The sequence below is a fragment of the Callorhinchus milii genome, unplaced genomic scaffold (genome assembly GCF_018977255.1).
Source record: "Callorhinchus milii isolate IMCB2004 unplaced genomic scaffold, IMCB_Cmil_1.0 Scaffold13, whole genome shotgun sequence".
NCBI lineage: Eukaryota > Metazoa > Chordata > Chondrichthyes > Chimaeriformes > Callorhinchidae > Callorhinchus > Callorhinchus milii.
In genome coordinates, this window is record NW_024704754.1 from 13986710 (window position 1) to 14093453 (window position 106744).

General features: G+C 43.0%; 5 protein-coding genes and 1 non-coding gene across 6 annotated transcripts in view; 3 read left to right on the plus strand and 3 right to left on the minus strand.

The window, feature by feature from the left end:
• Positions 1 to 4988, plus strand: part of LOC103177309 (myelin-associated glycoprotein-like) — a 24580-nt gene extending 19592 nt beyond the window's left edge. The window contains exons 6-9 of the mRNA XM_007891423.2: positions 1 to 191; positions 2367 to 2477; positions 3105 to 3166; positions 4038 to 4988. The exon at positions 1 to 191 is cut by the window's left edge and continues 64 nt beyond it. Of these exons, the coding sequence (XP_007889614.1) occupies positions 1 to 191; positions 2367 to 2477; positions 3105 to 3166; positions 4038 to 4175 (502 nt within the window). The 3' untranslated portion in view covers positions 4176 to 4988. The remainder of the gene's footprint in view (positions 192 to 2366; positions 2478 to 3104; positions 3167 to 4037) is intronic.
• Positions 4989 to 24715: 19727 nt separating this feature from the next.
• Positions 24716 to 47977, plus strand: LOC103177311 (hemicentin-1-like). The gene is made up of 16 exons (XM_042340075.1): positions 24716 to 24726; positions 25412 to 25524; positions 27582 to 27929; positions 28061 to 28363; positions 31068 to 31343; positions 32419 to 32694; positions 33771 to 34046; positions 35125 to 35400; positions 36457 to 36732; positions 37814 to 38089; positions 38621 to 38869; positions 40033 to 40140; positions 40831 to 40892; positions 43172 to 43363; positions 45299 to 45478; positions 47034 to 47977. Exons 1-16 carry the CDS (start codon positions 24716 to 24718, stop codon positions 47232 to 47234), a joined length of 3423 nt encoding a protein of 1140 aa, XP_042196009.1. The 3' UTR covers positions 47235 to 47977.
• A 2336-nt stretch (positions 47978 to 50313) lies between these two features.
• On the minus strand, positions 50314 to 50385 carry trnav-cac. The gene has a single exon. It is a non-coding gene; the product is annotated as a tRNA-Val (tRNA).
• A 654-nt stretch (positions 50386 to 51039) lies between these two features.
• On the plus strand, positions 51040 to 61619 carry LOC103177389 (ADP-ribosylation factor-like protein 3). Its single transcript, XM_042340081.1, has 7 exons — positions 51040 to 51057; positions 51677 to 51685; positions 54675 to 54818; positions 57270 to 57386; positions 58552 to 58602; positions 59621 to 59806; positions 61572 to 61619. Exons 1-7 carry the CDS (start codon positions 51040 to 51042, stop codon positions 61617 to 61619), a joined length of 573 nt encoding a protein of 190 aa, XP_042196015.1.
• Positions 61620 to 74671: 13052 nt separating this feature from the next.
• Positions 74672 to 80412, minus strand: LOC121850053 (myelin-associated glycoprotein-like). Its single transcript, XM_042340082.1, has 5 exons — positions 80396 to 80412; positions 78452 to 78799; positions 78018 to 78320; positions 75367 to 75615; positions 74672 to 74829 (listed from the first exon to the last, which is right to left on the minus strand). Exons 2-5 carry the CDS (start codon positions 78501 to 78503, stop codon positions 74672 to 74674), a joined length of 762 nt encoding a protein of 253 aa, XP_042196016.1. The 5' UTR covers positions 78504 to 78799; positions 80396 to 80412.
• Positions 80413 to 87826: 7414 nt separating this feature from the next.
• On the minus strand, positions 87827 to 106457 carry LOC103177310 (programmed cell death protein 4). Its single transcript, XM_042340142.1, has 11 exons — positions 106211 to 106457; positions 98359 to 98607; positions 96534 to 96631; positions 95228 to 95341; positions 94250 to 94471; positions 93705 to 93802; positions 92742 to 92853; positions 92032 to 92139; positions 91607 to 91717; positions 88769 to 88908; positions 87827 to 88490 (listed from the first exon to the last, which is right to left on the minus strand). The coding sequence occupies exons 1-11, from the start codon at positions 106257 to 106259 to the stop codon at positions 88430 to 88432; spliced, it is 1362 nt and encodes a 453-aa protein (XP_042196076.1). The 5' UTR covers positions 106260 to 106457; the 3' UTR covers positions 87827 to 88429.
• Positions 106458 to 106744: the final 287 nt, after the last annotated feature.

A 106744-nucleotide genomic window follows, 5' to 3' on the forward strand; every position in this document is an offset into this window, starting at 1 on the left:
TCCTGCGAAGATCACATGGAAGATCAGTGACCCCAGTATAAATCTCACTAATCCTGCGGTCAGTATAATGCAGGACGTCAATGGCACTCATTCAAGTAGCACACTCAATCTGGATACAACGGCCAACTTTTGTGTATCCTGCCTTGCTCAGAACAAACATGGGGTCACAGTCTCAGAGAAATGTCCACCAGGTAAGTGTAAATGATATTCTTCCAGTTACTAAAGAGTTACCTACAGCTAGAATTATTTTTTTCAATTGATGATTGTCACCAGGTTCAGGGAATTTCTGTTTCCAGGTTTTTATACAGTTTTTATAAACAAACCCAAGTTTTAGCTATGCAACAAACATTAATATTATATTAATAAAGCTGCTTAGATACCCAAGGACCCAAATTTTACCTAATCTAAGCCTTCGGACAATTTTTTCTTATTGAAAATTTGAGTTTGTGCAGAGATCTGAACGTATTTTAAAATTCAGCAACAACAACAACAAATTGCATTTGTGCAGTGCCTTCCACATCAGGAGGATATTCTGAGGCGCTGGACAGTCAGGGATCTGAATTCAGTCTTAATTCGGAATTTGGTTCTTTTTAAGGACCGTGGAAAACCGACTTTCAAATTAATACTGAATTTACGAATGTTCCACAATTTTCCACTGTCTTAAAATTTAAGTCAAATGATCTACAGGCTAAAACTAGGTAGAATTTCATGTCTCTGCGTCTCAAATTCCTCAATAAGGCCTTAGCCTTGAAAGACTATTGTCTTAAGATTTAAGATAATTTAGAACTTTGTTAAATTTAGTGTGAATTTTGAAGCCAGTTTTCTAAATTCTGCTAAATTAAGACTGAATTGAAAAATTTTACAACAATCTTAAATTTAAATCATTGACCTTAAGCATAAGACCAGGAGAAATTTCAAGTGTCTGGAGTAGTTTTGTTATTGCAATATTAACAAAATATAACGGACATTTAAACAATTTTAAGTAGAATTTGGGTGGTTTAAATAATCTACTTCTATTTAATTCCGTATTTCCTCTCTTTGTAGAGTTATTTTGATTTAAATTGTTCTTTCTAACACAAGTTCTTTCTAACTGATAATCCCTATTCTAATGTTCTATAACTTTCTAGTTATAACTATAAAGTTTATAACTTTATAGCACTGATGAGAATGGGGGACTAGGAATTTCATGTAGAAAGTTTCTCCCACCGCTGGATATCCCACTTCAGTCTGTTGCTCAACTTCCCTAGCTCTAGGGAGCAATTAATGCTGCTGGACCTCTTGCAAACCACTTTCCTCATGGTGAGACCTGGGTTCGATTCCTGGCAGGGCGAAACCTTGGGCAAGTTTCCTTACTCCACACACCTAATAATAATCCCTCAAAAAAAAAAATAATAAATTGGTCACTTCAATCCACGACTGTTTGTGGGACACTGCTGTGCACAATTGGCTGCTGCGTTTCGCCCACATAATATGCAGTCAATTCACTTTACAGTATATTCAGTGAAGTGCTTTGAGACGTCCAGAAAACGATAAGGTCACCACTGATATCACTTCCTGCGTGCGGCACATGAGCAGAAAGTGTTGCTGATGTCACTTTGGGATGGAATAGAGCACATCCACATTACCCAGGAAGTGACATTATTGTCACCCCCACAGATGGTTGTCAACTCTGGTTGGACATACTGAGTTACCCTGAAACAAATTAACTGTGGAGCGACGCTAAAATTATCCATTTTGAGAAAAGGGTTCTGTTCCTTTGAAAGTGCAAAAGGCATGTGAGCCCGGGTTATGTTTGGTCGCCATCATAAAGTGAAACAGCAATGACTTGACGGTAGTTAGATAACATAAGTCGCAGCACCAGTGGACCAATAAGATGGTTGAGAGAGGGCAAGAGTGCATTGGCTTGACATTTCAGATGGATTGTAGAGTCTCCAGGTGGGGATGAAACAAATGAGAAGTTGATAACACGATAAATCTGATTCACCAAATGCCAATAAATATTACATTTTGAGAATTCCCTATGACGGATCTCATGGATTAGTTGCAATATTGTCCGGGCGATTAATATTTAATACCTGGAGATGCCCGGACAATCCTGGAGTCTAAGCAACCCCAACCCTACTGCACTGTCCAGTAAATGCATGTGTGCCAAGTGCATTTACACTGTAGAGAGATGAAGCTTCTTCACTCCCACCAACATGGAATCCTCCTCCCCACGCTATCTGGCTGCGAAAAAATTATCTCCTGCACCTTATCAGAACTCACCACGTGAAGAAATTATTCTGATCTCATTAATTTCCAAGCTGTAACCTGCTGTATTGATGCTTGCGATAGCTCTGGCCATAATGGCACCATGTTGTCACCAGGCTCCTATACCAGGATGCTGCTGCTGATTGTGGGCCTCATTGCTGGGACTACCGTAGCCATCATAATCTTTGTTATCGTGTCATGGAAACGGAAGAAGCAAGTCATCGAAGGTGAGTGCTCAGCTTTCTATCAGTTATTTCTTTTTTTAAAAAACTCTAATTCCCTTACAATTTCTCTACCTGTTTCATAGGTGGACATTAAAAATCACACAACACTATTGGAAAAGAAAAGGGAGTTTCTCCCGGCCAACATTAACCCAGATAAACTGGTCTATTCACCTTATGGCTGTTTGTGGGACTTTGCTGTGTGCAAAATATAATATAATTTTGCAAGTAATTACTTGCAAAACACTGAGCTGTTTCGATGCAATTACGTTTTTCACTTTTCACTCATTTCCAGTCTCTGGTCTTATTTTCCTGGTTTAGTTTGAACGTGATCAGAAAGTGTTGGAAGGTGAAATGGTATCAATCATCTTTGAGAAGATAAACTCTTAATTCTAACCATTTTGCAGCAGATGCATTGCTGGAGCAAACAAATGAGTCACAAGAATCAATGACAATGCTTGACAGTAATTACTATCTGATATTTTGACCCAATAAAGTGCTATGAAAATAGATGTTCTTTCTTTCTTTACAGGAAAGATCATTGTGAATCTCTTATCCATCAGTGGATTTTGAAGTGATAAAAGAAATATTTTGAATTCAAATGATTAATTGGTTCCTTTTGTGTTGTCTCAGGAAGAGAATTGGAAAATGAGGCACAGCCAGTGATGTACACTGAAGTGCAAACAGCAAAAAAGGTTAGTAAAGGTCCTCCTAAGAATAAAGTTTTTCCTTCTGAATCCAGGGATCTTCAACAGGGAGGAGGGGGCAGGAGGTGATGGTGGGAAGTTTCTAGATAATAATATTCCTTGCCTTTGATACAGCACCTTATCACATCTTCAAGACGTCTTAAAGCACTTCACGGAATATATTGTAAAGGGAATTGACTGTATATTTTGAGGGCGTAACGCAGCAGTCAATTGTGCACAGCAGTGTCCCTTAAACAGTCATGGATTGAGGAATCAAACTATTATTTTTTTAAGGAATTATTACTCCCGGTAAAGCGATCCACCAATTGACTAACAACCAGGTTCCTACTTACTGTGAGGTAAACAGAGACGTGTGGAGTAAGGAAACTTGCCCAACATTTCACCCTGCCCGGGAATCAAACCCAGGTCTCTCGCTTGCGAGGCGAGTGCTCTAACCACTGAGCTCCAGGCCTCCACAAAGATGACAATGATGAGGTCGGCCTGTAATTTATGTAGCGCTCCTCACGCAGGGTATCGCCCCAGAGCTCAGAGCACGAGGCCGAGCCGGGGGGGTGACATTAGGCACGGTCGAAGTGGAAGGTCTAGAACCGCCACCTGAAGATGGTGAGGAAAGGCGCAAGACGGAGGGATAGAGGAAAAGTGCTCCAGAGTTTCGGGGCGCAGTGACTGAAAGCCCATCAATTTTCAATCAGTCTGTTGCATTTTCACATGCTTTTCAGTTCACCACAGAAACTTACCGACAGAACTATTCCTGGTGTTTTTACCACATCTGCTTGCAGTGGGTTCACATTAAATGAGAAGTGGCATTTCATATTGTACTGTTGTTTCTCAATGTTTCTAACCAGTGCGCTCCTAACAGGGTGCCCAGGGAGCTCCAGCCGAGGCCCATGGCAGGCGGGATAAGGAATTTGCCTACGCCAACTTGCAGCATGAGCCAAACGGCAAGCAGCAGGTGAAAGGGCAGAGCGAGCTAGTGGAGTTTGTGGGCACAGTGTGAGGATCTGCTGGGAGACTGCAGTGCACGCCTCCCTCCACTCTGTCAAACTATACTTGAGAAGATTGAAAACGGATTAAAATGTAAACAAAGTGTATGCGGCTATCTCGGGGCAAACCCATTTGGGAACAAAACTTGGACTTTGTGCGGGAGAGGGAGGGAGGGAGGTAATCTGTATTTTATTTGCTTTCTATTCCATTGGAAAAATTATAAAATGTTTCTAAATCACAGTTTAGAATCTCCAAAATCTCATACGTGTATGTATCAAACATCTCACGGAGAAGTACATTTAGTCTTTGTAAGTGATCCTTCCAGAGAGTAACGTTTTGAAGAACAAAGTGTTAAAGCAGAGAATCATTGAAAGCTGTAAAACTAAGATAACATTGAATGAAATGGAAAACATGTGCCCTTTTTTGTCCTGTTTCTCATGCTGTTATATTGAAGGTGACACCAAGACTGCAATCTAACCAATCGAGTTTGTGCATTATCTAGGATTGAGTTTGTTTTGGGGCAGAAAGGCCTATTTATGTGCTGTAATATTTCTATGATTCCATAATTGGCACATACAAAAATTTGTCAAATTCCTCCCCTTTGATACCAAATCTGTTTTACTATTTAAAAAAAAACTCGGTGTTTCATGCTGAAATCAGCTACAGCCATTGATGGTTGGGCATCTATTGCCAATGTTATACAGACCTGAAACCTGTACAGTATGGGACCGGGGGGTGGGGGGGAATGATTCTCTTTAATACCCGCAGACATGTGGGAGATTTGTGAGCTATCTGTGCAGAGCCTAATACAAGCATGTAAACATCCTGAGTTATACTCAATGTTTTATTCTCATTGGGTTTAGTAGTACAGCAATATCACAATGACCACATGAACATACTTATCTGTCACTGTATGTATCTCATCTAAACTCACATTACCATCAGTGAGTACTATTTGCTCCTTTGTTGATCTATTTATCCCTCCTGACTTCCCTCGCTTTGAACTGTTGTACTGTGTTTCTACAAACTTCACCCATTTCCTGGAATATTTTTTCTATCTCTCCCTCTTATTCTGTTTCTCTCTCTCTCTCTCTCTCTATCTCTCTGTCTTTCTCCCTGCTTATCTATTTCTCTCTCTCTCTGAGTCTTTCCATCTACCTGTGTGTCTCTCACTGTTTCTCTCTTTCCCTGTCTGACTCTCGTTGTCTGTGTCTCTCTCTAATTTCATCTCCTTTCTTTCATTTATAAGAGAGTATTATAACATCCCACACTTACATTGCTAAGCACTAAAGTATTACATCCATTTAGAAAATTTTAATTTAAAAAAAGCCGAGCTGACACAAAAATCGGGCTGAACGCATCAGATCCGGAATTTAAACACACTAATTCCAAAGTAAATTTCCATTTTCTTTTTAGAAATAATGACGAGGAATAACTTTCCAATAACGATTTTTCACCAAATTAATAGAAATAATCTTAAATTATTTTAATTTTGTTTATTATATGGAAATATTCAGAGTTCTAGACACTGCTCCTCAGGAATGAAACATACACAGTGCTGGGAATTCATTCTCCAGCCTTTGTCAGGCACTTTCCCAGTGTTCAGAAATCACAATTGGCTGTTTTGAATAATATTAGATGACTTTCAATATTTGCAAGCGGGAGAGTATTTATCACTGCCCATCCACTTTGCAAATATTGCAAGTTAGACCTGAATATTGTTATAATTCACAGCACATTTACAATTGAAAAGAATTGTCCTGTTAGTGCATAAGAGTTCGACAATTGAGAGTTCAATAAAAATATCCACAGCGGAGCATTTGTGGGCTCGAAAATGTTCAATTAAAATGTCATGAGCTTAATCACACATAATCTACCATTGTCTTCAACGAGTTTATATAGAGTAGGAAACTCGGGATCTGTGGTACCTTGATATAGGATAAGACTTGTGCAACACATAATGTTTACCAGGATAATTTTCCAATGAATACATTATGCAGTGTCACAAATTTGACCCCAGTGTCTTTTCATCTATATATATTTAGTAATCTCTTTCTGACTGTACATCTGTGTTTATGAATTTTGCCTTGTTTATTGATTGTGTAAATGCAGTAATCATACATTAACTGCTAACCAGAAAAATAAACACGATCGGATTCTTAATCATCGCATGCATCTGGACTATCTGTGAGTTGTGATCAGTTCACGATCGCAAGTTATGACTTGCTGTGAATGGTATAATGTTAATTATAATATGAGTCAAACAACATTCAACCCTGAATGCCCTTTCTTTCCATGGATTAACTGATGTTGTGCACAGCCCTGCTCTCTAAGACTTTGAGTGCCCAATCTCTAAGGCAGTGCAGAGGAGATCATAGAGGCTGATAATAACAACTAACAATATGATAATATTGTTGCTAACGTAGCTCCTTTCATGTAAAATGAAGGTCTTGAAGCACTTTACAAAATGTTATTGATTAGAAATAACACCGACTGTTATACACGCAAATATTAGGCCAATTTTCACCATCGGATAAACAGCAATGAGATGAGCAATTCATTTCAATTTGATGTAAATTTTCACAAGGAGAGGAATATAAACGAGGATAACAAAAAGAAAAACTCCATTTTTCTTTTTGAAATAGCAAATTACAAGGCGGGCGAACTGAAATCCATTAAAAAATGTGATGGTGATCTTAAAATAAATAATTAATAATGATCACCAGTGTTACAAGGATGAGCTCTGAGTAATGTTTAGATAAGATAGGGCTTCTGTTTAATGTGGACACTCCTAGCTCCTGGAACCTTTCTCTCAAATATTTTTGCGTATAATCCTTACATTTAGTAAAATGCCTTATCGAGTCAGAAGAACATCTCAAAGGAATTGCTGTGAAAAGAAGTGACTGCATATTGGTAGGTAAATGCAATTGCTCACAGTAATGTCCCACAAACAGCCATGAAACAAATGACCAATTTTTATTTGTGGAATTGGCCAGGATACCTAGAAAAACTCCCTTAGTGCTATGACATCTTTAACGTCCATCTGAACAGGCAGAAGGGACTTTCCATTTAATGTCTCACTCAAAGGATGGATGAATAGAGTTGCCCTTAAATTAATTTCCATTATTTTCCTGCACATTCGTCTGTTCCTAAATCTGTAAACATTTGAAAAATTGTTCCTTTTATCCTGAGTTTTTCATACCTGGTAAAAAGTGGAATTTGCCAGCAAGCCTGTCAGCTACACCTTACCTTCTCACCCTCGACCCAGAGGAAACAAACAAAAAGTTTTTTTATAGCACCTCATCACATTAAAATATATCAAAGTGCTTCACAGTAATAATTGTCAAATCTGGTGACCATATGTGTCGACCAAAATAGCAGCAGCAAAGTCCTACAAACAACCACGAGATGAATAGTCTAATGATAATAATAAAAATAGTACTTATATTAATTATTAATATTAATATCGTAGTCCCTCCGCCTTACCCTCTCCCTGGCCTCCTTCAAGAACCATCTAAAGACACTCCTCTTCAAGCGTGCTTTCGATCACCCTTCTTCCCCCCCTGTTCTCCGCCCTTCCTGATCCCGACCCCCAGCTCGGGTCCGAAACTCTGTCTGTCTAGCGCCTTTGGACGTCCTCCCGACACGACTATAAAAATTTAATTTTGTTGTTGTTGTTGTTGTTGCTGCTGTTATATTTGATTATAGGCCATTCACGTGGAGAAGATGCCGCAAAAGATTTACAGGATTTACTGTAAATTGGAGTGACTACTTTTGCTGGTAAATTCAGCAGTTAACTTGAACACAACAATATCCCACAAACAGTGATGAAATAAATGACCAATTTTATCTGCCGTTTCCCCTGCCCCGGCATTGAGAATGATTCCGTGGAGGAAGGTGGGGAGGCAAGGTTTGTCTTTGCACATCTGGGCAATGTTTAAATGATAAGTTATCAATTCAAACCACATCAAAGGACTCCTCTCTGTATTAAATGCTCTAAAATGTTCACCTGATGAGAGAGAGAATCTCCTGAACTCTTGATCAAATTATAAGAATAACAATCTTTGCATTTGATACAGCATCCTATCACATCAAAGTGCCACAGAATATATCGTAAATTGAATTGACTGTATATTTTGTGGGCAAAATGAGGCAGTCAATTGCATACAGCAGTGTCCCACACTCTTGGATTGAGTGACCAATTTTTTTTTAAGGAATTGGTACCCTCAAAAAGCGATCTGCCTATCGACTAACAACTGGGTTCCTACTTGCTGCTAGGCAAACAGAAAGCCGAGCAGCGTGAGGAAGAAACTGAGTGAGGTGGAACAGAATGAGAATTCTGTTAAGGAATTTGGTGAGAATGGGAATTCTTCAGAAGAGAGATACCAAAGAGCAAGAGAGAATTCTTTCATTCAACAGAAGAGTAGGAAATCTTTCTTAAGGTGGAGGCAACCTTATATGTAAGCAGGCAAACAAGTCAATTAGCAGTTGATCATAGGCCAGGTGTTGGGATTAATAAATTTGCTGATAAATTGAAACTGGGTACTTTTGTTTGAGTCCTATATAAAGGAGAAGTATTGTGAGAGCTCAGCAGCGTGAGGTGGAATGGAATGAGAATTCTGTTAAGGAAGTTGCATGGAGTGGACAAATAAGATTGGGGAGCTGCAGGCTCAAGTTGCCACATGGAGTTATGATGTAGTAGCAATAATGGAGACCTGGCTCAAACAAGGGCAGGAATGGGAGCTGAATATTCCTGGCTACAATGTATTCAGGACCAATGTCAGTTCCAAAACACAATCAATCAATCAATCAATCAATCAACCAATCAATAAATCAATAAATAATGTATGATAAATGTCAGGTCCAAAATACAGAAGATAATCCAATAGAATATAGAAAGTACAGAGGAGAACTGAAAAGGGAAATAAGAGGGGCGAACATATTTTAAGAGAAAAGATTAGCGGGTAACATGAAAGAGAATCCTAAGATATGTTATAAGCATATAAAGAATAAAAGGTTAGTCAAAGATAGGGTGGGTCCAATTAGGAACCAAAGAGGAAATCTTCTCGTGGAGGCAGAGGGCATGGCTGACATTCTGAATGAGTACTTTGCATCTGTCTTCACAAAAGAAGAGGATACAACCAATGCCACACTATCGGAGGAGGGGGTAGAGAAATTGGATAAGATAAGAATAAACTGAGAGGAGGTACTAAAAAGGTTGACAGTGCTCAAGGGAGGTAAGTCACCCAGTACGAATGGGATACATCCTAGGTTACTGAGGGAAGTAAGAGTGGAAATAACAGAGGCTCTGGCCACAATCTTTCAATCCTCCTTGGACACCGGAGTGGTGCCAGAGGACTGGAGAGTTGCCAATGTTAGACCACTGTACAAAAAGGGACAAAGGATAAACCCGGGAACTACAGGCCAGTCAGCCTAATGTCAGTAGTGGAGGAAACTTCTAGAGATTATAATCCGGGACAAAATAAATTTTCACTTAGAAAAATATTGATTAATAAAGTACAGCCAAAACGGATTTGTTAAAGCAAATCGTGCCTAAGAAACCTGAAAGAGTTTTTGATGAATTAACGGAGAGGGTGGATGAAGGCAGTTGATGTAGTTTATATGGATTTTCAAAAGGCGTTTGATAAAGTGCCACATAAGAGACTTGTAAGCAAAATAGAAGCCCACAGTATTAAAGGGACAGTGATAGATTGGGTACAGAACTGGGAGACAGAAAGCAGAGAATGGTGGTGAATGGTTGCTTTTCTGCCTGGGGGAAATGTGCAATGGCATCCCCCAGGGATCGATATTGAGACCACTGCTGTTTTTGATCTACATAATTGACCTGGACTTGAGTATTGGGAGTACAATTTCCAAGTTTGCAGATGATACTAAAGTAGGAAACAGTGAGGAGGATAGTAGCAGACTGTAAGTGGATATGAACAGAATGGTAAAATGGGCAGACACATGGCAGGTGAAGTTTAATGTGGAGAAACGTGAAGTGATGCATTTTGAGAGGAAGAATGAGGAGAGGCAATATAAGCTGATGGTACAATCTTAAAGGGGGTGAAGGATAGGAAGGATATGGGGGTTCATATAAGTAAATGTTGGGGTAGCTGGACTGGTAAATAGAGCTGTTAAAAAATGAATACAGGATACTAGCCTTTATAAATTGGGGCAAAGAATACAAAAGTCAGGAAGTTATGATGAATCTTTATAAAACACTAGTTAGGCCTCAGTTAGAAACTGTGTTCAGTTCTGGGCTCCACATTTTGGAAAGGATATCAAGGCATTGGAGAGGGTGCAAAGGAAATTTACCAGGATGGTAACAGGAATGAGGGACTTCAATTATCAGGAGAGGCTAGAGAAGCTAGGGTTATTCTCCTCTCCTTAAAAGGAGATTTAATAGAAGTTTTCCAAATTATGAGGAGCTCGATAGGGTGAACAAGAAGAAATAATTTCCACTGGCGTGTGGATCAGTAACCCGAAGACACCAATTTAAATTGTTGTTAAAAGAAACAGAGGGAAGGGGAGGAGAATGTTTTTCACACAGTGAGTTGTTCAGATCTGGATGCATTGCCTGAAATGGTGGTGGAAGCCGATTCGATAACAACTTTTAAGAGAGAAGTAGATAATTATTTGAGGAGGACAAGTTTGCAGGGCTATGGGGAGAGAGCGGGGAAGTGAGATTGATTTAGATAGCTCTTTTCAAGGAGCCAGCACAGACACAATGGGTCGAATGCCTTCCTCCTGTGCTGTATAAATCTATGATTCTACTAGAGGTGTGTGGAGTAAAGAAACTTGCCCAATGTTTCGTCCTGCCTGGAAACAAACCCAGGTCTCTCACTTGGAGGCGAATAGTCTAACCACTGAGCTACAGGACTCCATTATAGCCTTTTGATCATCAATTACATTCCACCAGAAACTTGTTGTAGGATATCCCTTTAATAAGTAAAAAGCAATTAAGAAACAGACCAAAGAGTGTACAATATGTGAAATAAAAGATCTCATAATCTTGTGTGACAGAAATTGTTGCTTAGTTTCAACAGGAAATAATTGTCTCCTCTGTCACTATTGTTTCTTAATGCTTTTACTCAATACATTTCTCATCCGTTACACAATTCTGCAAACACTGCAACCAGAAAGTGAACCCAGGAGATTTGGTTCCATCGAGATTAGTGCAATGTGTGAATCTGTTTTTAGACTGAAAACAAACAATTGCTTAAATACAGTTCCTTATAAATACAGCTGCCTTGCTCTGCTTCTGAAAAAATTGGAAAAAATAAGTAGCTGAGTCAGGGAAAAGGAAGATGGTATAAGTATCTGTATCAGGGAAAGGGAAGATGGAGTGAATGATTGAGAGAATGAGTGAGAGAGGCAGGAAGGAGAATACAGAGAGGGGGCGATCATTAAGAGAGAGCGAGAGAGAGAGAGAGGGTGGGGTGGGGGTTACAGAGAGAGAAGAGAGTTACTGGCAGAGACACAAATAGACGGAAAGAGAAAGAGTTACTAAGTGTGAGAGCAGAAATGCTGAGGGTCAGAATGCTGTACTTGCAGTTAATGTTTTAGAAACAGGAGTAGGCCATTCAGCCCATCGAGCCTGTTCCGCCATTCTATAAGATCATGGCTGATCTATACCTCAAGTCCAATTTCCTGAAGTGCAGTGCCAAAAACTGAACACAGCAATCCTGATGGGGTCCGACCAAGCAAGGCTCCATACGGTTGAAGTATCATTTCCTCTCCTTTATATTCCAGTCCCCTTGAGATAATGGCCGACATCCCATTAGCCTTTTTCATAACTTTTTATATCTGTGAACTAGTTTTTAGTGAATTGTGTAAGTGGACACAAAAATCCTCCACAGTTCTGAGTTTCTCACCATTTAAAAAATGTTCTGTTTTGAATTATTGGATTTGTATTATTGGATTCACAGTGGATGATCTCACGCTTACCCACATTGAATTCCATCTGACACAGTTTTGCCCACTCACGTAATCTCCTTGGGACATCCTCCCGACTTGAAAGGCACTATACACATGTAATTTTGTTTCTTTTGTTGTGTATGTCCCTTTATAACTTCCTGCTCCCATCTACACAATTTACTGTGTCCCCAACTTTGTGCCATTTGCAAATTTTTACATAAAACTCTCTATTCCCTCATCCAGGTCATTGATGTAAATATGTGGTGAAAAGCTAAGGCCCCAGTGCAGACCCCTAAGTAAAAACACTTATTACATCCCGCCAATCAGAGAATGTTCCCCCTATCCCTACTCGGCTTACTGCCTTTCAACCAATTACCAAGCCATGTTGCAAGTTTACTTCCAATTCCTTGCTATTTCATTTTTTCTGATAACCTTTTGTACGGAACCTTAGCAAATGCCTTCTGAAAGTCCATGAAAACAACATCTATAGACACTCTCTTATCCACCATGTTAATGACCCCCTCAAAAAATTCAATTAGATTTGTCAGACGTGACCTACTCTTCTCAAATCCATGCTGACTCCCTTTGATTAGCTCGAAGTTGTCCGAATGCTCAGTTACCTTGTCAATGATGAGAGATTCAGTAACTTCCCTACAACGCAAGTTAAGATGACATGTCTGCAGTTACCTAGTTTCTCCCTCCTTCCCTTCTTAAATAATGGAGTGACATTTGCAATTTTCAAATCCAAGGGCAAAATTTTCGAATATAGAGATTCGAGGGTAATTCGTATTACCCTTTTTATTCATGTCAAATCCATTAATTACTTCTCTTTGACTTATTTTTAGGTTCCACTGTACCGCTGGTATTTTGTCCTCTTCCTCTACTGGCTAAACAGAAGCAAACTATTCATTCAATGTTTTGGATGACTCAGGATCCTTATTATGCAATGGTATCTACCTTGAGGAACAATACAAATTAAACCCCCAGTATCACAGTTGTTTAGGTTCCTTTGATCTTTGTGTTGAAATTTTACTGCCACCCATGGACTTGTACCTCAGCAAGGAACACTTCAACACAGAAGCTGAAGGTAAGAAGTAATCCTGGATTAAATATCATTGCAAATCATTGAAAAATCAGGCAGTGGAATTCTGACCCCAGTTCAACATCTTATCCAAAGGCAGAACTCCAGAACTTCAGTGCTCTCCCAGTTCTTCACTGAAAGATCAACTTGAACAACCTAATCCAAGCTCAAAGCCTCAAATAGGACTTGCCCCTCTTGGGCTCGGAGCTCAAACAATGGTATAATCTTAACTGCAAAATGAGTCAAACAACATTCAACTCTAAAAGCCCCTTCTTTCCATGGATTAACTGATGCTTTGCACAGCCCTCCTCTCCAAGACTTTGAGGTGCCATTCTCTAAGGCAGTATAGAGAAGATCACAGAAGCTGATAATAACAACTTACAATATTAATAATATAGGATAATAAAGTTGATAACATAGCTCCTTTCATGTAAAATGAAGGTCTTGAAGCACTTTACAAAATGTTACCAATTAGAAATAACACTGAATGTTATATAGGCAAATATGCAGCCAATTTTCACCATTGGATAAACAACAATGAGATGAGCAGTTCATTTCAATTTAATGTAAATTTTCACAAGATGGGGAATATAAACGAGAGTAACGAGAAGGAAAACTCCATATTTCTTTTTGAAATAGTATCCACCCAAATTACAAGGCGGGCGGAACTGAACTTCATCCAAAAATGTGATCTGGAAATAAATAATTAATAATGATCACCAGTGTTTGCAAGGATGAGCTCTGAGTAATGTTTAGATAAGACAGAGTTTCTGTTTAATGTGGACACTCCTAGCTCCTGGAACCTTCTCTCCCAAATATTCCTTGTGTATAATTCTTACATTTAGTCAAGTGCCTTATCACGTCAGACATCAGCTCAACAAAATTACTGTGAAATAGTGTAATTGTATATTTGTAGGTAAATGCAATTACGCACAGCAATATCCCACAAACTGCCATGAAACAAATGACCAGTTGTTATTTGTGGGATAATTGGCCAGGACACCTGGATAAAGTCCCTTCTCTTTTCGAAAAGTGCCATGGCATTTTTAAAGTCCACCTGAACAGTCAGACAGGACCTTTGGTTTAATGTCTCACTCAAAGAACGGATGAACAGAGTTGCCCTTAAATTAATTTCCATTATTTTCCTGCACATCCCTCTGTTCCTAAATTTATAAACATTTGAAAAATTCGTGGAGTCCTGTAGCTCAGTGGTTAGAGCACTCGCTTTGCAAGCGAGAGACCTGAGTTCAATTCCAGGCAGAGGGCGAAACCTCGGGCAAGTTTCCTTACTCCACACAGAGCCTAATAATAATCCCTCCAAAAAACTAAAAACAATAATAAATTGGTCATTTTCAATCTACGACTGTTTGTGGGACATTGCTGTGCGCAATTGGCTGCCGCGTTCGCCCACAAATATACAGTCAATTCACTTTACAGTATATTCTTTGAAGCGCTTTGGGACGTCCTCCCGACGTGAAAAGCGCTATATCAAATGCAAGGATTATTATTATTATTATTATTATAAACTGTTCCCTTTATCCTGAGTTTTTTGTGCCTGGTAAAAATTGGAATTTGCTAGTAGGCCTGTTAGCTACATCTCACCTTCTCACCATAGACCCAGAGGAAAGCAAGTTTTTTTTTATATAGCACCTCATTACATTTAAATTTCAATGTGCTTCACAGTAATAATTGTCAAATCTAGTTACCATCTGTATAGGCCAAAACAGCCGCTATTTGCAGCAGCAAAGTCCTATAAACAACCATGAGATGAATATTCTAATGATAATAATAAAAACTAATACTTATATTTGATTATAGGCCTTTCACGTTGGGAAGATGTCTCAAAATGCTTTGCGGAATTTACTGTAAATTTGAGTGACTATATTTTTGTGGGTGAATTTGGTAATTATTTTGTAACATTGCAATATCCCACTAACAGTGATGAAATAAATGATCAATTTTATCCACCAATTCCCCCGCCCCAGCATTGCGAATGGTTCTGTGGGGGAGGGTGTGGAGCCAGGGTTTGCACATCTGGGTAATGTTTAAATGATAAGTTATCAATTCAAACCACATCATAGGATTCCTCTCTGTATTAAATGCTCTAAAATGTTCACCTGATGAGAAAGAGGATCTCCTGAACTCTTGATATTATGATAATTATAATCCTTGCATTTGATATAGCGCCCTATCACATCTTCGATACATTTCAAAGCAACACAGAGTACACTATAAATTGAATTGACTGTCCATTTTGTGGGCGAAACACGGCCGCCAATTGCGCACAGCAGTGTCCCACAAACATTCATTGGTTGAGTGACCAATTTATCATTCTTTTTAAGGAATTATTACCCCTGAAAAGAGATCCACCAATCAATTAAGAACTGGGTTCCTACTTACTGGTAGGTAAACAGACGTGTGGAGTAAGGAAATGAGTGCTGAGCTTAAGCCTCTAATATACTACCCTGCGTGGAGGGCGCTATATAAGTGCAAGTTGTTGTTGTAGCTACTGGACTCCATTATAGTATTTTGATTATCAATTACATTCCACCAGAAACTTGTTGTAGGATATCCTTTTAATAAGTAAAAGGCAGTTAAGAAACAGACCAAAGAGTGTACAGTATGTGAAATAAAAGATTTCATAACCTTATGCAACAGAATTTGTTAATTAGTTTCAATAGGAAATAATTGTCTCCTCTGTCACTACTGTTTCTTAATGCTTTTACTCGATACATTTCTCATCCGTTACACAATTCTGCAAACGCTGCAACCAGAAAGTGAACCCAGGAGATTTGGTTCCATCGAGATTAGTGCACAGTTCCTTATAACTACAGCTGCCTTGCTCTGCTTCTGAAAAATTGGAAAAAATAAGTAGCTGAGTCAGGGAAAGAGAAGATGGAGTGAGTGAATCATTGGGAGAGGCAGGAAGGCTGATTACTCAGAGTGGGGTGTCACACAGAGAGAGATGGGGGAGATTACTGAGAGAGAGAGAGAGTGAGAGAAGGGGGGGGGGGGAGTCACTGAGAGAGAGAGGTGGGGGTTGCTGACAGAGAGAGAGAGGGTTACTGAGAAAAAAAAGAAAGAAAGAAAGAAAGAAAGAAAGAAAGAAAGAAAGAAAGAAAGAAAGAAAGAAAGAAAGAAAGAAAGAAAGAAAGAAAGAAAGAAAGAAAGAAAGAAAGAAAGAAAGAAAGAAAGAAAGAAAGAAAGAAAGAAAGAGAGAGAGAGAGATACAGGGGGGAATTACAGAGAGAGAGATAGAAAAATGGGAATTACTGAGCGAAAGAGAGTGGGTGGGTGGGGGCTGCAGGGTTACTGAGAGAGCACGGAGAGGGTTACTGACAGATACACAAATAGATAGATGGAGAAAGAGTTACGAAGGTGAGATTAGAAATGCTGAGGGTCAGAATGCTGTACTTGCAGTTCATGCTTTAGAAAGAGGAATAGGCCATTCAGCCCATCGAGCCTGTTCCGCCATTCTATAAGATCATGGCTGATGTGTACCTCAACTCCAATTACCCACTCTTGCCACATATTGATTGATATTCTTACCTAACAAATACATTTTGGGTGGAAAACTGCCTCCTGATTTCACTCCTAAATGTCCTCGCTCTAATTTCAAGATGATGCCCCCTTGTTCTGGATTCCCCCCCACCAGAGGAAATAGTTTCTCTGTAGCCACCCTATCGAATCCCCTTATTATTTTAAAATCCTCAATTAGATTACCCCTCAACCTTCTAAACTCAAGGGAATATAGATCAAGTTTCCTGTCTTTAACCCTTTATGACCTGGTGTCATTCTGACGAATCTGCACCCACTCCAGAACCAATATATCCTTCCTGAGGATATTCCAGTCCCCTTGAGATAAAGGCCAACATCCCATAAGCCATTTTCATAACGTTTTATATTTGTGAACCAGTTTTTAGTGATTTGTGTACGTAGACACAACAATCCTTTTGGCCCTCCACAGTTCTTAGTTCCTCATCATTTAGAAAATATTCTGTTTTGCTATTTTTGGATCCATAGAGGATGACCTCACACTTCCCCACATTGAATTCCATATATCACATTTTGCCCACTTACATATTCTGACTATGCCCATTTGTCACTTCCTGCTCCCATCTACACAATTTACTGAATCCCTAATTCTGTGCCATCTGCAAATTTTTACATAAAGCTCTCTATTCCTTCAGCCAAATCATTTATGTACGTGGTGAAAAGCTGAGGCCCCAGTACAGACCTTTAGGGAACACCACTTGTCATGTCCTGCCAATCAGAGAACGTTCCCCATGTCCCCACTCTCTGTTCCCTTCCTTCCAACTAATTACCAAGCCATGTTGCAAGGTTAATTCCGATTCCTTACATTACTCCTTCCTTATTTCATTTTGTCTGATAACTTCTTGTACGGAATTTTAGCAAATGCCTTCTGAAAGTCCAGTTAAGCAACTAAATTCATCAGACATTACCAACCCTTCCCAAATCCATGCTGACTCTCTTTGATTAGATCATACATGTATGAATGCTCAGTTACTCTGTCCTTGATGAGAGATTCCAGTAACTTACCCACAACTCAAGTTAAGATGTCATGTCTCTAGTTATCTGGTTTTCTCCTTCCCTCCCTTCTTAAATAATGGAGTGACATTTGCAATTTTCCAATCCAAGGGCACAATTCCCGAATATAGAGAGCTTTGAAAAATTATAACGCATCTCCAATTCCCACTCTACTTCTTTTAATATGCCAGGGTAGAATTCATCAGGTCCTGGAGATTTGTTTATCTTTAGTCCCATTATTTTCTCATTACCATTTTTATTCATATTAAATCCATTAATGACTTCGCTTTGGCTTATTTTTATGTTCCATTGTACCGCTGGTATTTTGTCCACTTTCTCAACTGGCAAGACAGAAGCAAAGTATTCATTTAATGTTTTAGATGACTCAGGTTCCTGATTAAGCAATGGTGCCAGCTTTAAGGAACACTGCAAATTAAGCCCCCAGTAACACAGCTGTTTAAGTTCCTTTGATCGTTTTGTTGAAATTTCACTGCCATCCATGGAATTGTACCTCAGCAAGGAACACTTCAACACAAGAGCAGAACGTAAGCAGTAACCTTGCACCAAATATCAATTCAAATCATTGAAAGAATCAGGGAGTGGAATTTTGACCCCAGTTCAACATCTTAACCAAAAGCAGAACTCCAGAAGTGCAGTGGTCTCCCAGTTCTTCACTGAATCGTCAACCTAAACAACCTAACCCAAGCTGAAAGTCTCAAGCAGGAGTTGCCCCTCTTTGGGCTACATAGCCAAAAAAAACTGACAATTGTTAGATATTGGGGCAGAGTCATTTAAATAAGAATCATTTCTAAGTATTCTATTTGTCTAACACATGTGGGTGACAGATTGCTATCATTTGGTGGTGCAAAAGCCTGCCAGATAGTGCTTGCAATGGCAAGCTGAGTAGTTTTAGCTGCTTAGACTGCAGCAGTAACCCCAACACACACTCTGTGGACCCAAAGCCTTCTTTCTTGCCTTGGTAACCTATGCCTGTTACTCTAGGAGGTGAGACAAGCAGGGTGCATCACTCCAGGGATTGTGTGAATTCCATTCCAGAAATAGGGAAATTTCTGTGTGTAAGTGGAATACATACGTGGAAATCTTATCATAGAATTATACAGCAGAGAAGGAGGCCATTCAGCCCATCGTGTCTGTGCCGGCTCTTTGAAAACAACTACCCAAATCAATCCCACTCCCCCGCTTTCTCCCCAGAGCCCTGCAAACTTGTCCTCCACAAATATTTATCTACTCTCTTAAAAGTTGTTATCGAATCGGGTTCCACCACCCTTTCAGGCAAATTATTATCTGGTAAGTGATGAGTTTCCACATGCAACAAGCACCCAGCTGACTAAAATCTAGCGTAGTGTACTTCCTTTTTCTTTTCAGGATGCTATGCTCATGCAAGGATTATTATTAGACACATATGTGTGTCTGTGAGGTTATATTTCCTTTTGTCTCTGCATGTTGCTTTGATTAATTCTCGTTCTGCTGGTGTTTCCAGTCTCCTGCACAAGTTTAATAGAGTGAAGATCTTACTGGACACAAGAAAGGTACAGAGCACTGAGCTGTTTGTTTTACAATGAAATGCGATGTTTAATAACCATAATCCTAGCATTTGATATAGTGCCTTATCAGATCGTTGAGATGTCTCAAAGTGCTTAACAGAATATACTGTAAAATGGATTGACTGCATATTTTATGGGTAAAATGTGGCAGCTCATTGCACACAGCAATGTCCCACAAACATTTGTGGATTTAGTAACAAAATTATTATTTTTATTTTATTTATTAATTTGAAGAAATTATTACCCACGGAAAGTGATCTGCCAATCGACCAACAACCGGATTGTTACTTACTGCTCGGTAAACAGAAGCGTGTGGAGTAAAGAAACTTGCTTAAGGTTTTGGCCCATCAGGGAATCGAGCCCGGGTCCTTTTGTAAACCAAATCTGTTGGGAAACTGGTTATTTTTGAGAATCGTTACTTTGATAACAAACCACTATACAGAGGTTGCAAAGATTGCAAAGTTCCTTTGTGTGAAACAAACTATATCTGAATACAAGCTGTTGATGTTCTCCTTGCTGTGTGACCAAATTCATCAAAACTTATCAATGGAATTCAGTGAAGTGAAAGCAGCACTGCCTACGTACAGACTCCTGTGAGTTTCTGTTTTACTCAGAGAGTGGTAAATATGTGGAATGTCTGAGTCAGGGAGGCAGATTGTACAAGCAATTTCAGGAGGGAATTGGATATCTATTTGGTGAAGCAATCGATTATGCAGTTTCAGAGATGAAGTGGTGTACAAATGATACCAATTTGCGTACAGCAATGACCTACAAATACCATGAAGGAATGACCAATTTTGTTTGGAGATTGTTGGCCAGGACACTGGGAGAAGTGCTATAGGATCTTTAACGTCTATCTGAATAGACAGATAGGACCGCGGTTTAACATCTTATCCAAAGGATTGCATTCCCTCAATGCAATGCTCCCTTAGCACAACATTGGAGTGTCCTCTTTGATGATAAAAGTTCCAAGTCCCAATGATGGGCTTGAACTCTCAACCTTAGAGGTGAGAGTGCTCCAAGCTAAGCCGGGATAACATGCATTTTTATATTCTTTAGTCTATACAAAGCTGGAAAGTAGAGCTTTCCGGGGCACAACAAACTCTGGACTCTAAAATGAGGATCGTCAGAAGATAGAAAAACAGGAACAGTGAACCCCTTGAGTTTGTTCAGCCAGTGTGGGGAAATGTTTTAATCCCAATGCCCATCTTTTCACAGTAACCCTTTTTATCTCCATTAGTTACTACTAACAATAATCCTTGAATCTGTTATAGTGGCAATAACATCTCGAAGAGCTTAATGATTTCTCTGAGAAGTGTAGTATTTGAGTTCTTCTAGATGAACTTGGCAACTAATTTGCAAACAGCAATGTCCCACCAACCTTGAAGTGGATGGTTACCAACTGAACCCGGCTGACATCTATTACCCACGTATCCATCCCGTTCTAAAATCCCTATTAATCGCTACAGCTTTCTGGGATCAAGCATTTCACCTCCTCGCAAATCTCTGTGTGAATAAATGCTTCTGACTGCAGTACTAACCCCATATAATGGAGTCCTGTAGCTCAGTGGTTAGAGCACTCGCTTTGCAAGTGAGAGACCTGAGTTCAATTCCAGGCAGGGCGAAACCTTGGGCAAGTTTCCTTACTCCACACGCCTAATAATAATCCCTCCAAAAAATAAAAACAATAATTAAATTGGTCATTTTCAATCTACGACTGTTTTGTGGGACATTGCTGTGCGCAATTGGCTGCCGCGTTCGCCCACAAATATACAGTCAATTCACTTTACAGTGTGTTCTGTGAAGCGCTTTGGGACGTCCTCCTGACGTGAAAAGCGCTATATCAAATGCAAGGATTATTATTATTATTATAATGATGCTTCTACCAGAAGGAAGAGTTCTCCACTATCTAACCTGTCAATTTGTTTCATTAATTTAAATACTTCAATCAAATCATCCATTAACCTCCCCTACTCTAAGGAACAGTCTTTCTCTTCTACCCAGCCTTTCATTATTACAAACCCAGTTAGCCCAGGTATTAATCGAGTGAACCATCACTGAATACCCTACAACGTTATTTTATAACCCACCCTATATCCTTTCTAAGAATTGGTGTCCAAAACCCAACACAAACTCCAAATGAGGTCTGACATCTGACCAATATTCTGTATAACTGGAGAAGAACTTTCTTACTTTTATACTACAGACCTCTATGCAACGCTCTGCTCACCAGACTACCCAACTCTTCACCTCATGAGCTATCACAGTCACAGACAATCCAGAACTCTGCAGCTTTTGTCCCCTCAAGCACCAAGCTGTGCGAGCCTATCACCCTCCTCATCGGCTCTATTACCTTTACATCCAGAGTGGATCAAGTTCAAGATCCTAATTCTCACCTTCAACTCACTCCACAGTATTGCCCCACCCCACCTCTGTGACCTTTTTCAACCCTACCGACCCTTTGCTCAACAGGCACGGGCTTGCTTTGTGTCCCTTACTCTATCTGCCCTATATTTGGCAGACTAGCTTTCAGATATTCTGCCCTTGCTGTCTGTAACTCCATCCCAGAGACCCTCTGACTCGATCCCTCTTTCACCTTGTTCAAGGTCCATCTGAAATCCTACCTCTTTGACCGCTCTTTCAGTCATCCCTCCACTGTTCAGCAAAATAAATTCCTTTCATTAGTGCCTTTCACGTCGGGAGAACGTCCAAAGATGCTGAATAGCCCCCTTAGTTCCCACCCCTAACTCACCTATTCAACCAGCAGTGTCACGCACTTTGCCCTCCCAATGTGAAAGGTGCTGTATAAATGTAAATTGCATTGTATATTGAATGATAAATTCCATCTTCCATAGTTTGTCCACTCTCTTAGTCTGTCTGTGTCTCTTTGCAATGTTTGCCTGTCTTGATGTAAGTTGATACTAGGATTTTCAGGGTAAATTGTTCTGCATTTTGTGCTGAATCCCCACCCTGTGCTGTGTTAGCTGATCTCAGGTGGGCAATAGCAGGAGCTCAACAACTGGCCTGATTGTTCCTGGTTTAGGGAAAATCAGCCAGGATCCCTGCTCCTGATGGCTGTGCAGCAATGCCAACTGGAGGTGTGGATGTTAGATAGCAGAGTCAGCCACGGTAGCATCCTACAGTAAAAATAATCTGCTCACGTTCAATGTCAGGCTTCACATCTCAGAATCATAGAATCTTACAACACAGAAGGTGGCCATTCGGCCAACTTTTGCCTGTGACGGCTCTTTCGAAGCGCTACCCAATCATTCCCATTCCCCCGATCATTCCCCATAACCCTACAAAATTTTTATTTTCAAGTACCTATCTAATTCCCTTTTGAAAGTTGTTATTGAATCTGTTTCCACCACCATTTAAGGCAGTGCATTCCACACCGTAACAACACTGTAAAAAAAATTCTCCTCATCTCCCCTCTGGTTCTTTTGCCAATTATTTTAAATCTATGTGTCCTGGTTACTGACCCACCAGCCAGTGGAAACAGTTTCTCCCTATCTATTCTATCAAAACCTCTATGAAAATACATATGAATCATGATCACTTGGTTATGAAGTCACAGGGAAATGGTATACAATGAGAAGGAAGAGAGGATGGTGCAAGGGGAGAAAATTAAAAATGTAATGTTTGATTCATAATGAAAAATATAATCTTTGTTAAAAACTATATAACATCTCTCATCCCCATTTTGCAAAACTGAAGTAGTAATTTCCCGATAGCAAAAGGCTGCTTTGCGGCTGGAACTTTAGGGTTCACCTCCCTTTAACAAGATTATGCACATTTCCCTTCACTTTAATAAGATTGCGCAGATTATTTGTTGTGGACACAACCCATAGTGTGAAATTCTGACGTGTTCCCAGAGTTTCAACATCAATTTCTCACTCACAAAGCACTGTGCGTTATGCAATGAATCAGTATTGAATGTCTCAAATTTTAACAGGGATGTTTTTGAGGCAATATAATAATAATCCTTGCATTTGATATAGCGCTTTTCTTGTCTTCTTGACGTCTCAAAGCGCTTCACACAATATATTGTAAAGTCAATTGACTGTATTTTTGTGGGCGAATAATAAGATACCTCTTGAATAGTTTTAATTTTGAAAACAATTTTATATTGGAAACAAGACAATACAGTTTACATTTACAAGTACCTTTCACGTCGAGATGGCTGGGCACCCGAGCTGGGGGTGGGAGCTGAAGAGGGTGGGAGGGGAAAGATGACTGAAAGCAGATGTCAACCTTGAAGCAGGTTTTGAATGTGGGCAGTTCAAGTATCTATACTAATTACCTGCTCACATTGGCCCATCATTTATCAACCCATCCTATCCTCTCTTTGTATTTTCTTCCTCTTTTCTTCTTTTTAACCAGTTTTAGTATTTTTTCCACCACTTTCTCGTTGTTTGTCATGTTAATGACCTTGAATACTTCTTTGTATTTTCCGTGATCAAGCTTTCACATCAGTTGGTAATCATCCTGGTTACCCCACTTGTTACTCGTAGCCCCAGTAAATAATAATAATCCTTGCATTTGATATAGCGCCTTATCACGTTGTTGAGGCTACAGTCCCGGACTTGAAGGCTGTTTCTCTCAGCGATCGCTCGTGCCCTGCTCCCGGTAGCTGGCGTGGCAGAGTGAGGGCTCGGCTCTGGGAAAGTTGGAAGAAATCCCGGGCGGGAGGTGAAAGGGAGAAATCAGAAAAAGCAACGGGGGCTGGTGGCAGGACCACCTATCTGTAGGATGATCCAGTTAGAGTGCGGGATGGGTTGTTGGACAGGTGGTTAGCTGAAAGGAAAAGCGTGGTTGCTGTGGCGAGTCCCTCACTGTGCTGAGTCCACAACCTGTGCTGATCTCTGCTGAGTGGTAGCAGGAGCTCTGCAACTGGCCTGAGTGTTCCTGATTTAGGGATGGGAAAATCAGCTGGGATCCACTAGGCTCCAGTTTGTGGTTGTTCCTCATGGAATTTCCCAATAAGGACTCATTTCGGTAACTTGAAGTATAACAATGTGATCCACAGGAAACAAACCCCAACCCAATTTACTTCTAAGGAAGCACTTGACAATTCTAATGGGATAATCATAATATTAATATTATATCCTTCAATTTGATATGGGGTCTAATCACGTCTTTGAGACGTCTCAAAGCGCTTCATACAATATATTGTAAACTAAATTGACTGTCGTGGATTGACTGACAAAATTATTATAATTTTTTTTTGAAGGGATTATTACCCACAGAAAAGTGATCCGCCAATCAACTAGCAACCGGGTTCCTACTTTCTGCAAGGTAAACAGAAGCTTGTAGAATAAGGAAACTTGCCCAACATTTTGCTCTGCTGGGAATTGAACCCACTTCTCTAACCACTGAACTACAAGACAACAGGCGTCTAATGCTTTAACTTAAACTTCCGGTGGTAACAAGACTAGAATGGTCAAAGGGTGAGATATCACCAGAGGGAAGCTAACTTTGAAATTAACAGTTTTTTTCATCGGTCGAGTATTTGACAAATGTAGAAACCCTTCACCATAGTTATTAAGAGTATTCAAACCAGACTGAGGGTTCCGTGCATGTTGTGTACAAATGGAAGTTCCCCTGTGAAATGACATATGCACTCATTCCCAAGAGCGACCTCCGTCCTTACCTAATTCTGGAGAGAGACAAGGCTTTGGGACTCTAGAGTGTATATAAGACTACTTCTGGAGTTTAACCAGCTGCAACTGTATTACCACCTAGCAAGAAAAAATGGGAAAAATAATTTCAATCACTCCCTCCACATACAATTTATTATAATCCTGAGCTGAGTTAATGTGCGAGAAGACAATGAATGGCCAGTGTCTCAGTCCACAGATGTAGGAGTTTACAGAGCAGTTCCTGCTGAACAAATGCAGCCCAGTTTCAATACTGTGTGTGTGTGTGTGTGTGTGTGCGGACAGTGGTTCGTTGTCGATGGCTCATTGTGCAGGTATCAATGTGTCTGATTGTTCTCTGCTCCTCTCTCCACGTTCTCTCCAGGCTGTGATCCACACAATGAGTGTCTCTCACTGCATGCTGGCACTGCTGCTCGCGTGTCTCATCCAGGGTAAGGCTGTTTCACCCTTTACCACCATTATCTCTCTGCTTTAGATCAGTGGTAATCACTAACCATGTGCAAGAGCTTTTCCCAGGAACCCTCTGTCACCATGAAGTGATGGGCTTTGAGGCAGATCCTGATTCCCATAGAGAGAGCTTCTGGGCAGGTGAGACATAGTAATAACAACAACAACCACAACAACTTGCATATATATAGTACCCCTCATGCCAGGTAGCGACCCAAAGCACTTGACAATGGTGAAGCACGATGCTGAGCCGGGGGGGTGGGGGAGGTGACCGTAGGCACGGTCAAAGAGAAGGTCTTCTGGTGCGATCTGAAGATGGGGAGGAAGGGGGTAAGGTGGAGGGATAGAGGAAGAGTGTTCCAGAGATTTTGGGCACAGTAGCTAAAAGAACGTCCACTGATGGTGGAACAGGAGCGACATGCAATTGGCCAGAGCCAGTCAAGTGGAGGCAGCGGGTAATGGGTTGAGGAGTAAGCAGGTCGGAGAAGTAGGGAAGTGGCAGAGTACGAGGAGATTTGAAAACAAGTGTAAGTATCTTGAAATCATTCAGCGTTAAGGAGCCAGTGGTGATTGGCTAGTAGTAATATGTGGTAAACACACAATATGGAACTCGTGCAACTATGAGGACCCAGGACATTAGCATTTTGGCTCATGGGATTGACAGCATGTCTATGGCAACATGTTTCAATGATGAGCCATGTAGACTATTTAACTTGGTTTCCTCAAGAGTTGTTTATCTTACCAGAATAAATTCTGCCCCAGGGGCCCCTCCATTCATCTCTCCTCTTCCGCACCTCTGGTTCTGAGGACTTCATTTTAAACATACAATACAATACAAAATCACATTTGTATAGCACCTTTCACATAAAATATTACTCAAGTTATAGATGAAAACTAAGTGAGTCACTATGATACAAACCAGATACTTCTCATCCCAAGTTAATTGATTGAACTACCTAAAACACTTTTTGGGGGGGTCAGCTGGATATCTGACACTTGCAGAAATCCAACACTGTGCTTAAGTGTATCTAAACCAAACTGAGATATCCATGCATCCCACTTACACATGGAAATACCAGAGATACATTGTGGAATGGACTGTATATTATTGCCCTGGAGGAACGCATCCTGCTTACCTAATTCCAGAAAGTTTTGGGAACACGTTGTCAAGAGCCAAGGCTTGGGGATGCCAGAGTGCGCATTGGGGTACATCTGCAGTCTAACTACATAGCTTGTCATTGATATCATTGTCTGGCTAGGGTCACACTACCGGTTAGGGCATTGGCTTGCAGTGTTAACAGGAGCTTAGTGGGATGATGCCCTGCCCCCAGTGACTGGTCTGCCCTTCCAAGTCCTGCAGATGAGCCAGACTGGCTGTGCTTCCATCAGCAGTGCCCTGGAATACGGAGGATTAACCTGACTCAGGAACCTGGCTTCTGAGACTGCCGCAGAGGATTGGCTCAATTCTAACATTTCATTACCAAACAGATCCTATTTTCCTTCCCTCCCAATAGAATAATCACTAGTTGGTCATTTGACATCCGCCAAGTGGGGGTTGGAGCCCTCACTAGGTGGATGGTAGCTACCAGGAACACCCTGTGAGCTTCCCTGTGGGCCACACATCTCAGCTGGATAATTATAGTGGACACTCGGACCTCAGGGAGGAAGCTGAGGAGGGAACCTGAGCTTTTTTAAAGAGGTGAGGAAGTCCCCCCCCATCCCTATGACTGGGGCTGGACTGACTCCATGGTTTGATGGTTAGAGCCGGTGGGGGAGGGGGGTATTATAAGAGGGGTGTCAGGTTCTGCCCATGTGCCCAAGTGTCTGCACCCCTCTGTGATTGTTGTGTTGCTGTTCCAGATTCTTCCTCCCCCACCACCCCCCCCAGATGTGTTATAGTGAGAATCTACATGAGCGGCTGTTTCTGCCTGACTGGGGGATGGTGGGGGGGAGGTTTGCACTACAATATTAAGTTGAGGGTCTCACAGGCTAAGATGGGGTGGAATGTCAGGCTTCTGACATCTTAAATACATTTAGTGTAAGTATACATATTACATGTGTTAGACGAGGACATTAATGTTTCCCAATCTTCCCAATGAAGGGGACGGGGCAGAGAGACCCCACTGACAGGTATTCCCCAGTCAACCAGTACCAGAGTCACACACAGTAAGTCAGTCAGTCTGTTTTCTCTCCCACAGGTTCCGCCCATCAATGGAGTGTTACGCTTCCCGAGTCCACTGCTGGGCTGGAGGGAGAGTCTGTAATTCTGGATTGTTCTTTCAGTTACCCTGACCCACCGAATAAACCATATACTATATGGGGCCAATGGTTCAAAGGTAATCCATGCAATGAAAGAGCAGAGAAGATATATGAAAGCAACGAAAGCAACAACAGAATAAAATTAACAGGAAACCTGACAAAGAAAAACTGCTCAATTGAGATAAGTGACCTCAGGAAAACTGATACTGGTCATTACTGCTTCAGGTTTGAAATACCGGGTTTCGATAAATGGACCGGAAAACTATCCATCAGTGTCGATGTGTACGGTAAATATTCCTTCTCACTTCTTGTTACCTGTTTGAAAAACCAGCAAACTGACAAGTTTGCAGTATTTACCGTTGTCGATTTGATGAGGTGACATTTCAGAACATTGTTTATTTCTCTTTCCTTTTGTCAGATCGTCCTGGCAACCCCACTGTTTTCCCAAGTGAAGTGGCTGAAGGGATCAGCACCACTTTAACGTGTACTTCGTCTAACGTTGTAACACAGGTCAAACCCAAGCTGACCTGGGAAGGAATCACTGAGCTGACAGATCAGAAGACCGTGAATAAGGAGAAACAGTCTTTATCTGACCGGAAAATCACCAGTTCATTCACTTTTGTTCCATCATACCAACATCATCTCAAGCTGATCAAATGTGTGGTCAGTTGTGCTAACTACCAATGCTCAAAACAAAGCAACATAACGCTTCAGGTCAAATGTAAGTTCCCCATACTGAAGCAATGACACAAAACTCGGAGGAAGTTTCAACACAGAGGTTGACATTAAAAAAATGCAGCAAGACATAGATAGGTTAGGTGATTGGGTAGGTAGGTGGCAGATGAAGTATAACGTAGGGAAGTGCGAAGTCATCCACCTAGGTAGCAAAAACAGTAGAGCGGGTTATTTTTTAGAAGGGGAGAGATTGGAATGCGTTAGCGTCCAGAGGGACTTGGGTGTCCTTGTACACCAATCACAGAAAGTTAGTCTGCAGGTGCAGCAGCAATTAGGAAGCCGAACGGTATGTTAGCATTCGTTATGAAAGGATTAGAGTATAAGAGTAGGGAAGTCTTGCTGCAACTGTATAGGGCCCTGGTGAGACCACAACTGGAATACTGTGTGCAGCTTTGGTCTCCTTATTTAAGGAAGGATGTACTTATCTTGGAGGGGGTGCAGCGTAGATTTACCAGGTTAGTACCAGGGATGAAGGGGATGAGTTGCGAGGATAGGCTGACCAATTTAGGCCTATATTCTCTAGAATATAGAAGAATTAGAGGGGATATTATAGAAACCTGTAAGATCATCAAAGGGCGTGATAGAGTAGATAGTGGGAGATTGTTTCCCCCGGTTGGAGAAACTAAAACAACCTTAAAATTAGAGGCAGCCCTTTCGCACTGAGTTGAGGAAGAACTTCTTCACTCAAAGGGTGGTGAATGTATGGAACTCACTACATGGGTGAAAAGCAATATGGGGATAAGGCAGGGTCAGGTTATTAACTGGAGTTAGATTAGAAGATCAGCCATGATTGAATGGCTGGGCAGGCTCAAAGGGCCGAATGGCCTACTCCTCCTAAATGTTATGTTATGTTAATCAACATTCAAATGATCCTAAACTGTACAGAAAGTTGTCAAGAGCTTTTGTACTGGTTCCATTCTACCACCCGACCTGTCTTTGCCCAATTACCTATATTGGCTCCACACCCTCAGGGATACAGGGCAGCAACATTTTGCTTCCAAGTCCCTTCTGATAACTCTAAAGCTGGAGGGACTGAACTTGCCCAGGGGGAAACTGAAAGTGATATAGGAGCGTTATTGACTCATTTCTCACTATGCCAAATCAGTGTAAGGCAGCAATAAACAAGGCCAACAGGATGTTGGGCTTCATTACTAAATCAGTTGAGATCCTCAGAAGTTTACTGAGGATCTCAACTGATTTAGTAATAGGCTCTGGTCAGGCCGCTCATTGAATACTGTATAGAGTTCTTGTCAACGCGACAGAAGGGGACTGTCCAGGCCTTAGAGACAGAGCAGAGGTGAGCAATGAGCTTGATCCCCAAGCGATAGAGGAATGAGCTATTAGACAAGCTGTGGTTCTTCAGTCTTGAGGGAAAGCAAATCAGAGACTACATATTTTTCAATGGGATTGAGAAAGTAAACCCAGATCAATATTTCAGAATATATCAAGACAATAAAACAAGAGGATATAAATTTAGAGTAATAAAGGGACATGACAGGAGAGATACCAGGAAGATTTTCTTCACCCAGAGAATAATCAATGACAGGAAAGGTGGTAGAGGCCAGGATACTGGACTCTTTTAAAAAGCTACTTGATGCAATGATGAGGAGAATGGTAGGGTGAGGGTTCTGGAAGAATCAGATCAGATGGGCCAAACAACCTGTATCGTCCACACCAATCATGTGAGATCAAATCATTTCTCTCTCTTGAAATAACTCTGGGCCTAAGCAAGCCCCTAATATAATGTCACCCCCAACAGTGTCTGTACCAAGACAGGTGTGTTAAAGGAATTTCTATCATGGAACAAAGTATTTGATTTGATGTTTGTCTTGCTAATGGGTAGGTTATATAGGTCATGGGGGGCCTCAAAATTAGGCTACCCAATACGTAAAATGTTCATTTTTAGCCTGGGAGAACACAGATATTGCCCTCCTTGTGTGTGTTTTTATAATAATAATAATCCTTGCATTTGATGTAGCACTTTTCACGTCTTCTAGACGTCTAAAAACACTTCACAGAACATACTGTAAGTGAATTGACTGTATATTTGTGGGAGAAAAAACAAAAAAACAAGCTAAGAACCAATTAAGGGACTGCAAAATATTAATGTGCTAATTTCCAAATGCAATCAAAGATGGTAATAAATTTGTATGAAAAAGGAGCCCATTTACTGGGAGGGATGTGCTGCCATCTGATGGTCATTTTCACTCAGGCAAGTCAGCAAAACCCAAACTTAAATAAAATCCTAAACTTTACCCTGAAGCCTCAAAAGTTCCAACAAGCAACAAATTAACTCAAAGAGAATGAACAGGTGATAAGAAACATATTAAATACTTACTTCCTGGAGGTACTTACTAGGGAGGACACTATACAATGCCCTACCAACATCCAGCAAACTTTGCTTGAACTCTGGGACTTGAATATAAGTGAGGCTGAGATTCTAGAGATGCTCAAGAGGCTCAAAACCAACAGATCCCCTGGGATGGATGGTACCTCTCCATACTTGCAGAGACAAGACAACACTGACAGATACTGTGAGAGAGTCAATCACTATGGGGGAGGTTCCAATGCACTGGAACAATGTAAACTGAACTCCCGATAATAAAACACTGTCTATTATCAACACATGGCTTAGATTACCAAGATGTCAATATCCCGGTTGCTTACCACACAATTCTCTCCCATTTCAGATGCCCCCCGAAATACAACAATTCAAATAAATGAACCTCTGGATATCATTGAGGGGAGTGAAAATGTGACGCTGACGTGCAGCACTGACAGCTACCCTCAAGCTACTCACACCTGGTACAAGACGAAAAGACACACAAACACAACACAAACTCTGAACAGTACAGGCAGCGTCTTGTTGTTCAAAACAATATCCAGAATGGATTTCGGAACCTTTACCTGTGTGGTAAATAATTCACAGGGAAATGACACCTCTGCAGCTGACATCAATGTCAAGTGTAAGTATTTGGCTTTAACGGATCCTGAGTGGATTATATCACGTTAGAGTGAGGGCTCTTCTCGCACTTGATGTTTACAGTGGGAGCCGTGTAAGCCAGACATCGGAGACGGCCGTATTGACCGGCATAAGGGTCTGAGGTTAACCGAAATGACTTCCAACCCCCAGCAGAAGAGCAGCGCTTTCTCACTCCCATTGACATTCCCATGACATTCGGATGGAAAAGGGATCAATTAGCGGCAGCGCTGAGGTGATTGACAGCCCATTCACAAGCGGCTGCCGGCTGACAATCGCAACTTCCCTCCCTTATTCTTCCCCATTCCTCCACCTCCTCACTGATCGACAGCCCAACTCAGCCGCTGCTGAATGGCTGGAGTTCACTGATAATCCCCAGTGTTAGAGGATTGAACTATGAGCAATGAATAGGTTAAGCTAAGGCTCTTCAGTCCTGAGAGAAAATACCTCATAGAGGACTTTAAACAGGTGTTGCAAATGTTAAGTCAGATTGAAAAAGTAAACCCAGAACAATACTTTAGGATTAACCAAATAATAGAATATAGTATAATAATAATCCATGCATTTGATATAGTGCCTCATCACGTTGTTGAGACGTCTCAAAGCGTTTCACAGAACATATATTGTAAAGTGGGTTGACTGTGTATTTTGTGGCCGAACGGCGGCAGCCAATTGCGCACAGCAGTGTCCCACAAACAGTCATGGATTGAGTGGCCAAATTATTATTATTTTCTAAAGGAATTATTACTCCTGGAAAGAACAATAGGATTGAGGTTTTGCATTATGAAGGGCAATTGCAACGTGATTGTCAGAATTTGTCTGGGAGTGTTCATAATCACTGCTCCCTTTACCTTATGCCTTCAGGAGATGAGCTCCTCCATGTGTCTCCGCATCTCTATCACAAGCCTACAAGCTCTGGGTTGTTACTGGAGCTGCGATATACTCGTGGAGGATTGAGGGAGAGAAGGGAGTGAGATTAGGATCGTGACCTTGACACAGTGACATTGACGAGCTCCTCCCTAGATTATATTGTACTGATCTACAATTCTCTCCCATTTCAGATGCCCCACGAAATACAACAATTCAAATAAATGAACCTCTGGATATCATTGAGGGGAGAGAAAATGTGACGCTGACGTGCAGCACTGACTGCTACCCTCAAGCTACTCACACCTGGTACAAGACAAAAAGACACACAAACACAACACAAACTCTGAACAGTACAGGCAGCGTCTTGTTGTTCAAAACAATATCCAGAATGGATTCCGGAACCTTTACCTGTGTGGTAAATAATTCACAGGGAAATGACACCTCTGCAGCTGACATCAATGTCAAGTGTGAGTATTTGGCTTTAACGGCACCTGAGTGGATTATCCGCCGTCAGAGTGAGAGCTCTTCTTGCTCTTGATCTGTGCGGTGCGAGCCGGTTAAACCAGACATATTGGGGATGACCCTATTGTCCGGCCTAAGAGGCGTCCGAGGTTAACCGACATAGCTTCCCACCCAGCAGAGGAACAGCTCTTCCTCTCTCCCATTGACGTTCCCATCGGACAGAAATGGGACCAATTAGGGGCAGCGCTAAGGTGATTAACAGCCCATTCACAAGCGGCTGCCGACTGTCAAACAATCGCAATTTACCTCCATTATCCTTCCCCATTCCTCCACCTCCTCACTGATCGACAGCCCAACTCCAGCCGCTGCTGAATGGCTGGAGTTCACTGATAATCCCCAGTGTTAGAGAATTGAACTATGAGCAATGAATAGGTTAAGTTAAGGCTCTTCAGTCCTGAGACAAAATACCTCATAGAGGACTTTAAACAGGTGTAGCAAATGTTAAATCAGATTGAAAAAGTAAACCCCGAACAATATTTTAGGATTAACCAAATAGTAGAATATAGTATAATAATAAGCCTTGCATTTGATATAGCGCCTCATCACATTGTTGAGACGTCTCCAAGAGCTTCACAAACCATATAATGTAAAGTGGGTTGACTGTGTATTTTGTGGGCGAATGGCAGCAGCCAACTGCGGACAATAGTGTCCCACATACAGTGATGCATTCAGTGGCCAAATTATTATTATTTTTTAAAGGACTTATTACTCCTGGAAAGAACAATAGGATTGAGGTTTTGCATTATGAAGGGCAATTACATCGTGATTGTCAGAATTTGTCTGGGCGTGTTCATAACAACTGTTTCCATTACCTATGCCTTCAGGAGATGCGCTCCTCCATGTGTCTCCGCATCTCTATCACAAGCCTGCAAGCTCTGGGTTGTTACTGGAGCTGCGATATACTCGTGGAGGATTGAGGGAGAGAAAGGAGTGAGATTGGGATTGTGACCTTGACACAGTGACGTTGACGAGCTCCTCCCGAGATTATACGGTTCTGATCTACAATTCTCTCCCATTTCAGATCCCCCCCGAAATACAACAATTCAAATAAATAAACCTCTGGATATCATTGAGGGGAGAGAAAATGTGACGCTGACGTGCAGCACTGACAGCTACCCTCAAGCTACTCACACCTGGTACAAGACAAAAAGACACACAAACACAACACAAACTCTGAACAGTACAGGCAGCGTCTTGTTGTTCAAAACAATATCCAGAATGGATTCCGGAACCTTTACCTGTGTGGTAAATAATTCACAGGGAAATGACACTTCTGCAGCTGACATCAATGTCAAGTGTAAGTATTTGGCTTTAACGGATCCTGAGTGGATTATATCACGTTAGAGTGAGGGCTCTTCTCGCACTTGATGTTTACAGTGGGAGCCGTGTAAGTCAGACATATCGCGGACGGCTGTTTTGTCCGGCCTAAGGGGCGTCCAAGGTTAACCGACATTGCTTCCCACCCAGCAGAGGAGCAGCGCTTCCTCCCTCCCATTGACATTCCCATCGGAAGAAAAAGGGACCAATTAGTGGCAGCGCTACGGTGATTAACAGCCCATTCACAAGCAGCTGCCGACTGTCAATCAATCGCAATTTCCCTCCCTTATTCTTCCCCATTCCTCCACCTCCTCACTGATCGACAGCCCAACTCCAGCCGCTGCTGAATGGCTGGAGTTCACTGATAATCCCCAGTGTTAGAGGATTGAACTATGAGCAATGAATAGGTTATGTTAAGGCTCTTCAGTCCTGAGACAAAATACCTCACAGAGGACTTTAAACAGGTGTAGCAAATGTTAAATCAGATTGAAAAAGTAAACGCAGAACAATACTTTAGGATTAACCAAACAGTCGAATATAGTATAATAATAATCCATGCATTTGATATAGTGCCTCATCACGTTGTTGAGACGTCCCAAAGCGTTTCACAGAACATATATTGTAAAGTGGGTTGACTGTGTATTTTGTGGGCGAATGGCAGCAGCCAACTGCGGACAATAGTGTCCCACAAACAGTGATGCCTTCAGTAGCCAAATTATTATTATTTTCTAAAGGAATTATTACTCCTGGAAAGAAGAATAGGATTTAGGTTTTAGATTATGAAGGGCAATTGCATCGTGATAGTCAGAATTTGTCTGGGAGTGTTCATAATCACTGCTCCCTTTACCTTATGCCTTCAGGAGATGAGCTCCTCCATGTGTCTCCGCATCTCTATCACAAGCCTGCAAGCTCTGGGTTGTTACTGGAGCTGCGATATACTCGTGGAGGATTGAGGCAGAGAAGGGAGTGAGATTGGGATTGTGACCTTGACACAGTGACATTGACGAGCTCCTCCCTAGATTATACAGTACTGATTTACAATTCTCTCCACATTTCAGATGCCCCCCGAAATACAACAATTCAAATAAATGAACCTCTGGATATCATTGAGGGGAGAGAAAATGTGACGCTGACGTGCAGCACTGACAGCTACCCTCAAGCTACTCACACCTGGTACAAGACGAAAAGAGACACAAACACAACACAAACTCTGAACAGTACAGGCAGCGTCTTGTTGTTCAAAACAATATCCAGAAGGGATTCCGGAACCTTTACCTGTGTGGTAAATAATTCACAGGGAAATGACACCGCTGCAGCTGACATCAATGTCAAGTGTGAGTATTTGGCTTTAACGGCTCCTGAGTGGATTATACCACGTTAGAGTGAGGGCTCTTCTCGCTCTTGATGTTTACAGTGGGAGCCGTGTAAACCAGACATCGGGGACGGCTGTATTGTCAGCCTAAGGGGCGACCGAGGTTAACCGACATAGCTTCCCACCCAGCAGAGGAGCAGCGCTTCCTCCCTCCCATTGACATTCACATCGGAAGGAAAAGGAACCAGTTAGCGGCAGCGCTAAGGTGATTGACAGCACATTCACTGCTGCCGACTATCAATCAATCGAAATTTCCCTCCCTTATTCTTCCCCATTCCTCCACCTCCTCACTGATCGACAGCCCAACTCCAGCCGCTGGTGAATGGCTGGAGTTCACTGATAATCCCCAGTGTTAGAGGATTGAACTATGAGCAATGAATAGGTTAAGTTAAGGCTCTTCAGTCCTGAGAGAAAATGCCTCATAGAGGACTTGCAAATGTTAAATCAGATTGAAAAAGTAAACCCCGAACAATATTTTAGGATTAACCAAATAGTAGAATATAGTATAATAATAATCCATGCATTTGATATAGCGCCTCACCACGTTGTTGAGACGTCTCCAAGCGCTTCACAAACCATATAATATAAAGTGGATTGACTTTGTATTTTGTGGGCGAATGGCAGCAGCCAACTGCGGACAATAGTGTCCCACAAACAGTGATGCCTTCAGTAGCCAAATTATTATTATTTTTTAAAGGAATTATTACTGCTGGAAAGAATAATAGGATTTTCGTTTTGAATTAAAAAAGGCGAATGCATCGTGATTGTCAGAATTTGTCTGGGAGTGTTCATAACTACTGTTTCCATTACCTATGCCTTCAGGAGATGAGCTCCTCCATGTGTCTCCGCATCTCTATCACAAGCCTGCAAGCTCTGGGTTGTTACTGGAGCTGCGATATACTCGTGGAGGATTGAGGAGAGAAGGGAGTGAGATTGGGATTGTGACCTTGACACAGTGTCATTGACGAGCTCCTCCCGAGATTATATTGTACTGATCTACAATTCTCTCCCATTTCAGATCCCCCCCGAAATACAACAATTCAAATAAATAAACCTCTGGATATCATTGAGGGGAGAGAAAATGTGACGCTGACGTGCAGCACTGTCAGCTACCCTCAAGCTACTCACACCTGGTACAAGACAAAAAGTCACACAAACACAACACAAACTCTGAACAGTACAGGCAGCGTCTTGTTGTTCAAAACAATATCCAGAATGGATTCCGGAACCTTTACCTGTGTGGTAAATAATTCACAGGGAAATGACACTTCTGCAGCTGACATCAATGTCAAGTGTGAGTATTTGGCTTTAACGGCTCCTGAGTGGATTATACCACATTGGAGTGAGGGCTCTTCTCGGTCTTGATGTTTACAGTGGAACCCGTGTGAGCCAAACATCAGGGACGACCATATTATCTGGCCTAAGGGACATCCGTGATTAACTGAAATAACTTCCAACGCCCAGCAGAGGAGCAGCGCTTCCTCCCTACTATTGACGTTCCCTAAGGACGATAAAAGGACCATTTAGTGGCAGCGCTGAGGTGATTGACAGCCAATTCACAAGCGGCTGCCGGCTGTCAATCAATCGCAATTTCCCTCCCTTATTCTTCCCCGTTCCTCCACCTCCTCACTGATCGACAGCCCAACTCCAGCCGCTGCTGAATGGCTGGAGTTCACTGATCATCCCCAGTGTTAGAGGATTGAACTATGAGCAATGAATAGGTTAAGTTAAGGCTCTTCAGTCCTGAGAGAAAATACCTCATAGAGGACTTTAAACAGGTGTATCAAATGTTAAATCAGATTGAAAAAGTAAACCCAGAACAATATTTTAGGATTAACCAAATAGTAGAATATAGTATAATAATAATCTTTGCATTTGATATAGTGCCTCATCACGTTGTTGAGACATCTCAAAGCGTTTCACAGAAGATATATTGTAAAGGGGGTTGACTGTGTATTTTGTGGCCGAATCGCAGCAGCCAATTGTGGACAGCAGTGTCCCACAAACAGTCGTGGATTGAGTGGCCAAATTATTATTATTTTTTAAAGGAATTATTTATTACTCCTGGAAAGAACAACAGGATTGAGGTTTTGCATTATGAAGGGCAATTGCAACGTGATTGTCAGAATTTGTCTGGGAGTGTTCATAATCACTGCTCCCTTTACCTTATGCCTTCAGGAGATGAGCTCCTCCATGTGTCTCCGCATCTCTATCACAAGCCTGGAAGCTCTGGGTTGTTACTGGAGCTGCGATATACTCGTGGAGGATTGAGGGAGAGAAGGGAGTGAGATTAGCATTGTGACTTTGACACAGTGTCATTGACGAGCTCCTCCCTAGATTATATTGTACTGATCTACAATTCTCTCCCATTTCAGATGCCCCACAAAATACAACAATTCAAATAAATAAACCTCTGGATATCATTGAGGGGAGAGAAAATGTGACGCTGACGTGCAGCACTGACAGCTATCCTCAAGCTACTCACACCTGGTACAAGACAAAAAGACACACAAACACAACACAAACTCTGAAAAGTACAGGCAGCGTCTTGTTGTTCAAAACAATATCCAGAAGGGATTTCGGAACCTTTACCTGTGTGGTAAATAATTCACAGGGAAATGACACCTCTGCAGCTGACATCAATGTCAAGTGTGAGTATTTGGCTTTAACGGCACCTGAGTGGATTATACCACGTTAGAGTGAGAGCTCTTCTCGCTCTTGATGTATACAGTGGGAGACGATTAAGTCAGACATATCGGGGATGGCCGTTTTGTCCGGCCTAAGAGGCGTCCGAGATTAACCGAAATACAATCTTAATTAACCAAACAGGACACCAATTATTTTAATCTGGGAGTTAGTGTTACAATCCTGGACTCTCACAGAATTCAGTGAAATATATTAACTTTGTTTGGCTGCAAATTACCTTCCTGCCCAGCAGAGGAGCAGCACTTCCTCCCTCCCATTGCCGTTCCCATTGGAAGGGAAGGCGATCAATTAACCGACATAGTTAATGCAGGTAAGTGTACAAATGAATCGGGGCCAAGATTTTTTTTCAATTTTCCCATTGTTTGGGGTTAACCGGCAGTTAAGCAGATTTCTGGTCTTAGGAGCCGAGGGAAAAGGCTGAAAATCAGCGGAGAGGAAAAAATGTGATTTGAATGTTTGTTAATTTCCACTTACAGATGGACCCAGTGAAATTAACATAAGTCAAAATGGGCTGAATTACAAGTGTGTCACAGACGCCAACCCTCCAGCAACCATCATTTGGAATCTAACTGAATCGATGACAAAGAAAACTTCCCAAATCCATGAAAATAAGTCTACGAACAGCCTGGAAGTGCAAGGATTAGAAAGCTTCTGTGTTTCATGTCGAGCTGAGAATGAATATGGTCGTGTGTATTCAAGGGAAAGTTGCTCAATGTCAAAACAGAGTAAGTAACTGAGTTATTTATTAAACAGTTTAATTGGAGGTCAGCAAAAATTGTGTAGGTCATTCAGTGGCATAGTTAAGGTAGGCTCACCTTGAGGATCTGAAAGAATTGTGGCAACATACCTCACTATATTTCAGTTTCACTCCTGTCTAATTTCTAATAGGATTCCATATTAAGAAATCCTGTTAGAATTCTCAAAGACCCAGTGAAAACCACTCTGGAATTGAATCCAGTTGGATTTCCCATGAGCTTGTGTGCCTTATTTCCAATTAATGAAAGGAGTCTTCACTTGCAAACCTCAGATTGCTTACTAAATAAATTTTGTTAAAAAATCTTCAACTTAGACCTATACATTTACTGTATTTATGGGCTATGTCAATAGATCACTGTCATTTGCTAAACTGCTGAAAATTAAGATTTGTCTACAGTTATCATCCCAGTGAATTCTTCAGTCTAATGTTTCTAAAATTCTCCCTTCCCCAACTCAGCAAGCATCCTTACTCTTTGTCCAGGTGTCATCTTGTAACAAGATTGTTAGCCATCTTGTCCCTGGATTCCATATTGTTATTCAAGTTCACATTTCTTGTCAAATCTAGTAATTGCTTTGATAGGCAAACGTAGTGGCCATTTTGTGCCTATCAAGTTCCCATCAAGTGCCCATGTGGTGAACAATCAATTTATCTGGAAGATTATTGGAGTGACACTTCCTTCTCCCTTCTAACGGTGCATATCCCATTCCAGATACCAGGAAATGTCCATGTGTAGGAGTCATACATATGTAGGTCTCTCATTTGAGTCAGATACTAAACATGGATATGGGTTTCCACGTATGTCAGACACCGGGACGATCAGAAATAATTCCTGTGTACTTTGTGCAACAAGTACCATTGATGACAGTTCCCAAAAGAAATGACATCAGTGGCGCTTCTTATGCCTCACATGGAAAGTGCATAATTAGTGACCTGATGACCTGGAAGTTGGCCATTTTATGCACTTTTGCTTATAATATCTTTGTCAAGATTATCAGACTCAGAGAATTGTGTTAGTACAGTGTTGTCTCATATTAATCTGTAAATATATAATAATAATCCTTAGAATCTTATTGCTAAACAGCTTTGATATAATTGCGTTGATCAGAACTATTTGAATCTTTATGTTGGCAGGTTGGTCAGCAATACGGCAATTAATATTTGTTGGAATCGGAGTTATTGTCGTCTTCATCCTTCTCTTGACTGTGGTGCTAGTGTACTGCATAAAACAACTAAACCAAAGTAAGTCCTCTTCTGTGCCAATGTTACAGATCCCAGTGCAATATCTGATGAAACCCATACATACCCAGACCGCACTTCAATTCTGCTCAACCAAAGTGGTAGCTTGGATTAGTTGTTTACGTTATAAAATTCTGGGTTCAACCCCACATTGAAAACACAGTAATAACTCCACTTATGATTATTATTGTTATTATTAATAATATTATTATTATTATCTGTTATAACATTATTATTATATTAATATTATTATTATTATCACAAACATGGTCTGTGCTGTGTATGGCCAAAATAATAATAATAATTTGTTCACTAAATCCACGATTGTTTGTGGGACACTGCTGTGAGCAATTGGCTGCCGCGATTCTCCCACAAAATATACAATCAATTCACTTTACAGTATATTCTGTGAGGTACTTTGAGACATCTCAGAAACATGATTAGCGCTATATCAAAAAATGCAAGAATTATTATTAATAATAATCCTTACATTTGGTATAGCTTTTCATGTCATTATAAAACAGCTACCGATAATCTGGGCACAGTTCCCAGTAACAATCATAAGGCAAAATGAAGTGCAGAACCATCCAAAATAACTACAATGGTGTTTTACTTTCCTGCACATTGCTTTGTTTCTAGTGCTTGATCAATCTTAAAATAAAGTACCAATCATTTCCTTTTGTATTCCATCAGGGAAACAGATGGAAAATGATTCCCAAGCCATGATGCTCCATGAATTTCCAAATTCCATTCAGGTTTGTGAAGATGTTACTAATTTTAATTGTTAAACAATTGAGATGGATTCTCTCTCTCAGTGGCTCAGAGCGAAATGCAATTTTGGTGTATCACCAAACCAGGTAACAGTCACCCTTTTCCTGTTTTTCTTTGGGGTCTGTGCTGAATTATCAGTGAGTGAAGCACTATGATTGGCCTTAGGACGAGCAAGATAATAAAATAAACTGAGAATGGCTGTACAAGACTGTGATAGGATATTGAAACATTATAGAAATTGTCAAACAACAATAATTTGTACCTTTCACATCGGGAAGATGTCTCAAAATCCTTCACACAATTGACGGAGTCAAAGCTTGGGGTGGGTGCTGATCAAATGCAAAGAAAGGTGACTGAAAACAAGATCAAAGAGACAGGACGTTAGGGGAATTTGAAGGCACAGAGGGAGGGGGAAAGGCAGGTGGACTCTGTAATAGAATTTCAGAGAGTAGGGCAGTCCTAAAGGCTCACCCACCAATAGTGGATAGGGAGCGGGCAGAAGACATGACACAGACTCAGTGGTTGAAGCAGTAGGATCACAGTTTGTCATGGAAGTAAACTGAAGGAAGGACGTGGAGGTATTTGAATGTGAGGATAAGATTCTTGATTCACGAGGAGATGTGAAGCCAGTGAACACCTGTGAGGCTGGGGGTGATGTATTCACAGTGTCTGGTGCAGGAGAGGACCTGCACTATATGTCTGATATCAGCAGCTTGAGTACAGAGGATCTGGGGTGTTCAGTGAATAAAGCATTGGAGTAGATGAAGGCATGAATGAGGGTCGAAGCAGCTTGGGGGGAGAAATAGTGGCAGTGGCGGGCAACATGAGCGCTCCAGCCATTTTATAAGTGGATTCAGCTGTCAATCAATTACAATTTGAATCCTCCCATTCCCTCACTTGTTTCTTCCCCATTCCTCCACCCCCTCACTGATTGATAGCCCAACTTCAGTCACTTGTGAATGGCTGGAGTCCGCTGTCAATCAGTTACAATTTGACTCCTCCCATCTGTATCCTGGAGCCTCTCGTGGCTGAACAAGCCGCTTGAGACACAGAAGGCGCGAGTGAGTATATTCAGCAGCGACAAGCACGGCATTTTGTCCGGATTAACTGGATTGTTGTACAAATTAAACAGCGTATTTAAATCGGATACAAATGATTCGCGGCCGGATGTTTTGTCCAATTTACCCGGCATCCGAGTTAACTGGCGTCTGGTTAAAATGGCTTCCACTGTATTACTAAAAGTGGGGTGGTAGGTTCAGAAAGCTATCAAGAAGTCAAATGGGATTCTGAGTAAAACAAAGTGGGTACGTTATGTTGTAACTGTATAGGATATTGGTTAGTTTGCAGTTGGTGTACAGTGTTCAATTTTGGACTTCCCATTATAGGATTCAGCTGGAGGATATCAGGTATGAAGCATTATACATATGAAGAGCAGCTGGGTAAACTGGGGGCTTTTTTCACCAGAACAAGAAGAAGAGTTTCAGAGATTCAGGGAGACGTTATAATGATATCTTCTATACAGTTTTTAAGCCATTACCAACTCTGGAAATCTCTGCCTGAATCTCTACATCTTTCCTCCTCCTTGTCCACGTTCAGATTACACCACAAGAACTTTATCTTCAACCAGTCACCTCCCTCTCTCCCTGGTTCGTCATCAAGCTCCACTAATGTTAAGCACTCAGAGACGCTACCGAGGATGAAGGGCATTATTTCAGTGCAGAGTGTTGTTGATAAAGTCTGGTATTCATTAACACAAGTGGCCCTTGAGGCTCAATTTGTAAACCAAGAACAACCACAACTTGCAATTATATACTGCCCTCAAAACGAGGGTTTTGGCTGCATTTGGGGCACAGTACAGTCGGACATGTATCAGAGATGGAAGAAAGTGGTCCTGGTCAGGGACTGGATGTGGGGGAGGAAGTACAGTTGGGGTTTGAATTGGATGCCTAGGATGCGCACAGGTTCAGTGAGTCTGAGGGAGAGCCCAAGGAGGTTGAGGAGTTTAGATCCACTGGATTGAAGAAGTTGATGATAGTCAAGGAGTATGGTTTCCGTCTTGTTCATATTTAGCTGTAGAATTGTTCAGAAGGGAAGTAGGTATGCACCTGAGCAATGAAATCATTAAGGGAGAAAGAGCTGGAAATTGAGAATAATTTTCAAAACGGGGCAAGTTAGAGAAAAAAGTAACAATGTGACAGAGACACAAAATGCCTATTTTGTATTTCCCTGTGAAGAAGGATTGTAATTATTATGCTGTTTGCAGGATCACCGGTTGATTGAGCAGGACAACAAGCACAAAGAAGATTGTGGGTATGAAAATTTCATAGATAGTTCGGAATCAGCTAACGAGAACCTTGGAGACAATTCGCTGCATGATTCCTGCATCCCCGACAAGCCAGAGCAATCCAAAGCAGCCAAACCAGATGAGGAAGAATGCATATATAGTAACATAAAGGTGAATCAACAACAACAACCAAAACAACTTTCTTTATATTGTGCCCTTCATGTGGGACAGTTTCTCGGGCGCTTAACAGTGGCGAAGCCTAACCCTGAGCCGGGGGAAGGAGGATGTGACCATCAGTACGGTCGAAGAGGAATGTCTTCTGTTGTGATCTAAAAGAGGGAAAGGAGAGGGCAAAGTGGAGGGAATGGGCAGAGAGTTCCAAAGCTTTGAGTGTAGTGACTGAAAGTGCATCCACCGATGGTGGAACAGAGGGGACGAGGGACAAGCAGGCGGCCAGAGCCAGCCAAGAGGAGGCAATGGGCAGTGGATTGGGGAGAAAGCGAGTTGGAAAGGTGGGGAGGTGCCGGTGGGTGAAGGANTTTTTAGATGAGTGAGAGGATCTCAAAAGCAATCCGTTCTATGACAATGAGCTCGTGGAGCCCGATGAGCACTGGTGAGATGAGTGTATGAGTTTAGTGTTCATGAGAATACAGTTCTGGTCCCCATTTTATAGAAAGGATATAGAGGCACTGGAGAAGGTGCAAAGGAGATTTACTAGGATGATACTGGAACTGAGAGGTCATATCAACAAGCTTGGACACATTTCTCTTGAAAGCAGAAGGGATAGGGGTGACCCAATAGAGGTCTTTAAAATGATGAAAGGTTTTGATAGGGTAGACACAGAGAAGATGTTTCCACTTGTGGGGGGATCAAAACCAGGGGCCATCAAAGTAAAATAGTCACCAATAAATTAAATAGTGAATTCAGAAGAAACTTCTTTACCCAGAGAGTGGTGGGAATGTGGAACTTCTAGGAGTAGTTGAGGCAAATGGCATTGATGCATTATTGCTGTTAATCAATTGCAATTTAATTACTCCCATTCCCTCCCTTGTTTCTTCCCCGTTCCTCCAACCCCTCAATGATTGACAGCTCAACTCCAGCCTCTTGTGAATGGCTGGAGTGCGCTGTCAATCAATCACAATTGGACTCCTCCCATCTGTATCCTGGAGCCTCTTGTGGCTGAATGAAGCCACTCGAGACACAGAAAGTTCGATTGAGTACATTCAGAAGCTACCAGCGTGGCATGTTGTCTGGATTAACCAGATTATTGTAAGAATTAAACCGGATACAAATGAATCTGGGCCGGGTGTTTTGTCCAATTTACCCGGCTTTCAGGTTAACCAGTGTCTGGTTAAAATAGCTTCCACTTTATTACTAAAAGTGGGGTGGCAGGTGCAGAAAGTTATCAAGATGCCAAATGGGATTCTGAGTAAAACAAAGTGGGTAAGTTATGTTGTAAATGTGTAGGACATTGGTTAGATTGCAGTTGGAGTATAGTGTTTAATTTTGGGCTTCCCATTATGGGATTCATTACGGGATGATACCAGGAATGAAACAATAGCAGGAGCAGGAGGCCAGTGCCGGTCGAGCAGAAGCGCTGAGTGGCGGATTGGGGACTGAGAAGGTCGGAGAGGTAGGTAGGTACCAGAGAGTGAATGGATTTGAACACAAGAGTGAGCATCTTGATGTCGATCTGTTCGGTGATGGGGAGCCACTGGAGCCTGGTCAGATGTGGGTACAGAGCTTGATCTGGGTCAGTATGTGGGCAGCAGAGTTTTGGATCAGCTGGATATTGTGAATGGTGGAGCTGGGGAGCCCAGCGAGAACCCAGGGAGGTTGAGGCGTTTAGATCCACAGGAGTGAAGACGTTGATGATAGCCAAAGAGTATGGCTTCCGTCTTGTCCATATTCAGCTGTAGAATTGTTCAGAAGGGAAGTAGATATGCACCTGAGCAATGAAAACATTGAGGGAGAAAGAGCTGAAAATTGAGAATAATTTTCAAAACGGGGCAAGTTAGAGAAAAAGGTAGCAGTGTGACAGAGACATAACATGTCTATTTTGTATTTCCCTGTGAAGAAGGATTGTAATTATTATGCTGTTCACAGGATGAGGAGGACAACAAGCACAAGGAAGATTGTGGGTATGAAAATTTCAAGGATGGATCGGAACCGGCTAAGGAGAAGCTTGGAGACAATTTGCTGCATGATTCCTGCATCCCCGACAAGCCAGAGCATTCCAAAGCAGCCAAACCAGATGAGGAAGAATGCATATATAGTAACATAGAGGTGAATCAACAACAACAACAACAACATCTTGCTTCATCTAGCGCCCTTCATGCGGGGCAGTGTCTCTGAGCGCTTAACAGTGGCGAACCCTAACGCTGAGCCAGGTGGAAGGAGGAGGTGACCATCAGTACAGTCAAAGAGGAATGTTTCCTGTTGTGATCTAAAAGAGGGAAAGGAGAGGGCAAAGTGGAGGGAATGGGCAGAGAGTTCCAAAGCTTTGGCTGTAGTGACTGAAAGTTAGGCCACCGATGATTTTGCAGAGGGGACGAGGGACAAGCAGGCGGCCAGAGCCAGCCAGGAGGAGTGAACGGGTAGTATATTGGGGAGAAAGCGGGTCGGAAAGATGGAGAGGTGCCAGCGGGTGAAGAGTTTTGCAGGTGGTGAGAGGATCTTGAACTGAATCCATTCTCTACAGTGAGCTAATGGAGCCTGACGAGCACTGGTGAGATGAGCGTATGAGTTTAGTGTGCATGAGAATAGAGTTCTGGTCCCAATTTTATAGAAAGGATATAGAGATTTTCAAGGATGATACTGGAACTGAGAGGTTATATCCATCAGAAAAGGTTGAACAAGCTTAGACACTTTTCTCTTGAAAAGAGAAGGGTGAGGTGTGACCTAATCCAGGTCTTTAAAATTATGAAAGGTTTTTATAGGGTAGAGAAGAGACATAGAGAAGATGTTTCCACTTGTGGGGGAGACTGAAACCAGGGGCCATGAATGTAAAATAGTCGCCAATAAATCAAATCGAGAAGTCAGAAAAAAACGCCTTTACCCAGAGAGTGGTGGGAATGTGGAACTTGCTTCCACAAGGAGTAGTTGAGGTGAATTGCACAGATGAATTTAAGGGGAAGCTAGATAAGTACATGAGGGAGAAAGGAATAGAAAGTTATGCTGATAGGCTTAGTTGAGGAATGGCAGGAGGAGGCTCATGTGGAACATAAAGACCGGCATAGACCAGTTGAGCCAAACGGCCTGTTTTTGTGCTGTATAATCTATGTAATATGGACAGCAGAGTTCTGAATCAATTGTGGTTTGTGGGTAGTGGAGCTGTACAGACTGATGAGGAGGGCATTGGAACAATCAAGGGGGTGGTGACGAATGCATGTACGAGGGTTTTGGCTGCATTGGGGGTGAGGTACTGTCAGAGGTGTGCAATGTGATGGAGGTGGAGGAAAGTGGTCTTAGTTAGGGACCAGATGTGTGACAGGAATGACACCTGGGGTTTACGTACAGGTTTGGTAAGTCTTAGGAAGTGACGAGTGAGGTTGATGAGGTCAGAGCTGCAGGAGAGAAGACGTTGACGGAAGCCAAGGAGTGTGGCTTCCATCTTGTTGACGTTCAGTTGGATAGTATCCTGAAGTCGTCCTCCTTCTCAAGCAATTAGTTCATTTTTCAAACAATTCGTGGACTCTTTCTCCACAGTAGTTTGTGGCAGAAAATTCTGTATTCTGACCATCCTGCGTGTGAAGAAATCTATTTTATCCTCCCCTTTAATAACCGTTTTTGACCTCACATCAACATAAATTCTAACAATCACTCTATTATGATTAACCAGCCAAAAGAAATGCATGGAGGTGCTGAGCCGGAGGAGGAGTGCATGCAGCCAGAAGTGAACGCATCTCAGATAGCTGACAAGAGGGATTCTGAAGCCAGTTTGGTGTACGCTTCCATATGTTTTACTAAACAGCCGGAGGCACTGAAACCAGCAGAAGATGACTCAGAGAAAATTATTTATTCCAGTTTGCGGGTAAAATAGGTTTAATAAAACAGCTTATTCTTCATATTTTACTCCGATGGAAATGGCTTGATTTGTTGCTGGTACCAATGAAGCGCAAATGTTACTGCTCATAGCTTTTAATTCCAACGATGATGATAGAAAGAAAAACTTTGCTTCTTTCAAGCTTCTGTAATGCCAAACCACACTTCTCAGATATTACTGTCACATTCAGACTTGAAAAGAGACATCTCAGTGGGGATCTTATAAATGTACTCTATGTAGGATATTTTCCACCACATAATAATCAACACTTTCTGGGTGTGAATGAGCCAATGTTGTTTAAAATAGTATACAAGTAACTTGTCACAAAAAAGATATTTTTAAAAAAAGGTAAATATTCAGAAAGAATTTTTAAAAGCATATTAGGGTAAGGAGAAAGCGAAAAGAAATGGGACTCGAAGATCTGGCATGATCTAATAGACAGCAACAACTTGCTTTTATTAACGGGGGGTTGGTGGTAGTGCGAGTCCCTTTGCTGACCAGCAGAATTTCACCCCACTTAGACACCTATGTGCTAGGGAACTGTAATAGTGATGCTTGACAAATTGTTCAATTCTTAACAGAAAATCGACTTCAAAATTATAACCTGTGTTCAAGAATTTACCAAAATTCTGAACTCTGAAATGCTATGTTAGCAGAGTAAATCTAAAGGGTAAAGGGTGGAATTTTACCCCAGGAATGTCTTGCTGCCTCTGAAGCTAAGTTCATAACAATATTTAATTGGAAACAGAAGGAAAATAATATTAAAGGGTATAGAGAGAGGGCACGGAACGGGATTAGAGAGTTAGCTCCAGTGGGGAAACTGGCCACAGAATAGACATGATTGGATAACATCAGGGAATGGGATTAGAGAGATAGCTCCAGTGGGGGAGGCAGGACCGCAGGAGAGATGATGAACAGAATGACCTACGGTGAGGTAACCGTTCCATGTCTCTATGGCTAACGTGTCACAGAGACATGGAACATCGCACACAAAGGTACTGAATGTGAACAGCTATGAAAGGAGGTGAAAAATCAAAGTGATTTGAAACTGAAGTGTTGCCATTTAAAAAGCACTTTAATCAGGTAAATTGTTTCCGCTTTAATATATTGACAATAATTCTCAGTGTCTATATTGTATGATTAAATATATAACAGCTCTCAACATTAAATATAAGTTTTACATCCAGATCATCATCCTATTTTCAATGGTGTTATTAATTTAGTTTCCCCTCTACTTTGTGATTCAGCCAATTTTTTTTCTATTTCAAAGTAAAGTGGAGTTTTTTTCCTGGTTATCCTGATTTTTATTCATCCAAACTTTTGGCACATTTAAACTAATTGCCTGTCGCTCTTCACCTACAAGTATCCAGTTCCTCTAATTTACAGTAAATTGTGCGATGCTCTTTGGGCATTGGGACATCCTCCCAATGTGAAAGGTGCTATGCAAATGTAGTTTGTTGTTTCATTGCTTTGATGCTGTGCTGTAACAAATGCAAGGATTGTTATCTTGTTGTTTATGGGATGTTTTTGATGCAAATTAGCTGCCACTTTTGCCTATGTGACAACTTTCATTTTCATTTCTAATGAATTATATTTTTGAGAAATGTTATTTTTTGTAAAACGTACTGTACATTTAAATAAATACAAATTATTGTTGTTATAAACTTCAGATCTGTGTGGTACTATCCATTGTTCAGAGTCTAGCAGTATATATTTAACGTAAAAGCCAGTATTGGGATATTTGCTAACTCTTAACCCCTTAGACACATGCACAGTGGGTTAAGGTGCACATGAAACAGATTACACAGTCTCAGGAAACTTGGGGGAATTGTTGGATGATGTAGGAGGCCTGGAGGGCTGGACAATTAACAGCAAAAAGAACTCTTCCTAGGCATGGCTGCTGAGGCAACAGACAGAATTTGAGGCTGATAATAATCACAAGATTGCTTCCATTGAAGAAGGCCCTTCCAAATTAGCTTGGATTGGATCCCATCAGAATACCAAATTTACATCATCAAGTTGTTTCTTAAATGAATCCAGTGTACTGATCTTTACTATCCAGATATGAATTACCTCTGTGTAAATAAGTAATTCCTGTTGTTCACTTGTTTGTCTTGAGCCTTTAAAAATCCCTTTAAATATAACAATTAAATCACAGATTAAACACCTTTTAAGAAAATTGCCACCTGACATGCCACCAGCTGCCACTTATACTTAGCCAGATGTTCAGAAAGTAAGATGATCCAGCAGATCTGAAATTACACTTATCCTAGAGTAAATAAGTCCCAATATGGATAATTCAAACAGAGAGTCATCTCTGATAGCCTGAGAGAACTACACCCATGTGAATAACTTCCCAAGTCTACACAGATCAGGATTATCATGAGAAGAATTGAGGGAATTTTAGAAGAAATGTTTTTCACACAGAGATTTGCTTCCATTGAAGAAGGCCCTGCATCCCATTAGATCTCGTCAGAATACCAATTTTATAGCATCAACTTGTTTCTTAAATGAATCCAGTGTCCTGTTCTTTACCACCCAGATATTAATTACCTTTGTGTAAAGAAATAAGTCTTGGTGTCTGTTCTAAACTCTCACCCTAACCCTGTGCTCTCTTATTCTACTGTCTTGGTGTATCCGGGTTACTGTCTGAAAGCATGATATGTGCAGCATTCAATCCTGTGTGTGGTTCTAAAGGTAAAATTGTCCCTCCAGATAAAGGACCTATAGAACCAGAACTTACAATTGATGTGTATCAACATGGAAACCCTCAGAACCTTCAACAGAACGTTCATAATAATAATCCTTGCATTTGATATAGCGCCTTATCACGTCTTCGAGCGCTTCACAGAATATGCTGTAGAGTGAATTGACTGCATATTTTGTGGGCAAAACGTGGCAGCCAATTGCGCATAGCAGTGTCCTACAAACTGTCGTGGATTGAGCAACCAATATATTATTTTTTTTAAGGAATTATTACCCCTGGAAAAGCGATCTGCCAATCGATTAACAACCAGGTTCCTAATTACTGCTAGGTTAACAGAGGCACATGAAGTAAGGAAACTTGCCCAAAGTTTCGCCCTGCTGGGAATCGAACCCAGGTCTCTCGCATGTGAGGCGAGTGCTCTAACCACTGAGCTACAAGACTCCACTTTGTGTATAGAAACTAGATGTACTTCTTCTACTGGACTTTCAGTCATCTTTCTCCTTCAGATTCCACCCCAATTTGGGAGCCCAGTCAGCATTGTCATGTGCTTTGAGAAGTCATCCCAACGTGAAAGGTGCTATATAAATGTAAATTGCATTGATTCGAGGTCAGAGTGGAGTTTCCGCTAGTTGGATGATGCAATCTTAGTTTCCGTATTAAGGAATTCTGTTATAAATCATCATGAATCACAACTTCATACATTTCAGGTAGGGGAGTAATATTAAGGAAAACAATAAGAGAATGGGACAGTTCTGCACTTTTAATGATTTGCTTTCTATCTCCCCAAGTAAATGTCCCTTAGTCCTCATAGCCAGTCTGTCATCTTCATCTTCCAACTTTCTTTACCCATTAGTGTAGGCTTAGAAAGTTAACATGATTTACTGTGTGTGACAGCTGTCTGATGGATTATCCCCATAATTTAATCCCTTGGGTAAATGTAGAAACATGCAGCTAATTTAAGATCCCTTAATTCTCTCCCTCTCTGCAGATAGGCTGGTTCGTGGGTGCAGCAACCGGACATTAAGGCACAGAAATTAGTGGTATCGCAACCTCCTTCATCCTGTAGAATGTAGCGAGATCCCTGAAGGTGCTAAAATGGGAGATGATCACAAGGTAAGTTTAGACTCACGGGACTACTCCTTTATTGGTGATAGTAATTGTAGAATAATAGATTAGCTCATCGTGCGAGGGTTGTTTAGACTTGGGCGGCTTATTGCAATTGATTTTGAGGCTTTTTAAACACCCAGAACATTGAGCACAGTCATGCTGTTGTAATATTATTATTATTATATATTCTGTTATTACAAGTGCTCTGAGACGCAGCTCAGCCCGAAGGGCACTATATAAATGCAAGTTGTTGTTATTTTCCGCACACATCTGTTTCAGGTGACAAGTCCAAAAGTTAGGTACAGAAAAAAAGGTTCAATTTCTAATTTATCAGCATTGTGTTCACCTCACACAGGAACACACTGCAGAGAAGCGTTTACAGGGCTTCAGATGATTATAACTGTATGGAGACAAAAGTGGGATTGAATATAAATGTAAAAACCCAGACTAGACTTCCCATTTGGTGTTGGAAAGTGGAGATCCACTATTCTCTATTCAAATTTTGAATTTTATTGATCGGGTGCTTTTGCATTGAATTCCTTTTCTGTGAGTTAGATGCTCTGCGAGCAGTTCAATTGGTGCTCACGGAAAGCAGATTTTTAAGTTCGCTTTCGTCTATTTGCAGAACGGAAGTGTAAGCTTTACAAGGGAACCTCCTTTTGAAGTATTCTTTCCAAGATGTGATCTTTGTTGCAAAGGGTTTTCATATAAGAGCTAAATCTTTCTGAAACCTCGAGCCACATTTCTAGGATAGGACGCGGCGAGTTAAGCATTCACTAATATAATTCGTCAGGCCCTACTTCATTCCTGTTAATTATCAAAGGACTTTGTTAGCTCATGGCCCTGTGTTCAGTTTACCAGTTAAGGGTGAGAGTTTCCTGCTTGCAATGTTTTGCCCTCTTTCAAGTCACTCCACACTGCATAGGAGATAACAAAATATACAGTCAATTCACTTCACAGAATATTCTGTGAAGCGCTTTGAGACGTCTCAAATGACATGATAGGTCACTATAGCAAATGCAAGGATTATTATTATTATTTTCCCAAATGGAGAGTTTGTGCAATATCTCAGACAATGGTTATAGATCGTGGCTTGTATTCATTTGGTTGATTAACTAGAACCTGCACCAGGTGGATGAGGCTGGACTGTTGGTTCTCAGGGCCTACAATGTCCAGTGTTCTTGAGAAAACAAAATGTGCTTGTTTAATAATAATCGTGCATTTTTACCTGGAATATCAAAACATCTCAAACTGCTCATGGGGAATTGATGCCATGTGCAGTGGCTGTGCATTTGTAGGCAAAGCAACAGCCAATTTGTCACAGCAAGAGCCCATGAACAGCCAATTAATTTACCTGAATGATTCTTGGCTAGAACCAGGGAGAAATTCCTTGTTTTGAATAATGCCATGGGATCCTTAACATCCACCTGAGCAGGTAGACAAGACGATGGTTTAATGTCTATCTGAAGGACAGGGCCTTGTAAATGCTGTGCTCCCACATCACTGCACTGGAATAGCATCAGCTTCTAACTGCTACCCCAGCTATGACCAGCTATCTCAGACAAGCCAGGGTTTGAATAGAAATTATTTAACAGATTTCCTGATACTTCATATTAGGTTCCCACATTCCTTATTGTTGGGGATAACAGTGGTTTAGCCCAGTGCCTTTAATCATGGATAATCTCAATGCTGGGCTGGAAAACTCTATCTTGCTAGGCAGTTTCCAGCTTTGGTTAGACAGAAAATTAACCTCTTGTCCAGACTGCTACGACCAACAGTGATGTGTTTGTCTGAGGCCTTGTTTCTTGCTCACTACCTTATACGCTGAATTCTTTATCACGTGTCCAGTGACTGCTCTTCCCCCTTCTCTCAATAACTCCTCAGTTATGGCAAGGGAGCATTTTGAATCCTTTCTGAGATCATTTGTCTGGTCAGGTGATGACCTTTAATCAAATGAAAGGTTTATTTCAGCAATGTAAACAAAGAAAGGCGACACCCAACAAGAAGGTACACATAAAGGACGTCTTCAGCGATGTATCTGAGCTGTTCTCTGATCGGTCAATTCATTTTACTTTTTTATTCTGTGAATAACATTTTTTTTTAGTCTGTAAAGGGCTGTGGGACATCTCGAAGACGTGATAAGGCACTATATCAAATGCAAGGATTATTATTATTATTGACCTCCTGAAATGTGATCACACAAACTCAACCTCAGAGTTCCAAGACTAACAGAGAGGAAGTAGCAGATTGCCGGGTCAGAAATGATAATAACAGTCATGGTATTGTAGAGAATAAGATCAACTTTGATTTAACACAATTCCAGGTTTCTTTCCACTTTCTCTACAGAAGATTTTTGGCTTTTGCTGGATCTCTGCACCAAGGCATTAGCAGGTGTCTGTTGAGCAGTCCAAGTGAAAGCCTACAGAGATTCCATTAGTGTAATGGGGCAATAAAACCTGATTTCTCCTCATCTCCACAAACACCCGTTTCAGTAGCAGTTGCTGGAAAGTGATCAGAAGGGGGACTTCCTGGCTGATTTTCTGTTAGAACTTGGAGCTAATCTAGTTTATGCTGACACTACAATGTTGTGCTGGGGTGTGCAATATTGTTTGATGCAGTGTCCTCCAAATGAGATCTTAAACTAAGGTCCTGGGATGTTTGCCTTGTTCAGGTGGATCCCATGGCTCTGTTCAAAAAGAGAAGGGAGTTTCTCTCTGCATTCTGGCCAACAATCCCTCAAATGAAATTGATCAATCACTTCATTGCTGTTTGTGGAAAATTGCTGTGCCCAAATTGGCTGTCGTGTTCACTCACAGAATAGTCAGTCCACCTTACAATATACAATATTCCCTATGAAGCACTTCGAGACATTCTCCTGTCATAAAAGGTGCTATATCAAATGTAAGGATTATTATTATTATTATAGACTAACACTCCGATACAGAGCTGAAGGAGCACTGCACTGTTGGACTTGTCCTTTGGATGAGGCTTTAAACCAGTGTTATCTGCCTGTTCATTAAAGATGGGCATTAAAGATCTCATTATACTACAACATGAACCCCCTTGATCCAGATAGATATAAACACACACAGCGATTCTCAGCTAAAACAACACACGGGTTTAACTTCTCCAGGGAGGAACCCACAACAACAACTGCAACACAATAAGGTAACCGCGAAGGAAGAGTTCAGGCAACTGGGTTCAAGGTTGGTGCCTGCAACCTGTCTTACCATCATGTGACTCGCAATCCCCCACTCTAAACCTTAACCAACTTCAGACCAGCCACATGGCCTGGATCTCATATTCCCTGGGCCTCGACCGAGGCCTTCTCAGAGCCGAGCACTTACACACACACACACAGAGTGATGGTAACCTCTTTAGGAAGGCACAGGCTCTGCTCTTCGAGCCTCAATTTCTCAACTGTCCCTTTCGCTTCCCTCTCTGTCTCTCTCATCCTCTCACTTTTATTCTCTCTCATACTCTCTCTGATTCATTCTCTCACTCTCTTTGTCTCTCTCTCACTCACTCACTCTCAACCTCTCACCCTCACTCTTGCTCTCCCTCATTCTCTCTCTCTCTCTATCTATCTCTCTCTCTCTCTCTCTCTCTCTCTATCTATCTAGGGTTTGCTGTCTGTCCTACAAAAATTGAAAGGTTCTCAAGAGCAGGAGTTGCGGATCCTCCTTCTTGGACTAGATAATGCGGGGAAAACGACACTGCTAAAACAATTAGCCTCAGAAGACATCAACACCATTACACCAACCCAGGTAAGAGAAAGGATGATGAAGAGAAAGAGTACAAGAGGAAGAGGGAGAATGAAAGAAACAGGGAAAAATAGAATAGAATGAGTTTAATAATATTGTGGGCACTTTGGTAAGCACAGGAGCTGGTTAGGAAGTGACAGGTACCTATTGGAATTGACTCTGTCTGTCAAACCTGTGCATTACAGAGAAGCTTCATACTTACCAGTAGTCTGCTTTACTGCACCAAAGGCAAAGGGTACATGCCCAAAGGAGGCTTGAAATTTCACATAGCCTTGACTTAGCCTGTGGTTGGTATTTTGTCTTAGCAGTTACGTTTGTGTAGCTCTGTAGAAAATCACTCAAGAGGACCCAGGTTCAATTCTGGGGGTTGGGGGAGAAATCTTAGGCAAGTTTCCTTACTCCTCACATCTCTATTTTCCTAGCAGTAAGTAGGAAACCAGTTGTTAGTCTCTTTCTGGAGATAATAATTCCTTTTACAAAAAAATAATGTGGTCACGACTGCTTGTGAGACACTGGTGCATGCACTTGGCTGCCACATTTCGGCCACAAAATATACAGTCGATCTACTTTACAATATATTCTGTGAAACACTTTGAGACGTCTCAACTACGTGATAAGGCGCTATATCAAACGCAAGGATTATTATTATTATTATTGCCCTAGCCTCAACCATGCTTTCTTGTAATCTGTTCAATCTGACTCTTCTGTTTATAAGGATATATTTTATGATGTATGTCCTAAAATAGACATTCACAACATGAAAGGGATGTCTCACAGAGAACCCCGTAGAGATATATAAAATATTAAATTACATAGAGAAGGTAAACCCAAAACAATAACATCAGTAGGACTGATTTGTCTATCTAATATTATTGTTTTGGGTTTACCCTCTCTCTGATATTTAATATTTTATATACCTCTATGAGGTTCTCTGTGAAACATCCCTTTTGAAGGCTGAAGAGCCCCATCTTATCCAACCATTCTATCTATTTTATCTTTCCTACACTGAAGACAACAACAACAACAACAAGATTTCATTTATAGAGCGCCTTTCACGTTGGGAGGACATCCCAAGGCGCTGGACAGTTGGGTCGGGACCCGAGCAAAGGGGAAATGGTCAGGGTGAGGGGAGGGAAGGGAGGGAGCGAGGAGGAGGTAGAGAGTCAAGAGGGGAGCTGAAGGCACGGTCAAAGAGAAAGGTCTTGAGACCGGCCTTGAAGGAGGAAAGGGAGGAAGCGTCGAAGGCACTGGGGGATAGAGTTCCAGAGCCTCGGGGCTGAGAGGCTGAAGGCCCGGCCACCGATGGTAGGGCGGTTGGGGCGGGGGATGTGGAGCAGACCAGAGCCAGAGGAACGGAGGGTACGGGCAGGTAGATAGGGGATAGTAGGTCGGAGAGGTAGGAGGGAGCAAGGCTGTGAATGGCCTTGTAGGTGAGGATGAGGATCTTGAATTCGATCCTCTGGGGGATGGGGAGCCAGTGGAGGCGAGCGAGGGCGGGAGTGATGTGGTCGCGGTATCTGGTGCGGGACAGTACACGAGCTGCAGAGTTCTGAATGACCTGCAGTGTGGAGGGAAGTGCCGGGAAGGCCGATGAGGAGAGAGTTCCCATAGTCCAGCCTTGAGGTGATAAAGGCGCGGACCAGAGTTTCAGCCGCGTGAGGGGTGAGGTAGTGCCATTGTCTGGCGATGTTCCGGAGTTGGTGGAAGGCGGTGCCAGTTGTGGTGCGGATGTGGAGAAGAAAGGACAGCTCAGGGTCGAACAGAACACCGAGGTTCCTGACCGGCTTTGAGAGGTGGAGAGTGCAGCCTTGGATGCTGATGGTGTCAGCGCCTGAGGTGCGGAGGCGCTGACGTGAGCCAATCAGGAGGGCCTCAGTTTTGCGCACGTTGAGCTGAAGAAAGTTGTCTCTCGTCCAGGACTCGATGTCGGACAGGCAGCTGTCAGGACATCGGTGGTCGTGGAGTTGAGGGTAGAGGAGGAAAGGTAGAGTTGTGTGTCAACCGCATACATGTGGAAGTTAACCCCATGTCTGCGGATGATGTCACCACAGGGGGAGCATATAGAGGGTGAAGAGGAGGGGACCGGGGACAGAGGGACACCGCACGAGACAGTGCGGGGGCTGAGAAAAAGCCGTTTGTGGAAACAAAGTGAAGACGGTGGGAGAGGTAGGACCTAAACCACTCAAGGACAGGGCCTTGAAGGTTGAGGTGGGAGGACAAGCGGTGGAGGAGGATAGAGTGGTCGACCGTATCGAATGCGGCCGATAGGTCGAGGAGGACGAGGAGGCAGAGGGAGCCCAGTGTGAAAGGGATGAAAAGGCATTACACATTGTCTCCTCTGATCTCTATGCCCTGATCTCTATGCCTCTGTATTGCCCTTCAGGCCTGGGTGCCCACCTTACATTATGGTGACTGTTTACATTAAGATGCCATTCTTTCTTTTTTATCCTTCAGGGCTTCAACATCAAAAGTGTTCAAGCCCATGGTCTGAAACTCAACGTCTGGGACATTGGAGGGCAGAGGAAAATCCGCCAGTATTGGAGGAACTACTTTGAGAGCACAAATTTACTGGTGACATCTCATTGATCTGATAGCATCTCTGTTAAAGAAACTGATTGTTCATAAGCTGACATTAAATGACACTAAATCTCTCGGGGGGTGGGGTAGAGGTTGCTCTAGAATCAGAGGAGGCAGCAAAAGTCCTCCAAAGAGAGCTTGAGAGGTTAAACACCACAAACTGATAACTGATAGATGAAGTTTAATACTGAAAAATGCAACATATTATATATACAAACCAAGATAGGAAACACAAATACTCCATAGATGGGATTGAATTTGACAAGGGGGAAGCTAAAAGAGATCTAGGGGAGTTAGTTGATTCACTTTACAGTATATTCTGTGAAGTGCTTTGAGACGTCTCGAATATGTGATAAGGTGCTATGTCAAATGCAAGGATTATTATTTTATTTTATTATTTTTGATTCATCACGCACTATATGAACACAGAGTGAGGCAGCACTAAACAAAGCAAACAGGCAGCAATAAACAAAGCTGGGCTGTATTAATAAATCAATTGAGTTTAAATTCTCAGACATTGTATTCAGGCTGTTCAGTACTCTGGTGAGACCGCACCTTGAATATTGCATGCAGTTCTGGTCACCCACGGCATCAGGGAGCTGCCTAGGCCCTAGAGGCAGTGCAGAAGATGATCCCAATGTTAGAGGAATGAGCTGTGGGCATCAATTGGACAAGCTAGGGCTCTTCAGTCTTGGGAAAAGAAAGCTCAGAGGTGGCCTCACCTCATAGAGGTGTACAAAATTTCAAATGGGATTGAGAAAGTAAACCAGATCAATATCTTAGAATATATCAAGAGTGCAGAACAAGAATATGTAGGTTTAGAGTTGCCCAGGGCAATTTCAGGACAGAAAGCAGGAAGTTTTCCTTTACGGGGAGGATAATCAATGATTGGAACAGTTACCAGGAAAGGTGGACATGAGACGCATTTTAAAAATCAGCTTGATGCAGTGATGGAGGAGTGTCAGGACGGGTGTTCTGAAGGGATGAGATCAGATGAGGCTCTTCATCCAGACCCACCTTGTGACTGTGTGCTGTGCGCTGACACTGGTGGCAGAAATGGGAATATTTCCCACCATTAGAAACATTCCCACTAATAAACAAATTTACTTAAAAAAAATGAATCGCTCATAATTTTCAATTTTTTTCTGCTCCATCACAGATTTATGTCATAGACAGCGCAGACAAGAAGCGATTCGAAGAAACAGGACAGGTAAAAGAGCTCCCATTAGCGTACAGAACCTTATCTCCCACTTGTGTGTGTTAGCCTGGCGGAGTGGTAGCACTCTCGCCTCTGAGTCAGAAGATCGTGGGTTCATATTCTACATCGGGACTTCGAATCACACAGTCTAAGTTGACATTCCATTGCAGCGTTGGGGGTATGTTGCATTGTCAGAGGTGCCGTCCTTCAGATGAGATGTTAAACCGGGGTCCCATCTGCCTGTTCAGGTGGACATTAAAGATCCCACTGCACTATTCGAAAAGAGAAGGGAGTTTCTCCCAGTGTCCTGGCCAACAATTCCCCAAATAAAATTGGTCATTCACTCCATGACTGTTTGTAGAACACTGTTTTGCGCAACTGGCTTCCTTTGAGACGTCTCAATGATGTGATAAGGAGCTATATCAAATGCAAGGATTATTTGTTATTATTCTGAAAAGATCTCCTCAGCTGTGCAGTGATGCTGTGAGAGATACTAATATACAGAGCTGTGTGGTGCTGGTCTCTCTGGTGGAGCTGTACAGAGCCCTGTGGTATTGGTCCCTCTGGTGGTGCTGTCTAGAGCCCTGTGGTGTTGGCCTCTCTGGTGCTGTAGTATTGGACCCCCACAGTCGATTACACTGCCAACAGTCACCATAAAGCCTCACACATAAACAATGCCAAGATACACAGCAACAGAGAGGAACCTGGATTGTCAGCACATTTCGGAGAATAGTGGAGTGTAATACAATCTGGTTTTACTTACTTTGAATGCTAATGTAAAACACTTTGAGACATCTCAACGACGTGATAAGTCGCTATATCAAATATCTATCTCGGTGGGGGTAGGGGGAGAGAAAGAGGGTGTGCATTATCTCAGAGCCATGTAAACAAGCAATCCGGGACACTACCCCACGTGAAGGGCACTATATAAATGCAAGCTGTTGTTGTAATGCATGTCATTTTATGAGTTACTTTAAGTGAAAGCCTTGTGTGCAGTGATGAGACTGGACTGTTACCTCTTGGTTCTCAGGAGCTGGCTGAACTGATAGAGGAGGAGAAGCTGATCGGAGTGCCAGTCCTCATCTTTGCCAACAAGCAGGACCTGCTCACAGCAGCTCCTGCGGCAGATATTGCAGAGGGGCTGAACCTACACACATACCGCGACAGAGTCTGGCAAATCCAGGCCTGCTCCGCACTGTCTGGAGAGGGGGTGCAGGTAAAGAGCTCGTTAACCCTCTCATTTCCATTCTTCACTTGTGCCAGAGTTGTGCCATTTATCTGGTATGATGTGTGCATTTTCTCCCCAGAGGGAATACATCCTGATAACATGATCCCAAAAAGTGTAAGTACAAGGTGGCAAGAACCAAAGCTTGACAGAGATACTGCTGGAGCTTAAACAGTATTGCTGGGTTAATAAAAATAAACCTTACATTTAGTGTAGTATATTATTGCACCTTTCACATTGGGAGGATGTCCCCAAGCGCTTCACAGGATATACTGTAAAGTGAAGTGACTGTGTGCTTTGTAGGTGACTGTTGTTTTAATGAACATAGTCTAGGATTACACTCCAGTACTGTACAGTGATGGGGAGTGCTGCATTACTGGAGGTGCTATCCTTCAAATTAAATGTTAAATCAGGGTTTTATTTTATAGCTGCTTGCGGGATTTGAACTCACTTAGTCTAAGTTGACAGTCCAATACAGTCCTGGGATATGATGCATTGTCAGAAGTGCCGTCCTTCAGATGAGACGTTAAAACCGAGGTCTAATCTGCCTATTCAGGTGACTTCATTAAAGAACCCATGGCATTTTTTGAAAAGTAAAGGAAATTTCTCCTGGAGTCCTGGCAAGAAATCCCCAAATAAAATTGGTCATTGTTTCATAGCTGGGACAAAATATACAATCACAACAATTTGCAGTGAAGTACTCTTTTACTTCCATCCTCCTGACATGAAAGGCCCTATATCAAATGCAAGAATTATTAATTATTATTACAGCAGAACACTAGTAAGCTTCTCCTGTCTTTCCAGTTAGCACCACCTAATTAGAGCTTTAAGCTGCAGAGTTTCAGGAGCCAAGTGAGAAGTGACAACTTTGCTCCTCAAGTCTTGCCGATGAGCTAAACTGCTGATCCATCCTGTTGACTGACCGGTTCAGATGGCGGTCTACCATCACAGAGAATCGGCAGTTTATATATGCAGAGAGAGGGCAGTTTTATTCCTATTCACTCATGGTGAAACCAGACAGTGACATCAATGGTAAGCTATGCAGTTTTAGCTGATTAGACCTCAGCAGTTACCTCAACGCACACTCTGGGGTCCCCAAGCCTTGGATCTTGCCAACCTGCGCCCAATACTTTCTAATTTAGGTAAGCAGTCTGCGTCCCTCCAGGGAGACTGTTCCAACAATCTATCTATGAGATTTCCATGTTAGGTGCGATGCATGGAATTCTCACCTTGGTTTGGATACTCTTGTGTCAGACATCCGTCTGATAAAAAAATTATATATATTCTAAAAATTGCATTTTACATCCTAACATTATACGAGTGGCAGTGTGGCCAGCTGGCTCCTGTCGGGTCCTGCTCCATCTGCCCCTCCACCTGTATCTGTTCCACAGCAAAACTAGAGATGAGTGAGTGTCGGCAGCCTACGTGACTTAGTTCCTCCATGTCTGAGCTACATCCTATCCCCACAGATCAGGGAGAACTTGCAATATTCCAAAGCACATTTCATTCCGTAATTAAGGAATTGTTTCTACTATTTTGTATTCCTGCTTAATAGTGGCAGTCCTGATTCTTTTCACAATAATAATAATAATAAACCTTGAATTTGATACAGTGCTTAAATGTCACAAAGGGTGAGTGTGAACGTAGAACAGTCTGACTATCCCATGCTACCCTCTCCCCGGGTTTGCTGCTCGGTTAGTGTGCTTGGTTTGGCTGAGTAACGAGGCTCTGACTATATCTGTGTCTGTGTTATCAGGATGGCATGAATTGGATCTGCAGCAACATAGCATCCAAGAAGAAATAAGCTGGAGATCACGATCCCTGGACTCCAATCACATCCGGACTTCAAACAAACACACCCCATACCACCAAACACACCCCATACCCCCAAACATACCCCAAACACACCCCGTACCATCAAACACACCTCAGACTCCCTAATACAATCACATCCAGATTCAGTGAACACACTCTCAGACCCCCAAACTTACCCAGACCTCGCCTCCCCTCCCCCCGCAAACCCTCAAAGACATCCAATGACCCAGAAACACCCACTGAGCCAGAAACGCACCCACTACCACTTTGGGTGAGAACACACATTAACACCTCGATTGCTGGAATCATTTTCTATCATCTAATATTTGTAAAAATAAAAGGTGATTTCTGTTACTTTGAAAGTTTATTTATTTAATGTAGAATGAGAGAGCGATATGCAACTGCAACTAAGTGGACTTGTGAAACAATCAGTCAGTGTAAGCTGACTTGTGCCCTTGAAGTTAAGCTGCCTGCTGTTCAGCAGTAGATTGAATATTTGAATATTGTTTATTCAAATGTTCGATGAGTTTACACGGCTTTAGCGCTGGCTTATGTCACCAAGATCCTGCATTAAATATTGGTTGTCTCTGCACGTTCGTGGCATCAATTTCCTTTGTTAATTACAATCCTCAGCAGCCATCTGTTTTTCTCGATGTGCATTTCTCCCACTCGTATTGTCTCATACTCCTGATTCAGGACACTGTCGTTCCTCAGGATGTCCATGATAGGATCCACACTGTAGATATTGGTCCTCAGCTCCATCTGATGGCTTTGGATCAGATGCACATCTCGTTTGAAATGGAAAAATATGATTTGTGGTTGAGAATTTAGCTACGTGTTAAAGTTCTACAAGTCAATCACAACCACGGTATGTGAACCAAGCAAAGTGTTGAAAGGCAGTATCACAGAACCCCATGTGAGAGCCATTGGAGTCCTTCAGTGATTAGAGCACTCGCCTCGCAAGCGAAAGGAAATAGATTCAATTCCCAATCAGGGCAAAACCTTAGGGAAGTTTCCTTACTTCACACACCTCTGTTTAACTAGGAGTAAGTAGAAACTGGTTGTTCGTCGATTGGCGGATCGCTTTTCCAAGGGTAATAATCTCTTCAACAAAAATATTTGGTCACTCAATCCACAACTGTTTGTGGAACACCGCTGTGCACAATTGACTGCAGTGTTTCGCCCACAAAATACACAGACAATTCAATTAACAGTATATTTTGTGAAGCATTTTGAGACGTTTAAGACATGATAAGGCACTATATCACATTGCATTTGTGTTCTATTTTGGTTGGTTTCTTCTCTCTCCCTCTCCCTCCCCTGCACTCCCACACCACACCACACTGATTACTCTAAACTGGACATTGTAAAACTGCAGCCCTGACCTCTGTCCATTGCCTGGTCACTGACAGTGCAGCGCTGGACCAAGCAGCTGCTGAGCATCAATCGAGGAGTCTGTCTGGACATTGTCTGGGGAGTCGAAGGTGGACTACGAGGTACCTTGAGGTGCCCTTTATCCTGCTGGTTTATTTTTTTCTTTCTTGCCTTGTCTATTCAATCCTTCAGCACCAATAGCAAGAAGACTAATTCTGATGGCATTCCCATTACCCTTACAGCTTACCTCATAATATGTAATCATCCTTGCATTGATACAGCACCTTCTTATGTTGAAAGGTCGTAAAGTGCTTCACAGGACAAAGTGGAGTATTTTGTGGGCAAATTGTGACAGTCAATTTGCACACAGCGATGCAAACAACCATGGAGTTAAGGACCAATTTTAGCTGGGCCACTGTTGGCCAGGACACCAGGAGAAACTCCCTTCTGTTTTCGAATAGTGCTGTGCCATCTTTAACATCAACTTAAACAGGCAAATGGGGCCTCGATTTAAAGTCTCATCTGAAGGATGACTGACTTGTGCCCTTGAAGTTGGGATTGTTTTTGCTGGAGCAGAGAAGGTTAAGGATCTAATCAAAGTTTTCTAGCTCCACTAGATGATGTTGGTGTTGAGAGCCTTGCAATGGCCTGATAGCCACAGTAATTGGAATCAGCTCTATTGCTGATCTCTAAGTGTCCGTTTTTGGGGTGTCTCTCTAACTGTGTGCATTTCTCTCTCTCTATCTCTCTCTCCATGCCACTCTATATCCCCACATCCCAGCCCCTACCCACCTCACCCTACACATCTGCAATCCTTACCCTCCTCACCTCCAGGTGGTGGGCTTCATTTTTGACCCCAACTCCACCTTTCGCCTTACCTCCTCGTATCTCTTTTAATCAATAACCTTTCTTTATCCATTGGCACTGTTCTCACCCCACTCAATACAACTGTCATTACCCCATCCTCAAAAAATCTTCCCTGGACCAATCATCAACTCTCCAGCTATCACCCCCATCTCCAACCTCCCTTTCCTCTCCAAGGCCCTGGAACAAGTTATCATATCCCAGCTTCGCTCTTTCCTCTCCCGCCATTCCCTCAATGAAACCCCCCAATTGGGTTTCCCTGCTGCCCCTGGTCAAAATCACCAATGACACTCTGTCCATCTGCGACCAGGGCTCTATCTGTCTCCTTGACCTCTCTGCTGCCTTCGACACTGTCGACTATTCTATCCTCCTCAAGTCTGGACATCAATTCCTGGATGAGAGCAAACTTACTCTAGTTGAATGGCAACAAGACCGAGGCCCTCCTGATTGGCTCCTGTCAGCGCCTCCATACTGTGGGCTCTGACAGCATCACCCTTCATGGATGCACTCTACACCAATACGGAACTTCAGTATCCTGTTTGACCCTCAATTGTCCTACAACCCCATATACATGCCATGACCTGCTCTCCCTTTCCCCACCTCCGCAACATTGCCCTAATTTGCAATTGTATCTCACTGCAGGCAACCAAGTCCTTCATCCACACATTCATCACATCTAGGCTCAACTATGCAAACTCCCTGTTTGTTGCCCTGACCATCTCCTCCCACCACAGGCTGCAGATCATCCAGAACTGCAGTCGATATCCTCTCCCTCAACAGGCTCCACAACCCAATCACCTCCATCCTCGCCCGGCTCTACTGGATCCCTATCACTCACAAGATTCAGTTCAAGATACCTGGTCCTCACCTTCAAAGTCCTCAACAGCCTCGCTCTGTCCTATCTTTGTGACCTCCTAACCCCCTACCAACCTGTTCACTCCCTCCACTCAGCAGGCTCCAGCCTGCTTCACATCCCCCGCCTTGTCCACCCACCATTGGTAGATGAACCTTCATCCTCTGCTTGGATCTCCAACACATGGATATTTGACGTGCGGATTCTGTGACTGCACTTGTGATAAGCCCAACCCCCAGCATGTACTGGTGAATGCTTGTGGACCTCTCTGAGCTCAGTGATTCATTTAATCGTCTGGACTCATCTCTGTTGACATTTTGCCAGCGCTGTGGAATGAGTTTCAAAGGCACACATTTTTACTCGCTCTTCAATGGCTAAATCCTGCATCTTTCCCCCCTATCTGCTCTGCAGGGATTCACGCGTGTGTTTGAGGCCATGCCGGATATTAGTCTGGACATCCCCAACTCTTACAGCACTCTCAAGACATTTGTGCATCGTTGTTACAAGGACGGAGTCATTACTAAAGCTCTCCAGGATCAGTGCCTTTTCACGGTAAGTTACCTGAATAACTATTGCTTGTGTTGAATGTCTGAAGATCGGAAGAATAACTTGCGACCTCTTCCCTTTTCAACCGTGACAGCTCCTCTACTAACCCCACTTCCCCTTTTTCCATTGGAGGGGGAGGGTAGCCATCAGACATGAGGACTTTAGGGGTTTGTGCACTAGGATGGGGGTGGACCAGGGAGTTGAAGGGGAGGGGTTGATTCTGGCTGATAAAAACAAGATGTAGTGTAGCCTACGGAGTTAGATTCAGAGCTACTTTTAATCGAATTAAACAACCAGAGGGGAAAGGAACAAAGCCGGGGCACCAGATCCCACTTGTTTCTTTTTCTGACCGTCAAGTCATGGTGTGGAACACACTTCCGACAGGTGTGGTGTGTTGTCAGAGTAGCAGCTCCTGCTCTCCACAGTGCCTATGGTCACCTTCTCCCTCCCCCTGCAAGTTGTTGTTGTTGTCAGTGCTGTGTGATGTACAGTCTGAGGTGTGCCGCCGGTTGCTCAACTGTCCGTAAGTGTGTGACCAGCTCATGTCTGTGCTGTGGCACCGCTGACACTCAAACTCCAGAAAATCTCTGAATGTCTTGTTCGTGATGACGTTATTTCTCGGGTGAATGTGGGCAATATTGCTATAAAAACATGTGAAAAACGCAAGACCTCAGTCTGATTCAATTGAGAGCACTCTCAATGCAATACGATGGGTCGAAAGACATCCCTCTGTGTTGTTGATTTCCACGATTCTTTGAGAAATTAACAGAAAATATTATCAACGAGTCACACAGACGATCCCAGATGTGATCGCTGGATTTTGGGAGAGGACAAGATTGAAGTTGGCTCCCAGTGACACAGGGACTTTACGCACAATGGATTTGATTGTAATTCTCCTTGTGGTCAAATGATGTTGAGCAGAGGAACCTGAGAATAATGAATAAGTTGAATCCTTGTATGTGGATAAAAAGTGTGTTTTTGTTTTCACAGCAAAGCACATTGTTTTTTGGTGAAACTGAAGAATGGACACCAGGTGTAAGCCATTGGGATGATTACATTATTCATTTATAATGCAAGGACTATGTCATTCCAGCTCTCACCTCACCTCTGAATCAAAATGGTGTGGGATGGGTCCCACATCAGGGCATTGAGCTCATAGTCTAGGCTGTGTATTTTGTAATACAGCAGTCAATTTGTACACAGCAATGTCCCATAAACAGCCATGACTTAAATGATCAATTTTATTTGTAGGACTATTGGCCAAGACACCAGGAAATCTCTCACTCACAATCACTTAGATATGCTGCTGAAGTTCCATAAATTCACACCTGCTGCACGTGTATCAACACCTTTGCCCCACTATCAGTGATCAAGTGTTCAGGCACTACGCCCCCATTCTCGCAACTGATTTCAAAACCTTCTAGAAACCTATCTGTTTGACTGTGTTTTTGTTCATTTTTCTTTTATGAACACCTTAACCCACTGTACATATGTGTCTAAGGGCTGAAGAGTTAGCAAATATCCCAGTACTGGCTTTACGTCAAATGTATACTGCTGGACCCTGAACAATGGATAGTACCACACAGATCTGAAGTTTGCCGTTTAATAAATAGACAAATCTCATTTATAAGAACAATCATTTTTATTTATTTAACGTATAGTAAGTTTCACAAAAAAATAAAATTTTTCAAAAATATAATTCATTAGAAATCAAAATAAAAGTGGCAGCTAATTTGCATCAAAAACATCCCATAAACAATGAGAGAACAATCCTTGCATTTGTTACAGCACAGCATCAAAGCAATGAAACAACAACAACAAACTACATTTGTATAGCGCCTTTCACGTCGGGAGGATGTCCCAATGCCCAAAGAGCTTCACACAATTTACTGTAAATTGGAGGAACTGGGGATTTGTAGGTGAAGAGCGACTGGCAATTAATTTAAATGTGCCAAAAGTTTGGATGAATAAAAATTAGGATAATCAGGAGAAAAACTCCACTTTACTTTGAAATAGAAAAAAAATTGGCTGAATCACAAAGTAGAGGGAAATTAAATTGACAACACCATCAAAAATAGAATGATGATCTGGATGCAAAATGTCTATTTAATGTTGAGAGCTGTTATATATTTAATGGTACAACATAGACACTGAGAATTATTGTCAATATATTAAAGCGGAAACAATTTACCTGATTAAAGTGCTTTTTAAATGGCAACACCAGTTTAAAATCACTTTGATTTTTCACCTCCTTTCATAGCTGTTCACATTCAGTACCTTTGTGTGCGATGTTTCATATCTCTGTGACGCGTTAACCATAGAGACATGGAACGGTTACCTCACCGTAGGTCATTCTGTTCATCATCTCTCCTGCGGTCCTGCCTCCCCCACTGGAGCTATCTCTCTAATCCCATTCCCTGATGTTATCCAATCATGTCTATTCTGTGGCCAGTTTCCCCACTGGAGCTAACTCTCTAATCCCGTTCCGTGCCCTCTCTCTATACCCTTTAATATTATTTTCCTTCTGTTTCCAATTAAATATTGTTATGAACTCGGCTTCAGAGGCAGCAAGACATTCCTGGGGTAAAATTCCACCCTTTACCCTTTAGATTTACTCTGCTAACATAGCATTTCAGAGTTCAGAATTTTGGTGAAGTCTTAAACACAGGTTATAATTTTGATAAAAATATTTTTATAATTTTTCTGTTTAGAACTGTTTACAATGTTGTAATGTCAAAAATATGTCCTTTCTTGCTGTCGCACATTGCTTTAGTTAGCATTAATTATCAGTTCCTTTGCAATTGTATATATTTGAGTAATATCCTCTTTTGAGCTTCTTCAATTTTTTCCAGCGTACGTGAGCAATGCCTTTCCCCAATGACTCAATATCTCTATCTAGATACAGTAAGCAAAGCTGCTACTCCACGGTTAGTCTGGTGGCTTCTGTTTGTCAAGTATCACTATTACAGTTCCATAAACACAGGAGTCTCAGTAAGGTGACGTCTTGCCGGTCAGAAAAGGGACTCCCTCCCATTTCCTTTTCCCTTGGGGGGTAAGCAGGTCAGAGCGGTATGGAGGTGCCACGGGCTCAAGGGATTTAAAAGTGAGCGTGCTGATGTTGAAATCCATCTGTTCGTTGACGGGTAGCCAGTGAAGCTTGGCTAGAACAGGTGGGATGGGGGTTTAACGCAGGTGAATATGTGGGCAGCGGGGTTTGGGATCTGTTGGATTCTGTGCAATGGTGGAGCTGGGAAGATCAGCAAATAGGGCATTTGAGAAGTCCAGCCGGAAGGTGCCGAACGCATGGATGAGTATTTCGACTGAGTCCGGGGTAAGTTACTGTCAGAGGCGGGCAACATGGCGGACGTGGAGGAAGGCAGTCCTGATCAGGAACCGGATGTGGGAAAGAAAGTGCATCTGTGGGTCGAACCTGACACCTAGGTGGCGCACTGGTTCGGTAAGTCTGAGGGATAGGTTGAGGAGGTCAGAGCCGTAGGATAGAAGAAGTTGACGGGAGCCAATGAGTAGGTCAACATTGAGTTGTAGGAAGTTTTCCCTCGTCCAGGCCCTGATGTCTGCCAGACAAGCTGAGAGAACATCTGCAAATCTGGAGTCCCAGATGGAGGAGGAGAAGTAGATTTGTGTGTCATCCGCACACGTGTGGAAGTCTGCGGATGACATCGCCAAGAGGGGGCTTATAGATGAGAAGAGGAGGTGGCCAAGAATGGAGCCCTGGGGTATACTACAAGTGACCGGGCAGGGCGGGAGGAGAAACCATTTGCAGAGATAAAGTGAAGGCAGTTTATTAATTTGCATGTCAAAATCCAGCTGGAGTCCCAGCTCACAAGACAGGTCGAGATGAAGAAGGCCCTTTGGTCTGACCTTTTCAGATGACCTATCCTACTGTCTTCTGATTACATCAAGCTGTTTCTTCAATGTGCCCATATCCTGGCCTCAACAACGCTTCTCAATGACATCTTCCAGCTGCTGATAGGCCCGCCTCAAACCTTACTTCTTTGACCACACAACCCCTAAACCTGTGCCCTCTTGTCCTGCTGCCTTGGTGCATCTAAATGTACTTTTCACAATCCCATTTAATATCCTACATAGAGTACCTTTATAAAATCCCCACTGAGATGTCCCTTTTCAAGTCTGAATATGACAGTGATATCTGTGAAGTGTGCTTTGACATTACAGAAGCTTTAAAGAAGCAAAGCTTTTCTTTTTATCATCATCGTTCGAATTAAAAGCTATGAGCAATAACATTGGCGCTTCATTGCTACCAACAACAAATCAAACCATTTCCGTCGGAGTAAAACATGAAGAATAAGCAGTTTTATTAAAACTATTTTACCCGCAAATTGGAATAAATATTTTGCTCTGAGTCATCTTCTACTGGTTTCAGTGCCTCCGGCTGTTTAGTAAAATATATGGAAGCGTACACCAAACTGGCTTCAGAATCCCTCTTGTCAGCTTTCTGAGATGTGTTCACTTCCGGCTGCATGCACTCCTCCTCCGGCTCAGCACCTCTACGCATTTGTTTAGGCTGGTTAATCATAATAGAGTGATTGTTGGAATTTATGTACTTGTGAAGTAAAAATGGTTATTGAAGGGGAGGATAAAATAGATTTCTTTACACACAGGATGGTCAGAATACACAACTCTCCACCACAAACTACTGTTGTAAATTCAAAATTATTTTGAAAATGAATTACTTGCTTGACAAGGGGGACTATTTAAGGATACTATCCAACTGAACGTCAACAAGATGGAAGCCGTACACCTTCGCTTCCGCCAACATCTTCACTCCTGCGGCTCTGACCTCCTCAAACTACCGGCCTTTCCTTAAGATTTACCGAACATGTACATTACCTGGGCATCAGTTTCGACCCCCAGATGTCCTTCCACCCCACATCTGGTCCCAAATCAGAACCACTTTCCTCCACCCCAATCACATTGCCTTCCTCCGACATATGTCAGCCCCAACAAAGCCGAAACCCTCGTCTACGCATTCGGCACCTCCCCCTCGACTGTTCCAATGCCCTCCTCATTGGTCTCCCCAGCTCCAATACCCACGAACTACAACTGATTCAGAACTCTGCCGCCCGTATTCTCACTCGCTTCTAACTAACCAAAGTCCTATACGGTTACAACATAATTTACCTACAATGTTTTACTCAGAATCCCATTTGGCTTCTTGATAGCTTTCTGAGCCTGCCACCCCACTTTTAGTAATAGAGTGGAATCCGCTTTAATCAGACGTCAGTTAATCCCGGACATCGGGTAAATTGGGCAAACACCAGTCCCCGATTCATTTGTATTCTTACCCGATTTAAATATGCCGGTTAATTCGTAAAACAATCCAGTTAATCCGGACAAAATGCAGCGCTTGTCGTTGCTGAATGTACTCACTCGCGCCTTCTGTGTCTCGAGCGGCTTCATTCAGCCACGAGAGGCTCCAGGATACAGATGGGAGGAGTCAAATTGCGATTGATTGACAGCGGACTCCAGCCATTCACAAGTGACTGGAGTTGGGCTGTCAATCAGTGAGGGGGTGGAGGAACGGGGAAGAAACAAGCGAGGGAATGGGAGGAGTCAAATCACGATTGATTGACAGCTGAAGCCGCTTATAAAATGGCTGGAGCGCTCATCCATTCACAAGCGACTCCAAGGCTGTCAATCACCTCGAAGCTGACGCTAATTGGTCCTTCCCATTGATTGGGAACAGGAGGAGGGAGGAGGTGCCGCCATCACTCCTCTGCTGGACAGGAAGAGGTAAAGGTAATTCGGTTAACTTCAGGCAACACTTAGGACGGACAAAACGCCCAATCCCGATGTGTCCGGCTTAACTGGTTTCCACTGTATATAACAACAACAACAACAAAATTACATTTATAGAGCGCCTTTCACATCGGGAGGATGTCCCAAAGCACTGTGTTTGCACCTCTTCCTTAAGGATGCACCAAGACATTAGAAAAAGAGACGACAGGTTTACATTTGCAAAGGGCAATTTCTGTTCAGATAGCGGAAGTTTTTCTTTACCCAGAGGTTAATTGATGACTGGAACAGGTTTGCAGGGCAGGACATGGTTGAGGCCAGGACATGGGACTCATTTTAAAAAACACCTCAAGTGCTGTTTGCATCAATCTGCTGGTTGCTCATTTCACATCACCGAGCTGGTGAGGAACCTTAGTGTTTTGTATTGTGTTGTTTGATCTTCAACTATTCTTCAAACTTTACATCTGGCTTTCACTTCTTAAACTTATTTCACTTCCCCACTGCTTCAGCCCTCATTCATGCCTTCTCCTGCTCCAGGCTTGATTATTCCCCAGATCTTCTGTACTCAAGCTACTGATATCAAGAACTCTGTAGTGCAGGTCCTCCCTGTAACAGGCACTGTGAGCGCATCACCCCCAGCCTCACATGGCTCCACTGGCTTCAGATATCCTATTGAATCAAGAATCTTATTCCCACTATGAGTGGTTGAGCCTTTAGCATTGCCCCAACTCTCTGAAATTCCAATCCAGAGTCCCTCTACCTTTCCCACTCCCTCTGTGCCTTCAAATGTTCCTGAAGTGCTATCCCTTTGACCTTATTTTCAGTCACCTTTCCTCTCATTTCGTCAACCCCCACCCCAAGCTTTGATTCTGTCAGTTGTGTGAAGGATTTTGAGACATCTTTCTGTTGCGAAAGGTGCTTGTCCTTTCCTATAGTCTATCAATATCTTATTGCAGTCTTGTACAGTTGTTCTCACAGTTTACCAATCAACCCAATTTAGTACTACCAGTAAACATGGCTGTACAGACCGCAAAGAAAAACAGGAAAAGGTTGTAAAGGCTCAGTGATACACCAAACATTGCATTTCACTATGAGCCACTGAGAGAGAAAAAACACCTCAATTGAAATAACAATTAAAATGAGTAACATCTTCACAAACCTGAATGGAATTTGGAAATTCATGGATCACCGTGGCTTTGGAATCATTTTTCATCTGTTTCTCTGATGGAATACAAAAGAAGATGATTGGTACTTTTAGATTAACAACAACAACAACAACAACAACAAGATTCCATTTATTGAGCGCCTTTCACGTCGGGAGGACGTCCCAATTAAGATTGATGATGCACCAGAATAAAAGCAATGTGCAGCAATAATATAAATCATAATCCTTGCATTTGATATAGTGCTTTTCACATCTTCTCGACATCTCAAAGCACTTCACAGAATAGACTGTAAAGTGAATTGACTGTATTTTTGTGGGCGAAACGCAGGCAGCCAATTGCGCACAGCAGTGTCCCACAAACAGTCGTGGATTGAAATGACCAATTTATTATTGGTTTTTTTGAGGGATTATTATCAGGCGTGTGGAGTAAGGAAATTTACCCAAGGTTTCGCCCTGCCTGGAATCAAAACCAGGTCTCTCGCTTGCAAGGCTACAGGACTCCGCCATTGTAAAACACCATTGTAGTTAATTTGGATGGTTATGCATTTTACTCTATCTTACTATAGTTACTGGGAACTGTGTCCATATTGTCAATATCTGTTATATAATGTCATGAAACTCTATTCCAAATATAAGGATTATTATTTATAATAATAATTCTTGCATTTTTTGATATAGCGCCTTATCATGTTTATGAGCCGTCTCAAAGCACCTCACAGAATATACTGTAAAGTGAATTGACTATATTTTGTGGGCGAATCGCGGCAGCCAATTGTGAACAGTAGTGCCCATACAAAGCACAGACCCTGTTTTCTGGGTTGGGTGGGGGAGACCAAGACAGTGCAGTAGATTTATCAATCATTCATTGATAACAGACAAACATATTAACAGAGTTATCAACACTGGACACTTCAAACATCAGTCAGTTATTTACTCTAAACTGCTTTCAGATAATAATAATAATAATAATAATAAGTGGAATTAATACTGTCTCAATATGGGGTTGAACTCAGAATTTTATAACGTAACCAACTAATCCAAGCTGCCACCTTGGTTGAGCAGAATTGAAGTGCAGTCTGGGTATGTATGGGTTTCATCAGATATTGCACTGGGATCTGTAACATTGACACAGAAGAGGACTTACCTTGGTTTAGTTGTTTTATGCAGCACACTAGCACCACAGTCAAGAGAAGGATGAAGACGACAATAACTCCGACTCCAATATATATTAATAGCCATATTGCTGACCAACCTGCCAACATAAAGATTCAAATAGTTCTGATCAACGCAATTATATCAAAGCTGTTTAGCAATAAGATTCTAAGGATTATTATTATTATGTATTTACAGATTAATATGAGACAACACTGTATTAACACAATCCTCCAACAGTGACAGTGACCTCTATCAGGTCACTAATTATGCACTTTCCATGTGAGGCACAAGAAGTGCCACTGATGTCATTTCTTTTGGGAACTGTCATCAATGGTACTTGTTGCACAAAGTGCACAGGAATTATTTCTGATCGTCCCGGTGTCTGACATATGTGGAAACCCATATCCATGTTTAGTATCTGACCCAAATGAGAGACCTGCATATGTATGCCTCCTACACATGGACATTTCCTGGTATCTGGAATGGGATATGCACTATTAGAAGGGAGAAGGAAGTGTCACTCCAATAATCTTCCAAATAAATTGATTGTTCACCACATGGGCACCTGATGGGAACTTGATAGGCACAAAATGGCCACTGCGTTTGCCTATAAAAGCAATTACTAGATTTGACAAGAAATGTGAACTTGAATAACAATATGGAATCCAGGGACAAGATGGCTAACAATTCAACCAAGATGACACCTGGAGACAAAGAGTAAGGATGCGTACTGAGTTGGGGGAGGGAGAATTTTAGAAACATTAGACTGAAGAATTCACTGGGAATGATAACTGTAGACAAGTCTTCATTTTGAGCAGGTTAGCAAACGATAGTGATCTATTGATATAGCCCATGACCAGTTAAATTCAGTATGATGTACAGATCCAATTTGCAGATTTCTTAACAGAAATTGTTTGTAGAGAACCTCAGGTTTGTAAATGAAGATACCTTTCAGTAATTGGAAATAAGGAACAGAAACTCATGGGAACTCCATTTGGATCCATTTCCAGAGTGGTTTTCACTGGTCATTGAAAATTCTAACAGGATTTCTTAATATGGAATCCTATTAGAAATTAGACAGCAGTGAAACTAAAATATAGTGAGGTATGTTGTCACAATTCTTTCAGATCCTCAAGGTGAGCCTACCTTAACTATGCCACTGAATGACCTACACAATTTTTGCTGACCTCCAATTAAACTGATTAATAAATAACTCAGTTACTTCTCTGTTTTGACTTTGAGCAACTTTCCCTTGAATACACACGACCATATGAATTCTCAGCTCGACATGAAACACAAAAGATTTCTAATCTTTAATTTCCAGGCTGTTCGTAGACTTATTTTTATGGATTTGGGAAGTTATGGAGTCAGTTAGATTCCAAATGATGGTTGCTGGAGGGTTGGCGTGTGTGACACACTTGTAATTCAGCCCATTTTGACTTATGTTAATTTCACTGGGTCCATCTGTAAGGGGAAAATAACAAACATTCAAATCACATTTTTCCCTCTTCCGCTGATTTTCAGCCTTTTCCCTCGTCTCCTTAGACCAGAAATCTGCTTAACTGCCGGTTAACCCCAAACAAGGGAAAAATTGAAAAAAACTCTTGGCCCCGATTCATTTGTACACTTACCTGCATTAAATATGTCAGTTAATTGATCGCCATCCCATCCCTTCCAATGGGAACGGAAATGGGAGGGAGGAAGTGCTGCTCCTCTGCTGGGCAGGAAGGTAATTTGCAGCCAAACAAAGTTAATATAATTCACTGAGTTCTGTGAGAGTCCAGGATTGTAACATAAACTCCCAGATTTAAATAATTGATGTCCTGTTTGGTTAATTAAGATTGTATTTTGGTTAATCTCGGACGCCTCTTAGGCCGGACAAAACGGCCATCCCCGATATGTCTGACTGAACCGTCTCCCACTGTATACATCAAGAGCGAGAAGAGCTCTCACTCTAACGTGGTATAATCCACTCAGGAGCCGTTAAAGCCAAATACTCACACTTGACATTGATGTCAGCTGCAGAGGTGTCATTTCCCTGTGAATTATTTACCACACTGGATATTGATTTCAACAAGACGCTGCCTGTACTGTTCAGAGTTTGTGTTGTGTTTGTGTGTCTTTTTGTCTTGTACCAGGTGTGAGTAGCTTGAGGGTAGCTGTCAGTGCTGTACGTCAGCGTCACATTTTCTCTCCCCTCAATGATATCCAGAGGTTCATTTATTTGAATTGTTGTATTTCGGGGGGGATCTGAAATGGGAGAGAATTGTAAATCAGTACTGTATAATCTAGGGAGGAGCTCGTCAATGACACTGTGTCAAGGTCACAATCCCAATCTCACTCCCTTCTCTACCTCAATCCTCCACGAGTATATCGCAGCTCCAGTAACAACCCAGAGCTTGCAGGCTTGTGATAGAGATGCGGAGACACATGGAGGAGCTCATCTCCTGAAGGCATAAGGTAAAGGGAGCAGTGATTATGAACACTCCCAGACAAATTCTGACAATCACGTTGCAATTGCCCTTCATAATGCAAAACCTCAATCCTATTGTTCTTTCCAGGAGTAATAATTTCTTTGGAAAATAATAATAATTTGGCCACTCAATCCACGACCTTTTGTGGGACACTCCTGTACGCAATTGGCTGCCGCTATTCGGCCACGAAATACAGTCAATCCACTTTACAGTATATGTTCTGTGAAGCTCTTTGAAACGTCTCAACAACGTGCTGAGGCTCTATATCAAATGCAAGGATTATTATTTTCTATATTCTACGATTTGGTTAATCCAAAAGTATTGTTTGGGCTTTACTTTTTCAATCTGATTTAACATTTGATACACCTGTTTAAAGTCCTCTATGAGGTATTTTTTCTCAGGACTGAAGAGCCTTAATTTAACCTATTCATTGTTCATAGTTCAATCCTCCAACACTGGAGGTTATCAGTGAACTCCAGCCATTCACCAGCGGCTGGAGTTGGGCTGTCGATCAGTGAGGAGGTGGAGGAATGGGGAAGGATAAGGGAGGGAAATTGCGATTGATGGCAGTCGGCAGCCGGTTAACCCCAAACAATGGGAAAATTTAAAAAAACTCTTGGTCCCGATTCATTTGTACACTTATCTGCATTAAATATGTCGGTTAATTGATTGCCTTCCCTTCCCTTCCAATGGGAACGGCAATGGGAGGGAGGAAGTGCTGCTCCTCTACTGGGCAGGAAGGTAATTTGCAGCCAAACAAAGTTCATGCAAAGTTTGCTGCATATTTTGGTGTTCTCCATAGAAAATACCTCCAGGAAGTAGTTTTTAATATGTTTCCTTTCACCTGTTCATTCTCTTTGAGTTAATCTATTGCTGGTTGGAAGTTTTGAGACTTCGGGATAAAGTTTAGGATTTTATATAAGTTTGGGTTTAAGGCTAACTTGCCTTAGTGAAAATGACCATCAAATGGCAGCACATCCCTCAAAGAAAATGGGCTCCTTTTTCAGACAAAATCATCACCATCTTTGATTGCATTTTGAAATCTGCACGTCAACATTTTGGAATCCCGAAAATGGTTTCAAACTTGTTTTTGTTATATAAAAACACGCACAAGTTGGATAAAATCTGTGTTCTCCCTGTCTAAAAATGAACATTTTACTTATTGGGTAGCCTAATTTTGAGGCCCCCATGACCTACATAACCTACCCATTAGCAAGACAAACATCAAATCAAATACTTTGTTCCATGATAGAAATTCCTTTAACACACCTGTCTTGGTACAGACACTGTTGGGGGTGACATTATATTAGGGGATTGCTTAGGCCCAGAGTTAGTTCAAGAGAGAGAAATGATTTGATCTCACATGATTGGTGTGGACGATACAGGTTGTTTGGCCCATCTGATCTGATTCTTCCAGAACCCTCACCCTACCATTCTCCTCATCACTGCATCAAGTAGCTTTTTAAAAGAGTCCCGTATCCTGGCCTCTACCACCTTTCCTGTCATTGATTATTCTCTGCGTGAAGAAAATCTTCCTGGTATGTCTCCTGTCATGTCCCTTTTATAATCCTAAATCCTCTTGTTTTATTGTCTTGATACATTCTAAAATATTGATCTGGGTTTACTTTCTCAATCCATTGAAAAATATGTAGTCTCTGATTCGCTTTCCCTCAAGACTGAAGAACCACAGCTTGTCTAATAGCTCATTCCTCTATCGCTTGGGAATCAAGCTCATTGCTCACCTCTGCTCTGTCTCTAAGGCCCAGACAGTTCTGTCGCGTTGACAAGAACTCTACACAGTATTCAATGAGCGGCCTGACCAGAGCCTATTCAGCCTCAGTAAACTTCTGAGGATCTCAACTGATTTTGTAATGAAGCCCAACATCCTGTTGGCCTTGTTTATTGCTGCCTTACACTGATTTGGCAGTGAATAACGCTCCTATATCACTTTCAGCTTCCCCCTGGGCAAGTTCAGTCCCTCCAGCTTCAGAGAGTTGAGTTATCAGAAGGGACTTGAAAGCAAAATGTTGCTGCCCTGTATCCCTGAGGGTGTGGAGCCAATATAGGCAATTGGGCAAAGACAGGTCGGGTGGTAGAATGGAACCAGTACAAAAGCTCTTGACAACTTTCTGTGCAGTTTAGGATCATTTGAATGCTGCTTCAGTATGGGGAACTTACATTTGACCTGAAGCGTTATGTTGCTTTGTTTCGAGCATTGGTATTTGGCACAACTGACCACACATTTGATCAGCTTGAGATGATGTTGGTATGAGGGAATAAAAGTGAATGAACTGGTGATTATCCGGTCAGATAAAGACTGTTTCTTCTTGTTCACGGTCTTCTGATCTGTCAGCTCAGTGATTCCTTCCCAGGTCAGCTTGGGTTTGACCTGTGTTACAACGTTAGACGAAGTACACGTTAAAGTGGTGCTGATCCCTTCAGCCACTTCACTTGGGAAAACAGTGGGGTTGCCAGGACGATCTGACAAAAGGAAAGAGAAATAAACAATGTTCTGAAATGTCACCTCATCAAATCGACAACGGTAAATACTGCAAACTTGTCAGTTTGCTGTTTTTTCAAATAGGTAACAAGAAGAGAGAAGGAATATTTACCGTATACATCGACACTGATGGATGGTTTTCCGGTCCATATAACGAAATTCATTATTTCAAACCTGAAGCAGTAATGACCAGTATCAGTTTTCCTGAGGTCACTTATCTCAATTGAGCAGTTTTTCTTTGTCAGGTTTCCTGTTAATTTTATTCTGTTGTTGCTTTCGTTGCTTTCATATATCTTCTCTGCTCTATCATTGCATGGATTACCTTTGAACCATTGGCCCCATATAGTATATGGTTTATTCGGTGGGTCAGGGTGACTGAAAAAACAATCCAGAATTACAGACTCTCCCTCCAGCCCAGAAGTGGACTTGGGAAGCGTAACACTCCATTGATGGGCAGAACCTGTGGGTGAGAAATCAGACTGACTGACTTACTGTGTGTGACTCTGGTACTGGTTGACTGGGGAATACCTGTCAGTGGGGTCTCTCTGCCCCGTCCCCTTCATTGGGAAGATTGGGAAACATTAATGTCCTCGTCTAACACATGTAATATGTATACTTACACTAAATGTATTTAAGATGTCAGAAGCCTGACATTCCACCCCATCTTAGCCTGTGAGACCCTCAACTTAATATTGTAGTGCAAACCTCCCCCCCACCACCCCCCAGTCAGGCAGAAACAGCCGCTCATGTAGATTCTCACTATAACACAGCTTTAATCAGGGGGGGTGGTGGGGGGAGGAAGAATCTGGAACAGCAACACAACATTTGCTGAGGTGTGCAGACACTTGGGCACATGGGCAGAACCTGACACCCCTCTTATAATACCCCCTCCCCCACCGGCTCTAACCATCAAACCATGGAGTCAGTCCAGCCCCAGTCAGAGGGATGGGGGGGGGTTCATCACCTCTTTAAAAAAGCTCAGGTTCCCTCCCCAGTTTCCTCCTGAGATCCTAGTGTCCACTACAATTGTCCAGCTGTGATGTGTGGCCCACAGGGAAGCTCACAGGGAGTTCCTGGTACCTACCATCCACCCAGTGATGGCAAAAACCCACTCTTGTCGGATGTCGAACGACCAATTAGTGATTATTCTCCTTGTGGGGAAGGTAAACAGTGTCTTTTTGGAGCTGAACTTGCTCCAAGTTGACATGTTTGCCAACATAATGTTAACGGGTAGGGTGGCCCTGGCCAGACAACGATATCAATGAGAAACTTTGTGGTTTTAGCTGCTGAGACTGCAGCAGTATCTCAGTGCACATTCTGGGGTCCCCAAGCCTTGGCTCTTGCCAACCTGCAACTAAAACCTTCTAGAATTAGGTAAGCAGGATGCATCCCTGCAGAGAGATAACGACAACGACAAAATTACATTTGTATAGCGCCCTTCACATCCCAAGGAGCTGGACAGACAGAGTTACGTACCCGACTGAGGGTCGAGGTGAGGAAGGGCAGTGGGGGGAGCAGGGAGATTGATAGAGGAGGGTCTTGAGGTGAGTTTTGAAGGTGGCGAGGGAGGGCTTTGAAGGTAAGGACCAGGATCTTGAACTGTATCCTCTGTGTCATGGGAAGCAAGTGGAGTTGGGCAAGGATGGGCGTGATAGGGTCGTGGAGCCTAGTGCGGGAGAGGACACGGGCTGCAGAGTTCTGGATGAGCTGCAGCCTGTGGAGGGAGGAGTTGGGGAGGCTGACAAGCAGCGAGTTTGCGTAGTCGAGCCTCGATGTAATGAAGATGTATGATATGTATGATAGATAGTATGCATTCCATTCCAACAATCTATCTCTGGGATTTCCACATGTAGGTGGGGTGCATGGAAATTCAATTTGATTTGGATACTCTTCAGCATAATGATGGATCAGATATTCTGCAAGTGTCTGACTTGTGGAGAGTGGACGGACGGTCTCGAGGATTTGCTTGGAAATGGAAACAGAACGTTAATAGTTATGTTTAAAAATCTATCTAAACAACATGGGTTAATGGTGGTAAAGGGTGAAACAGCCTTACCCTGGATGAGACACGCGAGCAGCAGTGCCAGCATGCAGTGACAGACACTCATTGTGTGGATCACAGCCTGGAGAGAACGTGGAGAGAGGAGCAGAGAACAATCAGACACATTGATACCTGCACAATGAGCCATCGACAACGAACCACTGTCCACACACACACACACACACACAACACAACACACACCACACACATACACACACCACACACACCACACATACACACACCACACACACCACACATTCACACGAACAACTCTGTAATCTCCTACATCTGTGGGCTGAGACACCAGACATTCATAGTCTTCTCGCACATTAACTCAGCTCAGGATTATAATAAATTGTGTGTGGAGGGAGTGATTGAAATTATTTTCCCCATTTTCTCATGCTCTCTCACCCTAAGTGGTAATACAGATTCAGCTGGTTGAACTCTAAACGTATCCTTGTGCACGCTCTAGAGTCCCAAAGCCTTGTCTCTTTCCATTCTGCTCCTAAAACTCTTCAGATTTAGGTAAGGACGGAGATACTTTTGGGGTATGTCGTTTCACAGGGGAATTTCCACGTGTACACAACATGCAAAGGAACTTGCAGTCTGGTTTGAATACTCTTAATAACTATGGTGAAGGGTTTCTACATTTGTCAAACACTCAACTGATGAAAAAAATTGTTAATTTCAAAGTTAGCTTCCCTCTGGTGATATCTCACCCTTGTGACCATTCTGGTCTTGTCACCACCGGAAGTTTAATTTAAGCATTAGACGTTTGGGTCCTGCAGCTCAGTGGTTGGAGCACTTCTCTCACAAGCAAGAGATGTGGGTGCGATTCCTGGCAGGGCAAAATGTTGGGCAAGTTTCCATATTCCACAAGTCTCTGTTTACCGTGCAGTAAGTAGGAACCCGGTTGCTAGTTGATTGGCGGATGACTTTTCTGGGGGTAATAATACATTAAAAAAATAATTTGGTCAGTCAATTCACGACAGTCAATTTAGTTTACCGTATATTGTATGAAGACGTGATTAGACCCCATATCAAATTTAAGGATATAATATTAATATTATGATTATCCCATTGGAATTGACAAGTGCTTCCTTAGAAGTAAATTGGGTTGGGGTTTGTTTCCTGTGGATCACATTGATATACTTCAAGTTACCGAAATGAGTCCTTATTGGGAAATTCCATGAGGAACAACCACAAACTGGAGCCTAGTGGATCCCAGCTGATTTTCCCATCCCTAAATCAGGAACACTCAGGCCAGTTGCAGAGCTCCTGCTACCACTCAGCAGAGATCAGCACAGTTTGTGGACTCAGCACAGTGAGGGACTCGCCACAGCGACCACGCTTTTCCTTTCAGCTAACCACCTGTCCAACAACCCACCCCGCACTCTCACTGGATTATCCTACAGATAGGTGGTCCTGCCACCAGCCCCTGTTGCTTCTTCTGATTTCTCCCTTTCACCTCCCGCCCGGGATTTCTCCCAACTTTCCCAGAGCCGAGCCCTCGCTCTGCCACGCCAGCTACCGGGAGCAGGGCACGAGCAATCGCTGAGTGAAACCGCCTTCAAATCCGGGACTTTAGTCTCAATGTCGTGATAAGGCGCAATATCAAATGCAAGGATTATTATTATTTACTGGGTCTACGGGTAACAAGTTCCTGAGTAGGGTAACCAGGATGATTACCAGCTGATGTGAAAGCTTGATCACAGAAAACACAGTGAAGTATTCAAGGTCATTAACATAACAAACAACGAGAAAGGGGTGGAAAAAATACTGAAAAATACTGAAAGCTGTTCAAAAGAAAAGAGGAAGAAAATACAAAGAGAGGGTAGGACGGGTTGATAGATGATGGGCCAATGTGAGCAGGTACTTAGTGTAGATACTTGAACTGCCCACATTCAAAACCTGCCTCAAGGTCGACATCTGCTTTCAGTCATCTTTCCCCTCCCACCCTCTTCAGCTCCCACCCTCTTCAGCTCCCACCCCCAGCTCGGGTGCCCAGCCAGAATTGAAAGGCACTCTGTAAATGTAAACTGTATTGTCTATTGGTTTCCAATATAAAATTGACTTCCAAGTAAAAACTACTCAGGAGGTGAACACCTTATTATTCGCCCACAGAAATATAGTCAATTCACATTACACATATATTGTTTGAAGCGCTTTGAGACGTCTAGAAGACATGAAAAGAGCTATATCAAATGCAAGGTTTATTATTATTACATTGCTTCAAAAACATCCCTGTTAAAGTTTGAGACATTCAAGACTGATTCATTGCACAACACACAGTGCTTTGTGTGTGACAAACTGATGTTGAAATTCTGGGTTTCAAAGTCAGAATTTCAACTATTGGTTGTGTCCACAACAAATAATCTGCACAATCTTATTAAAGTGAAGGGAAATGTGCACACCCTTGTTAAAGGGAGGTGACCCCTAAAGTTCCGGCCGCAAAGCAGCCATTTGGTGTTAAGAAATTGATACTTCATGTTTTGCACATTGGGGATCAGAGATGTGTATGTGTAGCAGTAAGTAGGAATCCGGTTGTTAGTCGATTGACGGATCACTTTTCCAGGTGTAATAATCCTTCAAAAATATGTTAATTTGTGGTTCAATCCACGACTGTTTGTGGGATAATGCTGTGTGCAATTGGCTGTTGGGTATCGCCCACAAATTATACAGTCAATTCACTTGTCAGTAGAGCATATTCTGTGAAGCGCTTTGAGACATCTCAAACACGTGATAGTGCGCAATATCAAATACAAGGATAATTATTATTATTATTATCCCATTAGAATTCACAAATGCTTCGTCAATCACATTGATATACATCAGATTACCGAAATGAGTCCTCATTGGGGAATTCCATGAGGAATAACCACAAAGTAGATGTTCAAACTCTGGGAACACAAGTCAGAATTTCACAGAATTGGCTATTTGTTGTGTCCACAACAAATAATCTGCACAATCTTGTTAGTAACAGGAAATATGCACAACATTGTTAAAGGGAAGTAAAGCCTAAAGTTCCTGCCGCAAAGCAGACACTTGGTATCAGAATATTAATACTTCAGTTTTGTACAATGGGGATGAAAGATGTGTATATTGTTTTTTTTAAAAAGATTATATTTTTCAATATAAAGCAAACATTACATTTTTAATTTCCTCCCATTTCCCCATTCTCTTCCTTCTCATTGTACACCATTTCTCTGTGACTTCACAACCAAGTGATTATTATTCACATGTATTTTCATAGAGGTTTATGATAGAATTGATAGGGAGAAACGGTTTCCACTGGCTGGTGGGTCAGTAACCAGGACACATAGATTTAAGATAATAAGACTAGAAAAGGAATTTTTTGCAGGGGTGTGGGGAAAGAGCGGGAAATGGGAATGATTGGGTAGCTCTTCCAAAGAGCCGTCACAGGCATGAATGGCTGAATGGCCTCCTTCTGTGTTGTAAGATTCTATGATTCTGAGATGTGAAGCCTGACAGTGAACGTGAGCAGGTTATTTTTACTGTAGGATGCCACCATAGCTGACTCTGCTATCTAACATCCAGTTGGCATTGCTGCACAGCCATCAGGAGCAGGGATCCTGGCTGATTTTCCCTAAACCAGGAACACTCAGGCCAGTTGTTGAGCTCCTGCTATTGCCCACCAGCGATCAGCTAACACAGCACAGGGTGGGGATTCAGCACAAAATGCAGAACAATTCACCCTGAAAATCCTTGTATCAACTTACATCAAGACAGGCAAACATTGCAAAGAGACACAGACAGACTAAGAGAGTGGGCAAAGTATGGAAGATGGAGTTTATCATTCAATATACAATGCAATTTACATTTATACAGCACCTTTCACATTGGGAGGGCAAAGTGCGTGGCACCGCTGGTTGAACAGGTGAGTTAGGGGTGGGAGCCAACTGAGCTGTTCAGCATTTTAGGACATCCTCCTGACACTAAAGAAAGGAATTTGTTCTTGTTGGACAGGGGAGAGATGAGCAAAAGAGGAAGGATTTCAGATGGAACTTGAACGAGGTGAGAGAGGGAGCAAGTCAGAGGGTCTCTGGGATGGAGTTGCAGACAGCAAGAGCAGAATATCTGAAAGCTAGTCTACCAAATATAGGGCAGATAGAGCAGGGGACACAAAGCAAGCCCGTGCCTGCTGAGCAAAGGAAGTGGCTGGATCGGTACGGTTGAAAAAGGTCACAGAGGTGGGGTGGGGCAATACTGTGGAGTGAGTTGAAGGTGAGAATTGGGATCTTGAACTTGATCCACTCTGGATGTGAAGGTAATAGTGCCGATGAGGAGGGTAATAGGCTCACAGTGCCAAGTAGTGAAAGGATTTGAACAGGAGGGTGAGAATATTGAAGTCGATCCATTCGGAAATGGGGAGCCAGTGGAGCCTGGCCAGAACTGGTGAGATGTGGGTACAGAGTGTTGATATTTGGAGAGGCTTATCCTGACTTCTCCCAGTGTCCTGGCCAACAATCTCCAAACAAAATTGGTCATTCCTTCATGGTATTTGTAGGTCATTGCTGTACGCAAATTGGTATCATTTGTACACCACTTCATCTCTGAAACTGCTTAATCGATTGCTTCACCAAATAGATATCCAATTCCCTCCTGAAATTGCTTGTACAATCTGCCTCCCTGACTCAGACATTCCACATATTTACCACTCTCTGAGTAAAACAGAAACTCACAGGAGTCTGTATGTAGGCAGTGCTGCTTTCACTTCACTGAATTCCATTGAAACGTTTTGATGAATTTGGTCACACAGCTAGGAGAACATCAACAGCTTGTATTCAGATATAGTTTGTTTCACACAAAGGAACTTTGCAATCTTTGCAACCTCTGTATAGTGGTTTGTTATCAAAGTAACGATTCTCAAAAATAACCAGTTTTGCAACAGATTTGGTTTACAATCGATTCACTCTGTTTATGCAGTCCACGAGGAAACATCACATTACTAAGCATCAAAACATATATTCAATCTGAATGCACTATTGTTTACCATTATACAGTCATTTCACTTTACAGTCTATTCTGTGAAGTACTTCAAGACATCGTTAAGAAATGAAAATGTAATATTAAATGTAAGGAGTATTATTTTATTATTTACCCCCAGAGCAGGATTACTAATGCTCACTTTACACCAAGCAAGCGAGAGGACCTGGGTTTGATTCCCAGGTGGGGCAAAACCTTATGCAAGTTTCCTTACTCCATACACTTCTGTTTACCGAGCAGGAAGTAGCAATACGGTTGTTGGTCGATTGGCAGATCACTTTCCATGGGTAATAATTCCTTCAAATTAATAAATAAAATAATAGTAATAATTTGGTTACTAAATCCACGAATGTTTGTGGGACACTGCTGTACGCAATGAGCTGCCGCATTTCACCCACAAAATATACAGTCAATCCATTTTACAGAATATTCTGTGAAGCGCTTTGAGACGTCTCAATGACAACGATAAGGCACTATATTGTTGGATTCTCTGTAATTTACAATGAGACCAGACTATGTCTCATCCAAGGGTTTATATTTTGTCCTGATATGACTATTCAGGAGAAAACTTAATGCGATAGTTACAGAAATACAGGACAACACAAATAAAAAATATACTTGCCAGTCCTGGGAGCTGGCCGGGAGACACTGAATGTTCTTGTCTGATAATAATTCTACTCAATTTATTGTTGGATCCTCATACCCTGTTTGTTCAAATTGCTTTTGCCTTTCCTTTGACACAGCGCTCACCACATCTTCCAGACGTCTCAAGGCACCTCACAGAATGCACTGCAAAGTGAACCGACCGCATGCTTTGCAGGCAAAACATTTACATCCCAACAATATTATACGCAAAGGATTCTTATTATTAAACACTGCATTTCATTGTAAAACAAACAGCTCAGTGCATTGTACCTTCCTTGTGTCCAATTCCTCTGACAGTAAGATCTTCACTCCGTTAAACTTGTGCAGGAGACTGGAAACACCAGCAGAACAGACATTAATCAAAGCAATATGCAGAAACAAAAGGATATACAACCTCACAGACACACATACGTGTCCAGTAATAATCCTTACATGAGCATAGTTTCCTGAAAAGAAAAAGGAAGTGTACTGCACTATGGTTCAGTCAGCTGGGTGCCTGCTAAAATGTGGAAATTCATCACCAAGCTTAGCAGATAAGCGTTCCGCATATGTGTTCCACTAACACACCAAAATTTCTGGAATGGAATTCACACAATCCCTGGAGTGACGCTTCCTGCTTATCTAATCTCCTCGAGTAACAGGCATAGATTGGCAAGGCAAGAGAGAAGGCTTCGGGACTTCAGAGTTTGCGTTGGGGTTACTGCTCGAGTCTAAGCAGCTAAAACCACACAGATTGCCACTTTGCACACAGCAAAGGTCTGTGGAGTGTCAGACGATATGATGACTGAGGAGGCTAAGGAGCTCCGCAGTCTCAAAAACCTTGTAAAAAAAGATGAGTTAGAGGAAAAGATGGTGTGATTGAGTTTTGATTTCAAAGGGCAGGCAGTGTTGAGGACAGTCTTATTAGAGCTACAGGAATAGGAGAGAACAGGTCAGAGCAGCAAAGCCCAAATTAGTATTGGTAAGTAACTTGCATTTGTACAGGACTCCTGCAGCTCAGTGGTTAGAGCACTCACCTCGCAAGCGAGGGACCTGGGTTCGACTCCTGACTGAGTGAAACCTTGGGAAAGTTTCCGTACTTCACACGTCTGTTAATAATCCCTCAAGAGAAAAAAAAATAATAAATTGGTCACTTGAATCCACGACTGTTTGTAGGACGCTGCTGTGTGCAAATGGCTGCTGGGTTTCAGCCACAAATATAAGGTCAATTCGCTTGATAGAATATTCTGTGAAGCGCCTTGAGATGTCTAGAAGACATGAGAAGTGCTATATCAAATACAAGGATTATTATTATTATAGACTCTTTCATGTAAGATAAATATCTCAAATAACTTTACAAAATATAATTCATTAGAGATGAAGAGAATATCATTATGTAGGCCATGGTGGTTCAACTATCTGATCTGTCACTTCCTCCCTGTCGTCCCTGTGACACTGGGAGCCAACTTCAATCTCGTCCTCAACAACACAGCCTTTCGATCCATTGGATTGCATTGAGAGTACTCCCGATTGAGTCAGACTGAGGTCTTGCATTTTTCACCCTTTTGTTTACCAATATTCCCCACATTCACCCGAGAAATATCATCATCACAAACAAGATGTTCAGAGGTTTTCTGGAGTTTGAGTGTCAACGGTGCACCGTGAAAGTATCAGCCACCACAGCACAGACATGTGTTGGTCACACTCTCACAGACAGCAATCAGACAATTAGACAGAAGATTAGACAATCTTCAGCAGTCAGCGACACACCTCATGGTGCACATCACACAGCACTGAGATGCAAGAGATGGGAGACACCATAAAACATAAAGCTTTATTAGAGGCCGTACAAAGCTACAGTACAGAACAAATGGCTCAAATTCCAATTCCAGACTTCATTGCTATATCGTATTACATTCGAGTACAAATGTACCAATATTCACCTCACATTCCTTATGCAATGTTTAATATATTGACTGACGTCTTGTGAATGAGAAACTCCTTTGAATGATTTTTTTTAAGCGATTTTGAAGATTTGGTTGGTTGGACCGGTCTAAACGGCAGCATTTCACACTGTAGCAGCGTCTGTTTAGACAGAGCCCCAAGCCTACCACAGGGTCATCAGGTCAGGGACAGGGAGCGCTGAGCAACCGAGAAGATGGAGCAAGTGCTGCTCCTAAAGAGAGCTAAGCCCCACAAGCAAGTCTTCAAAATAACAATAACAACCCTAGTTTGTGGCAATTAACCCTGAGCCGTGTAGCATGTCCCTCCCCTGTTTAAATTCATCCTTATCCAAGGTGATGAATCTGTAACCCAAATACAGCCAATGTAACGGTTAAAATAGCGACCGTTCATGCCAGGGATTCTGAAATGTTCCCTCTCCTTCAGGATGGTGAAGTGTCCGTCTCTCTCTGGGTCTCATTGGGCTGCCAGCAGTACGCTGCCACCCTCCTCCCCGCTCAAAGCCGACTTAACGTCCCTAGGAATGGGAAACAAAGCTCAATTAAAACTAGCGCTGAATCTAACTTCACAGGCACAGGGAGAATCAACCCCTCCCCCTCGACTCCCTGGTCCACCCCCATCCTCGTGCACAAACCCCTAAAGTCCTCATGTCAGATGGCTACCCTCACCCTCCAATGGAAAAAGGGTAAGTGGGGTTAGCAGAGGAGCTGTCACGGTTGAAAAGGGAAGAGGTCGCGAGTTATTCTTCTGATCTTCAGACATTCAACACAAGCAATAGTTATTCAGGTAATTTACCGTGAAGGGCACTGATCCTGGAGAGCTTTAGTAATGACTCCGTCCTTGTAACAACGATGCACAAATGTCTTGAGAATGCTGTAAGAGTTGGGGATGTCCAGACTAATATCCGGCATGGCCTCAAACACGCGCGTGAATCCCTGCAGAGCAGATAGGGGGGAAAGATGCAGGATTTAGCCATTGAAGAGCGAGTAAAACTGTGTGCCTTTGAAACTCATTCCACAGCGCTGGCAAAATGTCAACAGAGATGAGTCCAGACGATTAAATGAATCACTGAGCTCAGAGAGGTCCACAAGCATTCACCAGTACATGCTGGGGGTTGGGCTTATCACAAGTGCAGTCACAGAATCCGCACGTCAAATATCCATGTGTTGGAGATATGACCAACAGCAGTGAGCAGCTCCTCTACAGAAGTCACATCAGGCAACAATATATGGAATTGGTTATTTGCACACAGACGCAGAAGGTTTCCAGGATCACAATCTTAATAAACCAGCAGCGAGAGTCACACACCCACACAGTTCGAGAGAGACACACACGCATACATACACACATACACATAGATTGGCAGAGACAGAAAGAAACAACAACAAGATTACATTTGAAAAGCGCCTTTCACCCCGGGAAGACGTCCTAAGGCATTGGGACACGTAAACGGACAGTTAGAGAGGCACAGAGTGAACGAGAGAGAGAGAGAAATACACACAGTTAGAGAGACCTCAAATAACAGACGTTATGTGATCAGCAACAGAGCTGATTCTGATCACTATAGATATCTGGCCATTGCTCAGCTCTCAACAGCCATCCAGTGGAGGTGTATGTGTATTACAGAAATATAATGTCAGTCATTAGAGCATTTCCTTAATGTGGCACAAAGTATTCCATCCATTATGGGCCTTGATTCCTGCCCTCCCAAGTGAGAACAGCTGGAATTCATGGCTGTTCTCTGCTACCCTGCTGTACTATTTGTCCGCAAGTTGCTATCTAATTCCCTTTTAAATGCAGAAACAACTTGGCTTCAACAGAGTTTTACAGTGAAGAATTCCACATTCTAACAACTGTGTACATTTTATAAAAAATCCTCTGGCCTCTCGGCTTCTGATGATAATCCGGAATTGATGCCAGTTTGTTCCTGACTCACTCTCCCCAGTCTACATCAGTATTTGTCACATGTGACCATAGCCTCAGCAGCGCTGGCCCGGAGGGAGGGAGAGTCTGTGTGTATATGCGTGGGCATGTGAGGGTGTATGTGAGTGTGTATGAGTGTGTGTGTGTATGCGTGTGTATGAGTGTGTATGTAGAAGTGTTTGTGTATGATTGCGTGCGAGTATGAATGTGTCTGCATGTATGAATGTGTGTGTATGAGTGTGTGTATGCATGAATGTCTTGAATGTGTGTGTACGTGTGTATATGAGTGAGTGTGTGTATGTGTGTGAGTATGAGTGTGTGTGAGTGAATGTGTATGAGCGTATATGTATGTGTGAGCTTTAGCGTCAATACAGTGGAGTCCTGTAGCTCAGTGGTTAGAGCACTCGCTTTGCAAGTGAGAGACCTGAGTTCAATTCCAGGCAGAGGGCGAAACCTTGGGCAAGTTTCCTTACTCCACACAGAGCCTAATAATAATCCCTCCAAAACCAAAAACAATAATAAATTGGTCATTTTCAATCTACGACTGTTTGTGGGACATTGCTGTGCGCAATTGGCTGCCGCGTTCGCCCACAAATATACAGTCAATTCACTTTACAGTGTGTTCTGTGAAGCGCTTTGGGACGTCCTCCCGACGTGAAAAGTGCTATATCAAATGCAAGGATTATTATTACAGTGACTCAAGTTTGCTCATGTAATCGCTCTTAACCACAAAGCCAATTTCAACTGTAGCAATAATTCTGATCTGTGATTCGCGTAGACTGCAACAATCGTCTCAAGTGCTGCAAGTCGTATCAAAAGCTTAAAGTAGTGGCGCGGCAATGTTATTGTTTCTATGTCTGCAGAGCGCCGATGGTAATGGAGGGTGTAGTGAAGGATTGAAGCCTATTATGGTGGTTTCACTGTCCTTCGCTATGCAGATTTGGTCATCCAACTTCTTATATCTCTTCGGTTTGTTGAAAAAGGGTACTGTAGTCTGAGACAGTTCAAGATGCAGTTGTTAATGTTGCCATTACCCCCTTTATCTACTGGTGTGTTCACCTTTTCTGAAATGGTTTTCATTTATTATGTTGTTCTAATTTTGTTACTGTCTGGGCAAGGTTTTGTGCAAAAAAGTGTTCTCTCAAATGCATGTCCAATGTACAGGAATAAATGAAAACCATGTGAGATGTTCACATGTCTAGATTTCCTTTATTTTTCCTATGATTAAGTGTCTTTTGGAAAAACTAGCATTGTGACCACCAACACGATTTCTTTAAGAACCACTGGTCTAGATGAATCTGAACAGGGAATACTTTGCTAGAGTGGCGGCTGCCAGAATAGATTAGATTGGGAACATTTGGCAGTAAATCAATAGTTGTGGAGGAAGGGTATTAGAGAATACAGCAAAGAGCAAACACCACCTACTGTGCTGGAGATTGTTATAATCTCTCTATCAAACAGCAATTAAGATTTAGAAAACCTTGATGTGAAGTGCTTTGAGACGTCTAGAAGACGTGAAAAGCACTATATCAAATGCAAGTATTATCATTATTATTAGATTCTTAATCTTCTCTGCTACAGCCAAAACAGTGCCAACTTCAAGGATACAAGTCATCCAACCACTGAGTCCTCAGAAGAACCGAAAGTTTATCACATACGAACAAGGCATTTACATGAGACACATTAGAGGGGAAGGGCTTTGTCTCTCACCCGGTTCATCTGGTCAAGGGTCACAAATCCTGACTCCCAGAAGATCTTCAAAAGTTTGGCGATCAGATCGGAAGCATCGTCATTCACAGACTCGAGCACCATCTGCACAGCCTGAGAGCAACAAAATACGTCAGCCATCGGGAAGTGAGAGGAACATCTTGCACTTGGGACATCCTCCCAAAGTGAAAAGGCTATATAAATGAAAATAAGTATTGTATTATACAACACATTGTGCATTTTATCCCGTGAAGCACTTTAAGACCCTTCAACGACATGAGAAGGTGCTGTATCAATGCAAGGATGATTACATATTATGAGGTAAGCTGTAAGGGTAATGGGAATGCCATCAGAATGAGTCTTCTTGCTATTGGTGTTTGAAGGATTGAATAGTCAAGGCAAGAAAGAAAAAGGGCAGCTCAATATACCTCGTAGACGAGCTCATGATGGAAGTGTGGGACCTCGAGGACCTGGAGGCACCGCTCAGCCTCGACAGTGTCTGTGGACAGCAGGTACTCCTTCAGCAGAAGATTCATCTGTGAAACACAGTTCAATGGTTAATGTTGCACTCATCCATGTCAACCTGTTTGCTCTGTAGGGCCTGCTCCACGTCCCTGACCCGGCCCACCCCACAATCAGCGGTCAGGCCTTCAGCCTCTCTGCCCCCACCCTTTATAACTCCATCCCACATTCCCTTTGCCTCGCTCTCTCCCTTCACCTCCTTCAAGGCATGTCTCAAGACCCTTCTTTTCAATCCATCCTTTGGCCAACCTCCTACCCTCCCTGAACTCCACCCTCCCTGATCCCAATCCCTAGTTCGGGTCCAAATCCCTGACTGGGACATCCTCCCGACATGAAAGGCACTGTACAAGGGTAATTTTGTATTGTAGTTTGTACTGTAATGAGGAACCAGAGTACCTCGGGTTAGTCTCACTGCTCAGGGAGCAGCCCCTGAAACATGGGAGCAGTGTCATTAGTGTTGTTTGGAAAAAGAGTATTGAGGTGGGAGCAAGGGGTGAGTGGGAGAACAGGAACAGGGCTGAGTTTACAATGCAGTCCACAAAGAGTGGATTGTAGGTGTGTGCTTGCCTGGCTGTACTGGATCGGATCAGATCAGTGCTCCAAATCATTGCCTTACCTCCTTAACAAGCTGCTTGACTGGTCTGAGTCCACCTCCAACTCCCCAGACACTGTCCAGACGGACTCCTCGATTGATGCTCAGCAGCAGGGCTGCTCGGTCCAGCGCTGCACTGTCAGTGACCAGGCAAAGGACAGAGGTCAGGGCTGCAGTTTTACAATGTCCCGTTTACAGTAACCAGCCATTGGGAGGGGGAGGGAGAGAATAAACCGCTCTCTGTCTAAGATCACATAAAGAGCTGCATTCGTACTTACTGCTGGGTAAACAGAGACGTGTGGAGTAAGGAAACTTGCCCAACGTTTTGCCCTGCCCCGGAATCGAACCAGGAGCCTTGCCTGGGAATCGATCTCTCGCTTGCGAGGTGAGTGCTCTAACCACTGAGCTACAGGGCTTCATATGAAAATGACTAACTGAAGGTACAAGTGCCTTTGTACTTCATCAGACTAGGAAGGTGGGGGCAGGAATGCAAAATACTTTCTGGAGGTAAAGGAAGAGGAAAACAATCGGACGAATTAGACCAGGGAAGAAACGATTCCTTTCAACTGAATCAAACACTGAATAAACATAAGCATTGAAAGATTCTTTCATTGGCTTTCTCTCTTCCCTTCACAAACCATGAAAGTGTAACACACGCAAATGTAAAGGCACCAGCACGCCATCACCAAGCGACCATTTTTCTAAATGGGTCGGTAATTTGTGAGGTTAGAGGGATCAAGGGTGGGGTATTTGAGGAGGGGAGTGATGAAAGGGGCTTTAAGGGTGATAGGACAGAAGCTGAGGAGAGCAACTGATTGATTGTGTCGGTCAGCAGTGGGGAGAGGAGGGGGAGTTGGGTGATCAGCAGCTGGTTGGGGTGGGTGGGGGGGGCAAGGCACACTGGACCCCAGGCTCATACGACAGAGGTACAGGGAGATGCACAAAGCTGTAATGACACGTGACTCATTGCGCTGTGCACGACCTTACCGGGCGTGTTCACAATCCACCATCCCTTTATAGCTGTCCAGGAAGTCAGTGGTGAGGACATGGTCAGCGACTGCTCGAGCTACGAACTGACCCAGCATCTGCAGCACAAGATCAAAGCATTTCACAGGGAATTAAAGCAGAGTCAAAGGCAACAACTCGTTTGTTCTTCTTGTTTTGATGCTAACCTCCCACCCCTGGTCTGAACCTCCTTTACTGATAAGACTGAGATTAGAAGATCAGCCATGATTGAATGGCGGGGCAGGCTCGAAGGGCCGAATGGTCTCCTCCTGCACCAACATGTTATGTTATGCTAAGACGTTAATTCCTCTCTGTGTAAAGAAATACTTCCTGCTGTCTGTCCTAAACTAGCTCTTATAGGTCTCCACAAGGTTCCCGCTGAGATGTCCTTGATTTTGAACTGAAGCACCTGGTGTATTCATTCATTCCTTATAGCTCATCCCACTAACTCCAGCAATCAGCCTCCTGAGGCTCCTCTGGAACACCTCTCCTTGAAGAACCCTAGTAGAGAACAGAATGTCACGTACCTGGGGAGCCTCGGGCGTGTCCAGGATGAGGTCAGGCAGATTGCGCAGGAGTTTATCGAAGGCGGTGGCCACGTGCTCTGCATTCAAGCGTCGCCCCGTCAGGTCCGCCAGCAGCTGTGACATCAGCTCCCGGTGACTCGCCTTCCCCTCCAGCGACATCAGCACCGACAGGAACGGCACCTCGTTGGTCTTGCTGCCCAGATTCAGCTCCCCCAGGAGGGTCTGCAATGCAATAGAGAGCATTGAATACACCATCAGGGTGGGTCAGCAGCTGCACTGAGATCAAGGAATGGCACATACCGACCGGGGCTGCAAACATTCAACACTATTTAACACATCGAACCAGTAGTTGCATTATTTCAAGGCAGTTTTATCTTTCCAATCCCATCTTCCCACCTTTTCTCTCCATCTCTTACTTCCCAAGCACGTCTACCAAATATACAGCCAATTCAACAACAACAACTTGGATTTATATAGTGCCTTCCATGCCGGACAGCGTCTCAGAGCGCTTCACAGTAAATAAAATATATTGTATTATTTCACTTTACAGTATATTCTGTGAAGCGCTTTGAGACATCTCAAAGATGTGATAAGGCGCTATATCAAATACAAGGATTATTGCTATTATTATTTATTATTACCTACATGCAAATCCACATACCAATGTAGATTCTTTTTTATATATCTATGAATATGCCTTTGTACATATATGCGGTTGCTTTCTGTATCTATCTCCCTCTTAAATATCTGAATTGATTCTGCAGCAAAGATATCTGTGTGTGTGTGTGTGTCTCTCTCATTGTATCTCTTTCATTCCCTTTGAGTAGAACCATAGAAATTTACAGCAAAGAAAAAGAAACACTCTGCCAACTTGCTGGCTAAACAAATAAGACCAACTGAGTCTGGATTCACTCTTAACCAGCTTCGCTCTATCTATGAGATTCTGGGCTCAGATTGTGGCAAAGAAGGGGAACTTACAGCCACTTCCTTTGTGTCTCCATGCTCAAAGTACTCCTGAATGATCGATGTCACAGCTTTGTCAAACTCATCTTTATTCAATTCAGGAACAACGGTCTCAAACACAGTCTCCCCCTGAAATCAAACAATCATCATTAGTCCTTCCAAACCCCAAAATACACACGTCCTGTCATTACAATACGCTCACATGGTCCTTCATTATCTTCAGTACCAGTTATCGTCCTGAGAGGGGATGAAAGGATGAAAGAATGAACAACCTACCCTGCTTACCTGTACCCCGAGAACACAGGTTAAAGCCACTAGGACCCAAATTGTGCATTGGTGGAATAGTTGGAATTAAACCAGATACAGTACTAAGCATTGGTGAGCTTCCCACTGGTTGTTCAGCTTGTTAGAAGTCTTGGCTCACAGGTTATCAGCAGCCAAGTGGGAATAATCCCATCCCCCAGTGATATGTCCTGTTAATCAGCCAGGAATCGTCAATCATTAACAGTGCACTGGAGCACTGCAGGTCTGCTTTCCCCAGATAGCAGTCACCAAAGTCCATTACAAAGAACATCTCAGCTACACGCCCTGCACTAGACATATCAGCTCAGAGCCAGCTCAATCCCAGAGAGATCCCATTCTTCTCCTTCTCCCCTTCCCCAACAAGAAATCGTTTAATTTACCAAAATCATGGAAGTTACTTGTTGATGAAAATTTGATTAAATTTAGGACTAATGTACATTTCACCACCCATGACAAAATGCAGAAGCACACAATATATTCCAGTCAAATCGCATCTGTCATTTATAAATAAAATGGATACCACTAATCCCCTTGTCTAACCTCCCCCCCATACAAACTGCACTCCAGTTGATCACTGTAATGGGTGGTTTCCAGACAGCTCTAGTAGTCAGTTCTGACAAAAGGTCATCGACCTGAAATGTTAACTCACTTTCCTCTCTCCATAGATGCTGCCTGACCTGCTAAGTGTTCCCAGCGACTTCTGTTTTTAGCTCTAATAGCGGAGTCGGTTTCAGAGGTGAGCACCGAAGCTGATCTGAATGTTAGCGGGTCAAGCTATGAGGAGCAACCAGTTAAGTTTCGCCTTGAAAACAGCACCTCAGAGAAGACCATTTGGAATTATATAAAGTGTTACTTTGAAATCCAGGGCATCGCTTTCAGATATAACATGGAAAAGGGACAAGAGTCCATGGGAGCGCCACACGCAGCTAGTCCCAGTGAGACCCTCACCCCATGCTCCGGGAGTACCACACGCTGAACCGGAAGGTGGGGGAGGAAGTGGTGGGGGGGAAGAGATTACCTGTTTATCATCGTCATAGTTTGGATCCCGGATATCTGGCTCTTCGACATCATAAACCTCGACAGGAGCCCCCCACACACCTTTGCCACCAGCACCTCCTGCAGGAACACATTTACAGCAGGACAACCTCTCATTAAGTCATTCAGCAAACTACATGACCAAGTAACATGATGATAATAATAACCCTTGCCTTTGATGTAGCACCTTATCACTTCTTCAAGACGTCTCAAAGCGCTTCATAATAATAATAATAATAATCCTTGCATTTGATATAGCGCTTTTCATAGAATATATTGTATGATAATATACAAGATGCTGTAATTCTGAACTGTAATGATGACACATTCCTGCAACACGTTGTGCAAAGTAACAGCTACATCATTTCAATCAGATGGAAGAGTGTGTAGCCTCTGGCTCAGTGAAGAATGTACCATGAGGGAAGGTGCTTGTTGAGCCAATTTCCATTCCTGGTTTGGCTGTTATCTGATATCAGGTGAGACAATCAGAGGTAATGATCCTACAGCTAGTGCAAGGTCCCCTGGATTAGCTATCCAGCTCTTCCCCCACCTCCCCCAGCACAAGGACATCAGGCAAGGACAGGATTGTGTTAGAAGTGACGCCCTCCCCGCTCCACACACAGCCCCCAAAAAAGAATCTGCTAAACATCACTGCCCCAGAGGATGGGACCTACTCCCTGTGGATAATTATTATTATGCACACTGAATGCGAGAAAAAAAAACCTGGACAAAAGTAACAAAAACTTGCATTTATATAATTCCCTTCATGCGAGGTAGCATCTCGAAGCACTTAACAATGGTGGAGTTTGACATCGAGCCTGAGAGAGAGGGGAAGTGACCAAAATCACATTTATCGAGTGCAATTAAGTGCCATTCTATGTGTAATTCTAGGCAGCAATGTGATTCAGTTAGACCCACTGCAACCTACAACTACCCAAGTATAGGGTCCTTACAGTGAACAGAAAGGAGACGGAGATAACAACAACTTGCATTTATATAGCTCCTTTCACCCAGGGTGGGGTCTGTCAATGAGCCATAGGGAGATGGAGGTGGGGAGGTGACCGTAAGCACAGTCATAAAGGAAGGTCTTTAGGCAGGATTTGAAGGTGGGGAGGGAGGGGGCAAGGTAAAGGGATTCAGAGAGAGACTTCCAGAGTTTCAGGGCGTAGTGGCTGAAGGCACGACCGCTGATGGTGGAGCGGAGGACATGAGGGACATGCAGGAGGCCAGAGCCAGTCAAGTGGAGGTGTTGGAGTGGGGGGTAAGCAGGTTGGATAGGGAGGGAGGTGCGAGGGTATAAAATGATTTGAAAACGAGTGAGATCTTGAAATCGATCACCTCTTGGACGGGGGTCAATTCAGAGAATGTGAGCTGATCTGAATCCAAGATTAGGTGATCCTCAAGAAGATTGTTGTCCAGAACACTCGAAAAATTCCTTTCTCTTTTGTCATGGGATCTTTGACATCCAATTAAACATTGTGCAAAGGGGTCCTCAGTTTCACATCTCATCCGAAAGGTGGCAACTCCAATAATGTAGCAGAATCAAGTTCTGCCCTGGAGGGTCGGCCTAGACTTTCAGCACTTTGGGACGTCCTCCCGACGTGAAAGGCGCTCTATAAATGCAATCTTGTTGTTGTTGTTGTATGGAACCCACAATCTTTTTACCTAGAGATGAGTGTGTCTCACCTTTGAACCAAGCTACGGTTCAGTTCATAGTTGCCTGATACAGATACAGTCTTGTGTGACCTTTGCTCACAGTGTGTGACCTACAGTGGATTTCACATGTTGTGGGTTCCCAACGGAATTACCTTTTTTCGGAAGCCCACGGCCCTTTCCAGATCGGGATTTTTTATCTCCCATTTTGTCTTTTGAGACGGTGCCATCTGTATTCTCAGACAAGGACTCCCGTCCAGATTCCCGATCCGAATCCCGAGACGAGCTCTTCCGATGCTTCCTCTTAGCCTTGGCCGCAAGGCGAGCTTCCTGCAGCTCCCTCTCACGGCGTGCCTCGGACTCTGCTTTAGCCCCAGGCTCGGGCGCGGGGCAGTCCTCAGCCCCTGGAAAACAGCACAAACAATCAGAGAGAATGCCACGCACCTCATGATCAAGCAAGCCAGCACACGCCTGAGCATGTTGAAACTCTCTCACTGATCAACTCAGCCCAAGTGATCAAAACTACCTATTCAAATACATTTCCTAACAAAACACAGAATTGTGAATTCTGCGCTGCTCAAGGAGAGGGATTATACTGCTGGGAATGGATTACTTTCCCATTTTTAAGACACCCACTGCGAACATCTCGCAGTTTAGATATAAAGAAAAGATTCTTCTACGCCATCCGAACAATTACCTCCCGCTTACTCTCAGAAAACCAACCCTGACATGAGCTCACAGTCCAGGCTGAAACTCCAGTGTAGTGGTGTTGTAGTGTTGGAGAAGCACTGAATTGCCGTCCTATGGCAGTGGTGACAAAAAGTAACAAGTTTCTCGATTGAATATTTCTTGATTCAGAAAAGTTAATCGACCTGAAACGTTAACTCACTTTCGTCTCTCCATAGATGCTGCCTGACCCGCTGAGTGTTCCCAGCGACTTCTGTTTTTATTTCAGATTTCCAGCATCTGCAGTATTTTGCCTTTTGATTTCCAAATAAATTGGTCATTCTCCACTCTCCTATTTGTGGGTCCTTTGTGTGTGCAAAGTAATTATTATGTTTACCTACAAAAAGAGTTACTATACCCGACAGCAATTATTGTAAAGCTCCAAGTGATGGTTTGACATCAGAAGGCGCTATTTCTTCTGTCTGAGGAGGATCAGGTCGTCCTTAGACAGGACAACAAAAAAGGACGACTTCGCCAGCCAGTTAAAAATATTGCCACGATCTGGCGGTTTCAAAAACTCTGACCTTCAGTTTGAAGATATGACCGGCATATCAGCCCAGGGTCTGGGTCTCGGCTGTGATACAGAATACGCTGCAGCTTTGGTAACTACAGCTGCACATTCCTGTTCCCATTCCCACCTCCTTTCCCTGACAGTTCACCAGTCAGGCCAGGAGGGATCTGTGCATGTTACAGCGCATGGCCCTGGGCAGTGACAACCAGACACAGAAAACAGAACCTTGGGTGGATTATGTCAAACTGAACTGAACTGAACCCTCCCATATGGAAGATAGTATATAATTAGAAACTGCTTCAATTATTCACGTAACAGATTAGCTCTTATTATGGGTAATGTCACAGATCGTCGAGGGGTGGAAGGAGATTAATTCTCCCTTATAAAGATCTAAATTGAGGCTCCCATTGGCTTAGTTGGTTACATTGCAACTGTTTGCAAAAGAGATCAGTTAACGGACCTCAGCCAGGTGGCAGTATTGCCATGACAAATGGCCTCAGTGACCCTGAGATAAAGCTGGGAAATAGAACCTGCTGACATTATCAAATATTAACTATAAAAATGCTTCCCCAAAGACCTAGTGGGTAAAGCTCAGTCTAACATCCAAATGCCACAAAACGATAATTGTGGAGTCCTGTAGCTCAGTGGATAGAGCACTCGCCTCGCTCGTGGGTTCGATTCCCAGGCAGGGCAAAACCTTGGGCAAGTTTCTTTACTCCTCATGCCTCTGTTTACCGAGCAGTAAGTGGGACACTGCCGTGTGCGATTGGCCGCCGTGTTTCACCCACAAAATACAGTCAATTCACTTTACAGTATATTCTGTGAAGCGCTTTAGACACCTCGAAGAAGCGATTAAATGCAAGGATTTCTAAGGTTTACAAATGTTTTTTTGTAGCTAAATGTGACTGCATGAGCCATGAGATGAATGACTGATTTATCTAGACGGTTCTTATTGTTAATAATAAGAACAATCCTTGTATTTGATATGGTGTCTTGTAATAATGATAATAATACTTACATTTGGTATAGCACCTTTCACATCGGCAGGATGTCCCAAAATGCTTTACAGGGCATACTGTAAATTGCAGTGATAACATATTTTGTGGGCAAACACAGCAGACAATTTGCACACAACAATGTTCCACAAACAACCATGAAGTGAATGGCCAATTTTATTTTATCAACCTTCTTTTCAAACACTGCTGAAACCCTCATTCAAGCTTTCATCATATATCGCCTCAATTTTTCAAAAGCATCTGTTTGCCGGTCTCTCCAACTCCAGTAGAGTAAAACTCGCATATGTCTGATCATATACCTCCAACTGACAGCAGTGTAAAGTATGAGACTACACATATCTCTCTTTATAACCAAGGCAATTAAGTAGGACTCTTAACACACCCACTTCAACTCTTAAATAATTCACACATTTGTATGCAAGAAAAATACAATAAAATCAAGGAAGGCAACATGAACATTCAAATAAAACATTTACTGATAATAAAACAGTTTGAAAAGCACATGGAAATGTTTGTTCTGGAGAATTATGCATCTGAAAATTTCCATTTGTAACCTTGCCTAAATGTCATCAGTTCAGTGCTTGTGTATGTTATGTGTGAGTCATATAAGATCAGACTTATACATAACTTTACACAATTTATATATGATATAACTTGTTCAAATTTTACATAACTCCTAATTTGCTTAAGTCATATTAAATGTACGCTCACAAACGTGTGATTATGTGAGGTTTAGTGTATAAACAAGATCCAATTGATGAAAACCTCTGCTGTCTGTAACCTCACGCATACTAGGCCCCTCATCCTCCCCAACAACAACAACTTGGATTTATATAGCGCCCTCCTCACCGGACAGCGTCTCAGAGCGCTTTACAGTAACGGATCCCATGTCCGAACCAGGGGGAGGAAGGTGACCAAAGGAACGGTTGAAAAGAAAGGTCTTCAGCAGAGACCTGAAAGTGGGAAGGGAGGGAGCGAGACGAAGGGAGTGAGGAAGGGAGTTCCAGAGCCTCGGGGCGTAGTGGCTGAAGGCACGGCCACCGAGGGTGGAGCGGAGGAATCGGGGGACAAGGAGGAAGCCAGACCCGGAGGAACGAAGGCAACCGGTACTGTGCTGAGGAGAGAGGTCAGAGAGGTAGGGGGGTGCAGAGGAGTGCAGGGACTTGAATACGAAGGTGAGGATCTTGAAATCGATCCTCTCTGGGATAGGCAGCCAGTGCAGTCTGGCCAGGACTGGGGGGATCGGGGAGCGGAGTTTCGTGCGGGTGAGAATGCGGGCGGCAGAGTTCTGAATGAGTTGGATTTTATGGATGGTAGTGGATGGGAGACCGGCGAGGAGGGCATTTGAATAGTCCGGCCGGGAGGTGACAAAGGCATGGACCGGAGTTTCAGCGGCTTTTGGGGAGAGGTACTGGCGGAGACGGCCGATGTGGAGGTGGAAGAAAGCGGTGCTGGTGAGGGACCGGATGTGGGAGAGGAAGGATAATTGAAGGTTGAACCTGATGCTAGGTTGCATACAGGTTCGGAGAGTTTTAGGGGGAGGTCGGGTAGGTGGAGGAGGTGAGAACCGTGAGATTTTAGACGTTGACGAGAGCCAAAAAGTATGGCTTCCATCTTGTCAACGTTCAGCTGAAGGAAGTTTCCTTGGGGTACCTCGCAGGTAACCGGGTGAGAGTGGGAGGAGAAGCCGTTTATGCAGATGTACTGCTGGCAGTTTGTGAGGTAGGACTCGAACCAGGCGAGTGCGGTCCCACTGAGGTGGATGACGGAGGAAAGGCGGTGGAGGAGGATGGCGTGATCGACTGTGTCGAACGTGGCAGAGAGGTCCAAGAGGACAAGGAGGCAGAGGGAGCCCTGGTCACAGATAGACCCCCCCACCCAAGTCCTTGCCAGGCTTCACTAGCTCCTATTGCACAACGGATCAATTTCAAGATCCTCATTGTCGCTTTCAAATCTCTTCATGTCCGGGCATCTCCCTTCCTCTCCAATCTGCACACAGACTTCTCCACTACCTGCCTTCGCTCAGTCGGCTCTTGTCTTCAGCCGATTCCTCGGCCCCTCCACTCCACTATTGCCGACCGTGCTTTCAGCCACGACGCCCCAAATCTCTGGAACTCCCTGCTTCAATCTCTACGTCTTTCCCACTCTTTACCATCTTCAAATCACACCCAAGACTTTCCCCCATTGACCACACCTACAATCACCTCCCATGTCTTTTCAGCTCAGCATCGAGCCACATCACTGTTAAGCACTACTCGCATGAAGACACTCGGAGAAACTCTTTTCAACGAGTGCCATGGAATCTTTAACATTCACCTGAACAGGCAGGTGGGACCTCAGTTTAACGTGTCATCAAAAGGACAGAACTTCCAACAATGCAACACATCTCCAGCACTGTATTGGAGTGCCATCTTAGATTGTATGGGTTCGAAGTCCCAACGTGGGGCTTGAACTCACCACCTTCTGATTCAGAGGTGAGAGTGCTACCAATCAAGCCAGGCTGACACACTACATCAGTGAAATACATCAACAATATCTGTTAAGTAATAATAATAATCATCATTGAATTTGATATAGTGCGTTTCACGTCTTCACAGAATATACTGTAAAGTGAATTGACTGTATATTTGTGGACAAAACGTGGCAGCCAAATGCGCACATCAGTGTCCCACAAACAGTCGTGGATTGAATGACCAAATTATCATTGGCTTTTTTTTCTTGAGGGATTATTATCAGGCTTGTGGAGTAAGGAAACTTGCCCAAGGTGTCACCCTGCCGGGAATCGAACCCAGATCTCTCACTTGCAGGGCTAGTGCTCCAACCATTGAGCTACAGGACTCCATGATGTAGTGAATGTGGATTTTGTGAACAAACAGAGCATCCATCTTAGCAATATCCCACAATCAGCTATGAAGTGCATGACCAATTTTATCTTGAGATTGTTGGCCAGGATCAATGGGAGAAACTCCTTTCTCTTTTCGAAGAGTCATGGATCTTTGACATGGACCTGACCAGTAGACGGGATCTCTGTTAGTGTCTAATCTGAAGGACGGCACCTCTGACAATGCAACACGCGGTCTAGACTGTGAGCTCAACAAGACCCAAATTAAGAGGTGATCGTGTTGTCAACTGAGCCAGTCACTATCCTGACACACGGCTAAATCAAATGCAAGGATTATGATTATTTCCTTATATTCTCGATCATGAAATTCTTTTACACCTTATCCCAACCAATCACCCTGATCACAGCTCCTGCTCCAGAGTAAGATTTCAGACTCTGCATTGAATTATGACGGATGCTCATTCATGCAACATGTCCTTCAGGGCAACTTCAGCAGTCAGTGAGTGCACTGTTAATTTCAGAATTTTAACTCAGCGTTATTACAAAGGACAATCATGCAGAAATGGGCAGTAATTGTTTTGTGCATCCTAACAAAAGGCGTAATTATCAAATTTCAAATTCTTCAGCTCGTCGACGTTTTAGAAACTCCAAAAACACATTTATTCATTTATTTAAATCAATAATTTATTGATTGATTTAAATAAGTCCTGTAGCTCAGTGGTTAGAGAGTGCTCGCTTTGCAAGCGAGAGACCTGGGTTCGATTCCCGGCAGGGTGAAACCTTGGACAAGTTTCCTTACTCCACACGCCTGATAATAATCCCTCAAGAAAAGAAAATAATAATAAATTGGTCACTGTTTGCGGGACACTGCCGTGTGCATTTGGCTGCCACATTTCGCCCTCAAATATACAGCCAATTCACTTTACAGTGTATTCTGTGAAGCGCTTTGAGACATCTAGAAGCGCTATATCAAACGCAAGGATTATTATTATCATTTAAAGTGCATTTGGCTGCTGCATTTTACCCCACAAAATATACAATTCACTTTATGGTATATTCTGTGAAGCCATTTTGAGACATCTCGAAGATGCGCTCTCTCAAATTCCAGGATTATGTTTATTATAAATCCTGCACTGTTAAGAAACGTGTTTAAGAAAGAGCAGCAAACCATCTGCCGCCGGGAGTTTATTGAGAGGCGGGTTCCAGGACGTTCACTGTGGAGGAACAACAAGGCACTACCCCCTCTGCTGGACATCGATTTTATTTATACTTTTTTTTAAAAAAAGCCGAGAGAGAGAGCGAGAGAAAAAAAACAAGTGAGAGGACGTGTATTTTTAATCCCAGGTCCTGGAGAGGCCGCCGTCTGCACAGTGAATGCATTGAATAGGGTCCCGATTCGCACGCGTCCCCGGAGAAGGTTCAACGTGTGCACTTCGGATAGTCCCCCTGAAAGGGGGGTGTGGGGGTCACACCCCACATTCGTTAAGTCTATTTTTTAAGCCGATAAAAGCCGTCCTGCTTCTCCAGCATTCCGGGGAGGCCTTCCTTTGCACATGTCTACGTCCGCTGGGAATGTCAATCGTTGCCATGAGATAAGCCATGACAGTCAGCAGCAGGTCCCTGCGGGGCTGGGACGGCGGATAACTTTCTCCAACTTATAAATGGCACCTTATTAAAACCAGCAGTGATTCGGTTGGCGTCCGGTGTTGGGGGGGGCAGAGGATTAACACCGTGACCTCCTTGCCTGGTCTCCCTGTTTGTTGTTGTTGTTGTTGTTTGTTGTTGTTGTTATTAGGATTTGTTGCTCCTCCCCCCCGTCCCCCACCTCCCCCCCGATTCCCCCCCTTCCCCCCCACTTCAGCCCCGACAAATCGAATCGCTTTTAAAAGCCGCAAAAAAAAAGTTTTCCCCCCACCTTTTCAATAATTGCGGGTTTATAGGCGCGTGAAGAATCGATCGGGTAAAAAAAAAATAAGTGTCGTATAAATCAACATTACATGGACTCAATGTGGGGAGAGGAAGAGGGGGAGAGGAGAGGAGGGGAGGGGAGGGGAGAGTGGGGGAGGGGAGAGTGGGGAGGGGAGGGGAGAGGGAGGGGGAGGGGGGGAGGGGAGGGGAGAGGGGAGGGGGAGAGGGAGGGGAGAGGGGGAGGGGGAGAGGAGGGGAGGGGAGGGGGGGAGAGGGAGGGGAGAGGGGGAGGGGGAGAGAGGGAGGGGGAGGGGGAGGGGAGAGAGGGAGGGGAGAGGGGGAGGGGGGAGGGAGGGGGAGAAGGGGGGAGAGGGGGAAGAAGGGGGAGAGAGGGAGGGGAGAGGGGGAGGGGGAGAGGGAGGGGAGGGGGAGAGGGAGGGGAGGGGGAGAGAGGGAGGGGAGGGGGAGAGAGAGGGGAGGGGAAGGGGAGAGAGGGAGGGTAAGAGAGGAGGGAGGGGGAGAGAGAGGGAGGGGGAGAGGAGAGGGGGAGGGGGAGAGGGAGGGGGGGGGGAGAGGGAGAGAGAGGAGACAGTGTTTCCCAAAGTAATGTCCGAAAGGTAATGGCACTGAAACCGCAGCCAATTCCCAATTCCTCCTGAAACCTGTGGCGCTCCTCAAACAGCGGTTCCCACTGCCCTTCATGCGATGGGAGTGAAACTTTTCCTCGGGATGTGGGGGCGACCACAGACACTGACCAGACAGACACTGACCAGACAGACACTGACCAGACAGACAGACACTGACCAGACAGACAGACACTGACCAGACAGACAGACAGACAGACACTGACCAGACAGACAGACAGACACTGACCAGACAGACAGACACTGACCAGACAGACAGACACTGACCAGACAGACAGACACTGACCAGACAGACAGACACTGACCAGACAGACAGACACTGACCAGACAGACAGACTCGGCTCTGCGGCTCTCACTTACTCGGACTGTCGCTGACTCTCCGTTTGGACGGTTTCTGCTCCGTCGCCATCACATTCACTGCTGTGGTTCCCAGAGCCCGAGGGACCTCCTCAGCACTCACTCACTCTCTCACTCACTCACTCACTCACTCTCTCACTCACTCTCTGTGGTTTGTGCTGACGGTTGTTTTTGTCTCTGATCTCAAACTTCTGACCGATTCCTCCTTCTCTGCCCTCTCTCTCCCTCCCTCTCCTCTCTCTCTCTCTCCCCCTCTCTCTCTCCCCTCTCCCCCTCTCTCTCTCTCTCCCCCTCTCCTCTCTCTCCCCCCTCTCTCTCTCTCTCTCCCCCCCCTCTCTCTCTCCCCTCTCTCCCCCCTCTCCTCTCCTCTCTCCCCTCTCTCTCTCCCCCCCTCTCTCTCTCTCCCCTCTCCCCCTCCCTCTCTCTCTCTCTCTCTCCCCCTCTCCCCCCCCCTCTCTCTCTCCCTCCCTCTCTCCCTCTCTCCCTCTCTCTCTCCCCCTCTCCCCCCCCCTCTCTCTCTCTCTCTCTCTCCCCCTC

What these genes read in the sequence shown, in the direction of transcription:
- LOC103177311 (XM_042340075.1), top strand. An exon ending in CATCAGTGTCGATGTGTACG is followed by an intron (nt 27,930 to 28,060) that starts GTAAATATTCCT and finishes TCCTTTTGTCAG; the next exon opens with ATCGTCCTGGCAACCCCACT. An exon ending in AGCTGACATCAATGTCAAGT is followed by an intron (nt 36,733 to 37,813) that starts GTGAGTATTTGG and finishes CTCCCATTTCAG; the next exon opens with ATGCCCCACAAAATACAACA.
- LOC103177389 (XM_042340081.1), top strand. An exon ending in ACACCATTACACCAACCCAG is followed by an intron (nt 54,819 to 57,269) that starts GTAAGAGAAAGG and finishes TTTATCCTTCAG; the next exon opens with GGCTTCAACATCAAAAGTGT. An exon ending in TGTCTGGAGAGGGGGTGCAG is followed by an intron (nt 59,807 to 61,571) that starts GTAAAGAGCTCG and finishes CTGTGTTATCAG; the next exon opens with GATGGCATGAATTGGATCTG.
- LOC121850053 (XM_042340082.1), bottom strand. Translation starts at nt 78,503, where the DNA reads ATGAATTTCGTTATATGGACCGGAAAACCATCCATCAGTGTCGATGTA. An exon ending in CATCAGTGTCGATGTATACG is followed by an intron (nt 78,321 to 78,451) that starts GTAAATATTCCT and finishes TCCTTTTGTCAG; the next exon opens with ATCGTCCTGGCAACCCCACT. An exon ending in AGCTGACATCAATGTCAAGT is followed by an intron (nt 74,830 to 75,366) that starts GTGAGTATTTGG and finishes TTCCCCTTACAG; the next exon opens with ATGGACCCAGTGAAATTAAC.
- LOC103177310 (XM_042340142.1), bottom strand. Translation starts at nt 106,259, where the DNA reads ATGGCGACGGAGCAGAAACCGTCCAAACGGAGAGTCAGCGACAGTCCG. An exon ending in GTGGATTGTGAACACGCCCG is followed by an intron (nt 92,854 to 93,704) that starts GTAAGGTCGTGC and finishes GGTCACTGACAG; the next exon opens with TGCAGCGCTGGACCGAGCAG. An exon ending in CAGGATCAGTGCCCTTCACG is followed by an intron (nt 88,491 to 88,768) that starts GTAAATTACCTG and finishes TCCCATTCCTAG; the next exon opens with GGACGTTAAGTCGGCTTTGA.